General features: G+C 36.2%; 3 protein-coding genes across 5 annotated transcripts; 2 read left to right on the top strand and 1 right to left on the bottom strand.

The window, feature by feature from the left end:
* The first annotated feature begins 41380 nt into the window (after positions 1-41380).
* On the top strand, positions 41381-42830 carry PMCH (pro-melanin concentrating hormone). The gene is made up of 3 exons (XM_049822433.1): positions 41381-41824; positions 42352-42553; positions 42781-42830. The coding sequence occupies exons 1-3, from the start codon at positions 41576-41578 to the stop codon at positions 42828-42830; spliced, it is 501 nt and encodes a 166-aa protein (XP_049678390.1). The 5' UTR covers positions 41381-41575.
* A 260-nt stretch (positions 42831-43090) lies between these two features.
* PARPBP (PARP1 binding protein) lies at positions 43091-90356 on the bottom strand. Its single transcript, XM_049822435.1, has 11 exons — positions 90284-90356; positions 88773-88925; positions 87660-87890; positions 85739-85849; positions 84050-84220; positions 80372-80526; positions 64997-65180; positions 59531-59709; positions 55086-55167; positions 44172-44322; positions 43091-43534 (listed from the first exon to the last, which is right to left on the bottom strand). The coding sequence occupies exons 1-11, from the start codon at positions 90335-90337 to the stop codon at positions 43200-43202; spliced, it is 1806 nt and encodes a 601-aa protein (XP_049678392.1). The 5' UTR covers positions 90338-90356; the 3' UTR covers positions 43091-43199.
* Positions 90357-90458: 102 nt separating this feature from the next.
* On the top strand, positions 90459-116857 carry NUP37 (nucleoporin 37). Of its 3 annotated transcripts, none has more exons than XM_049822426.1 (10): positions 90459-90534; positions 91826-92045; positions 94298-94422; positions 95220-95292; positions 102107-102201; positions 112312-112402; positions 114166-114347; positions 114873-114923; positions 115306-115399; positions 116242-116857. In XM_049822426.1, the coding sequence occupies exons 2-10, from the start codon at positions 91890-91892 to the stop codon at positions 116353-116355; spliced, it is 981 nt and encodes a 326-aa protein (XP_049678383.1). In that variant the 5' UTR covers positions 90459-90534; positions 91826-91889; the 3' UTR covers positions 116356-116857. The 3 variants fall into 3 exon arrangements, with proteins under 3 accessions (XP_049678383.1, XP_049678384.1, XP_049678382.1); XM_049822427.1 differs by having other exon boundaries at positions 90464-90482; XM_049822425.1 differs by lacking the exon at positions 90459-90534 and adding an exon at positions 90574-90629.
* Positions 116858-117164: the final 307 nt, after the last annotated feature.

The raw sequence follows: 117164 nt of genomic DNA, 5'->3' as shown, positions 1-117164 counted from the left end.
ATTCTACTGGACTATAACTGTCCAAACACACAGTATCTAATATATATAAATCTTCTTTGATTTTTTACATGAAGGATGTTATGGGAATATCTGAAACTTGATTACATATAGTACAGTATAGAGATACCAGTCTAGCAGAGACCAAAACTAGAAGGACCTCCCTGATGCTTACATTAGGAAATCTTATACTAGTTGCATAAAGGGTGTGTGTATGTATATATAGATATATACATATATAGAGACATATGTATGTATATGTGTATATATATGAAATGTTATAACGTGTGCACATGTATGTTATGTTTTTCTTCTTTTTCCTCTCAAGTAAAATTTAAACTTCTTGCTTTTTACACATTCTTTCTCATGGATTATATTCAATAATCCAACTGGAATCTAACTTTAGAAGAACATTGTATAATATGGGTGTCACAAATCCACCTAAAGAAATGACCTGATTTTTAAATCATAAGACACTTCTTTTTTGTCATCAGGCAAATGTATTTATCTGTTTAAGCAGAGACATAAAATACTAACTCTGAGGGCCTTATTACGAAAACATCAATTTTAAAAATTTCTTTTATTTCATTCTTCTCCAGATAACTTCTGTTAAGTGAGATTTTTTTTTAAGTGTAAGCATCCCTTCAAAGCAAGAACAATGGGTAATATAAACAGAGAAGAATGACAATTTCTGTCATTTAAAATCATTTCAATTATTCATCAATTAGGTGGTTTTTGTAAGAATAATTCATGCCTCTCTATAGTACCCTTAACTATTTCAGAAGTGGATAAGACTTAGCATTGTAAACTCCTATATCCCAAATTATTTATAATAATTTTTGATTTCTCTATATTCTTCAGTAACTTTTTGTTTTGCCAGCTTGGCTCACAAAAGGCATAAAAAGCATCAACATGATACTTCTGCTGCTAAACATCCTTTCCCACAAATATTTAACATACATACACCCACCTACAACATTTACATATTCACACTTGATTGAAGTTCTTAAGAAACAGCACAAATATAGTTGAGATATTTTTTTTTCCACATTTGAAAGGTATGAACCATTTTTTAACTAAATCAAAGACATTCCTTCTTACTGTATTTTACATTCATTAGTATAATCTCATTCCTTTAGAGCAACTACAAAATATCTGCAGAACAAAAAGGACTCTATCTTGATAAATAGGATCATGCTTCGTGTACTCATGTTAAAAAAAAAAAAGGTTTAACCAGATAACTATATTTACAACTGATTCAATGCAATTCATCTTTTGTAGTGAAATATTTAACTTTGTACATTTTAAAATCAAATGAATATTCACTCTTCCTGGTTCATTGGCATTAACCCAATTTATGGTATGAAAAAGCCCACTTCAACAATGATCAAAGACAAAGAATCCAAGACCAATAGGCTAAAGTGCTACCAGTGAAAGAGGTACAGTGTCCTTATCTTGTGCACAGGGATGAATTCCATCTTTTTTTTTTCTTTTTTTTTTTTTTAGATTAGAATTTCAAATCAAATGGATATAAATACTGTATAAGAATTATAATACTCCTCATTATTTCCACTTAGAGACAAGTTTGAATATAATAAAGCACATGCAGATTACACTGCATGATACAGTATATAAATCTTACCTTTTCATTTATTACCATTTCTAAGGAATTAGTTCAACTGAATTCTATAAAAATCCTGTGCAAGATGAAAAAAACAATTATTAAAAGTGTATAATGATAATAGTTGCCTGATTAAACTAAGTCTCATCAAACATGAGTCATAAAATGCTCCACTGAAAGCATACTAGTACTTCATAATGTTCTAACAGCTTCACCTGTAGTCTGATATTTCACGTTGCTTTTATCAGAATGCGATGGGTCTGTTTTATAGTTTCTTAATCCTTGGAGTCTTTGGGTTGAATATTAAACATGTTTATCAAGCCTCAGGATTTTAGGAAACAAAGTTAAGGTAGAAGAAGCAGCACCACCTGCTGCTGATAATCAAATCATGTATGAGCTTTCTTTCCTCCCAAATTATCTCCAAATCCACCCAGAAGTGCTAAATGAAGAGATCAATAGCACTTGGTTTCCAGGACAGCCTTTCCAATAGGAATAATAACTGTCCTCCCTTTCTTCACTGTTGGACTTCAATTGGTATCCTGACTAAAACTGGGGTTTCCATGATGCAAGCATGACTGGGTATACATGAATTTCTGATTTCACTACTGAATAATGCTACTATTAACATTTCAAGTCATTAGAACCAAACAGTGACAAGTGTTAAATGTTCATTCACTAAAAACCATTTAAACTCTCTATTAAAGTTCTAACTGGATTTATTCTTTCTTTTTTATTTTCTTGTGCTTACTCATAATACAATGTCACTACTTGATGACAAATAATATTTCATACTGTGTATGTAACATCATTGTGTTGCAGAATCCCCCAAATACCTCAACAATGTCTTTGTTGCGCTATTCTCCCCATTTAGCACTTACAAGCTTTTCTAGTAACAACCAATAAATCAAAAAACAGAGCTCTTAATATGTACAAATATAAAAGAAATCAAGAATTTTTGCTAGTTTGCAGTTCATGTAATGCCATCTTGACCATTCTCTTCCCCTCTCTCTACAAGCTGTCTAGAACAGTAAACTTTGCTCCATAAATAATAGTGTATTCATGCTTTTAAAGGCTTTTATATGCATTTATGGTAGGTAAAGGTTGGAAGAGGTAGCTGACTGATTTTCACTTTTATCTATCTACTTTGATTTCAGTAAAGGGCTTTGTCACTCTGTATACATAAAGGCTAATGCACCCTTTGGTTTGTAGAATGTACTGAAATGTTTGCAACCCTCTTGGTATCAGGTCCAAAATGTGAAGCATTACTGTTAAGAGGGTATCTTTCTAATGTATTTGTATGTATAGTTTACACCTCTGTGAGGTCTAATAAAGGATTATGGTTAATAAAAAATGCGTTGAAAATTCCTCATCCACATAGATTTTGCAGTAATTTGCATTCTTCCTTTCTGTTCCCTGATAATATACATTTCAATTCTCAGAATACACCAAAATCAGGACATACCTGAACAGGATGAGCCGGCTTCAATCCTAAGATAGGGCTGATGTGGAAAGTTAACGAGTGGCTCAAGAGCCTTGATAAGATGAAGTGTCAGCAGCAGGAATTATGGAACCTATAGATAAAATTAATAGTAATGAATGACCAGGAACAAACATATTCACTCACAGATAAAGATATCTGAACTCTGGTATACAGCCACTCACTCAAAAGTTCCTTGCTATATGAGAACTAGGTAGTATCTAATATATACTGACTCTTCCAAAAATATCCAAGGGACATTTAAGGAACTACAAACTACTATGCCGTATATCTCTATCACTTAAATTGTTCTAAAGAGCAGAATCTGTGGGTATGTGAATAAATATTATGTAATAAATAAGGTATCTTGTAGGAAAAGGAAGATGGTTGTTGTGAAGTTAAGCCTCAGAAATCTACTGGGAGTTCTTTGGAAGAAAGGACAAGCATGGAGTCAAGGAAGATAAGGGTGATCTTGGATTTCCAAAATTCTTGTAAATTAAGTCCCTTATCCAAAGTTCTTAAAAACACTAAACTGTTGTGGAATGAGAGAGAAGTTCTTCATATGTGCACACCACTGGTTAAAAAGCAGAAAAGATAAACCAGAAAAAATGGTCAGTTGATAGTGGAGGGGCTATCTGCTGCAACCTGTTCTAGCACCCATGGTGTTCAACCTTTTCCTATATGAGCTGCAGAAGGGGTGAACAATAAGAATACAAAGTTTATGGGTGATATTAAGGCAATCGGGTTGACCAGGCATGATTATGCCATGGTAAATCTATACTGACTGTTCCCATTTGCCACCTTGTCCTTCATGTGCTTGGAAACAGCTTCCAGAAAGATTTTTTTCTATAACTTTCCAGATACAAAGGCCAACTTCTATCTCCACAGATCTTGGCCCTCTCAGATGGGTACAATGTTTGCCTTTTCTCAGTCACTAAACTCCAGCAGTTGCCATAACCTTTCTAATATGATAGAGAGCAGCCTTACAACACCACTGCATAGCTCCCTCATCACCCTCCTATGTATCTCATGTGGTCCCAAGAACTTGTGTATCTCCATTTGGCTTAAGTGCTCCATAAATCCATCTTCTTTTGTTGTGGGCAATGCTTTACTCTGCCAGTGAACTCATGGTTCTGGGAGGCCTGAGGACAGCCTTACCACTGCAAATGCAAATAGACACAAAAGTTTGGCTCAGGAAGTCCCTAAACTGTAAATCAATGGAGGGTAGGAAAGTTTCACTACATGTTGCCTTGTTCTAGCATTTTTCCCTAGATATTGATTTTGGCTACAGTGCAAAACAGTTTCCTGGACTGGTTTCCCCATCTTATCTTTACTCTGACTTCTTGTATTTTTATCCTGCTGGCATAGTAGCCATTCTAAACTCTAAGTGCACAATCTCTAAGTGCACAATCCCTAAAGTAATACCCTTCACATAAACTTCTCTGTATTTAAATATTCACAGCCAATAATTTTTAAACCCACACTGTCTTATCATAATACTTAAGCAATGTGTGGAGATTTCAGTTTAAAAATAATCACCCAACAATAATAAACATATTTTCATTCTTATTTTCTGATGATGAGATGCAGTTAACAGAGACCACAACAACTTGTGGATTTGGTAACATGGCCAAGGAGCATTTTAAAAATCCATTCATTTGTATTCTTAATCACAATTTTTTAAAGTTTTTAACCATATGTATTGCATACATTACCACAAGTTTTCAGTCTTGTGTGAACAACATGTACTTGTTAATAAATACGACTGTATGATAAGCTATGCTAACACAAGCAAAATAAGAACACTCCACAGGAATTAAGGAAATGTTTAGGAAATTACTAATAGTTCAGAAAAAACCCAAAACTTCAGTAGCCAGCTCCTTTCTTCAGTTGTGCACTTTCTCACATGCAGATAATTTAATCTATAGAACCTTTTGATCAAAGAGTTGCTGCAGATTAACCAAGCCTGGATATTGACTTACTGGGAAATTATCTTATTTATTGCCCTAACTTGGACTGGTTTTGGATCACAGCTAAAGAGAAAAATCAGTACAGAAACCCATTGCTACTTGAAGGCCAGCAGGACTTCTGGAAGCTTACTAAAATTTAAGACTATCAACAGCAGCTGTTAAAAATGTCATGGAAGAAACTCTTATTTTATTAATGCAAAGTTTACGTTGTGTGTGGAAAACTAAACTGATTTTGTTTTTTTACTTGGGCAACTTCATTCAGCTATGTGTGGTTTTGTCCTGTATTTTCATACTGTTTTACACATGGTTAAAAATACCTTTATTCACACATTATTGCCTTAATTTTGGTTTATGACATTGTATTGTTACTTATTATATGTCTTGTACATACTTTTTACATAAAGTTCATTAGTGGTGATTCTAAGCCAATCTCTCATCTCTATGAAAAGGAGTTACCTCTGAGAAGTATATTTTACCAACTGAGAGGGCGACAGAGCTATTAACATTCAGAACAGTTTGCACATGTTGCAGTATACATCAGTGGTACACAGATTTTCTGCTGGCTTTCTGAATAAAAGTAATTTGTCATCTCTGTATTTTGACAACCAAAATATTGAGAAGAAATTGAACAGAACAGGAAGAAAAGTGTTAGTCAAACTGAGATAAAACAAAGATTAAAGTAGGATTTCCAGATTACCACTGGGTTGGTTTTGTTTGGGGAGTGCTTGGATTTCACCTCTAATACAACAACCATTTCAATTAAAATGCACTCTCTTTGGACCAGACTCCAAATCCCTCCAGGACTTGCCTTCACAGCATGTGCTCTCTCCACTAAGTAATGTTTTCACTCTTTTTGTTTGCTTTTTCCTTCTGTTCCATATACCACCTATGCTTTCTTCATAGTGACCCAGTGCACTAGGAGAAGCAGTGAATGCCTTCCCAGTCCATCCAACAAAAAAAGCTGGTAAGTTTACTGATTTGGGCATGTTATCAAGAATTGAGGGATAAAGGTTTGAATGCCATCAGGCTGAAAATGGAATCAAATCAGATCTCCCGTTGATTCTAAACATACTACAGAAGGAGAGGAGAGGAGAGGAGAGGAGAGGAGAGGAGAGGAGAGGAGAGGAGAGGAGAGGAGAGGAGAGGAGAGGAGAGGAGAGAGAAGAGAAACAATGTCAGTGTTTTTTGGTTTATGGGTGCCCAATACTACACCACTAAGCATGCCCTCAGCCTTCTGATGAGATAAAGACCTCTGAAGACTTAAATGATATAGAGTATGGATTCCAGATCCCAGTGTGGCTTACAGAAGAGGGAGGTATTTTAATTCTGGAGGTGGAACATCTCTGGGCACACAGCATACTACACAACTCTAATCACTTTAAGATCTTTTAGGTTTAAAAGCAGACAAAGCAGGGGAAATCTGTTATTCCCACCATTAACAGACCACAGAGAAGCTGCTAATGTTTGTTCAGTTTTGGTCTAGGCATTGATATTTCAGATATAATTTTCTTGAATTCCTTCAAATAGTTTACGTTTCTGTCACATCCATCATCTGTACTCTAGTTTACATTATGGAAGTATCAGTCTGTTACCTGAGTTTGGATTCATATGGATTTTATTGAAACTACCTGGCAGGAGAATCCCTACCAAAATCTGTATTCATACTGTGCAAGGGAGATAGTTTTCTTCATTTCACACTCTTCAAATCCTTGCTTTTCTGAAAATAATCTATATCTTTGCCTATCCTGCCGATCTTCATCGGTATATTGTTATTGCTGGTACTTCCCACCTTCAAATATTTTTTTGTACACATAACTCATTCCTAGCTCTTAGAGCCAAATCAGTCAGTAAATTTCTTGGTAATTTAACATGCTGAACACAATCCTGTACTGCTTTAAGCACATCTCATTGTTGTTTTAGTAATCAATAAATAAGCCATCGACTTCAGACAAAACATTTGAATTAGCCTTTTCTGCAAATATAACTTACTATCAAACACATTTCCTGCTGTTCTTGTTCTATCTAAACAGGATTTAACTTTTTTACCCAGCTTTTTAACTTGGTTCATATACTGCATGTTCTCTGCTATGCAAGCCAGAACAACAGTGCCAGTTAATATTTCCTCCTATCCTTAAGTTCACTTTTTGCTCTTTCTATTTAAGTGTCCATACTGTCTGTAATCACAAAATCAAGATAACTTAGTAGCTGAACTTGCAGCATGCTAACCCTATCACTACCCAAGGAGTCCGGTGAATTGAGGAATTTCATCAGCATCTCACAAACGTAGATCTGATATTCTGCCTTTCTGGGTAACCACTGACATGTAGGATTTTCCCTTATATCAGTTTGAAGCTTGTATTTCTGTATCCTGTTGAATGCCAGTGACCAGGAAGTCTGGCTCTGAAATACTGCTGAAATCTTGAGGATAAGGTCAACCCACTTGCTAACCATTCTATTCAGAGATGGACTGGAACTTTCCAGGGAGTAAATAAAGAAAATCTCTAGTTGGCACGATTTGTCTTTCAGTCTTTTTGCATTTCTATTTCCTTTTAACAAAGAAACAGACTGGTTCTTTAAACTTATTGGCTCTAAGTGCCAGTGCAGTAACAGAATAACCAGTATAAAATCTGAGGTTTTGGCCAGGATTCTGTAAGGTACTTGAATCAATACCTAAATATGTACCATAAATAGGTCCATTTAAAATGTTTCTTATTAATAAAAGTGATATTATTAAAATCATTATAATTCTATGTCCATAACTTTTTTTTCCATGTAATGTAAGTCTATTAACATAGGTGTACTACTATATTTTTTTCTTTACCAACTCATGATATGCCTTTTGCTAGTTCAACAGAAAGCTATGAAATGAGTTTTATTCTTTTTTATTTTCTCTCTCTGGCTATGCTTCTTACTTCCTTCCCTGACATTTTTCAACAATATTTAGTAAGAGGTACATTCAAATCTTACTTTATTTAAGGATTTTAAATTACTATGTGCCTTTCAAACAAATAAAGTACAAACTTCAGGCTTCTTATATTTCATGTAGCTCTGATTCTTTCCCCTGTCAGAGTACAAATCCCTTGATTTGATTTTGTTCTCTTAGTTACCTTTTTTATATATGCTGTCTTACTTCTTTTCTCTGTTCCTTTAATTCTTTCTTCTTTCTATTCCTTTATCCAATGCAAACCCCATCAAATCCACATATCCTTTCTCTGATTTTTGAAAGAGGATTCTCACAGAACAAGGTTCCTCACTGTTTCCTAACAACAGACAGACTCTTAACTCCCTTACACTCTCGGGTTGTCTTTATGCAGCTGGATCTTTGCTTTTCAGGTAACGCTGTTAATTAAGGAGCTGCCACCATGATTTGTTAGTTTCCTAGAAAGTATCCATATAATCACATTTAGCTAACACAATATATCCAAGGTAAGAATACTCTGTAAATGTGTGTTTAAATTTTCATCTGAAAGTATTTTTCCAGTGTATTGACAAATTATTACTTCAGAACATGTCATTTGTTATGTATCTTATTCTAAAACTATCCTTTCTGGCATATCTTGAGCATTCATCAGTACTGTAAGCACCTTCTGTCTCTCTCTGTTTCCTTTTCAACTGTTATTTTCTGTGTGCACAATTTTCTTTGTACAAAAAATATCAGTGCTAAACATTCTTTCCCCATCCCTCATGTTCTAGTAATTATACATCCAGAGACTCTCTCAGGAAGCATTTTCCATGCTATCTGGCTTCTGTGTGAGAGTAAGTCTATGGTATGAGGAAAAAACTCTGTCCTCCCTTTTGCAGTGCTCACTATTCCTTCAAGCTTCCCAGCAGCAGATAAACACAGTAATTTACTTGCTTAAAGCTGAAAATTTCCAAAGAATATTACAAAACCTCCCTCATTATGGCTCTCACATCTTCAAATGTGGGAAATGAATGGCAATGTTTTCATTTTATTACGGGTTGTACAGAGTAACTTCCCCTATATCACTCAGCACACTAGCATCAGATACAGGTAAATTGTCCCTGACACCTTGATTAAAAAAAAAAATAAATCAGAGTATAACTGATGACACCACAGTGCTTCTCCAGCATCTTGTGATTTCTTCCTGACCTATTACATTATTTTCTTAAATTCTTTCAAGCACCAGAAAGGGTGAAAATCATTAGAATTATATGGATGTATGCAGCACAAGCTTGTGTACATGAGGGATTTTCCAGCTGGAAAAAAAGCTGATTTAATACGCAATATAAAATTTTGAAAGGTTTGAAAAATCTATCAAGGCAAACAATTGAACAAACAAAGGCAACTTTTATTTGGAATGTCTCTCCCATTCTAAAAAAATCTGTTCAATATTTGGCTAAAACCAATACTCAATAATTTATAATAATACAGTGGATTCTTTCCTATTCAGCTTGCCCCCTTACACAGAAACGTCTATTACTTGCCCAGTTTCAGAGTGTACATACAATTACAGATAGTACTCAAGAAGAGAGTAAATCTGCAAAATTTTAACGTCAAAAGTTTCAGGAAACTGAAAGGTCAAATGCAAAAATGTAAAAGCTGAAACATAACAGTAATTATATAATAGTCTATGATGAAGGCCCCTCTAAAACTCTCAGTTTAGAAATGTGTCATGTGGTGTCTCAGATTACTGAAGCCTGAACACATTATCAAGGTGGTATGCCATATAATTTGCACATAACATAAAAAATTGACAGTAACTAGTACAGATAATTACGTTATGAGATCATGAATGAATAATTCTTTCTACTTATGGAACATCTCACAGTGTTTTTCAGAAGAAAATGAAGCAGAATTATCTTCATTTTGCATCAGACAAAAGTGAAAGACCAAAGTCTAGCTAACTTGGTAAAAAATATACAGCTAGTCCATGACAGAACCAAGAGCAGCACTCGAGAATTCCAACTCTGGTTTTATATATGCTGTTAACAAGAAGTATCTTGCTACAGACATTCTATTATTCTAGATTTGGGAAACAAAGCATCAAGTGTAGCATAGATCTGATGAGGATGGTACTGAAATCAACAGGCAGTACTGTCAAGGCCTTTGAAATGTTTATGACATCCTTTTCCAGTTACAAAGAGTTTATCTGTCTTTATACGTCAGGGGACAATGCTACTTCATACATTTAAGTATGTTGCCTGTTTCTTTAAGTTTGCCTTTTAATTGTTCTTAGTCATTGTTTCAAATTCTTTGTCGACAAAGAATTTAACCTGTGTACTAAAATACATACATAAAGTCAACCCAGACTTTTCAGAGTAACTTCAAAGAAAAAATAAGCTATTACATTCATTTGAACATAGTGCTAGATAAACATATCAGGTATATATATCAGGGAATATATTTAACCCCCTATTATATATCACCCTAAAATTTAAGTATGGAAGTCTCAGACATCAGAATCTACCAGACTGTAAATTCAAAAGGTGAAAAGACAGTAAGCTGGTATCCTGACATCAGCCTAGAAGTCTTACTGAAAACACCATATAGTACAGTCCTCAGATATCACAGACTTCTAAAAAGTTCTACAAACAAGAAGCTATAGGTTTCTACAATCACTGTAAACACTTACATATAGCAGTTTTGATTGCAATCTAAACTACATATGTCCTCCTAATGGGTTTATTTTTATTATTTTTCTGCCAAAATGTAGCCTTATTTGTCTCCCAGAAAAACATACACAGAAATTCAGCTACCAAAAGCAACAGTAAAGGGGGTTTGTATCTCTCTCTCTCTAGTAATCTCTTGAGAAATCAATGCCTAGATGGGACCAAAACAAGAATTTGCATCATGTAAGCAGACAACTGATATTGAATTAGGAAAAATCAGCAAACTGCTACACATTTCTCAACACTTGCTCTGTCAGTAGGGCTGCACAACAGACATTACTCTCTGTCAAAAGAGCAAAAGCTTCAAAACAGACAAAAAAAAGAAAAATGAGCTAATTCAAGATAACAAACCAATACATTTTGAATCACTACTAACTGAGATCCCTCTTCTAACCACCATGTGGCTGGTAAAATTTAAGAGTCTTGTAATATATTTATGAGGGAAACAAGGGCATCAGACAAACAAGATGCAACAAGTACACACTAATTTACCAACTTTAATTGAAAAAGGAAACGCTTAAAAAAAATCTCACTGTGAAAACAATTCCCTCAGTCTCTGGAGAATAAAACTGTATTCATATAAGAGGAAAGACTAGCGTGCAATTTAACAATGTCTTAGCAAAAACAAAAGGAGGCAATGAAAAACTGAGTATTCATCAATACTCCTAATGGCATTCACAGAGGTTTTTTTATGCTTAATCAAATGAGATTTGGACAGGTTTTGAATATGGTAGAGACAATACACTAATTTAATGTGATAATTATTTGTCATGCACCTTGCTCAGAAGAGGACTAAAATTTCGCTTATTTTAAAGGTTTGGTAATGACATCTCTGTTTTGTGTCAAGAAGAAAGCAGTGAAAGCATGTAAGCATCTCATTATTGATTGAAGAAAAACATTCATCTCACCTTAAATTCAAGATCTGAAGAAGATCAGATTCATAACTAAGAAATTATAGTTCATGTTGTCCTACTTTACAAAAAGTCAGGTGACTGCCTCAGATTTATATTTGGAAAATATTGTATGGAATATTTCAAGAATTTAAACTTGTTGAAAAACCATTTTGATATAGAAGATTATGTGTGAAGTTTATATATTGACAAAGTATTTTCAGGTGAAAACATTTGTTTCAATATTCTTATTATGGTGTTCTAGGGCATGCAGAGGAGCTAATCCACAGTAGAAACTTGACGAGGAATGAATGCTAGCTCACCCAGGGACACCTCTAAACATCACGTTACAGCTTTGTGATTAAAGTACTGATTTTGGTCATCCATATTATCAAATGCACACCTACCTCACTGTAGAAATTTAGCCATCATGAGACACTGAACAAGTGATTTCTGATTTCTATATTACAATTCATTTCTGCTAACTTTAACTGCTAACTTTACATTAGCATCTGCTTGACTCACTACAGAGAAAGTAGAGAGGAATTTCCAAGAAGCTTCTGTGTTCCTCTACTGTGGATTTGCACTCATTCATTGCACTTACATGTAGCCTGTAGTTTTCAGGCCTTCCCTTTAAGCAGTGCAAGAAAATGTCCTTGAAAGTGTCATCATTTTGTCCTACTGTACATAGAATGAACTTAGTAGACACTTAATATTTTAAATATTAATACTTCACCTTTCTTTTAGCACAAAATCAAGGACTGAGAAATTGTGCCAAGCCTTCTCATACAGCAACTGAGAATGCCTCATCACTCATGTAAATCACAACTCCTGTGCTAAGGAATTTCTCACATCCTAATACAAAAAGACCACAGTGAGGGAAAAAAAAGCGTCTCTTCTAATACTTTACATATAGATTTAAAGATACAAGAAGGAATACTCTTCATCTTTAACAAACAAAATTTACTTAACTATTTATGCCATTCCTAAAGGAGCTAATTTGTGGTAAAATCCATCTTTCAAACTAGGGGAGAGAGTGTGGAAAATCAAAAGAAAACATAGCAATTTCAGAAATGTTAAGGCTTCCACTGGAATACTGTACTCAGTTTTTGCATCAATTTCCACAGACACTGTTGAATAGAAAGTGTTCAAAGGGGTGCAAAGCCAAGCAGAGGCCTAGGAAACATGACATACAAGGAAACATGAAAGGCTTGAATTTTTTTAGTCTTGGAAAGAGATGGCAGAGTAAATAAAAAACATTAATTAAAATATTGTTGCATTCCATTACCTGTGTTGTCTGACAGGCAAGTGATATTAATGAATCTATACAGTGCAAAACATAAACATTTAGCAGAATGTTACAGATAAGCATAGTTGAGTTCAGAATTTATATTCTGCACATTTCTTTTTAATTCTGCATAGGAGATGTTGAAATCTGGCTTTACTGTAAATTTTAAAATTCATTATGCACAAGACATTCTGATAAAACTACTTAATTTGCTGAAAATTATAAATAACCCACCTTCAAAAGCTTTAAAAAAATGTTCCTCTAAACTGGACATACATGTAACATAGTAAGCCTTATTTTACCTCTCACAAACAAGAACCCATTTCCTTCTTGCAAAAGCAGTAGCTGCAATTTGAAACAGGCACAGATTTCAGATTCATTCAGTATCCTTTCTATGGCTATATTATTTTAAGTTCTGTCTCTGGTGCAAATTCTCAGCAGACACTCAAGGCTATGCTCGGCAAGCAAAATGTTCTGCTCTCTAAAATAAGACCTTTTTTAAAAATGCATGATCTTGATGACTTACTATCTTTCAGTAACACAGAAATCAAGGCAAGCTCTCTACCTTCATCGCAATGGAAATCCAAAAAGTTTAAACACACTTATTACAGCGCCAGTGTGAAGATATTCACAGCTAGTAGGGTACATCACTGTTATATTTGTTGTTGATTAGTAAAAAAAAAAAAATCTGATTTCTCCCCTTGGAATCCCACAGATGTGAAGCAGCCAAAAGCCAAAATTTTTGCGTAATGCAGAATTAAGGACAACCAAACAGGAAAGGAAAGTCAAATATGCCAGTGGAGTGGGAACGTACATATTGGAAAGTATCAGGCTGCTATGAGCAAGAAAGACAAGCAGTGATACCGAGGAGAAAACAGCCCGAGAAACTGATGCATAGGGAAAGCATACCAGGGATGACTGCCCACAGTACCTCTGAGGAAGCTTAAGCAGCGCACATTTTGTTCCTCTCCTCACTGGTTTTAACAAATCCTTTTTTGCTTGCTTGCTTTCAATCCTGCCTTCTCATTTTGCGCCTTCTCCTCCACCCCCCCCCCCCACTTGCTCTGTAGCTTTGCTTCTCTAACTTGTTGCAGCAATTGTAGCCTCAATATATGCAGTTTGGTGAGGTTCAGTGAATTTGGCACTCACCTGACTGTCTAATATGACAGACAGAGAACCTTCAGAGGGTTTTGAGAGGAGCTGCAGCTCCCTGACTTCAGTATAGCTGAATGTGTGACAGCTCAAATACGATGCAAGTCTGACTAACAGAATAATACCACTCAGATATGCTATGTGCAGTAGGTGACAGCAGCTTTGAATATTTCAATTATACATTCCTTATATTAGAAAACTAAAAATAGTTCAGCTATAAGCCTGCTTAAGAGCCCTATCCAAAATCTAGTATGATCAATGCAAACCTCTCCTTTCATATCAATGGAACTAAAGAATGATTTTAGGTGGACTGGAGTTTGGTTTTGTTTGTTTTACAAGAAAGACATAAAGCATGACTGTTCTGCAAAGCAAATATTTTTACAGTCCATCAACCTTGCAACAGATAAGTAAAAACACAAGTTGGGAAAAAATCATCTGTATTCATTCTGAACATATTCATGTCATTCAACTGAGAGAGGAAATCCTGCCTTTCTGGTTTGGTGCCTTGTTTTGAGACTGGTTAGTTGAACATGTTACTGCTCTCTATGTTACCAGTTAGAGGTTCAGCCCCTACATATAACAACTGGTCAAGGCACTGTTAAAAGAAAAATTTTGAGTCTGTGCACAAGAATAAACTGGAAACTCATTCTTCCCAACATTATGAAAAACACACTCATGATATGGCACTGAGCTTTAGAGTGCTAACATTCCAAGGCTCATGCACCAGGCAACATTCCTGTCAGCCAATTTTACATGCCAGATGTCTTAGAGGAAATGAGATCCTGGAAAGGAAAACCAATAGAAAAGAATACTAGGTTTATTTCATGAAAACATGATTGAATTCTTTTAGTACAGGAAAAACTACAGGCCAAATGCTGCAGGTCTTAAATTGAGCAAAACTCCCACTAGAGTCAAGAACGTTACTGATTAGAAATCATAGATTTTGGCTGAATGTGATTGATACAAGATGGATCTGAAGTATCATGGAGTTACTGAAAAATTTTAAATGGATAATATTATGATAACATTCCTCACAATAACAAAGATCATAAACACATACACAAGGGGAAAAGGGAAGGGGAGGGGGGCAGAATTTAACCATTATCTTGATTGGGTTTCCAAATAAAGCTATATTTGGTAAATGAAAATGCTACCTAAGTGTTAATATGAAGAAGAGCACATGGCAGGAACCAATGAGTTAGAAAAAAGCCCTCTATCTCCATAGTTAAATGTGCTTAATTTAAAAACTGTTCATCATTCTTATAAAACTATGAATTACAAAAGTAAGGGTAGGAAAGTTCACCATGGGGGTCGAGAGACACTATCAACTTAAAAAGACTTTGCAAAAAAGAATTGGGTTTTGGCGTGCTTGAGGCATGTACTTCCAACACTTCAACAAAAGAAAACCTGTGATTGATGCAAAAAAATTAGAGAAACAAAGAGGATAAATTCTAATAAACAGGTAAATATTTTACACTTAAATCAAGAATATGAAAAAGAAAGTTCCTACTACATTATTTTATCCTTGCCATATTTCCCGACAACTTAAGGCAGGGGTATGGTTAACTGACCTCATTTCAGTTACTATCAAAATGTGCAGGAATATACCAACAGTAAAAAGAGTTGGAGTTCATATTCCTTAATTTTCAAATACATGAGGAAAAAAAAAGTGAGGATGCAGTGTCCCTAATCCTGGGATTTCCTTAGGAAATCACAATACCCTGATTTATTTCATAGTCATGTGTTTTATTGTTTATTTTTATATCTTGCAATTTGCATAAAAGAGTGATTCTTTTAAGGCGTACTTCAATGGAAAAAAAGCATTCTGCTATTGATTTTTTAAGTTTTCATTTGTGGGTGTAAAGATTTGCAAGAAAGAGATTAAAACCTCTTACATATTTCTGCAGAATGACATGCTTACGAGTCTAAGTAAACACCTGAATTAGAGTAAAAATCTTAACATTTAGCACTTGCTAACGTATGCAAGCCTCATGAAATACCTTTTGCCTGGTCTTTTTCATTTGAGGTCAAATTTCTTGTCCCTCATTGACCTTTATCTGTTGAAAGACAGTGCATAGAGGAGAGTAGATAAGAGTGCAGACTTGCAGCATTCAATATAATTGGGCAATATTTATCCTGAGAAGTTAGAAATAATTCATGGGAGAGAAATTTTGAAGAAGGAAATCTAGTTAGAAATATGATAGTGTTACTGAAAAAAAGAAATTAGGGAAAAACATAGATAGCTTTTGTCAGTGGTTTTGCTGGAATTTTAAAGCACTTAAATAAAAGAGCAATTTCATAAATATTAACCAACAGTGACAAATTTAAAGGGCCAAGAACCAGAGATGATGTACTAACAAAGTCTTTTAGTAAGAAGTGAGAAGCTAATTCCCTAGGGCCATTTGAATAACCCTAGCTCTTGGTATTTACTGGGCAATTTCAATTCCCTGAATTCAAGTGGCCTTAAAGCATTTGGCTTTAAGGGATTCAAGGCTACAGCAACCAGGCTGCCAGTTTGGAAGGGCTAGCTTGGAGATTGATTTATTTATTTATTTATTTTTTAATGTCAGGCAGAAATGCTGGAAAAGGCAAAGGGAGGAAATGTTTTTAGGCCATTTTGAGGGAGGGAAGAATAGATTACCAACCAAGAGGAAATGATTGTGTGAACAGGGTGAGCCACAAACACTAAGGAACCATTATAAAAGAGAAAACAAACAGAATACATTCCTATTCTAAAAAAAAAAAAATAAAAGGCGGAGCAATAGAAAAGACACTGAGCAAGACAAGATTTTCCTAGTGCAAGATTTTCCTAGTGCTGATTATGTGAAAGGACCACTTTCACCTCCTAGAGAAATCAAAAGCAGAGTAGACCTTTTAAATAAATGTACTCCACTATTCCACAATATTTGTTCCAATCGCTATACCTTAAATGTAGTGCAATTGCAGACACTTACTGTAATTTTATAATTTTTCAAACTCTAATGAGAAATATTTGATGATTAGACATATCCTTTCACTTTACGCACTAAAGAGACATGCAGAGGACACAGGAGATTTTAATAGGTGGGGAGGGGGAAGAATGTGATGTTGTTAGTGTCAGCAGTGGCATAACTATAATAAAATTCTGAGGAATAACAAAAATACATCAGTAAAAGAGTAGGAATAAACTTTAGAATTGTATTACAAAAATTTAAAAGGTGGTTTCCTCACCTATCCAAAATAATTTCCAATTTCTGACATAAGAGGAGAGCGTGAGAGACCTGGGACTGTTCAGCCATGAGAAGAAAGGTTCAGGGGAAATCTTATGAATGTGTATAAATGTCAGAGGCAAGGCAGTAGAGAAGACAGAGCCAGACCATCTTCAGTGGTAATCAGTGAAAGGAAAAGAGGCAATGGTATGTAAAATAATGGAAATTGCACTCAAACGTAACACAACCCCCTTTTTTACTGTAAGCGTAGTGAAACACCAGAACAGGTTGCCCAGAGAGGTTGTGAAGTCTCCACCCTTGGAGATAATCAAACCCAACTAGACACAGTCCTGAACAACGTGCTGTAGTTGACCCTGCTTTGAGCAGGGAGGTTGGTCCCTTCCCACCTCAACAATTCTATGATTTCATAACAGTATAAAATAAATGAGGTGCTTTGGGGAAAATTTTAATAGCTAATTAAAGTAATTCCTTGAATTTATATTTACCAAAGGAAGTGCAATGCAATTACAGGTACTTCAACAATATGTTGATAGGTGGAGAAATCCGAACAGCAAAGTTTGCTACGTTGCTTTCCAAAATCACCAGTCTCACCCACTCTAAAAGAACTTTGAAAGCAAGAATTAATTTGCATTTCTAGGTGTAACAAATAGCACACAGATGTCATCTCAAAGTATCATCACAGCAGTTTAGCTATATATTTGATTGTATCAGACATTAGCTATTGTTAACAACATCTGCAATGGGTTGGCCTGAAGTAAATGGAATATGACAGAGCACTGAGATGATCTAATATTCTTATGTTCCATAGTGCCACTACCGCCGTTTATTACCTATTTAAAACATTTAAGTGTTGATCATTTTGGGTCTTCTCTTCCTTAAGTTTATGTTGAATTATAATTAAAAGGAAGTTGCTGATTGGCTAAAACAGCACATGGCTCTTCATGATAGATTTCTTGATACCTTTACCATATAAATGGAATCCCACTTACATGTAAGAACAAATAAGCAAAGGACATGCCAATAGCATGATGCCTTCTAAATTGAAATGTCCACATCTTTTTGCTTTCATTGCCAAACTTCACGTAAGTAAAATGTAGGTTGATGGCTGTCAATTAAGTGCAATTTGTACATGTTTAATGTTGCAGAAGGGTTAGAGGTGGCTAAAATGTGCCCAGATTTCTGTTTGAAGAAGTTTTATTTGTGTTAGAGCTGTGTAAAATCCCAGGAGTGAAGTATATTCAATGAAGACATTTTACGTCAACAGGAAGATTTAAAGGGACCAATTTTATTACTGGTATCCCTGGCAAAATAAAAGGAAATTATAAAGAAGAAAATTAAAATTATCAAAATAATGGAGATTCATCAAAATATTAAGAAGAAAATCCCATTGTTTCCAAGAAGATTTTTCACATTTGATCAACGCACACATTCCCATCCATGGTGGATGAGCCTTCCCCAATACTTTTTAACATCTTACTTGACCTACATTTGAAACCAACGTTGAAATACTCGTATTCCTGTGTTTGCAAATTAATAAAATTCTCCTAGAAGTTTCTAGTCCAATGTCCTTGAAAGCACTTTGATGATGAAGAAAGCAGTAACCAGCTGCTGCTTCACAGATGCTGAAAAAGCATGGAACAAATGCTACTGATTGTAATGATATGTTGCAAAAGCAATAGCAGTGGAGCACTTCTGTTGAAGACAGCCTTCCTGTTAAACAGAAGACCAAGCACAGACTCTTCCTCTTGTTCTGTATAATATGACTGCTACAGATTGCAAATCTCTTGAAATGCCAACAAGGTTTTCTGACTAAAATTGAAAAGAAATTAGAAGAAACCCAGCTAAGGGCCAAACAATATGAGCTAAGACTCCAGTGTTAGTGGAAATTATATAAAGCTTTCAGTTAGCTAGTAGGAAATAGGAATTGCAATCAGACAACATCCAAGTACAGATTTTTTAAATTTAAGTTAATTTACTGAAGTTATTTTATTTTCCTTAACTTCTGCTTCTTGACACTAACTTCCTCTGAGGGCTACAGATCTTACTTTTAAAGCTAACTTCCTCAGTTCTAAAAGAACTATCAATTTTTCTTAAAACATGCAAGTATATCTGGTTGAAAACTGGAGATCTCCTGCTGCACGGAAAATGTCAACACCAAAAAAAAAAGGAAAAATAAATCCATGTAAAAGCAAAATAAATACTAGTCAAGAATTAGTCAAGATTTCATTTTTCCACTAGAGAAAAAAGTATTCTTACACAGTGTTTGTTGGCCTAGATTAGAAACATAATTTGACATGGTGCAGAATGAACTCATACTGATCTTGGAGGAAATACAGGATGCTGAGCCATCTTCGGAGAAATAAGTAATTGACTCTTATTGCCAAATTTTATGCATATGGAAATACTGACATTGATAGTAACACTTAAGTTTTTTTTAAAAAAGATTAGTTATACTGAACTAAACTGTGGAGTCTCTCAAAATTTATCACATTTGTACAATGAAGAGAAATGTGCAGACAGTTATTACCACTGCTGCTTTATGTGACAGTTCTCTGAAGAAATCTATAGCTTATAAACTGGGAATGATGAAATGTTTTCAAACATAGATCTTCTATTCTGTACAAAGAAAAACGAAGTTTCTGAAGTGAATCACTGGGTAGGTAAATAGTTTTATAGAAAAGAAGCTCACATTCCTTGGTGAGAGAGCATTACATAGTTTGGATCACCTCTGAATAGTCAAGGGCTGTTGGGTAAACCAGAGAGAAACGCATTTAATAACAAAAAGGGAGGGTAAACAGTGGGAATAAAGGAACATTTATTTAAGACAAACTCAGATCAACACAAACAAAATCATGTCACCAAAAGGCATGTAAAGAATTTATCTGCCTCTCACCTAGGTTCTTAGAACTGATATAAACTACAATTAGAATTTTTCATTTCTGAACTTAAGATTAACGCAACTGATATTACTCAAAACTGATGGGATGAGCTGCATGACTGAGCAATATCATCACTGAGTGTAACCTTTCTAAGGAAAAATCAAGTAGATAAAAAGGGAAGAGCAACAATTTCTGTCAAAAGAAGCAGTTTTGAGATTACTAACAAACCTGAAAACAGGTAGGCTTTAAAGCCTCTTAAAGTCCAAGATGCACTTCTTGTTAGTAGTTGAGTGCCAAATCAAGAAAAGAAGCCTTCAACTTCATTCTCACGAAACTATCTCACTGCTGGGACAGTTTCAATCCCTTAACACTTAATTCACTGACTCCAACAACAGGCAAAGGTGTCAGAGACCCTTTGGGCTGAAGTGAGAGGCAACAACCGTACTATCTAACTCCGAGACAAATATCACCTCTCTGTGCTATCTATACCTGGTTTTGGATAGGGATATTATATGACCTTCCCAAAATAAAATCACTTTTGGTGGCTATCTTTCCACTGTCACCAATGCCAAAGGTACTGCCAGGCTTTATACAAACCTTGACAGATGCAAGCAGAAACTGAACATTGATTTAAGGTCTTACAGCTTCCTTCCACCTCTTAGTTGTAAGGACTGTACTTGGCCATCATATTGCACTAGATACTCTTTGATAGGTTCACTTGACCTTATGTTCCTCTTTTCCTGACAATCTTTTTCCATCTGCTGATGGTATAAGAGATGCAGTAAAATGTCAGTGACCTTAAGTAATTTTGTTTCACTTGGGAAAATTCCATCTTAGTATCTATACATACCACCAGCTGAAGGATTTCAAAGCACAAGCTCCATCTTGCTGACTTCTCTCTTCACAGGTGGACCACTTCCTAAATTCTAAAAGTAAAATAGCTGATTGAAAAATGAACCCTGATTTTTAAACCCTTTGCCTGCTTTCTGTTATTTAATTAGCTTTTCCATGGGATTCTTTCTGAAATGTAGTGTGAGTGCAGGGCCTGCCCTCCACCTGGGGACCCAAGTCTCCAACGCTGCCAGCCAAAACCAGATCATGCAACAGAAGCGAGGTGACTCTCAGCAGCAACAAAGAAAACTACCTAGGAAGAAAAACTGTCAAAGATAGCTTTCCCTTATAATGGTCTATTTTCAAATGCTTTAAAATATTTCCTCCAACTGCAAGTTTCTTACTACATTTTCATGAAAATCAAGATTTCCATCAAACAACTTTTTCTTTTTTAATATACACAAATAATTCATTCTTACCATTCCATGTCTGGAATTGTTTACTGCTTTAGTTGATTCTTACACTTTTAGTCATTAGGAAAGTTGCTTAGTAAAGGTTATTGTGGGCAGACAAGAGAGATAGTCCTCTAATGTATGCATTCTAAGATTAAAGAAAGAAGGACATAATGAGTCAGAATGATGAAATAATACAGGAAACTAAATCTAGTATTTGGATCCACATTCCAACAAGAGTTATTTTAATTATTTTTGGCACAAAATATAACTAAATATGTTATTTATTAATGATCTGTCATAACTATGCATTCATCCAGACAAAAGACAGCAATGTTTCTGGCACAAAACAATTCAAAATCTAAGACGATCCTGGGATTAGACATTTATTTCATTAAAGCAAAGACAAGCAAAAATAAAAGACACTGATAAGTATAGCCATGACTGACATAGAGATTGCTGGTGATGGTGATTCTCATGACCTTCCCCTACAATCATTTTCAGTGTTTTTGCATCACACTGGAATCCACAATATTCCAAGAAAACAAATAGATTATTCTACTAATTACAAAATAGCCAGACACAGTGCAAATGCTCTTCTGACCAGCTCTTTGTTGTTAAATAGAAACAAATTGAGATTTCACTAAAAACTTGGAGAGAACAAAAAAAAAAGAAATCCCTCTTACTTTTAATTACCAAATTAAAAAAAATGAAATGCTCATTTTTGTTGCTATCCAAATGCTATCATCATAAAAAGAAAACTTAAATGATAAGAAGCAAAAAAGCACTCCATGAAGAAAATTAATTTCATCACCTAGACCAAGTAGACTCACAGTCATAAGTCTTACATGGAATTTTCAAAAAAGAGCTGGTGGGGATTTTCCTTTTAGGCAGCTGATATTACCCAGAAAAAGTCAGCTGCAGTTTAAGTACTCTATTTTCCTGCTTAGACTTCTCGTAGCTTTCTAGATTTCTGACAGTCATCCAGATTCGCTAGTAAATAGCAGCAAGCAGCTACAGAGAAGTTAATATCATTTCTTGTAAAAGCAATATATTTAAAATTCATAGTAACTTCAGTAGGAGTAAGTATTTATGCTTCCAAGCGCTATGAGTTTAAGCAAGTTTGAAAGACAGATTTTTGGACTACAATTAAGCACTTTTAAGAAAGATTTGGAGCCCAGTTTAGAACCAGTCTAAATTTATATTTAAACAGCTCTGACCTACCCAATGTACACTGATCGAGGCTGATTTAGTAAAGGTTACATTTTCGGAGAGGGGTGCAGGTGGGTTACAGTTGTGTTTGGTTTTGGTATTTTAACCAATTAAAAAATATTTTAAAAATAAACCAGCACATGAACATGTTGTAACAGACATTAGAATAGTATAAATTCTTTTAAGTGTTTATGCTTAGCCATGTGTTAGGACCTTGCACAAGTATACAAAACTATCTTCTTGTCTCCTTTAGGCAGCTAGATCAGCTGGTCCTATGAGTTCTCTCTCAGAAGAATTCTGCAAGAAAAACTGTGGGAATACCTATGGTGAAGAACAAGATTGTGCCAAGCTTTATGCTTTATTAGAATTTGCCTTGACAGAAAGAGAAGTTGCTCTCTGGTGTGTTACTTATGTATAAGAAAAGAATCCCACTTTGCAAAAAGCATCTTAACATCTTGAATTGCATTATTCTTCAATAGAATCTGATTAAGAACTCTTCTAACATTCTTTGGTGGAAGGATACACAAAAGAATCAATAACATAATAAGCATGAAATTTAGTTTATGATAATTTTTATAAAACACAAAGGAACAAGTCTACAAAAGACTAAGTTTTCTTCATTAAAATATTTTTATACTGGTTTCATAGAGAAATAAATCTTGTATGATCATGATACATGTAGCAGTGCATCTATTTTTTTCTTACAACTTTGAACTGGCTTCATGTTTCAAGAAATTTGGTAAGGTGTAGAGATGTCAAAGTAAGTTTCTACAAGTTTTATGTAAAAACAGTGGGTAGAATAATGAGATCCTCTTAATGGTCCCACAGAAAGAAGGGATATAGTATGAACTATAAACTTAAATGGGAAAGTTTTCATAGAGCAATTTGGTTTTCTTTTTTTCCTGTGTAGTCTACAGTATTGATGAATCATAATGATATTCTTGTCAAAATTTAAAGTAGGAACCAGTATCTCACTCTGTTCCAAACTGTTCAGTTAAAATTTTACAAGTTCTATCTTTTAAAGGCTGCATGCTTTCCCAGCATTGCAGCATTTTTCTTCAAAAGAATTTAAGATCGGTTTTAAACTGGAGCTACTGCTACTATTCTATATCTGAATGTTAAAAGTTTGTGTGTCCTCCAGCCACATGCATTTTCTGGCAAAAAAACTAAAGAAATAAAGCTATTTAATAAACATTCTTCCTCCATTAAATGCTTATGAAAGTGCCTATGTTTATGAAAAATTAGTTATGAAATATTAGTCAAGAATTGTTGTAAAATATGAAGTAACATCATTATAAGCAGTATGACTGTATGTCGTGATTATAGAATACAAAAGCATCAACAAGTATGTAGATTCAATGATGTTAACACCACTGAATCACCAAACTCAATGCTGGACTTTAACAATGCTAGTTTTAGTAGATGAGGCCTCTGAGCAGCAGAGGTTTATAGCAGCAGCCTTTCCTATTACTGTGCAGTCTGGCAAGCCTGTTCTGAAAAAGCTGATACTATTCCCTCTTTTTCATGCTCCATATGGCTGCAAACACAAGAAGTCTCCAGGAAAAAAGAACTAACCAGGATAGTGTTGTGAACACTGGGTAGAATAAAAGTTCATGCAGTTTGGAGTAGAAACAGCCAAAAGGTTAAAATTGGCATGGGAGATTTCCTCTCAGTTTTCCACAAGAAATGAATAAGAAATATATTTGTATGTAATAGCTATCAGGAAATGAAACTCTAGCTGTAGTTTTATCTAGATTAAAGGTCCCAACTATCTGCTGCTAAAACAGGTTCACATCTATTTATGCTGAAAATTCCCTATCTAGATAAAACTTCTATTGCTTGAAACTGTTGTGTCAATTTTAATGTAGGATAACTGAAGCCTATTACTCTGCCAAAAGAATTTGTTTTATCCGTATTTGGCCAAAATATTGTAATTTGGTCAATTAACAGAAACTATATTTCCATGGGATAAACCCTAAATTAATGATTTGTTCCTGATAATTCACAGTCTCTTCCACTTCTTCAGTTCCAAATTAGTGTTTACTTTCTTCCTTTCAAATATTCTTCCTTGGAAAACTATATACATAGTAAATTCTGAAGAAAGATCTGTGTATACCAGAAAGCATTGGAGGTTATACTTCTTACATTCCCAGTTAAGGCTGCCTAAGAAGCAAACAGTAAGTCTGAAATGGAGATATGCCCAGTCTCCTTAAAGTGTTATCTTGCCTCTTAGAGGAACTAAGGGTTAAGTGATGGCTAACTTTTTTTGATCACCTGCTAATATTGCCATCATCATCACACCAGTCCACTTCACATAGTTAGTAGCCCATTAGAGCAACAGACAACAGAAAAGTGAACTCAGGCACAGCAGCATTAAAGGCACCGCTGTGTTCTGTTGACAATGGGAACACAATTTCAACCTGCTACCCAGAAGCTTGCATCACTACTTTAAAGTCATATTCAAGGCATATAGTTGAATTGTGTGGGGAAGATCACAATTCTGCTGCCTCTGCTATATCTGTTCACAGACACAAATTGCTGCTGCCTTTGCTGTGCCTCTTCAAGGACACAGAGGAATCGTTTCAAAACTCAGAGTCAGTACCTTTTACCAGCACTAAATTCATATTTTGAAAAACAAGATATAAAAAGGCAATTCAAATCTCTGATCACAATATACTAAATCAGATGCAGTACTCTGGGCAAACTATGGTTTTTTCCTTCAGGCTGTAACTTTTTATGTCACTAAGCTTTTGGTGACTCACACCACCATATTGTACCAACAATGTTCTCAAAATGCAAATTGCTAATGACTTCTTTTAGCCCAATATAAATCTAGGAAACAAGTGCAATTCGATGCAGTATTTCCAGGAGTACTATAAACATCTTTCCACATAAGTTTAAAATAATGGCAATCAAAGTTTTATTTCATGCCTAAAGCTATTATCATACTGAGAAGATGTGATGTAATATTTTGAAAACAGTGGCATTCTTGCATATGGTACACTACTTCACAGAATTAACATGCCTTTTACAAATTTGAATGGGTATCAACAGAACACAAAAAATGCTTTCCTTTTTTAATATGTTTTCGATTATTTTTATGACTCTACTGTTTCATAATATTTACCTTATTGTGAGCAACAGCAAAAATAATGTTTTAATTTTCAGGTTCAAAGTTTCAGGTATATTAAGTCAAAATAACAAGATAACAATGAATTATACAATGTGTAAGAAATCTTGAAGTTCATAATCTCAATGTATATTTCAGTGCAAGGTTTTGAAGTTTAAACATCACTGCTTAGAGCAAAGGAAGTTCAATTGCTGTTTTGCAGGCTGTATTATGACAATAAACTAGGTAATTAATGCAGTTAAATCAGGATTTTACATTAGACACTGAACTGTAGAAACCAAACCCATATAGTCTAACAAAGGTCAATAGATGACTTAGTTTTTTCCAGTATAGGAAGATAAAGGTTTTAATACTAGGGGGTTTTTTTCTGACTAGCTAGCCAACAAAGAGATTGAAACTAATGATCAGAAACTCAGTAAATTCATACAAGAAGTAAGGAGCACACTGTCAGAATGGGGCTTTTCGTTTAATTTAAATCTTCAAACAAGGACATAAGTGATATTTAAGATCCTTACTCAAGATTATTTACAGATGTGTTTGGCATAAAAATCAGTAAGTGAAGTTCTGTCACCTAGGATATCTGTGAACTACTGTGGCTTTAAATATTTACAAACAATTTAGAAATGCTCACTGAAAGCATAATCATTTTATCTACTAAACTTTGCTCTCTCCAGTCTTCCAGTTATATACATATGAATTCAATAACTAGGACATGAATGATTCTTGAACGCCAATCAATGACTAATATATCTGTCTACTTATCAGTGTATATCATTAAATGACAAAATAAAATTAAGATTCTTTTAAAATAAGTGAGCTTATGACTTTCCTTCAGTAAAACTTTCAAAAGCACCTCAGCAATACAGAAAACGAAGACCCATTTCCAGAAGAGATTCAGGCTCTTAGACCTTGGCAGGGGAAGGAGAGAAATACCAGCAGCCGTGTCAGGAACTGAAGGACCCCGCTGATGAACAAAGGGCCTGGAGTGGTATGAACGAAAGTGAACACAAAATAGCTTAAGCAGGATCACCTCAAGTATTTGTATGTAAGCAAGGAAGTGCCTACAAGGCAACACTATGGAAAAAATCTTCAGACCCTTTCTGGGAAATCAGCCTGTACACTAATGCCTGCTCAGTGGGGAATAAACATGAGGAATTCAGGGATCCGTGTGCAGTTGCAGGGCTATGATCTTGTTATGATCATGGAGACGTGGTATGATGGATCGTATATCTGGAGTGTTGCAATGGAGGGAAACAGGCTCTTTAGGAAGGACAAGCCAGGAAGATGAAGCAGTGGAGTTGCCCTTCATGTGACAACAGCTGGATTACATGGAACCAACACAGAGTTTATGAATAAACATTAAGAGCAGACCAGTACGGGTGACATTATATTGGGTGTCTGCTATAAGCTACCTGACAAGGAAGAACAAGCAGATGAGGCTTTCTGCAGACAGATAGAAGTAGCCTCATGCCTGCAGGCCCTGGTTCTTATGGGGGACTTGAACTACCCCAATATCTGCTGGAGAAACAACACAGCAGGGCATATGTAATCCAGGAGTTTCCCGAAGAGCACTGATGATAACCTCCTGACCCAAGTGACAAAGAAGCCAAAGAGGAGAGATGCTCTGCTGGACCTCATACTCAGAAACTTGGAAGGGCTTGTTGGGGATGTGAAAGTCAAAGGCAGCCTTGGCTTCAGTGACTGTCAGATGGTGGTGGTCAGGATCTTGTGAGGAGGGCAAAAAGCAAGATCACAACCCCAGACTTCAGGACAGCAGACTTTGGCCTTTTCAGGGATTTGCTTGGAAGAATTCCCTGGGATAATGCCATGGAGAGAGAAGGGGGCCCAAGAAAGCTGGTTAATACTAGAGCATCACCTCCTTCAAGCTCAGGAGCAGTCCATCCCAATGAGCAGGAAGTCAGGCAAAAATGCCAGGATGCCTGCATGGATGAATAAGGAGTTCCTGGCAAAACTCAAAATTAAAAAGGAAATAATACAGAAGGTAGAAGCAGGGACAGGAAATCTGGAAGGAACAGGAAATCTGGAAGGAACAGGAAATCTGGAAGGAACAGGAAATCTGGAAGGAACAGGGACACTGTCTGAGCATGCAGAGATGAATTTAGGAAAGCCAAAGCCTGCTTGGAATTGAATTTGCCAAGGGGTGCCAAAGGCAACAAGGGCTTCTGTAAGTACAGAAATGGTAAAAGACTTGGGAAAACACGGGCCTGCTGCTGAACGGGGCAGGAGCCCTGGTGCCACAGGACATGGAAAAGGCAGAGATACTGAATGCCTTCTTTCCCCAAAGTCTTTACTAGCAACATTAGCCTTTCAGAATCCCAGGACCTGGAGACCAGGGGCAAAGTCTGGAGCAAGGAACATTTATCCTCGGTGGAAGAGGATCAGGTTAGGGAATACTATGCAGGCAGGACATATGTAAGTCCTTGGGCCCTCATGGGATGTACCCTAGCACTGAGGGAGCTGGCTGACAACATTTCAAGGCCACTCAATAATTTTTGAATGATCATGGCAATTGGGAGAAGTGGCTGAGGACTGCAGGAAATCAGATGTCATTCCTGTCTTCAAAAAGGGCAGGAAGTAGGACCCAGGGAGCTACAGGCTGGTCAAACTTACCTCTACCCCTGGGAAGGTGATGGAACAACTAATCTTGGAAACCTTTTCCAGCACATGAAGGACTAGTCATCAGGAATACTCAGCATGGATTCATGAAAGGGAAGGTGTGCCTGACCAACCTGATAACATTCTGTGATGAAACGACTGGCTTGGTAGATGAGGGGAGAACAGTGGATATTGTCTACATAGATTTTAGGAAGGCTTTCATCACTGTCACCTGTAAGATCCTAATAAAGAAGCTGATGAAATATGGGCTGGATGAGCAGACAGTAAGGTGGATTGAAAACTGGATGAATGGCTGGGCCCAGAGGGTGGTGATCAGTCATATAAAGTCCAGTTGAAGGCTAGTAACTAGCCATGCACCCCAGGGTGTAAACCACATTCAGTACTAGGTGAAATCCTGTTCAACACCTTCATTAATGATCTGGATGATAGGGCAGAGTATATCCTCAGCAAGTTTGCTCATGATACAAAATTGGGACGAGTGACTGATATACCAGCGGGTTGTACTGCCATTCAAAGGGACCTCGAAAGGCTGGAGAAAAGGGCTGACCAGAACCTAATTGAGTTAAACCAAGTTGAACACGAGCCAGCAATGTGCCCTTGCTGCAAAAGAAGGCTAACAGTCTCCTGGGCTGCAGGTTACTTAAATGGGGGGGGGGGGGGGGGGAAGAAAAAAAAAAAAGAGCGGGGGGGGGGTAAGGGGGGCGTCAGGATTTCCAGTATCATAGAATAAATCATTGGGACAGCTGGGATTAAATTTCCACCTCATGCTCATTTTTCTAAACGGTGTTGCATCAACTAGTACTCAGTTTCAACCTAAACAAACACTTCTATGAGTACTGGAACTAATGAAGCTTAGTGTGCTTCAAACTTATTTCATTATTGTAAGTTCCAGTTGAAGCTTTTCCTGTAGTTAGAACTCTCATCCACATCCATTGCCTAGAGTATAAGAAAGCATAAACTCAGACAGAAGCTTATCTTTCAGTTGGGAAACCTAATGGGTCTCTCTTCTTCTAGCCACTTACTTCAATTAAACTGATAGGAAGTTACTTATCTGCAAGATCCCTACTTCTCCTCCACCCTACAGACAAATTTGGTTGAAATTGGCAGAGAGGCAGAAGCTGACAACACACTCTTACAAAATCTACACACTCAGTATGACAGCCTAAGTCTCATTTCCTTAAGGAGTCAGGCTAAAAATCATCAGGCATATGTCATAAATTTTAACATTCCTTTTTGGGTTAGAGAACCTTGAATTTCTTGTGGAACATCAATCTTGTGTTCAATCAACCCCAAGTTTTGGGGGTTTCTTTTTTCATCTCACTATTATATACAATGATCTTAAGGGGACAATAGGAAAGGATGTTCACAAGAGCCATGATCAGCTGTACTATTTTCACTCAGTGAAAACTAAAAAATGTTCTGTCAAAAACAAATAGTATACAAATTACCTGACCATTGGGGCATGAGTAGAAAAATAGCATCATGATCATTTTGTGACTTTTGCCCCCTGTTTGCAGATCAGACAAGATTAGGTAATAAATTCAGCTTCTATTCAGATACACCGTTAAGCCACAAGTACATTTCTCAGTGAATAATCTACAGGTGAATAAATTGCCTAGGTCTAGTGAGGCACATGTAAAATATGCAGTGCAAATGCTGTTACTTCCCATCAGTTTCTGGAGCCAGCCAGATATAAAACTAAGAACTGAATGGGATGGTGTATGTCAGAGAACTACCTGTTCCCTAGTGTTCTGCTAAAGAATAGTTTCTTTCAAATCAGTGTAGGGTTGTATTACAGCTGAATTACACTAATATAGGGTTTTTTCATTTGAAGGTAAAATTAAATGCCAGTGACAAGAACTAATATTCACCATCATGGTAGTAAATTTCCTTGATTACACATGAAATAAGCAAACTGGAACTGGGAAAGAGCTGTTATAAGGTTACTGGGAATCCTATTGTAGTGTATTACCTGCCCCAGTTATGAAATAGCAGTTGACGAACAGATATACAATGACATCAAAAACCACTGTAGGAACTTTGATCCCAATAGAACAGTGTAACCATTGTAACACAGGGCAGTAACACAGGACCAGTGCTGCAAAATGCAAGAGATGCCCGAGTTAATCACTGGCTATACTGTTGACATGCGTAAGTTAGAAATGGAGTTAAGTGCTTTGTCGATATAAATTCACTTTTCTTTTTATTCTCTAAACAGGATGAAGCAAATGTGATTGTTTACTGTCTCATTTGCAGCAGTTCTTTGTCACCCCTTCCACGAATAGTATTCCTGCTACCAGTAGTCTCTCACTTTCAGAAGCACTTAGCACAAAGATACTTCCACAGAATAAATTCTTAGCGAAAAGTATTTTTATGGCTGTATATATATGTATTTTACATGAAAGGTCACACTATAACAAGTGCTCTAGTTAAAAGGTGATAATTGTATATCTGTGAATGCTTCAGACAGGCCTTATTTTGACTCTTTCATTAAGTGCTTAACTAACACATTTCACTTCTGGAAGTGACAAATGAACCCCATGAATAAATTACACAAAACCTAGTTATGTTATTTACCTCACCCAGATCCCGAATCACCATAAACATCAGGAAAGTGATGATTAAAAGGATGAAGTTATAGGATTTAGCTCAAAGCTTGTCTTATTAGCTAAATACAGCTCCAGCTCATCTTTTAAACTTTTCCATTTATAGCTTAAACTACAGTTGGAATACTATTCATTGCCTTATTATTTTAGAAAGCCAAATTCTCCATAGTGTTGCAAACTCAGAATATTTTCAGGGACTGCAAATGCATTATGTGGTAAACAAATGAATTAACAAAGAATAAAATGTATTCTATAATTTCCCCCCCCCCCCTTTTTTTTTTTTCCAAAATTATCCTCCAAAAATCACTTTAACATATTTTAATTTATCCTTTTAAAATTATCTTAATGTTTGTAACCTCCATTCCTTAAAACTTTAAAACAGATACAATGTACATAGGCAACTATAAAGAAACCCTGTGTTTCTTCATTCTCCTATAGCTAAAACAACCTAACTCATATTTTGAGATTTTTGAAAGTGAATTTGAAATATGCTAGCTAAATGGCAAGTTACTAAAGCAGATACAGAAATCATTTAGAGAATTCTACAAGCTTTATTACACACAAAAAAACCCAGCAGAAATTATGAGGAAACCTTAAAACTACAATGCTTATGAAAAATGCAAGGATGTTGTATTGGAGAGAGCACCCTAATTCTGGGTATAAATTATACAGAAACAGCAGAGCATGTTACACTAATGGAGAGGCACAATAATAGATATAAGGAAAGATAAAGCGGTAGAAGTTAATAAATGGTTCATGACATTTGAAGGAATGCTTTTGCATATTGTATGCCAGAAAAATATATGCAAAATCACTATGCCTACCTACTTAGGGCAGATGGACAACATTAAATGTAGAGTTCTGGTTGTTACTGTTACAATTTTAAAATACAGCTTCTAGTGTCTTCACTCCAAAGATTTTTGCTTATATAAAAGATCAAATACTGGGCTCCAGTCACACTCTCAGATATATGTCCATAAACCTAATCACCTATGCAGATAATTCTTCTTTTAACAGGATACATTATTCAATGGATGAATATATAGTCAGTCATGTTTAAACATGATTTTTAGGTGACTACTGTGTAGTTGCAGTTTCTTGTTCTTAGTATAACCTTTTGGATCATTCACATTGGACTGCAAAGTCTGAAGAGGTATGATCTCTCATTAGTTTTGTGACTCTCAAGCACCATATGAAAAACTGTATATAGCATACTTCATGCTGACTCAAGCTTTATAAAGCAAAACAAAGAAAAAATATATTTCGGTATGTACCTTTTTTTATTTTAGGCACTACAGTTGATTCATTATTTACCAAATAAATCTCCTTCCTAATTTGAAAACATAAAGGAACAGAAAGTTCATAATTTACCATAGGTGGCTATATGAACTGCTGATTAAACTGAGACTTACCTGTCAAAGAAAGAACTGATATCTCACCTATTCCCAAAAGCACAGAGCCATCTTCCATGAACTCCCAGAGTTATCTTCTATTTTCAACTCAATGTCAACTCAAAATGTACATTACTTTCATAGGTTCTGCAAACAGAGTATCATTAAACAAGATACATTGATACTGGAGCATTTCCAAGTCCCAGAATACTCAACAAGAGTAACTATACTATGTTTTTGTCTATGTATAAATTTACACAGATAGTTTTACTTTAATGAAAAGCTATTGCTGGTCAATAACAGAAATGTTTTGCATTTATATTCATTCTGCTCTACATATGAGCTCTTCTGGACTAATAGTAACTAAATATTCTGGCTGGTTTTGACCAAGGAATGCAAGAAAGTTGCATTCAGACTTTTTAATTCTTAAAACAATTGTTCTATAGCAGATGGTATATACAGAATGTATTTATTGATACTACTTACATATGTCATGGATTTGACACTTGTGAGAACATAAGACCTCAACCTCCCACACATGAAATTTCTGTGTCAGAGACCCACTATGTTTTCAAACTATTGTAAATCTAGGCACATACAGGTAACAAAACACTGCATTTTCATTTGCAGGCTTAGTTCAACATATATCATACTTTTCAAAATAAATGATGGAACACACCATTGTTTTGGGTTTGTGTGGCAGGGGTTTGGTAGCAGGGGAGGGGCCGCAGGGGTGGCTCCTGTGAGAAGCTGCTAGAAGCTTCCATGGCTCCAAGCTGGACCTGCCACTGGCCCAGGCCGAGCCCATCAGCAACGGTGGTAGCGCCTCTGGGAGAACGGGTTTCAGAAGGGGAACCTGCAGCGGAGTTTGGGAAGTGGAACATGAGAGGAACCCCTCTGCAGATCCCGAGGTCAGTGAGGAAGGAGGGGACGAGGTGTGCCAGAGGAGGTTTTGATGCCCCCGCAGCCCGTGGTGAGGTGGCAGGCTGTCCCCCAAAGCCCACGGAGGGGAGCAGGGGACCAGATGCCCACCTGCAGCCCGGGGAGAGAGGAGCCCATGCCGGAGCAGGGGGTGGAGGCCCCCCAAGATGGCCGCCGCTCCACGGGGAAGCCTGCGCTGGAGCAGCCTGGGGCTGGAGAACTGCGGCCTGTGGAAAGGACCCACGCTGGGACAGTTCGTGGAGAGCTGCAGCCCATGGGAAGGAGAGAAGTTTGTGGAGGACTGTCTCCTGTGGAAGGGACCCCACGGTGGAGCAGGGGACGAGTGAGGAGTCCTCCCCCTGAGTAAGGAGCGGCAGAGACAATGTGTGAGGAACTGACCCCAACCGCCATTCCCCGTCCCCCTGCACCGCTGAGGGGAGGAGGGAGAGAGAACCGGGAGTGGAGTTGCGCCGGGAAGGAGGGAGGGGTGAGGGGGAAGGTGTTTTAAGATTTGGTTTTATTTCTCACTATCCTTGTTTTGATTTGATTTGTAGTAAATTAAATTGATTTTGGTTTTTCCCCAGGTTGTGTCTGTTTTTTGCCCATGACTGTAAGTGGTGAGTGATCGATCCCTCCCTGTCCCCTGTCCTTGTCTTGACCCACAAGTGTTTCTTTATATTTTCTCCTCATCATCCCACCGGGGGGCAGAGTGAAGGAGCAGCTTCATGGTGCTTTGTTGCTGGCTGGGCTTAAACCATGACAAATATCAACATAAATTTCTTATCTTTATATTTAAAACTATAATTAACAATTACTTTCAATATAAACCTAACCTGCTTTCTATTTCACCACATTTTCACTATTCTAGTTCATTATCTGATGGCCAAATTCTGCTATTTCCTGAAACTGGTGTATGACTAAGTCTAATTATAAGTTTAACTACAGTGATCTCTCTCGGTTGATAAAATGCTTACGAATTGGACAAGCTTCATCTCTAACTGATTACAAGAGCAAGTTAGTGTTTAAAATGGGAAGGATATGTTATATAAGCTTCTCTTGATAATTAAAACCAATTTTTCATTAAGCTTTACAGCTCTCACAAAAATACGTAAAGTTAATGACAATACCTAGCAAAATGTAGAGCTTGCCTATTTCAAATGAAAAAACACTTAAAGGACTGCAATTAAGCACGTCATCGGAAACATGATTTTGCACAATCACCATGTGGCAAATACTGCAGGGACAATCTTATTCAATATAATCAGTCATATGTAACTGTTTAGCTTTTGTACCCATTTTAGTATGCTGATGATAAACAATTTCCTTACCATTCTAGAAATGTTTGCCTGTTTATGAAAGAAAATTCAACAACAGGAAAAAATCCAGATGATTGCAATTGATACATTTTTCTAACATAAAAACACTGGTGGTTTTTAAGATTATCTATGACTTCATCTACAAAAATATTCAAGAGATTATGTAATCAGAAGTGCAAGGAGAGTGCCAAATAAGGACTAATATGTAAGTGTTCTTAAGCACCACTTTACTATAAAAATATCATAATAATCGTAAGAAACATATTTTTTTTTTCTCTTTCAACTTACATATGTGAGGAGGATGCAGCAAATGAACCAGCTTGGCATCTGCCCTGGACATCTTCATATCTTACCACACCATTTGTCACATATTACTCCATGATTTCAATAACATATATTTTCAGTTTAGAGCCAACATTACATATTATGCATAAATCAGAAATTAAGTCAGATTCAAAAATCAAGTAGGTCATATTCTTTGCACAAAACTGTCAAGAAGTGTGGAACTATTCCGCATGAGTTGAATTCTCTGTATTTTCTCTGACTTCTGTTTCTATTCATGCTTAACAACCCCGTGGAAAGTAATAAATATGGACTTGTTGCCCATTCATTAAAATATGAAGAAAAAAAAGGCTCTCCACCAACGAATATATGGCTATATATATGGCTTACCATCATTTGATACCAATAAATATAACATATCCATATTCAAATGTCTTGTATTACATTTTCTGGAATGTTCTATGGCTTTATTAAACCTATTAATGTAAAATACGTTAATATAATTAGATCTTAAAATTAAAAGTCATGATAAATGTGTATGAAGTAGAAGTCACAAATACAAATGCTGCAAAAAGTTGTTAATGATTAAAATTATTCTTGCATAAAGCAGTGATATTGCAAGACAGATGTTTTTGACTTGCAAGACAAAGAACAAGTTCATTACTTCAGGTTAAAAATACTTATGCTAAATGCTGAACTCAGACATTTATTCATTACGAAAATATACAAGAATGATTTTCATGACAAAAGAGCAGAAAGAAAACCAGTTCACTCTGATCACTTACAGATCCTGTTGTTATTAAACTTGCTTCCACTCACTTTTACATCCTAAAGAAAGCATTTTTATTGAATATTCCAGATTCTTTAGTAGATGAACTAATAAATCAGGTAGACAATGCAGGTTAAATATACATTGGTTGAAGTAGGAGATATAAATTAAAAGAAAGTTAAGCTAGTGGTATACTAATGCTTAGGAAAATGGAAAAATTTAGCAAACATGAGATTCCACCTTGGAAGGGACCCACATTGGAGCAGTTTGTGAAGAACATTGAGGAATCTTCCTTCCTCTTTCCACTTTACTGATTAATTGGGAATTCCTTAATAGAGTTACATATGGACTGTTTTGCAAAAGGTCTTTTGGAATAAGACACTTAGGAGGTGGTATTGGTTTCAGGGGCTTTTTTTGCTTGTTTTTAAACAGTGAAAAGAACAGTTCAATTAATTTTAAGCATAGTGTATTTGCAAATTATTCCCACAAGACCAGATCATTTTATTCAGTAGGAAGAATCCTAAGAAAGGACGGACCCAATGACCAATGCACCTATTGTTATCTTTAGCTTGAAGGAACTATGCATGCATTACTCTGTTCCTCTGCTGTACAATTCCTTAAGAAATATGTACGTTGCTATGCAGTTCCTCCAAATGAAATTCTGAAATTCCTTTCAAAATAACAGCCAGCAGAAAATATTTTAAAGTTTTCCCAAATGTGAAATTTATTTGTAACACAAGCTGTCATTGTTCAACCCCAGCCAGCCACTAAGACCTACGCAGCCGCTCACTCCTTTCCCCTCCACCCAGTGGGGTGGGTAAGACAATAAGAAGGAAAAAGGTAAAACTTGTGGGTTGAGATAAGAACAGTTTAATAGAACAGGAGGGAAGAAATTAATAATGATAATAACAACAATAATCAAATGACAATACTAATAAAAGGACTGGAATACACAAAACAAGTGATGCACAATGCAATAGCTCACCACTCGCCAACTGACGCCCAGTTAGTTCCCGAGCAGTGATCTGCCCCACCAGCCAACTCTCCCCAGTTTATATACTGGGCATGATGTCCCATGGTATGGAATACCCCTTTGGCCACTTTGGGTCAGCTGCCCTGGCTGTGTCCCCTCCCAACTTCTTGTGCCCCTCCAGCGTTCTTGCTGGCTGGGCATGAGTAGTTGAAAACTCCTTGACTTAGTTGAAACACTACTTAGCAACAGCTGAAAACGTCAGTGTGTTATCAACATTTTTCTGGTACTGAACCCAAAACATAACACTATACCAGCTACTAGAAAGAAAATTAACTCTGTCCCAGCCGAAAGCAGGGCACAAATGCAACATTTCATTCTAGAAATACATAAACTATAATTCAACAGAGGACTGAAATGGCTATTCTGGATCTTGGGCAGAAATTCAGTAAAAGTCACCTAGTTTGCAGAGATTCATCCCCACCCTTTCCTTGTATATTCTCCTGCCACATAAACAGAAGATGACTAAGTTCTCCAAATATTTAGAGCTGTGCTCCTGCACAAGTCCAGATCTGTCCTGTTATAAGCAGCATAGTGCCTAATTCACACTAAATCAACTTGTTGATTCTAGGTGACTACCAATTCAGCAGGAACAACGAATCAGTGCTAGGCAAGAGTCTTAATTTCCTACAGTCAGTAATGAAGTGTGCTAATTACCTCTGTTATGCCCTATGAACTGATCAGAAGTTCTTGGAATCTCCACTTTAACATCTGCTTGTTGGATAAGGGGTGGGAGGGGTTTGGAACCAAAACACTTACATTAGGTATTTAAGGTAGTCTATATAACGAGGTGCTAAGGTCACTCAAAAGGAAGAGCGTCCACCTTCAAGAGAAAGTTCCAGCTCTGTGTCCAAAATGAGCAAATGTATGGGTAACTATAAGTGGTACAACTAATACCCAAGAAGGGGCTGGGATTTCAGATACAACTCATAACCTCATTACTTCCTACTGACCAGCTGTAGCCAGCTTCTTGTCAAATGCACTCGCTAGATTCCATTTACATTCTAGTTTGAAGCAAAACAACTAGGTAGCCCAAAAGCAGTACAGAAAATCTAGGATTCCTCTTCAAGGCTTAAGAAGGAACTGCAGTTCTTAAGCAAATAAATATTTTCTGAATTTTTTTAACCTCCGTTTGTATCGGTGCTAAACAAAATGCACAAATCAATTAATACCACCAGTCTATTCTTTTTACTCTGTCCAAGGTCAAAAGTAAAAGGATCAGGGGAAAAAAAATAAAATATCTATATGCCTGGAAAATTAAAACAGATTCACCTAAATCTCTGACACAATGTACAATGTATCCCGTTAACTCTATTGCCAAAATGTATCTCTTAATAAAATAAATGCCACAAATTTCTTTTTTCTAATTAAAAAAATATTCTAATATATTCAGTTATATATCAAGGTAAGAAAATGCTATGTTGTTACTCAAAACTAGCCAAATGTTTTAAGCGCCCTGGAAATACATGTGTCATGCACATAACTCCATGCTTCTACATTCTATAGGAATAAGAAAGTCTGCGTTTCCGTCTCTGCTACTAGAAGATCGCACAAATGAACAAGAACACTATGAAGAGTTTGGGTTTGGTTTTAAATCAGTCTTCCAAAGTCTCGGTATGTGTGGCTCTTAGTTCAAAGGACAAACATCTTCCACCTGCACTCAAAAAGGACTAAAATACAGCTGTTTGTATAAAATTTACAAGATCCAAACTAAAAAAAACACAAAACAAAACAAAAAAAACCCCACCATCTTTTAAAATTGGAAGTAGTATGCTACTGGGCAAATTAACATTGACCAGGTATTTTTGTGCTATTTTAAGATTCAGTAAAATCATTTGTTAAGGTTGCTTAAATACTTTCTCTTGCATTGAAAAGTTTTTCCAGTTCTGATAATAGTAAAAAAAAAAATTGGCTTTATATAATATACACCTGTTTTATTTATTGTTCAGTCAATAGTAGGCATCAGGCTCAAACACCTGTACATGGCAAATACAGTAGTTACATGATCAAATAAAGCTATTGCAATTGTTTCATAACCCATTCCTAGAGGAATTCAAAATCAGTATGACACAAATTCCAGGCATATTATCATGTAGATTTTATTTACTCACATATACCACATCAGATTTCAGATGTTAAGAGTTCATATTTCACTGTTACACAACACAATGCAGGAGTAAGAAGTGTGTCTCAAAATAATTGTTACTGTTCTGTAAGCAGCACTAAGTTATAATTTACTATAAAAAGACAGTTTGATAAACTATAAAACATAGAAGCTGGTATACTAAAACATTTTACATTTTTACTAAAATTTAAAGTTTCAAGATGAAAAGGAAAAACTGCAGACATCAGAGTGTTAGGATTCCCAGAGGCATTATGAAGAGATGTACATGGTGCACTGCAAATGTGCAGGTGTACAAATGCCATCTACTGCTCTGAACCAGTAGAAAAGTCACTGAATTTATTGATTTCTTAGCAGTCCAATTAGGAGGTTCTACTAATTATCACTAGAACTACCTCAGATCTTCAATAATCCTCAAAAATTAACAGAGAGTTAAAGAAGCACTAGAGGATACTGGGAGGAGTACCATAAGTTTGCCCTGATCTTATACTCTTCCATAGACATCAGCTTGTAAACACAGTAAAAAACTAAATAGACTCTGTAGATAGACTTTCCTATTGATCTAGGTCAGTTGTTCTTATTTTAACTGTGCTGTGTATTAAACGAAAGAGAAGCATCTGAAAGCAAGCCATATGCGATGTACGCTGCATACCTGCAGGTACCATAGCTTCAGATAAGAAGCACTTGCCACACACACAGTTACTGGGTGGATAGCTTGTTCCTCAACTCTTAGTTCATACACCAACATATAAAGGGAAAGGTTTGCTGCCAACGGCAGCTCCAAAGCACTCCTGTTCTGCCTAGGCTGAGCTAAATTAAAAGTACCATTACAGAGCATACATGGCTTTTGCTTCAATAATTGAACAAAACTGTACAAATACTGAATGTGAGGGAAGAATACAAATTAGCAAAGGGAGGTTGGATGAGAAGTATAAAACCATATACAACTGACTTCCAAATTTGTCTCCTCTGTAGCCAGGCAATTAAAGTCAAAGAAAAGAAACCACTTTGATTGCCCAGAGGCAAGTACAGGCTCTACAGCAAGGAAATTAAAAGAATGAGAAGCAATAATTCTATTTGTCAGAGATGCTCTGCCCAGAAAGGATTAAATGCACTTTTCTCATTTGGGGAAAAGTGGGTATACCCAAAATGTCTCTTAGTCAAAATCTTCTTAGTCCAGCGGGACATATTTTCCCATGAAACTTCTTACCAAGAAGTTACTTTGGCAAGGCAGTCTGCTTTTCCAGGAAGTTTAGCAGAGAACAGTGATTAAAAATACCACAATTCCAACAACACTAGTCAGTTCTTCTACATAACATCCTCAGTCTGTGGATTAGTGTTGTATCATTGCCTGTTTTCAGCAGGAATCACTCTTATTCTTTCCGTACTTCCCTAAGACTATGCAACACCTCTTAGCAGCACTCATATTTCCTCCTTGGACTTGTAAGAGTTACAAAGACAAAATGTATACTTGCTATCTATGAGTTCCATTGATGTGCTGTAGACTTGTCTAGACTATTAAATACCAATCTTACTTTCTCATTTGCACAATGTCACTGGTAGGTACTAGTGAAGACCATCAGAACATCAGTACCAAAAAAAATAAAAAAAAGGGGTGCGGTGGGAGAACCACTGTAAGAAATCACTTTTGCTAATAAAAATGTATATTGTGTTCCTAGTGTATGACAGTACAGAGAAAAAGCAGGAAAAGCAAAACAGGAAGCGAGGGAGGAAAACAAGGGGGAACCAGTACTCTTTCTGCTTGGTCCGTTTTCTAGTGGTTTGCCTTGACTAGCAGGACGTTTGGTTCCCTGCCCTAACCTAAAGGTTAAAACAAACTTGAATTCCAGAGTTGGGTACCAACTAAGAGGCACACAGCCACTGAACAGGTGGTTTGTATCACCAACATTAAAAGATAATTTTAGCTAAATTTGAGCTGGCCCCATTTGCTTTCCAGATAAGGTAAAATAAAAGTGTTATGCAGAAACTCCTACATTTCCTTCCACAGGGTAATAGGTAGACTTCAAAGACTTTTTAAATGAAAAACTGAAGTTTACTTTCCTTTCTACATTCTTAGCAAGCATATCTAACTATATGATATTTGTAGCTGGGAAAGGTCCATTTTCAGCAAGAAAATGCAGACAGATATAATTACTCGGGTATTAATAAAGATTTCTAGACATGAGCTCTAGATAATGTAACCTGACTTAATAGACATTGAAACACAAATTAATGATTTCAGCTCTAACACAGCAGCAGTCTAAGCTATTGTTAAATTTCAGGCTTTTGAACTCTTTAGTGAATCAGTTTTGATCAAAAACTATGATAGATCACACCTTTACAACAGTCCTGCTTACTTATGTAGATTAGCTCCTTTTCTTAAATTGCCTTAACTGGAGGATAAGGCTTTATAAACAACACAAATGGACATCACTTTTTGTCTGTGAACTTTGTTATACTGATCCATCAAAAGGAACTAATCTGTGCTGTTCTAAAAAACATACAAAGAAACAAATTATCCATGCTAAAGAAATGTTTAAGTAGTTCTGAACAACAGATGGGATTAGAAGGATTATAGAAAAGGTTACTCCTTAATATGAGTCATTTTAAGAGTGAACTCATCATCCACTGAAGTAGTTTCCATTCAATCTGTAAAATATATAAAGTGGGCACAGATGGAGAACATATTAATTTACAACTGGAAAAGCTTTCTTAAAATTTGAAAACTGCCTAACTTCTATGCAAGCATTAAGTAACTAAGAATGTGTATCTCAGCATACATGTTAATTCTCTCTCTCTCTCTTTTTTCTCAAGGTTTTCTACACTCAGTTTCAAAATCTCTGCAAAAGGTAGAAGATGAAGATATGCTGCTAACCACATTAAATCTAGGAAAAACTCTTCGAAATGGAGCTAGAACTGCAAACAGAGGAGCTATACCTTTGCTGAAGCATTATGAGACTGAAGACAGCGATGTTTTGGACAAAGATGATGACAGAAAAAGAAAGTTTTTGGTGAGTTTTCAGTTTTAGGTTTTGGCTTAATTGTAAAATGGAAATTCTCTTTATAGCCAATAAGAAAACAAGTACAATAATTTAAAGCAATAACTTGGTGAATATGCAAAACTATCAGTTTAGCATACTATAGTAAAGAATAAATCTTCATCTGTAAGTATCTAATTCCAAGATTTTAAATGTGTAACTTGGACAGTTGAATAAAAGAAATCTGATTTTTACAGAACTATATGTAGCCAAAACTTGTGGGCGAAACCCCCCTATATTTATGCTTGATTAAGCATGTCCCTATATGCAGCAACAGGTTATTAACTTCACCAAATATAAGACTCATTATTTTATCATGTTCTTTACCATAAAACCCTTTCAGCCCAAGATGTAATGCAGGTCATTGCTTTTAAAATATCATCTTGAAAGATAAAATATTTGCACTGCTAAGTATAAAGTGTAAAAGGTCAACTATAAAAAGTGAACACAACTGACTTTAAATAAAGATAAACTGCTAGTCTTGTTTTCCCTTAAAACAGGACACAGGTTCCAGACATGATTTCTTAAATCATGATATGCCAACCAACTTAGGTAGAAAGCAGCTACCTTATCTTGCACTGAAGGAAGCCATGGCTTTTCCAGATGACATTGAAATTCAGAACATTGACTCAATACAGGAAAGAGGGACTGCAGATGAAGAAAATTCAGCTAAATTCCCTATAGGAAGAAGAGATTTTGACAGTAAGTATATTTTCATTTTTACATAAAAATTATTTCATTCTGGTAAAGTATAATGCAATGTCTATATAGCAATTTGATAAAGGTTCATTTAGAAACTTGATGTCTATTGTAATTCAGTGCACAGGGGAAGAAGCGTTTGATAAATTTGTTGAATTAATATTTCCAGAGGCCATGAAGAAGTCTAGTTCTCTGATGATTTAAACTTTCAAGATTCTTTTTTTCTGTAGTGCTCAGGTGTATGCTGGGAAGAGTCTATCGACCTTGTTGGCAAGTCTGAAAACTACTGATCCACACCACCTTCTTTGAAGATTAAAGATTTTACTATGAATTTATTGTCATTTGAAGTTACTGTGTTTTAGTGTGGCTATACACATGCATACAAAAATACTTTCCCATCGCTTTGTAGAGGGAAACATAATTCATTAGCAAAAAAGAACATTGCTGTAATTACTAACAATGTATTGTTATAAAAAAAAATAAAAGACTTCTGCATAATCCAGACTTGTAAGTATTTGTCTAATATTACACACAAGCTACTTCAACTTACGTGAGTATGAAAGGAAGCGATTAATGAATTTCACCTTTTTCTCACAAAATTTTACAACTTCTGAACCAGTCAATGTACCATGTACGTCAAAACAAAACCTTACAGTCGAAAAAAGTGAGTTAATTTTGCCTGACCAGCAATCAACTTATTCTTGCTTGTAGTTTTGCTGTGTTTTCTTTTTCCACCAATTTTGCTGTCCAATTCCTTCTGAGAGTTGTTTGAAGTCTTAGGTCTTTTAGCATTTTTTTGCAAAGATGGTTCACTTTCCTTATCACAGATTACTTTGTCATTATTCAAATCCATCTGTTCATTCTTGGAGTTCTTGTTTCTTGGCTGACAACTCAGCTTTCCCATTTCTGTAAAACTTCTAGTCTGGTGAACATTTTCAGAAATAGTTCCAAGCACCGGTACATCAAGACATGAATCCATACCTTCTGTCATGTAAGAATATAAAAAACATATGTGAAGAAATAAAAAGTTACCTGGGATTATTCACCCTTTTTCTATCAGAGGACTGTCATGTGATTTTTTTAAATCAAAACTAGTGCTTTATCAGTAAAACAAAACTATGCTGGTCATTGCAGTTACATTTGCTACGTGTTCATAAGCGTACTGCCAGTTTAAAATTACATTGATCAAAAACACGTAATAGGAAAGTGGATTTATAGCTTTAAGATATTGGAAAAGATGCTTGAAGGGTCTAGTTATTATATATATGATATAGTTTATGGTGGAGTAAAACAAATTTTCCCTTTTTTAATGTCAAACCCACAAATTTCACTTAGCTTGCTTTTGTAAAATAAAAAGAAACATTACGTAATGTATGTAAAATGTCTCAATTTTTTTACCTCAAGATAGCATCAATAGATATTTTTCAGATTTATATTTTCAAAGCATTAGCATTACAATTTCAATGCAAAGACATTTAACTGATCATAGCATACACAGAGCAACGAGACACGTCTGTCTTTCTTGAAAACATATTTATAGTTGAGTTTGACTAAAACCTTGATTGGTAACATTTGAAATATTAGCTATCACATATATTTATTCAGTCCTACTACAGCTTACCTGTGAGATATCCAGCTTTTAAGTGTTGCTTTTGTGAAGGTTGTATGCAGGATGGGATTTGGCTACTGCTGAGGAAGTGTTGACCTTTTATTTCACTCAACTCATTTTTATACGTACAGGCAAACTGAGAATTGATTGAAGATTGCTTCATCTGCAAAGAGCAATCTGGTATTAGCTTTAATTATTTATTTAATTATTTACAAAAGTAAAAGACAACACCTGTAAGACAAGTTAAATAATAAGTTTCCCCATTCTTCTGTCTTGAAAGCTTTTAGATCACGTAAAATACCAGAAAAATGAGTATGCTCACATAAAAACTATTTATGAAGTATTCACTTACAAAGTGTAAAGAATACTAATAAATTTCAAGAATACTAATAAATTATTCTATTAAAGTCCTAAAATAATTTTAAAATTTTTTCATCTCTTTCAGAAAGTTACACATTAACCTTTAAAGCTTCAACCTAAGATATTCTGTCAAAGTTAGCCCCCTCTTTTTATCAAAAGACTGCAGACTCTACCATTTTGAGTAGATGTCATAGCTACTATAGTCAATTATCATACCTCTACAGGTCTCCATCTTTGAAATGTCAGTTCATAAATGCCAAGTATAGGATTAGAGTCTCACCACTTAACCAATTTATACATAGAGGAAAGCATAATAGCAACACTGAACAGGAATGATAGCTAATATAAATGAAACTTCAATATACTTATACCTAAAACTGGAATATAAAGTATTATTTCAGGTCTGTCTTTGGCAAATTTCAGATTTCCCTTTTAGTCACAAAATAAAGCCATTTCCTCATTGAATGCCAATGTCTAATTCCACATTTGTCATAACATACCCATATAGCATAAGCTGCCAGAAATCTACAGTATTGAAGACCACTATCTGGTTCTGCATGCTCATCTCCGCCTCCTAGTCTTGAAAGCTGGGAACCTAGTCTCATAGCACAGGTAAATCAAAATATCTGGCTCAACTACAAAAATATAAATAAATTTTTTTCAATATATTCAATATATCCATATTTAATGGAATCAACAGTTACACATCAAACTTCCTCAGTTTACACTTAAGTTACAGCTTCACATCAGCTTAGAATTTCAGGGTCAAGCTTTGTAGATTCTGGCCAATTTATCACAAACTCTACAGACTCTGCAAGACAAATCTGCCCTCACTCCCATTTGAAAGTCTACTGGATTATACAAGGATATGTTGAAAAGTATAGCACAGAGCAGATAATTACAATATATTAGGATTTCTAGCTAATAATTCTATTACAACAGCACAGGTGAATTCAAATAAATCTGAGCTGAACAGCTGCTACAGTACAAATATCAGGAAAAAGAAAAAGCAAAAAATTGCCACAAAAGAAATGTAGTCATAAATATAGATAACAGGAATGATCTGTCAAATAACAGGTTTAAAGCCACTTTTCTGATTAAAAAGTTTGCATTATGCAAGTCTACTTCTCTTCTTAACACACACATTTAAATGTTACATTTCAGGTTTGACCCCTGTAGATATATTTTTCTTTCAACTCAAAAATCTCAGATTTAGACAGACAGAAAGAAAATGTTCCCAGAAACTTCCTTTCACAGGGGCCTTCATCCACAAAATTGAGTCACCACTTATACGACTTTCATCAGATACTGTTTTCATGCATATAAGCTAACAGACTCTAGCTTTTTATCATTGAGATGCAACCTAAGTATCTCTTCGTGATACCACAGTTGTCCAGATGAACACATCTAGTCTTTTTGGGGAAAAGAAAAAAATAATAAAAAAAGAAATCACACTTATTTACAGAACTTATTTAGTTCTTCTTTCTGACTTAATATGTCTATATATATATAGTTTTACTTTAAACTCAGTATTCCCTTCAAGAATTAAAAAGACCCAATTTTCCCACTCGTCCATCACTCCCAAAGTGCAATTTCTCTGTGCCAGATAACAGCCTGAAAAAGAAAGGCAAATTTAACAGGAAGAACTAGACAGCCTGACTCTCAACAATTCTAATTTTTTTTAAGTGTTAGTCTACTCTGTACTTAAAACATTTACCATAAGGTAAGACTATATACACAGACATTTACAAGGTTTTGTGTGCTTCAAGTTTATGCCTTAGATCACCAAATCATTAAGTGTATGTCATTATACTCTTTTCAGAAAGTGTTTTGATGGATAGAGAAGCTATAACCAGAATAAGCTTAAGAATTTGAAAGAATTAAAAATGCAACTCTAATCTAGTTAAAACTTAATCAACATCCTACTGTACAATTACAATATTCAGAGTTGTACAAATACAATATTCAGTATTGTTAGCTGCATCACAAGAAGCATGACCAGCAGGTCAAGGGAGGTGGTTCTCCCCTTCTGCTCTGCTCTGGTGAGACCCCACCTGGAGTTCTGCCTTCAGCTCTGGAGTCCCCTGTACAAGACAGACATGGACCTGTTAGAGTGGGTCCGGAGGAGGGCCATGGAAATGGTCAGAGGCCTGGAGCACCTCTCTTGCGAAGACAGGCTGAGAGAGTTGGGGTTGTTCAGCCTGGAGAAAAGAAGGCTCCAGGGAGACCTTATAGCAGCCTGCCAGTACCTAATGGGGGCCTACAAGAAAGCCAGAGAGGGGCTTTTTACAAGGGCAGGTAGTGACAGGACAAGGGGTAATGGCTTTACACTAAAAGAGGATAGACTTAGATTAGATGTAATGAAGATGTTCTTTACTGTGAAGGTGGTGAGGCAGTGGAACAGGTTGCCCAGAGAGTCTGTGGCTGCCCCATCCCTGGCAGTGTTCAAGGCCAGGTTGGATGGGGCTTTGAGCAACCTGGTCTAGAGGAAGGTGTCCCTGCCCATGGCAGGGGGGTTGGAACTAGATGATCTTCAAGGTCCCTTCTAACCCAAATCATTCTACGATTCTATCAATATAAGGGGCTTACATTTTCTTTAAGCTTAAGGTTACTGCAATACTAATGAAAAATAGTTTCCTGTATTTGCTATGTTTCTTAAATACTCCATCTTAATCCTTTAAAATTCCCCTCAATTCTTAATTATTGTTCAGCAAACGACACACATCAAAAATTATGCAACAATAACTTGCACAGAATTCTATCACATATTCATATTGTGAGAGGCAAATAAGCTACAATTCATGCTGAGTTGATGAAGCTATAATAAACACAGCACAAAGAACACCAGACTTGAGCAAGAAACCCTGATAGTTACCATTCTATAAACAATGATAAATCCAGTTATTCTTTGGGACATCAGGATTTCTCTTCACCACTCCCACCACTTCACTGATTCAGTTTGCAGGGATTAGAATATGTGGAGTCAAAGGAGAGAAGTCAAGCCCAAACACTGAAAAACTTGCAGCACAAGCCCATCTGTCTGTTTCAACTTCACTGAAGCTTGAAATACGCCTCAAAACTCCACGCTGTATTGCATCACATACTATTTGGTCATTTGCAAACAGTATACAAAGCTCTACCAAATATGACTGTTTCAGCTGATGCTAGTACTAATCTAGAGGGTATATATAAATAAAGAGTGCAAGACTAAATTTGTTGAAGCAGTCAAACTTCCCAACTAGTCTAGGAATGTATATTTACTAGTAAAAACAACTGTATTACATTGAGTGAGGTAACAATAAATAAATTTTAATAGCCTGCAGGCAGAACAAAAGAGCACAAGAAGTCTAGCACTGAATTACAAAGTAGAGCTTCACTGATATTTTTAAGAAAAAATAAAAAAAGAGCGACTTAAAACTTGATTGAAGCACACATAATGAAGCCCATCAACAGTTTGAAATAGCTCTTAGAAATTAGAATTCTTTTACATTATATTCACTGAAATCCACTGCTTTGAGGGCACCAGCCCAGTGACCCACACCTCTGGGCGAGCAAAAGGATGTTGGGAGCTCAATTTGCTAATCAAATAGTTGCACACAAATGGTGTGCAATGAACTTAGACTTACTATCCCCTCTCCTCTTCACAAGCAAGTGGGATGTTATTATCCCTGTACAAAGAAAGAAATTCTGCTGTATTTCAGAAAAAAGGGGTTAGCTGTTATCGCTGTTCAGCTGGAAGAAAGTATGATAGAATTTAAGACAGTTTCAGAGCATTTAGGTAAATTAGTAGTCCTAATGAGTAGATAAAGCACGACATTTTTCCCACCTTGACTTCTATATCTAGAGAAGTTTTTCAGTTGTTCAAGATGCCAATATAAAACATTCACTTTTATATGAAATATTAATGGTGCATGCTCTATTTATTTCTAAAAGTTAGTTAATAATCTATTCCAGATCTCCTTCCAGCATCTGCATACAGACAGTACTGCCAATATTTAGTCACTAAGAATGTTGAGATTTGGGTTTTTTATACACTGGAATGGCATAATAGAATTTGAAAACCTACATCAGTAACAACAAACACATGTTTTTATTTTCTAGCCAAACATTTAGAGTACTATTTGGAAGAGGAAAAGAGATAAAAAGAGAAAATGTCTCTTTTTCACCTTTACCCTTGTCCGTTTAGAAGAAAAATATTAAAGGTAAGTTGAAAGAGAAAGTTGAAAAAGGGAAGGGATTGCAAAGGGAGAATAACAAAATAAATGGTAAGTATCATTGCCAAACCAAGGCATCATGTTATTCAAACATGAAAAATGTCCTGAATAGCTCAGGTAATAGCAAGTTTTTATTGTACTGAAACTATCAAATTTTTTTTAGCATGACGTTGTACCAGCTTTTTGCTATCCCAAATTAACCAACTATTGTTTTGAGAACATTTAGCCTCAAATCACCTCATTATTGGGTTTCTAAAGTACTCAAAACTCACAGCTATGGAGCCTAGCAAAGTAGTCTAGGGGTCTTGCAGAAACAAAAATGGTACTTTCTACACAAGCGTGGTTTATCAACTGACACTAATATTAATGTCTTTCTTCAGATTTTATGCTGAACATAACCTTTTCCTCCCCTCCCCCTCTCTCCTCCAGATACTCATTTTTTGCATACTCCATACACATTGAAACTACTAACCTGCTTAGTGTTCTCCATAATTGTATTCCACTTAGAAATAAATATTTCTTGCTACAATAGATGAGACCTGAGGAAGATTGTTTTCTCTATTACTATGAATTTTCTGCTCACAATTATAGTGGGCATACAGAAAACTCTTGATAACTTCCTGTTGATAGCTGTCCAAGTCACAGTTTATTTGTACTGGAATCACAAATAGGCAAAACAATTCTCTCAAGTAACAGCATTTAGACAACTAAGCAATGAAAAATAACAGCAGTGCATGAAGCTAGGTATTAAGTCATTTTACATAGGCATGAACAAGTCACATGAGAAAGGCAGACAGGGATTTTTTGCTTTGTGGAGCTTTTTCCTTGGAAGGATTTCTATACACAGTAAAATTACAATGAACTTCAAGCATGCCAAGATTTGTTAGAGTTCTTAAGCCACAAATTCTTTTTAAAACTACAGTTATGTTCCCAGTTGGAGGGAAATAGTGCCTCATATAGGAAAGGTTGTCTCCAGTTACATTAAGGAAAAAAACATGCCAAACTACTGAAAGTCCTTGCAGCTGTTTCAGGGTAAATGTGTTAACAATGCAGCAGGATTTCTAAAACAATGTATCAAAGGGCCAAAACAGTCCTAACTTTACAAAAAAGATCTGTTACTCTCTCATATATTGCATGCTTACAGCCTGATAGCTTTTGTTACTTCCTTCTTAACTACTAAAGTTCTCAGTTTCATCTAATCCCATTAGTTCATGAACAGTATTTCACCTACAACTTGAAAGTCTAACTAATCTTTTCTGGTGCAGAAGAAATATGAAAATCTTATTATGCAACATTTTTGTTGTCTTAAGTTGCTCTTTAACCTAAACAAAGCAGGTGATTATAACAGCCCTTCCATTCTCACCATTCTCCTTCCTCTCACCAATAAGCAGGATTTACAGAACCCCATTGTAATCAACAAAATAGTAGTCAAACAATAGAGTATCTACCCATTTCAGATAAATGGAAGTCTGATTCAAAGAAGCAGACATAAGGTTAGATGTAACCTTTTTAGATAAAATACCCCTCTCCTGTCCAATTAAACTTTCTACACATTTTTATAAAGCAGAAAGGAGTGATAAGGACAACTGACAAGAGACATAATTCAGTAGATGTTCTATAGACCTTTCTGAATGAGAGAGTCCTTCCACAAAATATCATTCACCAGAAGACACTTCACTTAAATAACAGATAACAAACTTGAAACTCTAAATTGTCTCTCAAAGGAAGACTGAATTTCTTATTATTACTCTTACCTGCTTTGCTGGAGGGAATGAAAAAATGCAACATGCTAGTTCCCCAGACTTCTTTCTCCTCAAGGGATAAGAGCAACAGCTTTGCCTCCTAACAAATGCCGTTACAGTTAGGTGATCTTTCTGCTTCTCTTCCAGTATTTCATGAGGATTGAAAGACAAAAATATTTCTTTGTCTTTCACTGTTACCAGGAATTTATTTTGGCACAATGGAAATACCCACAGATTTATTTTATTTTTAAACACCAATTCCAGTTCATAGCTACCTGTATATTTCATCCACTCTCCATATTTCTAGATACTAAACACATACGCATGATGTTATGCCCTAGGTCTAAATATTATCAATCTGCACTCCTCCACATAATTCTGCAGAAGTTGAAAGATCAGTTCCTTTTAAGGAAAGAAAGGACATAATGATTTCCCCCCCACCCCCCTTTTCTTTTCTTTTTTTAATTTAAAGAAGTGTTTCTCCTTTTACTTGCTGGATTTTTCCTAAGTTTCTTTATTCAACACATATGTCTTGATGGGACTCAGCATACAACCAAATTAATCATCACTACTATGTTTTAATTCCCCTCTCAAATATCATGGAAAAGGGCGACTTTTATGGGACCAGTTCTAATGAGACATCATGAATTTGTATTATAGACTAACCATCTAACCACCTATCAGAGGCAGCATGGTAAAAAGGTCCTCAGGACAATTCTATGGAACTAATGCTTCCATCATACATACTGCATAAGAAACTTCTCAGAATAATCATTGACATTGAGAAGAAACACCACGTTGCTATTGTCTTATTCAAAAAACAAATGTCTGGTATCTCTTCTGAGTCGACTGTTAAAATGAGTGCATCATGCCTCAAAAAATTTACAACTGTGAATTTTACAAGCAACCTGTACACATTTCAGTGTGGTTGTATGAAATAATAACGAAGACTGATATTCAGTGTAAGAAGGTGATAAATATTACTACAACACTTGAGATCTATGGTCACAGACAAGGAATTCATTGTGCCGTGTGCTGCACAGTAAAGACTGAACAAAATTTATTTCTACCAAGAGACATTACAATCCAAGACAAGAAATATATGGATTCACAGAGAAAGGAACTGAAATTAGTCATTGTAATGGGCATCCATCTCAACACAAAGCACTGTTAAGTTTTGGGGAGAGGTTGATTTAAAGGTACTGAAAAAGGTTTTAAAAAAGCATAATGAGTTCTGCAGATACCATACGTGTAGGAAATCTCTTCAGCCATAAGAAATGGCATAAAACAGACAGCTGAAAGAGCTAGTCTGAAAATTAACAATGAACAATGAAGATTGGTATTGCAGGCTGAATGTAAGCAAAGACATATCTCAAAGCAGCAAATCAGAAATAATCAATGGGTTGGGATAGGTTAAAACAAGTAGCTTATGCACTACAAGTTAAACGAACAGATTGAGATGCAAGCAGAATGGCATCTAGTGTCTAATCACTTTGATAAAAACTTTTTGTATGGCAATCTCAGTGAAGAAAGATAAGCCAAAGCGGCAACTATCAAGTCCAAGAAAAATACATGGAAGCACATCAAAAATCAAAATGAAAATTCACTAACTTATAGTTGAGTGGACATATGGATAGAGAAGAATATATTCCAGAGGTGTTATGGAGTGAAAAAGTAACAGGTAGGATACAGTCCTCAATGTTAAATATACCAGGAAAGATAGACATACCGCCTCAAGATCAACAGCTGGATATTCACAGGTTGGTATAGAAGTAAGAAAAGATGTCAGTTTTGACAGAAGGGACACATAGGTCAGACACAGATCTGTGAACTGTTCATAAAAATGATAGCTGAACTTCTGTTTGTAGATGTATTCATCTACAAAGAAGGTACAGAAAGAGAAGAGAAAGACAGGGCCCTATAAAGTCTTCATAGAAAAAGGAAGAAAAGGAAGGAGTAGAAACATGCAAAGGAAAATCTGTAGAAATTGTTAGAAAGGTAGAAAGAAAACCAGAAAAAGACAAAATGAAAGATGAATGTTTCAAGAAAGAAAGCAGGATTTTACGTGAGAGGAAGGAGATCAAAAGTGAATGGCAGAGAACTATCGGGGTTTTGGTTAGAAAAGTCATCAGTTGTTTGGCAACAGCAATTTTAGTTGACTGGAAGGAAAAGCAAGACTAAAGTCAACATAGGAATACCAGAAGAATAATTCCAGACTTCACAGGAATATAGTGTAGTTTAGATGGCAATGTTTGGCTGATACACAGAAGAGAATTGCAAACATAATGTGAAACACTCAAACATCTTATCTTGAGTAAGAGGACTCTCTGCTGATACATAATTGAGGAACATTCATACTCTGAACTGCATGATTTTTATTTTCATTTTTTTAAATGGAAAAACATCTTGAGATATTTGGCCTCAGTTCCATGCTGTACTTTGTCTCTCTGGTACAATAGGATACACTGGAAAAAAGCCATGAAGAAGACTGATTGTGATTACTAGAGGCAGTCTAGCAGCCTCAATGTTGCTCTAAGATATGAGTTGTGTAGCCCCAAGCGGCCATTCAATTTAACGTTTTAATCGCGTTACCATCCATATTGCTAAAGTAAAGTTCACCATCACAGCTTTAATCTACAGCAGATAACACTATAAGAAAGTTTTACAGTCTTCTAAGATGCCAAAGAAAGTTTAGAAGTGCGAACCACAGACTTTAGACCTGTTGCTTATTCTCTTTAAATTTTGGTTTTCATAAGACAAAAGGTCATTTATATTTCAATATAGTCATCCTCAATTGTATTAGGCACCAGGTGAGCAGCAAAATCAGTTTGAGAAGTTGACTGAAAGACCTCAAAAATCATTGCCTGAAAACATTATATGTTTCATTCTATTTTGCTACAGGTACATTCTATTTCATCAATCATGGTGAAGCAAGACTAGGACATAAGCTCTACAGAAAAAGTCAGATTCTTGTATTGTATTAACAAGGATCATAGGAGTCACAGAACCCTTATTAGAGTCAGGCCCTACAAAAGCAGCACAGGAGAGTGTCATGATGAACCTTTGCATGCAATTCCTGCTCCTGAAGTAGAACTCATTCAATTATTCAGAGGCCTCTGAAAGAACTACTATTTGCATAGAAATGATGGTAGCTAATCTAGTATTTTTGATTAGCAAAAAAGTATTTCCAAAAATGTTAAAATAGTTTCATAATATGAATCAGTCTCAAGATTCATATTTTTGATAGTTTCTGTCAAAAACCTTGTAAGTTTCCAGCAAAGGTCTCAAGTGTGACAGGTAATTACTTTTAGATAATAATTTTTGTACTCTGATACTGAACATGAATCCAATTACAAAACCTCTATTTAGATAAGAAAACCATCTATTTCAATGTATTATGCAAACAGCATACCACATTTTTGCTATTTGATGAGTAAAGCTGCAATTTAAATATACTGTTTATTGTAAAATTAATATAATGAAGATCCTTTATCCGTTTCAATCTTTCGTAATTTGCCTATGAGTTTTAAGCTAAATTTCTTCATAATTAGTACATGTATCCAAAATGACCATCATCTACCCCACCCCCATTCCAAAAAAAGCACTCAGAATGAAGTTGGAGTACATTTAAAACGCATGCTGGAAATACTGACAGTGCTTTTCATTACTTCCTTTTAACTATTTTCTACTTCTCAAACATGTAATATGTTAAAATTCCCCTCATATCCAGTGGCAGAAAGGTATTTTCCATTTTGCTGTTCTAGAACTAATTCTGCCTTAAAACACCGCTGTTTTCTTCCTTATATACTAGTTACATTTGTGTTTTCACCTGTTGTCAGAGCTAAATTTGTAAAAATATTAAGTCACTACTTTTATTTAGTTCTCTGTTGAAATGCTGTGAAAGATACAAAAGCTCTGCCTCTTTCCACAGTCCCAACATTCAAGTTGGTCTTTTTTCCCTCAAAGTTGTCAATGTAAAATGCAGTACACTGGAAGACTGCAGTTTTCAGAAACACTGAATTCATTCTTTTGAATAATGCCACTCCCAATACAAACATACTGTTGTAATGTTCCATTTCATCTACAAAATAGCAAACACTAGCATCTTCATTTTATTGTTCACAAAGCAACGTTATGGAAAAGCCCTCAGAATGTTACAAATAAAAAGAACGCTAAAAAATTGCAATGAAAGAGTCATTAGTACACTTTTAGAATGTTGATGTTATCAGAACTGAAATCAGGTGCCTGTGTTCAGTTTTATCTCTGTTTTCAGATAGCTTCTATAGTCCTGAAATACATTGATGGTTAAATGAAGAGATATAGATTAAGTCAGTATGGCTCCATTAAGAGATCTTGATTAGGAAGTACTTTTAAGTTTAAAGCCTTTCTCTTCTGGAGTTTCAAATATTTCCACTCATATTACAACATATTACACTCATATTTCCACTTATATATTTGAGTTAAGGCCAATTACCAAAAGTTAATCACAATTACATTTCTTTAGCTGTGGGATACATTTCAGCCAAGTATTTGAGAATTTTAACGCTGTTTTCATTTTAGCATTATTACTTCAGTGCATCTATAGTTGCACAGCAATTCCTACACAGTACCTTAAATTTTTTTTCATCCATAGATTTCTGAACACGTTGTCTAAGAGGTTTTGGAGAGGATCCACTGGATTGTGCTGGAGATCTATATTAAAAAGAGATAAGAAGTATTTAGAACATGTAAAAGCAATTAGTTAAGAAAAATAGTTACCTTACCAAGTTCCTCAGAAAGAGGAAAGCAAGTATCTGTACTCTCCAAGCCTTAGTTTTCTCCCTTCCTAAGTAACTACATGTATTATACTGTCTTAAGTTGTCACAATAAAACCAAACCTACAGTTCCAATTTCTGGTGTCATTTTGTAGCATGCTTACACTATTGTAGTTCTGCAGCCACAGTATTATTATTTGTAATGCTGGTGATTAGTTACCTAGTCACCATTCTACTTACAGCCCCTTGAGTAGCATCTCGTTGACATCCAGAATAATTTTCCTCATATTTACAGATGTTTCAATAGAAGTACTCAAAGAAAATGCTTCCACCCTCCTATATTTCAGTATGTGAATAGTTACGTACATTAATGAAAAGTTATTGATGCATATAAGACGGAATTTTTTGGTCTTGAAATAAGAAGAATTAATCTGTGCATCTGTAAATAATTACTTCTCTTTTTATGCTCATGACAGGCCAGTGTGCATATGAGGACAGTCTTTTAAAAAAATAACTCATTCTTTATTTTTATTTATTTAGCTCATTCTAGTCAATTATTCCATAGATAAAATTTATTTTATTTTATTTATTTCTATTTGTTGTGCAAAATTTCTGCAGGACCTTGCAATGTTTTTGCTATTTAAATTGCCAAAATATGTGGCTTCAGCATGCTCCTGTCTACACTTGTTCTGGTTCATGAGTCCTCTTTGTAACCCGTAATGACAAAATTCTCAGCATCCCACTTTTCCAACAACAAATGATTCCTCAGGATAAGTGACTGATTAAATCATCACTGCTTCTCCAGTGCATGCATAGATTAGTTTCCTTTTCAGTGCCAACAGAAATGGGTTTTCAAGAGATTGTTTTGTACCCAAGATCAACATGGGTATTCCTTAAATAGAAGGAAATTTTTAAAAGCCAGAAAAGAAATGAGCAAGAAATAATGACTGGCTTTAACATTAATAGGCTAGGAAGATGATGGGAATGATATAAAAAACAGCAGCAAACAAAAAGTTGGCCCAAACCCTGAATACCTGTTGAACCTGCAAACCCAGAAAAACAGAACCTTTATTGCAAAAAGTTATGAAAATACTTAATCCATGATCATGCAAAATTTAACTCTAACAATAAACATAATAAGTAATAATAAACATAAGTAATATCATTAATTATATCAGAATCACCTTATTTTGATTTCAATATCATCACTACATTTTTATGTTTGCTTAAAATTTTAAAAATAGTAGGGGAAAAATTAGCACACTTCTGCCTTGCATGTGGCTTCAATATACAAAAATAGCAACAGAATTTTATTTGAACTTCTATAATGGATATCTAAAAAAGAATATTTTCCAGAAGATTGAAATGGGGTCCTTACAGAAGGAAAATATTTGACAGATATACTAAAGAACAGATTAAGTAAGAAAAACTTCAGCTTGCTTAAGATGTTCTAAACCACTGAGGATGTATTGTCAGTGGTTATGTTTTCAGTTCCCAAATATGCATGTATTTCACAAATTACAGTGAAAATATTTTTAATTAAATCAAGCCAACAAATTTAAATACAACAGCTGCTTCTCAGCAGTAGCTTTTTTGCAGGATTTCAGTGCAGACAGATAAATCTACCCAATTGATCTAGAAGTTTATGAAAAGAAGAGTAAAACAAATCAAGCAAAATTCCTGAAATGCTGAAGTTTTGAAAAAGAAGTGCTCTCATTTAACCTCAGTCTTCACCTGAAAACTAACAGTGCTCTTTCAAACTGACCAGAACCCAGACAAAACTACTCACAAACTTTAAACGTATTTTGGGATTCTTCAGTAATGAAATCTCTAGAAACAACAAAAAACATTGTGGTAAACCTCAAAATGATAACTACCATGTGATCAAAACCCATAAAACAATAACTACCATATGAGCTGACCAACAATCTGATACACAGAATCAGATTAGCAAAAAGAATCTGAAAACTGCAGTGACATTTACTGCCAAAGGTACTGCCACTTATCCTGTAAGCTGTTCCAGAATGACTATTAGCAATAGACTGGCAAAAAGACAGCAAACACTCTAGATAAAATATTTGAGACACAAGCATTAAAACAAAGAAGAGCTGGACCATAGAGGTGCCCATATACCGCTACAAATCAGAGTGACACCTTAGCTACTATTCTGTGTAGTATTAAGGTGTTCAGCATTCATAAAGCAATTGGAGCCTTACAGTAAAGCTCCCAGAGAAATGCAGAACACAGATTTGATAAAAACTGAGAACAGGTGTTGTTTGCAAGTTTCACTTCAGTTTTTGCAGGTTTTTATTCCTAAAACAATTATTTAGGATCATAGATTCAATACTTTGAATAAATTACTTCTAACACAAATTTTTAAATAAACCACACAGATAATATTAAAAAAATTATAGACTGGAAAATAAAATCTAAAACAAACTGACCCCTACGTAGTACTAAGGAAAACATAAGAATTGCCTAGATTACGATATAAAATGCCAGATAGTAGTACCTGCTTACACCTACACCAAGAAGATTTTAAGTCAAACAAATGTCTTATCCTTTGGGGGAAAATTGAAGAAAATTAATTCAGCTGAAAAATCAAATGAGGTAAGTGAAACCAAAGCACTCGGTGGGCACTCTTATTCAGAAATAAGTGGTTTAAAGCCCATTTTTAATTAAAGAGTTACTTAAAAAAAAAAAAAAAAAAAGGAAGATTTCTAGCTCTGAATAATAGCAGTGTTTAATTCAGAAGAATTCAGGTGGGCCTTTATTCCATTCACATAGAGCATTAGCCTAAATCCGATTAAGCTCCTTTTCATTCTGATAAAAACACAACCACGCTGAGGTTTATTAATGAAACACTATAAACAGTAATGTGGATCAATTTTCCTGTATCTGAAGTGATGAAAAAAATAAGAGACTGAAATCACGGTTGGTTTAGGCTTGTTACATAATGAAATAGAAACGTATAGCTACAGCCATCCTCAGATATTAGAGAGGTGAAAGAAATACTCCACAATATTTTGTTACAAGCTGCCTTTTAAATTAAAAATTATTACAGGTTTATTTAGAATTCTTATTAGTGAAAATATTTTTTTTAACTTTTATTAGAATGTGCTTGTTCTTTTGGTTTCATAAAAGAGGTTGAATGATAAATCTAATAGAACTCGTAAATTCTTCAACTTTTAGGATCTTCCATCTTCCAGTTTAGGACCTATCACTGTTTTTCTCTTTCCTTGCTGTTATCCTCACAGCCTTGCACCTACACACTCCGATAGTGTTGTTATGGTGGGGCTCTCATGGTAAACGACTGCCACCAGCATAAGAAACACCCCCTTCTTCCCCACTTTTCCTACCCTTTTCATTCTAGCTCTTATGTTAGGGAACCCCCAAACATGCATGCACAGACCTTAATAAGCAACTGGCCACGCAGCCCCTGCCCTCATGAACAGATGCTCCCATCACCACTAAAGGCACCAAAAGCAGGGACAACCAATAAGGGGTTTGAGCAGGTCCTTATGAAGACAATATAGTTACACTGGGAAAATAAGTATGGGGGAACCAACCACCGTACTTCAGAGGATGCTTGTCTGGGAACCCTGGCGGTTTTACCTCCCAGCTAGCCACCAGGGAAAGTTTTTTCTTTCCTCTCCTCTCCCTCTTCTTTTGATTTTATTCTTCCCCAAAAGCAACCTTCACCATTAGAATCAATGTATGCCATCAGCTACAGACCCTACTAGTAAATCTTCATGCATGTAAAGTTTTTCCAACATCCTTTGTGCAATACTATCCCAACTGGCGGATCATGATACAAAAAACCTACTTAAAACTGTCTCCACAAAATGATAACATAAGGAAGAAAACAGGATATAATCCAAAAATGTCTTGTGTCACAGCTAGACAAAGAAGGCATCTTCAAATTGAATAGGAGTCTAATTAGCTACTGAACAGACAGTATTTGCACTTAGGAGTACAAACTCAACTTAAGAGGTATTTGGAAGGTTTGTTGCAAAGGATATTCCTTCATGGGTTTTGTGCAGCCCAGAAATGTACAAGCTCAAGAAGTCGATTATTGCAAAAGTATCTTGAAGATACAGAAAACCCAAATGAGGAGGTAGAATACTTTTGAGAACTTGAGACTGTTAAGCATGCTTTCCCTTTACAACTAACCTCACAACAGACTGCATTTTGGTCATTTGCTTTGTGTAATTAGTATCAATGCTTTGTTAGCCACTCAGTACAAGATGTTTCAAAACAAAGCAACCTAACACAAACACAAAAAACATTCTAGTACTCACCTGAAGAGTGTCAAAACAGAGGTGACTCCAAACAGATTTAAGCTTTCATCGTCATATAATAGTTCTGCTTTATTCTGGGTAGGAGGGCTGACAGCTTCTTCATCCAGAAGAACTAGTAAGACCTTTACAGTATCTCTGCCACAATACACAGTGCCATGATTTATGGAATGCAATTTTGGCTGAAAGTAGATAAAATTAAAAGGAACATACAACAGAAAAGGTCAACAAGGCAGACCAATAGCTCACCTCCAAAAGCAACCCATATCAACACAAGGTGTGAGAATCCCCTCCTTCCCTTTCTCAGTAAGCATTTATGAGGAACCTGCCCATGGGAAAGTTTATTCCTCAACCCAAGCAATTAGTAGAGTTTGGATCACTGCCATCTGGAGGTATACACTGATGAGCAAGCCACACGGATAAATATACAAATCTGTGATGAAACTGTGCAGCAGAAATTAGCATATTATTTTCTCACAACAAATGAGTGCTATGGGGTACACAAACACATTCTGGTGAAGTCCAACTCCTCTGACTAACAATCTGTTATAGCAGTTGGTTAAAACTGAGATTTCCATCAAGATTTGACAACAGAGGTACTTGGCACAATCTCCTGTTGTTTGGAACAGGATGAATTCCTCACAATTTTCCACAAGAATAAAGAATTCCTTAAAGAAAAGAATAATCCACATCTGGAAGTGCTCAATGCTACAGTCAACAGTACAGATGTAGAACTCCATAGCCACTATGGGACTGCAAGAATTGCAAGTTTGCTATATTTTTCTTTAAAAGTACTAGGAGTTCCACGGAGAAATTTAGTGCTTAATACACAGTAGTAGATTTTAAAAACTATAGGCTTTCCTATTTACCAATACACAGAAACACTGAATAGCCTGACTTTGTTCAGAACGACAGGACAAGCAATGAACTACATTTATCTAATCAGTTAACTCCTTTTAAACACAGTCTTGAAAAGATCAAATTCTATTTCTCTCTCTATTTGATTACATCAATTAGTGTATGTAGCTTTCAAGAAACCATAGCAACACATGTCAGTCAGTTACTATAAGTTATAATCAATAGCTAGAAATAGCAATTACAGAAATGGTTGTTACTTGGCTTTATAGAATTGGCCTATTTCAGTACCATTTAATTTCCTCAAAAATTATTCTAAACCTCTTCAGTCATTACATCACCACATCATAGATTTTTATAAAATGTCATGTGTGTCACGGTAAATTTGTCTTAATGAGAAAAGTACAAATTTGGCATCATCTTGACTGGTTATACACAAAGGAAAAAAAATAATCCTTAAAATATAACGTAACCTCCTAACTGCCAAAAGATAACCTTCAGAAATCTCATATACTACAACAACAGTGACTTGGTGTACTAATCATAGACTAAAATCCTGTTGTCCAAGGCACAATAAGAACTTTAGGCAAGACAACAATCCCTGCCATAAAAATCATATTAGTAAGCTTAAAATCATGATTTGAATTGGTTTTTCAAGAAAACTGTTGATCAGTCTTTCAAGGGTAGTGACCATTAGCTGCTCCAGACTCTTCTGGTTGGTTCCAGAAACACCAGCCAGATTCTATTTACAGTAGTAATTTTCTCAGGAAGAAATTAATCATAATTCCTATTAGTCACTCATGCAGGCTTCAACACAAAGTAGTGCTTCCTGCTGCATAAAGTAATAACTTTTCCTGGAGTTCTAGATTCTTATAAAACAGGTATTTGGAGGAAAACTGAGCAATGATGGAAGAAAACTCCCACTGCCAGGAGAAAAGCAAATATTTCTCTAACAAAGTAACTCCTTTCAGGTACATTTTATGAGGAAGTAGCCTTCCCAGGAGCTAGTGGAGGCATCATTTTCAGCTCTATAGTTAAGATCAGAATTTAAATTTGCACTCAAAGAAGTGATTCAATCTCTTACATATGAAAAAACCATAACATCCTATCAGAAGCAGAGCTTATTCTGAATATAGAACAATTTTTCTGAAAACTTATAGCATCAGGGTTTGGGAGTTTCTTTATAAAGTAAAAAAACAAAACACAATAAAAAAAAAAAAAAAACAACAAAAATCCCCAAGAAACAAACAAGCTGTATGTGAAACTCAGCACAGAACATTAATCTTTGCTGTCCTGAGATCTTACTGGAATAATACAGATGCTCTAATTTTTCATACAGCACAAGTTCATTTGGAAAACTTATGAGGTTTTTTTGTACTGTTTGTTTTGGTTTTTAATTAGTAATGGTAACCTACCACTCTATATGCTTAGCAAAATGTTCTTCCACACCAAGCTCCACTAAAATAAGCAATTTTATATCAGTCCCTTTCCCACTGCTGAACTCTGTGAATCACATATTTAAGAATTATCATTAAAATATACATTCATGACACAATCTTCACAAACTTAATTTACATCAACAAGAGAATTCCCCACACCAAAATCAAAACAGCATCTTCATAACACCAACAAAGACAGACAATTTACACACACTCCACCCCTCGTCCCTTCACCACAATTACAACCCCCAAAATTCCCCACACTTATTCCACTCTCTAGCGATGTTCAGTCCATATTTTGCTCCTTACCTCTCCCAATTACTGTCCTTAGCTCTAACTCATCAGGCCCCACATCAGGTACCACAAAGGACTGTGGTGAGTTGACCTTGGCTAGCCACCAGGTGCCCACCAAGCTGCTCTATCACTTCCCCTCCTCAACAGGGCAGGGAGAGAAAATATGATGAAAAGCTCATGAGGTCAAGATGAGGACAGGGAGTTTTACTTACCAATTACCATCATCAGACTTGACTTAAGGAAATTAACGTAATTCATTCCCAACTAATCAGAATAGGACCCCTCCCTTCTTCCCAAACTCAGCTTCACTCCTAACTCTTCTACCTCTTTCCACCAAGTGGCACAAGGGGATGGGGAATGAGGGTTGCAGTCAGTTCCTAACACTTCAGCTCTGCTGATCCTTCTACCTCAACTACTTCTTCTGCTATGTGGGGTGCTTCGCATGGGATACAGTCATTCATGAGCTTCTCCATTGCAGCTCCTTCCCACAGGCTGTAGTTCTTCAACAACTGCTCTAGCATGGGTCCTTTCCACAGCATGCAGTCCTTCAGCAACAGACTGCTCCAGCATGGGTCCCCCGTGAGGTCACAGGTCATGCCAGAAAATCTTCTGTGTGGGGTCCTCTCCATGGGCTACAGTTTCTGCCAGGGACCTGCTCCAGTGTGGGCTCTCCACAGCGTCACAGCTTCCTTCAGGGCTCATCCACCTGCTCCAGCATGGGATCCTCCACAGGCATGGTGGATATCTGCTCCACTGTGGATCTCTGTGGGCTGCAGAGGGACAACCTGCCTCACCATGGTCTTCCCCACAGGCTGTAGGGGAATCTCTGCTCCGGTGCCTGGAGCATCTCCTCCCCATCCTTCTTCACAGAGCTTGCAGTCTGCAGGGTTGTTTCTCTCACGTATTCTCACTCCTCTCTCCCAACTGCTGTTGCACAGCATTTTTTACCGTTTCTTAAATGTTATCACAGAGGCACTATGATCATCCCTGATTGTCTCAGCTTTGGCCAGAGGTGGATCCATCTTGAAGTGAGCTGGAACTGGCCCTGTCCAACATGGGACCAGCTTCTGGACTTCTCGCAGAAGCCACTCCTGCAGCCCTCCCCTCTACCAAAACCTCGCCATGTAAACCCAATACAGCACTAGATTTGTCAAGCCAAGTGGCACATCAGTCACATCCAGAACACAGTCATCTCTGATGGCTCTCAGTTACATCCATACTGTGGTGACTATGGATGTACCACAGTGAAAAGGATTAGCTTAAAGGCCAACATCCTCTCCTACATACTCAAGTTTCCTCACCGAAAAGAACTATAGTAGAATCTGCCCATCCACAAGTAGATGAGATGTTCCAGCAATCAATTAACTTAAACTCAAGAATTGGTAAAAATTTCAACATAGAACCACAGACTCACAGTAATATAAGTTCATAAGCTGGCCTCAGGTTCCCATTTTGAGAAAAATACTAATCTCATTGAAAGCACTGTGAAGTTAAGTATTTAAACACATTTCCTAGCAACATCAGGATACAACCACCTTTGTTATCTACTGCCTCAACAAGGATACCGGTAAACATTTCTACAGAGTCATTAGACTATGAACTTGACCTATGGAGAATAATAAGAAACACAAACCATTTTGGAAAAGCAATTTTTTGGTTAATTCTCTGAAAAATGAAGTTTTACTAAAATAGTTTTACCTAGCTTATAATGATTTAAATATTTAAAAAAAAATTATTAGTAATACGAGTAGCTAAATAAAGACAGAACTGATTACAGTGATCATTTATTCAGATAGGGAAGAGAAAGAAATAGAAGGATATAAAAGGGAAGCAGAGAAATACAGTGATGAAAGGTTCAGAGAAAATAGGAAAATGAGGATGAAATACATACTCCAACTGCTCAGTGGAAACACATTTAAACCAGTTTAAACAGCCACTAGGGTCTGGCTGGTTTAACCTCTCAGAAAAGAAAAAACATATTTGAAGCCTGATTAAAGTTTGTTTAAAATCTTATATTACCATACATATACACATTCAAAGTGTCTATAAGTTTTAAAGAGTTTCCTAGACAAAAACACATGACATTAGATATTTTATATCTCAACAAATAAAATAATTAAAGCTGGTTAATGTTTTCATCACTACAAAGATCATAAGACCCGAGTAGATTCAAAGTACAGAAACCACAAATAGAAAGCCTGTACTCTGCTCTCCACACCTGACTTAAAGAACTTTAAATATCCTGATTCCTTCCATGAAAATAAAATAATTAGTTTCCTTAGTGTGTTGAAATACTGAAAGAACAAAACTTACAAGTTGATTGTTTGGGGTTTTATGTTTATTCTCCTTCCACTCCCCATTTCACCATGTTTTGGACTTCCTTCATATTTAACCTTATTTTGAATGCCTTACCCTTTGAAACACTTGATGCTGAGCTAATTAAAACCTGTGTATTTTAATCAAAATTACTGATACATGTTCTCAAATCTTAATTCCACTTTCAGGATGGTTTTTTTGTTTGTAAATTTGTTATAGCTTTACTGCCTTGAAATTAGTGGTAAGCCTGACAGTTATAAGTATCTACATCAATAACTGCATGAACAAATTAAGTTTGGAAAGTATTTTATTCACAATTTTGAGGTGAGAAGTTTAGTTTAAGTAAATCAGCTTTTTGAAATCCACACTGTAATCCTGAAGCATAAGTCTTTCAACAACTTTTAAACCACAGTGTAGAGGAAACGACACTGCTCTGTACTGTTATGAAAAGATAATACTCTATATAAAGCCCTTTAAAAAATAAAAAAGAAACAAAACAGGCAAAAGCCATTTGCTTTCTTGTAAAGCTAAATAGTAAAAAGAAGAAGAAAAGAAGTCCCATTACCCGTGCTGGACTGCCTCCAGTAGTGCTGGCAGTCAAGACTTCATGTTGTGAATCGATAATATTTTTAATCTTCAAATCCAAATCTTGTACAACTTCCTCTACTGCCTGACAGAAAGGATCCCCATTGCTTCGGCCTTTTATCAAATGCATCTTCACTGTTGACAGAATTCGCCCCCCTGCGATTCTGAAAATAGGCACAGGGTCATCTCCACATTAATCTTGGCAGCACTTGTATACCTATTAGCGTTGAACATAGCCAATCTTCACAGTTAATCAAAACTCTTCAGAGAACAGCTTTGATCTTTTAAATCAAACAGCAGTGTAGAAGTATTGTCCAACATAATAGTTTACTAAAAAAAAAAAGATTATAAGGAAAGGTAATGAATTCAGCATTTAGTAATACTCTGAGCTGCAACACAAAACTAACTTCTCCATAAAAGTTCAAAGAGAAGTACTGTCTTTAAACCAATAGTTACTGTTTTGCTCATAAGCTGCTAAGTGTAAACAAAATGTTTCACTAGAACATGCATTCCAATTTAACAGGCTATTAGATTTTTTTTTTTTTTAGTCTTTTGTGCTTCATAAAAGGGCTTCAAAATATCAATCTGCTTTCAATTTTATTTAAATAGATACTAAGTAGACTAGATGAACATCTCTGCTGTAAAGGCATACACTATTAATCTCTTTTATCATCAACTAGAAAAAAATGCCTACAGAAAAGATCTTAGTAGCTTAATTATGAAATGTCCATGCAGTTTGACATTAAAGATATAAATAATTGAATCTGAATTAGAGAAGGATAAGGCAGCATTTGTGAGTGCACCTAAACTATGTTTAGATTGTTAATTTTATTTTGTGGTCCTGTACCTTGAACCATCCACATTGCATGTATGACAGACTACTGTTGGGATCACTTTTGCATTAGAACTACCAGGTTTCTCCCCAGTGAAACTGTTGACTGATTAGCAGGTACAGTTGTACAGATGATGCTCCAAGAGGCAGTATTTGAGGGAACTGCACCATGTCTTGCTCCCTCAGACTTGCAAGATCCACGTATTCTATGAAAATGGAAACAGAACAGGCTGCCAAGTAGACTGCATTATCTGAGTATGTAAAAAAAAAAAAAAAAAAAGAAAAAATAATCAATTTTTGAAGAATCACAAGAAAACCCAAAGATCTTGTGTCCAAAAAATGGCTACAGGGACTGAGGCTCTTGTGACAGCGCACCTTCATTTACCCAGACCTGGTGAATGAGGAGAAGCAGTTATAATGCTAAGAACTCCACTGGCCATTTATAAGTGCATATTTCCACTCAAGGGTTGAAAGTGCTGCCCTGAACAACACTGTTCAAAATTAATAAAATAAAATAACTTAAAGTTTATAATGATAGTGAGCATAGTCTTATCACAAGAATGCAAAATCCAAGTGTTAGGAGTGAATTGCTCATTTTGCAAGTGTAATGGTGTGGTGGCTGTGGCAAAAGCCATATGGAAGTATGAAGGTAGGAATTGCTAGTCATGAGGTGCTACTATGACCTATGACTATGAACCAGGTTAAGTGAATTAGCTAGGGGATCACAGATCTTATCTCAGAGATGATCAAAAGCTATATTGAGACAACAAATGTGTCTTGACTACTTTAATGAAGATTTAGTGAAAGACAGAATAAACCCTCTGGGTTAAAAGCTTAATAATTTTGTCCAGTACCTATATAAAACATTGAGTGAAAGACTGTATGTTTTACCATTGCCTGAGTTTAGGCAAATAAAAAAAAGCATTATAAGAACCACTCAGTTCCTACATCATATTGCATCTTTTCCCAAAAGCTTTTTGGAGTTGCAGGCTGCTTGGAAGCTTTATCATTAATTCTCCAGTCTTCTCAGAACATGGACCCATCATCCAGACCAACAAAGCAGATTATAATCAAGATTCTCCTCACCTCACCAAGCAATCATTTATCTTCTGTTTAACATCACATATACATAAGGACTTCATTATTTCCCCATGACATTTTGTCTTCAATTTCATTCTCTTTCTGCGCATTTTCCTCAATCTTTTTCAGAGTGTGGTAGTCTATATTTTATTTTTAGCTCTAATTTTTAGGGTTTTTTCCCCTCCCCCTCCCCTTTTACTTTTTCATATAGTTATTTTCACCTTTGAATACCAGCTGATAACACATGTAAGAATAAAGGAAGAAATAAAATCATAACAAGAGGCACAAAGGACCCATTCTTCAAAAAAAACTGATTCTCAGGAAAAGTAGGTAGAACTCTGTTTTCAGAAAATACCCTGAACTGAAATTAAAAATTGGAGATAGCACTCAGGAGAAGAATCATAAACATTTTCTCTGTTCTTACAAGGCATGTATTTATTGCCAGTATTGGAGACAAGATCCTGTGCTTGGGGACACTTCTTTTGGAGTTGTACAATCATATTTCATATCCTTAAAGTAACGTAGATTCTCTGCGGTAACAGTAGTGACTCAAAAAATTAAATGAAAACAAGCAAAAACCACCTCAGCCTTCCAGTCACCATGTTCTTGACAAAAAATTTCCAATGAAGCCAGATATGCTTGCGATGCTAAGTTCAATTATGAGACTGATTTCGTCAGACTTTTTTTTTTTAACGTTTTATAAAGCCAAAGTATAATGTCAGACAAAAGCAGCAAAAGCAACAGCAATTGCGTTCATTCTGAATTCCCACTCCAAGAATTTTTCCTTCGCAGTCAATCTGCTTCATGATCTATTGCAATCATCTATCTTCCCTTTCCAATTAACCTACAGTTTCTTTTTCCAGACTTCAAGAAACACTAGCCACTTTCCTGCAACATCTAGCAATTGGATAGGATGGCCAACCCTAAAAAAGGGTAGCCTGTTAAATCCTGACTTTAACAGGAGTATTACTGAAGTTTAACTTTTCTTTTTTTCCTAAGAGTTTGCTTTGATTTGGATTATAAACCTAAAATGCAGCATGTTGAGTGTAATCTAACATCAGCCTATCTAGCTCAGACACCAATAGTTTTGATTTAACTATACCATGGACTGTACAAAACAACTCCATATTTATTCACATACCCTGAACTCTTGAGCTGCTATTGGCACATATAGTAGAATTTTTAGATAAATCTATGATGCTGCAAATCACAGCTCTGCCAAAAACCCAAAGCAATGACAAAGGCTTTTTATTACTCCAGGTGACATAGCCAAGAGTGAGATGACTAATTTTTCAACTTCCTCCATGCTCCTGCCTACCTACCCGAAAAGGATACTTTGCAAATTAAAAGAAAGGTATATTTTGTACATGTTAAATTCTGAAGATACATTTTAGAGTTCTAGTTAGGAGAACCTCCATCAAATGAAACTCCATGTGTCTACATTCGTATAAAATATAAAATGAGTGGGCAGAGCTAAGTAAGAATAGGAATTGAGCCAGAGGAAAACTAGTTTATTTACATTGTTTCCTGTTAAAATACATGGAGCGAACTGGGCCAGACACCTTACTGTTTTGACTTATTCTGGCTGAACAAGAATCCTGTAAATAACTTTGAAAACCTGAAGTTAACTTGAAACTTTTTTTTGGCTTTTTTCTAGGTCAAACCCAAATATTTCCACACAATTCTCAGCTTTAACTTTTACAGATTAAAGATTATTCAATTCACATTAGATTTGCAGGCTTGGTTTAACAGAAAAAAACTTGTGCTTTGCAGAAATTTAGGCACAATGTATGCACTTAGCCAAAAGAAAAGTCACCATGTGAAGTGTCTCTGCACACAGGTTAAGAACTATCCAGATCTTAGAAAGGATAGTTTAAAAAAGGGATGAAAAGATGCTAGCGTACCTCTGCTCCAAAAACCACAATTCAGTCTAACCACAAGAGAATGAAAAGTTCAAGAGGGAAAAAAAAAAAGAAAAAAAGAAAAAAATCATCCAGTACAAGTTGTCAAGAGGTAAGAAGAGAGCACTGCTGAAGAAAAGTTGTCTCAAAGATGCATATAGGAACTGTAGCCAAGTCTCCTGATGCTTCTTGCCAAACTGCTTTATTTCCCTCAGCCCTAAACCGACAGTTTCCAAAATAATACCCTCAAATGTGAAAAGCATTGTACTAAATGAGTAGTATCGGTTCCATAAATACTGTGTTGAACCTAGAACTCCAAGACAAACCAGCAGGTGAAAGGATTGACTGAAGTTGCCTTTGAAAGCCAGGTTCAGTCCTTTCTGTCTACAGGTATCTCAAGCTTATCTACATCATTATAATTTTCACACATTTTACACACATATACATATATGTATGCTGGAAGAAAAAGTATTATTATACATATAGCACTGGGCATCAGTTAATTAAAATAATCATGCCCTTAATTTAAATGTTATGCTCTGTATGTGACTCAATTACCTTGTAGCTTTTCACTGAGGAAAAAAAACCCCTGTGATAAAAGCATTTTCTATGTTTATTTTTTTGCCTCTGTTACTCAATGCCAACTAAGGATATTTGCTATTAGAAGTAAAGTTCATTTAATCTCTTTTTCTCCCCATATTCCTTCTTCTTTTCCAAGAAAGAGTTCCAGTCCCCCATCAGATATACACAGTACTAACTGGAACAAAGAAAAGGAAAAGTTTATTCATACTTCAACCAGAATTTATATAAACAGGCCAAGACATAAAATGCTGATCTAATGTGTGTGGATTAGTACTGAAACAGTGTGCCATAGCTTATGCCATTTTACACCAGAATATAACAAAATAAGTTATATTGTGAGGTTTGTTTTATTAGTCTTGAATATACTTATAAAATGTTGAATCTACCTTACTTGTGCTATTTCATGAATATTTCAAAGCTTACTACAGAAAGCCCTAACTGACAATGTCTAGCAGTTTCAAAAAGTACAGTCAAGTCAGTCTCAATAGGAGAGGCATCCTTTTAATCTCTCTAGATGCCATCTAGAGCACAAATGGAGATGGCTAGGGCTCTGTCTATGTTTGTAGAGTTCTTTCTGTGGTAAAAAAAGTAGCATCCTTTTACCTGATAAGACAATTCACTGGATCAAAAAAACAACTTAAGAAACAACCATCTTGAAAATGAAACTATACATTAATTCAACAATAAATGTAATAGTTCCATTTAAAGCAATCAAGTTACCTGAGCAATTTCAGATGCACTATTAGGACTTCATTGTTAGTGAGGTTTAAAGAGATTAACTAAAAGCATGAAGATAAAAGGAAAATGTGGTAAAAATGCAACTTGGGTTTTTGGAGGGTTGGTTGTTTGCGTTTTCTTGGATTTGGTGGGGTTTGGGGGGGGTGGGGTTTGGGGGGGGGTTGTTTTTCTTTGGTTTTTTGTTGTTTGGTTGGTTTTTTTGTTTTTTGTTTGGTTGTTGTTGGTTTGTTGGAGGTTTTTTTTGTTTTGTTGTTTTGGGGGGTTTTTTGTTTTGGGGGGGGGTGTTTTTGGGGGGGGGGGGGGGTTGTTTGTTTTTTACAAAAAAGACACCCTCTGCCAGATTGCTCTGATATTACTCTTTTATGGGTTTATATTACATAAATCAGTTGAACTTAAATGAACTTAAAATATCTGGCATTGTACTAAAAAAAAAAGATATGTCTATGAATGGAATAAGGTCAAAAACTGTTATCCACTTTGCAGTTCCCAACAGCTAGAAGGGCAGCAAAGTTTGTTTTGAATATGCAATTACATGGGCAAAGTTATCAGTCTTGAGATAATTATTACAGCAGCAAAAGATAAGAATTTTAGTTGTTCTTAATTCTGAAAGAGGTGCAAGAAACCTAACTGAATTCAAGAATGAACTTGATACACTAAACAAAGCAATGCCATTTGTCTAAGGCAGTAGAGAACTGGAGAGAGCTTGTCCCTTTCCAGTCAGCATGCCTGCTAACAAGCTTTCTCTGATGTTTCATTCAGATCATAGGCTGCTGGCATGAAATAGTTTATGATAAAGTGCTTCAGTCTCACATCCATGGTCTTTTAAATCAAACTGAAGGAGAACTCTTATTAAATCCAGTTAGCAGTAAACATCTGTCAGTTACCACTGTGACAGATGTAAAATAGCAAATTTTTTTTAAAAGCTAATAAATAATATCATCTTCTGTTCAGAGTCATGTGTAACAATATTTCTTTGTTCAAAAAGTATGAACTGAAAGAAATCTCAACTAGAAAACCCACTGCTAACTTTATGATAGAAATAACCAAAGAAAATCCATCAGAGTAACTATAAATGCTGAAAACCCCAAGCCTTTAGAAACAACCACCTTCCACTGTCTGGCAGTGAATGGTCAGACACAAAAGCCTGGATCCAACAGTACAGTGGTGATCTTCTACTAAGTGGAGTCAGCAAAGTCCAAATGTGACCATCAGCATATCTGTCCAGTATTCCATAGTAAGTCCATAGCAGAAGAGACCTAGAACCAAGCACCCCTTCCCTTCTTTGATGGCCTGCACTATTCTACATTTGCTTCAGAAGCTGGAGAGGGTCCAACAAGCACTACTATCTTCCATTACACAGTCGCAATTTACACTCTAATTTCCTATCCACAAAAGCCAGGACTGCCGGTCAGGTGGTGAGAAGAAAGCATGTGGTCACATGATTAAAGACTATGTTAGAGCATGCATCTTAGCCGGCTGAACTAAGACTTCACTGGCAGCCTCTAAGTGTTTAGTTTTGCCAACAATGTTCAGTTAACTTTTTTTTATATTAACAAGTTCCCAAACATTTTAGATCAACTGACAGAAGGAATGGCTTACCATCTTCAGCATGATCCAGCACTAAAAGAGGACTAGACAGTTCAGGTGGGATTCATCTCACCTGTCTTATAGCTAGAGAAAAACATATATCTACATGAAAGATAAAGTGAATCATATGCTAAAAATGCCTTATTTGCATCAGTGCTTCTAAAGGGAGTTTAAAAAAAAATAGTACAATGTAAAACACTACTTGTTAACAAGGCATTGTATAAATCCTATCTTCTGTCACTGGTTGCTTCTACTAAAAATATTCTCAGATCTTGCGCCTGCTTGAACCCTTTTGGCCTTACATCATCTGTGCCCCAGTCCTATCTATTTCTATCTCATTTTCCTTATCAAACCATCTTTTCTTATGTTGAGGTAATTCATTTATAAGAAACTAATTGCGTGCCTTGTCTATTTTGTTCCTACTGAGATTATCACATAAACAAGCTCCTCTACTTACCTAAAATCTAAATAACATCCACAAGAGCTCTTCTTACAGAACTGGGGCCTTATTGTGCAAAGTTAATATGATGCAGAAGCACTTATTTATTTTCTGGAAACACATCTTTGTGGAAAAGACTAAAGTAGCATACAGAAGGAAAAAAAAAAGTTGAGGACATGGACAATATTCAAAACCTGATAAAAAGCAGAACAGACTCCTGAAGCCTATTCCAAGAACAGAAAATAATATATCAAAATTCTATTATACTAAGGTCAACATTTTTATCCATTCATTTCAACTTCTCCAACAGAGGTAAAAAACACATCACAAATATATAACCATCTAACTTATGTAGTGGGAACAAATGTCTTAAAACAGATTACAAACACATAGAGATCATGGGGTGGGAGGGAATCACAGCCTTTTTCTTTGTTATGAATTTAGAGAGCTGATTTGGAGCTTGATAAGAACTGAACAGTTATGCAATTTTTAAATTTAAAACTATATGAAGAGAGTAGCAATCTAAGTCTATTCTCAAATGCAAAGAAGCAGGATGTCAACTAGAGCTTGATCTACCTGGGTAGAAGAGCAGGACAAAATTTATCTAAGAAACAATAAAAAATACAAATGCTTTTAACAGAGCAGTAACTGTGCCTTTAAAGTAAACCACATATTTTTTCTAATTGTTATATGCATTATTCTTTAAAAAAAATCAGTAGTTCATGTTAATTTAGATATCAAAATTTCAACAATAAAATTGTATCAGTGAACTTATCTAGATTTTAAATGTATCTGTAAAACAAAAAGTAATTGTATCAAAACACTCATAGTACTAAAAAATTCCACCTCAAACAACAGATGAATGCATTATTACTCTAATTTTTTAAATGATACAGAACTAAATATTAGGTGAAGACCCTACCTGGCACCTTTCGGAGTTTGCATTTTATTAGACCCACAGTAAAAGCACAGCAAAAAAGAATCGTGTTGCTAAGTATTTTTCCATGTCGCTGCTGCCGCTTTTGCTGTATTGCCAAAAATTTCTATCTTTTAGCTTGGTGGAAGAAACCACACTGACTCTTCCTCATAAGTGCCACCATCTAAAAGATCTGGTACCTTCCCAAGAACTTACTGAAAAAAAAAAAAAAGAAGCTGGTGTTCTGTGAGCGTCTGCTCTCACCAAGATTAATTTTGGATAGTCATACCAAGCAATGCTCCTCAAGTCCAGTGACAAAGCTAATATAAAAGTAAACAACTACTCTTGTCAGAGTAAGATTCTTGATGAGCAGCCATGCGTGTTCCATGCTACGGTTCCATTGTTCCACCATAACATATCCAACTTAATAGTTCCCTCTAGACAAAATCACTTTCCTGCAATTTACTGAAAGTTACCAGGATTGGAATTATGGGCAGGGAGCTGCCAGACTGCTTCTCAAATCTGGATTAGAGAGAGGCCATGGAAACAGATGAACTAGTAGTTTGAGATCTGTATGATGGCATAGTAAGATTTTTCAATCCAGCACTGATATAAAAGTGCCACAGAAACACAGCCTCCATGTCTTCTTTTTAATTAAGGGACTATACTTGAATTTCAATATCTAGGACATAATGCTCCGTGTATTCTCCAGCACCAGCCTAAATTAGGGAGTTAAGGAATGGGAAAGTAAATTACCAAATCACAATTTAATTAAATGCAGTATCGTACAATTGGGACACTTAAGATACCACATTTGAACTGTGATGTCTCAAGTCAGAGTTACCCTCAAAAGATCAGCTTTTTCAACTAAAGTTTTCTATTTTCTTGCAAATCCAATTTAAACCACAATTAAGTTTATTTTAAAAATTTTTTACTTGTAAATATATTTTAAAACATTCTCAACATTAAATTTAAATGAAGACAATCAGATTAAAGTATATCAGTATTTCCATTATAAAGCTAAATGTATATGTAAAGCAGATAATTTACTTCAAAATTCTGTTAAAGTACCTTAGTCTTTGAAGTGGCAAGCATTTTCAGAGAAAATTTTTTAAGAGTCTGATTTAAACATAATTTTTTTTCTTTTTAAATAATTATTTTCTTACATAAGCCTTTCTGATATTTTTCTATTTCTTCAAAATGCAAGAGCATTCTTAATTAAGTCACAGGCACAATGTTTGTTAACATGGTAGAATGGTAATATAGGCTTAATTTGGGTCATTCTATATAATCAGTAACTTTCACTGTAAATATTTAAACACCAAAATATTCTTCATTTCAATGATGCTATTAGTTTTGAAACTAAGGTTAGAGTGTCTAAGTTCTCACTATTTTACTGAGAAACTGCACATTGGAAATACTCTAAAACAGTGTAAATAGATTTATCCAAGAAAACACAATAAAACCAGTTAGAAGGAATAAGCTCCTCATGGTTACAGAGCTACAACTTCATTGGAATAACCAAGACATGGTGGGACAGCCTGACAGCTGGAGTGCTGCAAAGGATGAATACAAGCAGCTCTTCAGGAAAGACAAGGTTGGGGATTGCCCTCTGTATGCAGGAGCAGCTCAGAGGTATGGAGGAGCTCTTCTACTGGACAGACAAGAGGCTCATTGAGAGCTTGTGAATTAGGTTCAGAGTTTGCTATAGTCAACCCAATACATGCGAGGAAACAGGCAAAGTATTCTTAAAGCAAGTCTCAGCAGGCTCTGTATCAGACCCTGGTTCTTACAGGGCACTGCCCCAACATCTGCTGGAAGAGCATCACAATAGGATGCAAGCAGTCAAGATATCTAGAGGGTGTCAGGGATACTGGATGCATGACACACAGGGTTACACACAGCTGGGGCTGCTACTCACTAACAAAGAAGATGTGGTCAGGGATATGGAGGGGAAAAAAAAAAAAAAAAAAGAGTGGCAGCCTTGGCTGTAGCAATCATGCAGTACTGGAGTTCAAGATCCTAGGGGAGAGAGGAAAGCAAGTAGTAGAGTATAGACCATGACTTTAGGAGAGCAGATTTCAGCTTATTCAGTGAACTGGTACATGGAATCCCATGTGAGATAATTCTAAAAGGCAAAGGAGCTCAGGAAAGCTGACACGTTATTAATGACAGCATATTACAAGCACAAGAACAGTCCATCACAATATTCAGAAAAACATGTAGAAATATCAGTAGACCAGCTTGGCTAAACAGTGAACTGATGACAGAGCTTCAATGCAAAAAGGCTTTACACAGGATGATGAAGGGACAGGTTACGAACAAATAACCTAGAAACAGGGGAGGTCCCTGACAAATGGAGAAACACAAGTGTTTGCAAAAAAAGACCAGAAGGGCAGTTTGGGGAACACAGGCTCAGCTGCCTCACTTCGTTACCTGAGAAAATAATGTAAAGTGTCCTCTGAGAAAACATTTATGGGCATGCGAAGGATTAGGTGCAGGCTGATAATGGTAAGCATAGATTTATCAAGAGTAAATTATGCCTGACCAATCTGTTTGCTTCCTATAGCAGACTGGCTCTGCAGACCAGGGGGAGAATGGTGGATGCCACTTACCTTGATTTTAGCAAAGCTTTCAACACTGTCAGAAAATACTCTCAACATGCAAGTTTGGATGTTACAGTCTGGATGGACAGACAACTAGATGTGTTAAAAACTGGTTGGATGATCAAGCTTAGAAGGTAGTAAGCATGTACTGTATCTGGAGGCCAGTAACAAATGGAGTACCATAGGGGACTCTTAAATGTCTGGTGGTGACTCACTGATAAAAATACATGCCCATCAAGTCTGCAGATGACAGCAAATTGGATGGAATGGTCAATATGCTTGAGGGCAGAGCTGCCATGCAGAGATACCTAAATAGATGGGAGTAATGGGCTGACAGGAACCATATGAAACTCAACAGGACATGCAAAGTCTTGGAAAAGGATAACCCCTTGCAATGATACAGGCTACAGAGCAGCTCTATGTAAAAGGACCTGGGAGTCTTGATGCGTGTTCAGCAAGCGAACCATGAGCCAGGAGCGTGCCTTGGCAGCAAAGGCAGCCAACAGTATCCTTGGCTGCATCAACGGTAGCATAGCTAGTAGTCTGAGGAATGTGATTATCCCTCTCTAATCAGCACTAGTTGGACCAAGTTTAGAATACTGTGTCCAGTTTTGGGCCCCCCAGTCCACAAAAAACATTGATAAACTGGAGCAAGTTCAGCAGAGGGCTGCCAAGCTGTTCAGGGAGACATGCCCTGTGAGAAGCAGCTAAGGGAACAGCAAGCTTCAGGGGGATCTAACAGCTTTCCAATACCTACAAGAAGGTAACCAAGAAGATGGAGCCAGGCTCCTCATGTTGGCAGTCAGTGGAAGAAAAAGAGACAACAGGCATAAATTGAAACAAGAGAGGTCCCAACTCGACGTAAGGAAAAAAAACTTTTCACCACCATGAGGACACTCAAGCAGTGGAACTGGTTGCCAAGAGAGACTGAAAACCTCCAGGAATCGAGACTGCACAAAGCTTGACTGGATAAAGCCCTGATTAACCTAGGCTGACCCCACAATTGACCCTGCTTTGAGCAGGATATTGGACCAAAAACTTCCTGATGCTCCTTCCAGCCTGAATCGTTCTATAATCCTATGTTTAAGGAATCCTATAGACAATGTTTTGCACAGGCTTGCACAACCCTCCAGCAACTTTAGAACACAAAACTCCAGGGCTGTGTGAATGCTATCCAATTAACTCAAACATTCAGCACAAGACTGGATAAAGTCTCATGTGCTTTCTCTCCCAAAATACTACTGCATGTCCAGATGCAATCACAGCTTCACAAAGACAACACATAAGAAATAGCATTTTCCCTGTCAAGGGAAAGCTCAATGCACTAATCCACGTGCATGATCAAGTCAAGCTTCTACAACTGACTGCAGAAGACTGCTCGTGGACCTGAAATGAAGACCCACTCCAAAGTATCACACTCACTCAAATGTGTTGAATGAAACAATACAGCTAACTTTAAACAGCTACTAAAGTGAGCTGTGCAATAGTGGCACCTAGTGGTCAGTGCTTACAGCGAAGTCGGGGCCCAATTCAAGGTGAAAATTTACTGCCCATCTACCAACTTTGCTACTCTACAAAATCAGTTGAGGCTTTTGAAGTGTATATATATATATGTATATACACACACGCATTTCTATATGAGCCAACAAGTGCAGAAACCAATAAGACAAATGCCCTTCCATCATTCAGTTTTAAGTCACGCACATTAGTTGCTGGCTGGGGTTAAACCACGACACATTTTATGAACTTGAAAAAAGTCATTCCAGAAATAGAATAAGTTCTTTCCAGATGCAAGAAGCATTATTGTTTGGCCTAAAAGAGAAACATGTCCAGAATGATGGATTAGTACTGCACCTTTTCATTTATACCAACAGAAAAGAGTTTCCAGATCCTCAGGTATATAATAATCATCCACTTCACTAACAAATACAACATTGATATGTTTCTTGTCAAGAAACAGGCACAAAGAGTAGAACATGCAAGCTCTCTATTTACTGCATAAACACTGTCCAAGAATTGGTAAATAGTTTTAGTGTTACAAGTTTTACAGCATCCCCAAACTTTAAGAAATGTTCGTGCTACTGATTCTTGAAAGATTAGTGATTTCTTCTAATCTTAGGCATCTGGAGAACAAGGAGAGGCAAAATTGAACCATTTCAAAATTCCAGAGATTTCTAAGAATGTTGGTTCTGCTCAGTGAATACACCTTGAAACTACCCGAGTTCATTATATCGTTCCATTTCTCCTGCTATCAGGTCTGCTTGCACTTTGTGCTATATTTGAATCAAATCATCATAGTTTCATTAAATTTCCACTCTGACAGTTTTCCCTTCCCTTATTTATCTACAATTCACTTTCTTAGACTAATGACTTGGGGATGAGAAACACATTTTTGTTATTCTCCATAGGTTGGCAGGTGCTTGGTTGTACCATATGTCCTATTATGTTCAAAATATTCTTAAGCACACCTCATCACTGTCCAACATCTTCAATTTGGTTTCTAGGTTTCCAAAGCAAAGGAACTCAGGCAGATGAAGAAAGCTTCTTTTCAATGTGTTCCACAATGTACCAAGCATTTATTTGGCTACTTTGTATTTTATGCAAGTTCAAGTTTCATAAGAGGTCCACTGTAACGAGATGAAACTGAAATAACAGACTTCTAATCATTAAGTAAACAACCAAAAATACTGCATTTTTCTTGTGGCATAGCAAATACCGAGACCTGGTTTTTGCAACTTGGCTGATCTCTGCATCAGAGAAACAGCAATACTACAGATAGGTTGTCGTTTGCTCAGATTTCCCAGCAGGCTTCTAGAGACTAAACAATGGGATCTTTTGCTGCATTGTTGCTTTTCTCCCTCTGCTCTTTAGTATGCAGTAGTAAAAGAACTAGAGAAATTTCTTGTGTAAAACTGCATATCCTGGATTTCATAACTGTTACATCACAGGCAGGGCATACAGACAGTCCTTGCTCATATGGCTTAGCAAACACTTCAGAGAAATACTTTTTTGTTCACCAGTGTTGTGACTTTTACAGTTTCTAAGCTATATACCAGTACTATAACATTTGAGAACTTCAGCATACTAATGAAGATTCTTTCAAAGGCAGCCAACTGATTGGTATATTTCTATAAGCACTGAGCTACTATATAGATACATACATAGAAATAGCAGTATTTTTACATCATGAGGTTATAAAGCCTATATAGAATACAAGAGATACTAGAAACACCACAGTACAACTATCTTCCATTCTTGGTCAGTGATACAACCAACACCACCTACATGTATACATGCAAACTAATGAACACACCAGAATCTGATGTTAATGAGATATATATCCCAGAATAAATGTGGCAGCAGGTACAGCAGAGGAAGCAACAGAATAGCTGAACGCTGAAAAGAATTTCCAAGCTCTAGAGAATTCTCCAGATTAGAAACTGATAATTCCCAGCAACTATCCCACTCTGATTTTTCTCACATGCCTTCAACAGAAGGGTAATTAACAAGACATAGCATTTTATGTTACACTTTGCTGAACTGTATATACCTGAAAAAGTGGTCTTTCCCCTCTGAAAAGTAAGTTCATGCACATAAGTGTCTTTCCATTTCTCATTTTTATCAACGTACAGTGCCAGATGATTTAAATAAATCAAAAAGCATACATTAGATGTTGAATCAAAAGTTTTCTTTAATCACCAGCACAGACAGCATGTCTCTGGCATCCAGGATGTTGAAATGAAAAAACAAAGAAACACAATTTAAAAGTAAAATAAAAACTGCAAAACAACTTCAGAAATACCTCCCACTTCCAGCCTAAATGCAATCTGAACAGCAATTTAAATAATGCTTATGGTTTGCTTATAACATTTTGTTTTCAGCTGTGCAGATTAGACTCAATTCAGTCTACAAAAAAGATTCTTTAGTATGGACAGAACTATTACAGCTGATTTGCTCAATTTTTTTATAGAAAAATTACTGATTATAAATAAAAAAATACTAACTTCTATAATGCTTAAGAAAATTGCTCTTCTCTCTGTACTAATGCCAGCACTTACCAATTCAAATTCCTGTGTTACACTTAGACTTCTCTAATTAATGTCACATTTATAAGCCTGCCCAAAAGACTAACTTCAGTCTTGAAAAACATTCAAAATCAATGACTTTGCCAGAGCCTTCCTAAGAAATAATTCTTATGCTTCACTTATGAGGTTAAAAAGAAAAGAAAGGCTAAATAACTGATGTCACCATTTGTCAGCAGCAATAAAGACTCCTTTATATAAAGGTATATAAAATAAAATGACAAAAAGAAAGTAATTAACAAGGAAGAAGTAAAGCACATATTAGTTTAGGTACTTACCAGACCCACAAGAATGAAATCTTTGGAAGTTCATTTACAACTAGGGAACTAACCAAACAGCCATACATCCATTGATTTCATAAAAATGTAATACACAGAGTAACCTTAAAAATCTATAAGCTTGCCTCAATTGTTTTTCAAAGTTTTATATTTCCTAATAAGGTTTAAGTTGTAAACATTTACTCTGAATTATTAAATAAGTAAATGATTAGATTTTCTTTCATTGCCTGTCCTCGAGACACATGCACAAGAAAGGAAAAAAAAAAAAAAAAGAGGTGCTCAACAAGACAAAAATATAACAGAAATTCTATTACCTTGGATTTAAGATTTCACCAATAATTTCTTGCAGCTTGTCAATAAAATTAACAAAGTTTGAAAGCCCCTTTACATGGGCTTTTAAAGGATCAAATAATGAAGATGCACAGCCTCTTCCTCCAAGTTCTATGGTTCGGATAAAAGACGTTGCCATCTATTAGAAGAAATATTCAGAAATATGAAACTTTATACATCAACATACATATATTTTGTGTAAGTGAGCCTCTCCTACAGATTTGCAAACTGTATAACAGCTGGTTGATAGCAGAAAGAATTTAACTGATATCAATAGAATACCTCTTAAGCTTTGTACATCTCACCATAAATATTTACAAGATCAATACTTAAGTAGTGCAGCAGTATTAAAAAAACATAAGGCAAAGCAAAAGTGACCCAGCTAATTTATATTTTCATTGGCCTTTTGACAGCTTAGAAAAAACTTAATTAACACAGGGTATAGAATTTTTTGTTGTTGCTGCTGTTTAAATGCTTGTGCTGACCTCACAGAAACTACTGTTATATTCAGACAGCTGTCTATGACCCAAGAACAATTTTAACATAAGCATGTAAAAGTTGACTTCAGTAGTATATTTATTTTCAGAGGCGCAAATAAAAATAACGTATACTCAAATCTTCTGAATAATTGTGACAGTTAAGGCTTCTGTCATACAGAACATACCATACAGTTACCAAATTCCAAAAGTTTCCATATATTTTTACACGCTATAAAGACACTGAAAACAAGAGATGTCCCAAAAGCAGTACGCCTTAGAGGACAACTCCTCAAACTTTAAGGCAACAGTCAGAATAAAAAGCTTAGCAGTTCTCTAGAAAGGTGAAAGTAAATATGACAATCCAACACGCTTGACACAGATGCAGTAATATTAATTCTACATATAAATTTTAATTTCAGACTATACAGCTAAATCATAAAGCTCTTAGGACTGGAAAGAGTACAACTGGAATTACTCTAGCAAAGAAAGTAAACCTGCCAGTATTCCTGCCTTTGTGCTAAAGATTTCCTGTGGATCAAGTACAGTTCATAGGACCTTACTTTCCCAATGGAAAATATTCTGGCTTTGCAAGATTTCTACAAGACACAGATGCCAGAAAAGAAGATTTCTTTACACGGTAGAGAAGTTTTCCCTCTGGCAACTGTGAGGAAGAGGTAATAAATCCAGTCCAAGCACATACTTTTTTTATACAATGTTAACAGAGCATTAGGAGCTAAAATAATTAATCCTGGTCCTGAGATTTCACAAGTTTTCCATATTTATTCAACCATAAAAATCTGAGAATGCAGCTGCTTCAGTGACTGTTACATACCCATACTGTTTTTCCTTGGTCTGCTGTTGTCTGCACTGAGGCCACCATGCATGCAAAATTTGATTATTTTGAATATAAAGGACTACAGTGGTTCTTTGGAGAAAGGATTCTTACTCATCTTATTCCAACTATTTTTGAGATGGCTTTGTGCTGACTATAACTACTGTAAGTCTAAATACACCTCACATACCAAACTAGATTCTTTAGCAGCAAGCCTGTGAGCATTGCATATTGATGCTGTAACTTTTTATATTCCTACACAAGTGCATTGAGAGAGTATACCACTGTCTCGAGGTTTTTCTTTCAGCTCTGTGCCTTTGAGAATAAAATGAGCAGGAATGTCCCATACCAATCACATCTTAAAGAGTATTTCAAGACCAATCAAGCTGCAAATAACTGGAAAGCATTACCCTCCCCAAATTCCGAGTCAAAGCTGAAAATACTACAATACCACCCTTTCGATTTTTGGCCTGTTCTAGTGTACATGTCAAAGGCAGGATTTTATCACCAGGTTGCTCTAAAAAAAGTAATTTATACACAGAAATACTTTAGGTTCCAAATGTCTCAAGTTTAACAAATGCATAGAAAAATGCTGATTTACTATTTAACCAAAATACATACATACAGCGCTTTAAAACTGGAGCTCATTGTAATATATTGTTAGTGGCTTAGTTTTGTTAATATTAATACTGCTTTGTGATTTTTTTTTTAACCCAAACTCATTGCTGCATTGGGCTTGTGTGGCAAGGTTTTGGTAGCTTGGGGCTACAGGAGTGGCTTCTGTGAGAAGCTGCTGGAAGCTTCCTCCATGTCCAACAGAGCCAATACCAGACAGCTCTAAGACGGACCTGCCGCTGGCCAAGGTCGAGCCCATCAGCGATAGAGGTTAGCACCTCTGTGATAACATATTTAAGAAGGAAAAAAAGTTGCAGGGCACACAGAAACAGTAGCTGGAGAGAGGACTGAGAACAAGTAAAAGAAAAAACCCTGCAGACACCCAGGTCAGTGAAGAAGGAGGGGGAGGAGGTGCTCCAGGTGCCGGAGCAGAGATTCCCCAACAGCCCGTGGGGAAGACCATGGTGAGGCAGGCTGTCCCCCTGCAGCCCAGGGACATCCATGGTGGAGCAGATCTCCACCTGCAGCCTGGGGAGGACCCCATGCTGGAGCAGGGGAATGCCTGAAGGAGGCTGTGACCCTGTGGGAAGCCTGCGCTGGAGCAGGCTCCTGGCAGGACCTGTAGCCCCATGGAGAGAGGAGCCCACACTGGAGCAGGTTTTCTGGCAGGACTTGTGACCCCGCGGGGGACCCATGCTGGAGCAGTCTGTTCCTGAAGGACTGCACCCCATGGAAGGGACCCACGCTGGAGTAGTTTGTGAACTGTAGCCAGTGGGAAGGACTCACCTTGGAGAAGTTCATGGAGGACTGTCTCGCATGGGAGAGACCCCACACTGGAGCAGGGGAAGAGTGTGAGGAGTCCTGCCCCTGAGGAGGATGAAGCTACGGAGACAACATGTGATGAACCGACCCCAACTCCCATTCCTGTCCCCCTGTGCTGCTGCCAAGGAGCAGGTAGAGAAAATCAGCAACAAAGTTGAGCCCAGGAAGAAGGGAGGGATGGGAGAAAGATGTTTTAAGATATGGTTTTATTTCTTATTACCCTACTCTGACTTGATTGGTAATAAGTTAAATTAATTTTTCTCAAGTCAAGTCTGTTTTGTCCATGACAGTAATTGGCGAGTGATCTCTCTCTGTCCTTATGTCAATCCATAAGCTTTTTGTTATATTTTCTCTCCTCTGTCCAGTTGAGTAGGGGGACTGATATAGAGCAGCTTTGGTGGGCACCTGGGTTAACCAACCACAATTTCTTTTAGAGGTATTTGGTAAGGAGCAACATCTAGTCTAATGCCATCTTTTCTTCCTCTTTTTTCTTTGATATGCATACTCATGACCACACTTCACACTATTTACCAAGACTTCAAAATTTTAAAAGCAATAATAAAAAGCATATCTTATATTCATGTTTAAGATAGTAAATGTTTTCACGATTTCTGTCACTGTTTGGGATGAACGATCTCAATGCCTGTTTTTATGGTATCACATTTTAGAGCTCTAGAGGTACACATGCACACAATTATTTTCTCCGAGCATCTTTAGATCTCATGACCAAGCAAGCACCGATTTCTTTACATAGAATCTCTGTTGTGCCTTTTTAACCTAGAAACTGTGTTTATGGTGGTATTTGACTTGGCTTGCAAATGTCAGTCTTGCATATGAGATTAAAGCAAGAGTTTATGTTTATAGAGCTATTTCATTGCCTCTGATCTACAGCAAGTTTCATTTGACACACATACCAGGAAAATGGACATTTTTCTCTTCTGTGAGGCATGTTTCAGGTTAGTGAAGGCTTCTCTACCAAGTCCTCTGTCAGGAACATTTAGAATATGAGCCAATGACAGATCATCTTTAGAATTCACCAACAGGCTTAAATATGAACAAACACACTTCTTTGCCAGCATTGTCACCTGTAAAAGAAAGCATCACACAAATTGGTCATCCCGCTGCTAAATTATGTTCCTTTTTTTTGCAAGCTAATTAGATATGTACTGATATTATTTTTGGAAGAGTAAGAATTTCACCTTGCATAATTTCAAAATGCTACTTTATGTATGGGGATTCTGGAAGTATTGACAAAAGCAAGCATGATTAATATGTTAAAATTACATATACTGTAGCTGAATATTCACAAAATATTTGAGGGTTGGATCTCCAGCTATTAAAATTGGCTATCAATTTCTACTTGGAAACCTCTTCACAGATATTCCCTTTCTATCCCAAGGCAAAATACTAGCACTATTAAACCACATAAGGATTTGTCATTAACTTCAAATAGGCTAAGATTTTAAACAACTTGCCAGCTCTGCACCAGATTCAGTAATTTTCCCCTTGGCTCCCAGGGGATTTCAATCACAGAAACTCCACTGACTGAGTCTGTATATAAATTGTGACCCAGCTTCACCCACATAACCAAAACATAACATTGTAATTGTTTATATTGCAGCACTGTTCTGGACCTTGTAAGAACAACAGTCCAAGAACTGAAGAATTTACAGTTTTGTTGCAAGCAAAGACCACAAAAAAGGCCATTAACAAAAGGAAAAACTATGAGAAAACTTATATTTGCTTTGGAATTTCTTCTTACTCGATGGGATGTATAAAACAAAAATGCAGGCAGTATAAAAAAAACCAAAACAAAACATGTATACGTGACAGTCTGAAAAGATAGATCTAAGAGAAGGAATATTTTTACTACAGAAGTCAGAGGAGCAAGAAAGCCATTAGGTTAGTGGTGGAAGTGCTGTCTTGGGGAGAACCTTAGCTCAGAAAATATTTTCTCGTTCAGAAAAATATTTTGAGTTGTACCCAAATATTGAATTGAAATTGCCACTTATGATGAGAAAAGCAAGCTTGGAAATTACTAAAGCTCTAGTATTTCAGACATTGTTATATAGTACTGAGATTCTTGTTTTGGGGGTTGAAAGGGTAAAAGAAAAGAATCCAGTATTCCCAGGAAGTTCTCAAGTCCTCTACTGGAACAGACAAACCTTGTTTGCTTTTCTACAGCTACCACTACAGTGGCTATTCAGATTTCTTCCACATGTAAGGGTGTAAGAGCTAATAAAATGAAATCAAAGTTTACTTCACCTACCATTGTCACTTTGCAGCATTGGGCAAATCATTTAACTCTTAGTCAAGGCAATGTTTGAGTGATGGTGGACTTGAAAAATTTATCTCTGGTTTTTCAAGGCAAATTTAAGTCTACATCAAGTGCTTGCCATAAAAGGACTGTCTGCCAGAATATAAATTTCTGCACTTAGCCCTATACACACACCTACAATATACTCAACTGATACAGAGTTTGAATACACATGTTCTGGTTTTTTAAACCAGCAATATTTTAATATCAGTAATTGGAAAAGGAAACTGTTATATTTTATCTTTTCAATATATACAGAACATTACAAAAGAGAAATAATTTTTACCTTTACATTCTTCTGGCTCTGTCTGTTGACTGGTGTAGAAGGAGTAGAAAGAACATAACCATTATTTTCTTGTACATTCATTATGCCAGAAATAAATTCCAACAGTTGAACCTTTAATAACAAAATCAGAATACACTTAGACATGAAGATGACTAGAAAGCAAAAGTAGTATTAAAACCTGGTGAAACTATGTCTCCACCAGTTTGCTAGTGTTTTGAGGTTAACACAGCCCTTACAACCTACTTTTGGTTCTAGTCTTTAGAAATACAACTGTTTTAGTAGAGAAATGAGGTATAAGATTCAAATTAACTTAGAAAAGATATTTCAAAGAGTTATGTAATACACTTGCACTAAAAGCAGCTGCTTATGTTTTGGAGAACATTTAGTATCCTATATCATGTTTAGAACGAGGTCATTAAGGTACCCAAGTTCTCCATCTTCCCCATGAAAACAGGAATAAAAGAAAGAAGTCTGCAATGCTGAGAGTGGGCAGTAAAAGCAGACAATTAACTCATCTCTAATTTTCCTTACAAGCTAGGAGTATGTGCATCTAAATCCAACATTCATTATTTTTTTCAGTATCAATATCCTTTTGACCTTTCCATGCTCTAGAGAGCACAGAATCAAATAAAATCATGTGGAATGCTTGTGTTTCAAACTTAACTTAATTGCTACTTACATACATTTTTATTCAATAACATAGAGATTAATCAAATTAATTTTTCACAGACTTTCATTGTCTAAGAGTAGAATACACACTAGAACTTCTCTAGCCTAGAGGATGGCCTCACATGCAGTGTCATAAGAACATCTGAGCCACAATAAACTGCAACAGAGCTGCTAACTGAGTGGCTGAAGTGGAACCTCTTCTGGTTTCTGGAAAAATCTAACATGGAACTACATGTAGTATAGGGAAGTTTTTGCTTTTAAAAGTATGCTATTTTTAAAATGATAACCATTAAAAATATTTTGACTGCATATCAACATTGTCCTGCTTTCAACTGGGATAGAGTTAATTTTCTTTTTAGTAGCTGGTACAGCGTGTTTTGGATTTAGTGCGAGAACAATGTTGATAACACACTGATGTTTTATTTGTTGCTAAGTAGCACTTAGGATAAGTTAAGGATTTTTCAGTTTCCCATGCTCTGCCAGCAAGCAGGTGTACAAGCTGGGAGAAAGCACAGACAGGACAGCTGACCCAAGTTAGCCAAAGGGATATTCCATACCACAGAATGTCATGCTCAGTATATAAACTGGAGGGGTTGGCTGGGAGGGACAGATTGCTGCTCAGGCATCGGTCAGTGGGTGGTGAGCAACTGCATTGTGTATCACTTGTATTTTCTTGGGTTTTATTTACCTCATTTTTGTTGTTGTTTTATTCCTTTTCATTACAATTATTATTTATTATTATTATAATTTAGTTTACTTTAGTTATTAAACCATTCTTATCTCAACCCATGATTTTTACTTTTTTTTTTTTTTTTTTGATTCTCCTCCCCATCCCACTGTGAGCAGGAACAAGTGAGTGAATGGCTACGTGGTGTTTAGTTGCTGGCTGGGGTTAAAGCATGACAAACATACAACCAAAACTCCATGACAAGTGTTAATCACCAAGCTTTGTTCAAGTCTTACCAAATCTCTACAATTCATTTTTCAGTTCCATTTCTGGCAAAGAGTTATATACTCATAGAAGAGCTGTGGGACCCACCCACCCAGCAGGACAACAGAAAGAAAGAATTTTGAAGTGAATTTAAGATCTCTTTAAAAGATTTAGTAATTTAAACTCATCTGCTTCCCCAATAGAAGACCGAAGTAACTTGTGAATAATTCAAAGCTCCTGTGTATATTTAGAAGTGTCATAAATCCATAACTGCAATCAAAAATATGTCAAAACAATATCAGATATCAAACAAATACTTACAGGGGCTATGCTTTCCTCTTCAGATACAAGTCCAAGACCACAGAACTTCTGATATATGTCTATTAGATCCAACATATTGGTTCTTGCTAAGAAGGCATGATAGGCTTTTTTTACGTCAGCGTAATTTTCAGGTTCTTTCATGTTCTCGTATGATAATCCCAGTTTGTCATGTAACAAGTATTTCCAAGTTTCCAACACATCACTAAGCGATACTGTGAAATCTCCAAGGTGCTAACAGAACAGAAAAAAGCAATAATATTATATTTTTATTCAGCATAGCTTTAAAAATAACTTTAAAACAAGCTGCATATATATATATTTTAAAAAACCTATTACAATCTAAATATTTATGTTTAGAATAAACAAGGTCTTACTTATAGCTGAAGGTCTTCCAGTGCTTTGCCTTTACAGTTGAGTTTTGTTATATGCAGTATTCTGCGCCTGTTTTCACCTTGCTGCCAAATCTTGGTGTCTTATCCAATGTTCATCATAATCTCTGTTTTCTCACAGCTATCTTTATTGCAGACCTTTCAATACTATCATACTCTACATCCTCCCGATGCCACTTCCCTGCCACCGCTTCCTCTTTCCCCTGAAACCTGTGACTTCCTTACTGCTTACTCTTAGCCCTCCTCTTTCACAACTAGACTCCTCATTTTCATCCACAGCCTGCTCTTTGATTTACATACCAGTCCCCGCTTCGTGTCTTTAAACTTTTTCAGCTGAGGTCCTTCTATTTGAGTTAGACCTCAGAATACATGCAACAAGTAATTTTGCAACTGTAGCAAGTTTTCCAGTTTTCACCAAAGAAACACAGTTCATAGTAGTATCTAAAGCATTCCCCAGTATATGGCAGCAAAAAAGCTGTACTCAGATATGCACTTAAAACATTTCCATCCTCCCATCCGTCTTGCGGTTCTTTTTCTAAGCCCTGATTCAACAGTATGCTTAATCATACTAATTTTAGTGCTTTGCTGCATCTGACCCTCAAGTTAAAACAACAATGAAGTGACCAAAACGGCCATTTCAGGTAGGTATCTAAGCAAAAAACGCAGTAAGTGAACCAAGTTTGAGATGTACTGAGTACCAAGAACATACTGAAAGAATGCTAACCTGTTCGTTGACTTCAGCCATTGACAGCTGTAATGCCATCAGCATGCAGTCTGCTCCACATACAGTAGTCCTTTCAGAGTTTGAAAATAAAGGCCATTGTCTTCTAAAACACTTGATTGAGTTTAAAATCTTTTGCTGGAAAGCACTCATTATCTAGAGTAGAAGACAGAAATAATTAAGAGAAATAAAAATTAATATTACTATGCAAGAGGCCTATGCACGACTTCACCTTCCACCACAGCGTAAACTGTGCAAATCTTGTTGTATCTTCTTGCAGATCAAGTTCCTAGAATAAAATCTTCTCACTAAACCAGAAGTCTAGTAAGACTTGTCTCAGCTATGACAGAGCAACCATTAAGATAAAGGGTTAAAAGTGCTTACATATGACATGTCTCCACGAAAACCCCTTACTTGCCTTGTACATGATGCCAACATAAAATAAACATTATCGCAAATATGGCAGTCTTTTGTCTCTGAAAGCAGCCAGTCTGAATGCCCCAGAGAGTGTCTTCTATACTATCCGTATTCTCTATACATTCAGACCAGTGCCTATCAGAATGTTTCAAACCTGGAAACAAGAGATTTAATATTTCTAAGACTTACTAACAAAGACATGTTTAAACGCTTTTGTTATCTATATAGTCTTTTTTCTTTTTTTTCATTTGATAAGTCATTATCTCCCCTATTTCCTTTGGCAATGAGTTTCAGTATCAGTTTTGAATTTGACTGCTTCACGCTCCAGTCTTTCACCTTCTTGCATTTGTCAAGACACAGGTACATGAGACTCTTTAAAAAATTTGCCCTCTTTAAACTTGTTCTTTACTGAAACATAGTTCCCTAACACCGCAGTGACAGTACAGGAGCAATACCCATACCACTTACTTTCAGAACACAAACCCAAACTTTCCCCTTATTTCACCTAGCTAAGGCACAGTCCACAGCAGTTTTTTGGTGATTGGTACGACCAGGAGAAATGATGAAATGTAGGAGAGGGACAGGGGGGACAGGGGAAACAGGGGACATCAGATAACAAGCAAGACTGTAACAGCAACTGCAATTACTTACGCTCCAGAATGTTTGAAGGCGACTGCCTACTTTATTATCTTGCGCTGACATGAACGAGGCATGCGGGCCACAGAGGGTGAAACAGGTAGGCAGGTGCAAGTCAGCGCGGGGCTGACAGAAATCCCTCCGGAGACATTTCCCTCTCTCACCCCACTCTGAGAGGTTTCCAAGGGACAAGACCCATCACTCGGAGCAGAAACAGCCCGAGCAATCCAAAAAGCCTACGAAACAAGCCCCAAGCCCTACAAGCCGACACTACCGTTACCGCCCCCGCTCCTCCAGCTGAAAACCCCCGGCTGCGGCCGCCTCAGGGCCCCGTCCCGTCCCGTCCCCCCTTCCCTCCCAAGGGTCCGGCCTGGCGCAGCTCCTCGCCTCAGGCGAGACGCGAACCCGGCACCCCCGCCTCCCCCTGAGGCGGGCCGCTCCCGCTTTTCTTGCGGCGCTACCTGAGTAGGCGGGAAGGCGAGAGCCGCTCGCGCAGCGGGACGGCTAGAACGCATAAGTGCCCTCAGCGGCGGTTTAAATTTAAATCCTCCGCAGCTGCCCAATGAGAGAGCGGGAGCCGTTGACCCGGAAGGCCGGGGTTGCTGTTCCTGGGGTGGGAGGGGCGGCTGGCTGTTGGCGGGAGAGGCGCTGGCGGTGCCGGTGGGTGATTTGGGGCGCGGAGGTGTGTGTGAGGCGGGCGTCCCGCCCTGAGGTGAGGGGAACTCGGAGCCTCGTCCCGTCAGACCCAGGAGCCCGCCCGGCCGCTGTGCGGACGAGCCCCGGGCCCTCGCCCTTGCCAGAGGAGCGGTAGGGCTGTGGGACCGGCGGAGTCGCTGGCAGCCAGGCTCGGGAGTGGCAGCTGGGCCCTGAAGGGAAAAGGAGGGAGTAGGAAGTTAAAGGGAGTGGGGGGCAGGTAACGGGCGCCCACACGGCTCGGTTGCCTGAATTGTGTTTCCTAAAGGGTTGAAACTAATAGCATTCTTGGTATTTTCACACAAGTCTGGCGGCTTACGTTCGTGGGAAGCCTTAGAGGAAGAAAACCATGGATAGGGTTAAGATTCACACTTGGCCTTAGGAGCATAGCTGTACAACCTATATGGTTAAAGTATTTACGCTGATGTGGTGGGTTTGTCTTCATAAACATTGCAACTACGGAGAGCCTCTCTGCGTCTCAGTGATGCCTGTGTCAGACCTGGGTGGCTCCCAAGCAAAGTATTCAGTCTTGGATGCGCAGACCTGCAGGTTGTTAACACAGCAAAATCTGTCAAAGGTCTGAGATTTAAAGCTGGTTTTCCATGTGGTGTGTAATTAAAGGTCTGATTTCCCCAAAAGGCTTAAACTAGTATCAAATCTGTGCTGGGACTAAAAGGAGCGATTCAGAAATCAGTTGTGTATCTTGGCCTCTTGTGTTCTAGCGCAGAAACCTGATATTCTTGAAAATTGGTTGAATGCAGTAAAGCACAAGTTCTTTGGTACACAGAGGTATAGGTGCTCTGTCTGCAGCTGGAGTGGCTTAAGTCATGAAACCATGTTTCAATATTATGCATGATACTATTTTCATTTACAGCTTTGCAGCCATGATTAACTGCCTTTAGTTAGACACACACAGTCTTTAAAGAAATACACAAGCAAAGAGAATTTGAAGGTAGTAATGTATCATTTCTTGTCATTTGGTTGAAAATTTTAAAATTACGTATGTGACTTTTCTGGTGTGTACAGTCACATAATTTCTTGTCTTGGTATTGGGTTGCCAGCAGTAGCACAAAACCTGTGGTTATTGCTGAAGTCTATAGAAGTGGTTTTGAATGTATGTTAGTTAGATTAGTTAATCCTTTGATTGATGAAACTACATCCTACACCTAAAAATAAGGAGCCTAAAGGCAGCTTTTGTGTTCTTAAATACGACATTACAGGAAATTTTGATTTGTTGTGCCACAAATACCTTTTACATTTTTTTCTTAACACAATTGAGTAATGCATGCTTTTTAAAACTTTCTATGTAGGAATGTAGATTTTCATCCTGAAGAAGACATCACTTCCGTGATACCTTGACTTAGTCCACTGAAAATGAAGCAAGATTCTACTAGAAACACTGCTTACACTGTGGATTGTGAAGATTATGTGCACGTGGTAAAATTCAATCCATTTGATAGTGGAGATGCATGTTCCCTCATTGCATATGGTGGCAATAATTACGTAGTTGTTGGGACGTGCAGATTTCAGGTTAGTTTGTGTTATTGTTGATTTTATTAGTTGCTTCCTGAAATTTACTTTGCCCACACCTTTACTGCACAAAGACCCTCGTTGCTTTCCTATTTCCTTCCCTCCCCGTTTAAACAGGGGAGGGTTTTACTTGTTCATTACATTAACAAGTCTGGGATATTTGTTCTTCAAGAAAAAAAATATATATAAGTATATACATAAAATCCACGATGGTATAACTTACCATTCTGCTGGTATAAAGTTACTTTTGAATAGAATTGTAGAATGGTTTGGGTTGGAAGGGACCTTAAAGATCATCAAGTTCCAGTTCCCCTGCCATGGGCAGGGACACCTTCCACTAGACCAGGTTGCTCAAAGCCCCATCCAGCCTGGCCTTGAACGCTTCCAGGGACGGAGCGTCTACAATTTCTCTGGGCAACCTGTTCCAGTGTCTCACCACCCTCACAGTAAAGAATTTTTTCCTAATATTTAATCTAAACCTACCCTATTTCAGTTTAAAACCATTAGCTCTCATCCTATCACTGCAGTCCCTGAATAGAGTGCAAAGAAAACAGGAATGCTCTACTGGAAGAGTAATCCCATTTTAGTATCTCTTGCTAATGTTGGTGACTGCTTTCTGAGAACTTAAGCATGCAACTTTGGAAATATATGACTTAATATTTGCTGTACATTCTTTATCATCACAGGGTAATTGGCTCCCTTTTTTGCACAGTTATATTTTGTTCTATGTACATTTGCTATTTGGATTAAATTACCTTCTAAAGCTTTCAGCTAGCCTGCAAAACAGCAAAGATTACAACTACTTTCAATTATACAGCTAAAGTGTCTGTGTTAATTTTTTAGGTATTTCTTTTAAGGAAAGACTGTAGAAAGAATTACCTAAATTTTATTTTTTTTTTTCTTGCTTTCCCAGTTGTTTTTATTGGATGTCTCTCACAGGCTGTGACAAACTGTAAAATATGTTTACTTACCTTGAAATTATTTATAGTCATCATATTATGAAAGCTTAAAAAAATGTAAAATACTGTGTACTGTATATTTTTATACCATATAAGTTTTTTTAATTAGGAGTTTCTTTGCCTAGATGCTTGAAAATCAATAGGAGACAACTGTTATCTTTGGAATCTATATTTAAGCTTTTTTCCTTCAACTCACTTCTCTATTATACAGTATTATTTTTGTACTTTATCTAATACAGACAACAGCATAACTGGTTTTATTATTATTATTATTATTATTCCCCAAAGTCTTACTGTTGGAAATTTTCTGAAAAGCACCTAGTGCTAACCACAAAAACCTATTGTCATCTGTATTGCCCTCTATCTTGTTTCTGGTATAGGACTTGAAAAGAAAAAATTAAAATTTTGACAACCACTGGTACAAGGTAGTTTTTCTATAATTTTCATATCTTCCCTTCTCTTCCACATGTGGAGTCGTTGAGTATTTCAGAGTAGGGGAAGAAAATGCTGTTCTTGCTCCTTGCTTCAAGAACCATTGAAAAACTCTGGATAATTTCATGCTTCCTCAGCTAGGTTCTTCCTAGCCTCGACATTATGCAGAGGGCATGCAGAGAGGTTCTTTACCTTAAAGCAGAATCATGACAGAAAATTTTGTAGAAATATCCTTTCAGGTGCTCCATTAGATGTTTTGAAAACTTTTAAAAGTTTTTTAGAGGTCAGCTGATAACTGACTCCACAACCCCAACTCTTGTTTCACCTTTCCTGCCATCCAGTGTGCTCACCAGTGGGAAGAACAGGCAAGTTATAATCTTGGTCATGTTAGGTGACAGCGCGTACCTTTCTAGCTCCTGATGTTTGAAGAATGTTGTTCTAAAAGTGCTAGCATTTCTCCATAGTGTAAAAACAACTTGGAGAGAAGATAGCTTAAGTGATGTGCTTGCTTTTGTTCCCATTGTTTCTTGTTACCATGCTGCTATAAGTGGCTTTAGTTGTATCTGTGAAGATATTACTTGTACAAAGAATGGGCTCAGCATCTTTGTAGCTCAGTTCTGATTTTTGTGCTCTGCATTGGCCTCTGGCTTGAGACTAGAATCATGTCATGTACTTTTAAGTACATGACATATTTCAAGTTAATACTTTCTCTATGTTCCAGGTTTTTACTTTGAGGGTGTTACAATCTAAAAAGATCCCAGATACATGTAATTTTGAAAGCCTTTCAATTTCATATCAATCTGACTTGCTAGAAGTCATCAAGACATTGTTCTGGATTAGCTAACTACATTGTTTCTATAGGAGGAGGATGCGGAAGTGGAAGGCATGCAGTATAAGACACTAAGAACGTTTCATCATGGAATCCGAGTTGATGCCATAGCATGGAGTCCAGAAACTAGACTTGATACTTTACCTCCCCAGATAAGGTATTTATAATAAATGCCCCTTCCCCCAGTGAACTAGCAGTAAATATTTTTCTTTTCCTTATTCATTATTTTAATGGACCTAAAATGTAGTTAGTTCTTTCTTTTGTACATCTGTGAAGAAGGAATTCTTATAAGAACTTTACGAAGTATGAGGCTATTGTAATGGCCTGCTTTATAAAGCTATTTGTAATGGTCTGCATAGTATGAGCTGTGTTTAGGAGTAGGTGAGATGTTGTTTGTGAGACCCGTTAAGGTGTAAGTCTAGAAAGATAGATAACTATTAAATATGCACTTAAGGATTAAAATGTTCTCAATAGCTTGTAAGCCTCTTAAATAATGATGGTGCTTACTGCTGCATTTTTGTACACTCTCGTGTTTAAAATATGTTAGAAATTGGTTTATGAATTTATGTTTCAGTGTTTTAAAACACTGATAATGAGGGTTCTGTTTTGTGCTCTGCCACTTAACTTCTTCCAAGGGAAGTCTGAATGGCTGTTATGAGAGGTATTTCAGGTAATTGATAGTTGATTCAGATTTAGCTTTTTAAAATATTTTGCATTTCTTTCCATGAAAAAGTATTCTTGGCACCTGATACGCACTATTTTATCAATAGGCTCCAATTGTAACTCTGCTTGTTGCCAAAGCAGAAAAGTTAAGATAGAAGCTTGGGGTTTTTTCAAAATCTGAATTTTCCTTTGCATGTCACTTTGCAGGTTTAAACTGAAGAGAAACTGATAAAAAGTCAGCTATTGCAGTGTTAATTGACTGAAGGGCTTTTCTTTGTCTGTTGAGTTTAGGTTTTGTACTGCAGCTTCTGATAGGAAGTTAAGGCTATTCACTTCAGACCTGCAGGACAAGAATGAATTTAAGGTAAGGGCAGCTAAGCTGATTTTTAGAAAATTATTTAGTCTTTAGTGAAGTCTAATCTTTAACTGCCTTTCTGGCCCATTTTGCTTAATGTCCTGTGTGAGATAGAGCACTGAACTGTGACAGATCCTATAGCCATCATCTCTAGGGAAAATCATTGTATTGTTGTCGTGGTTTAACCTGGCTGACAACTAAGCACCACACAGCTGCTTGCTCACTCCCCATCCCACAGTGGGATGGGGGAGAGAATCAGGGCGGGGGGGAGTAAAACTTGTGTGTTGAGATAAAGGCAGTTTAATAGGACAGAAAAGGAGGGAAAAATACTACCACTAATAATAATAGAATATACAAAACAAGTGATGCACAATACAATTGCTTACTACCTGCTGACTGATGTCCAGCCAATCCCTGAGCTGCGGTGCCCCCCAGCCAAATCCCCCCATTTTATATATATTCAGGTTATCCATGAATGTGAAACATGCGCTGCAGTCAAGCAAGCCAAGCAGTTAAAAACTCTGTGGTATGGAGGACAATGGCCAAAATATAAATATGGGGAGGCCTGGCAGATTGACTATATCATGCTCCCACAAACCCACCAAGGCAAGTGCCGTGTGCTTAGAACGGTGGAAGCAACCACTGGATGGCTGGAAACGTATCCCGTACCACTGCACGGAACACTATCCTGGGCCTTGAAAAGCAAGTCTTATGGTGACATGGCACCCCAGAAAGAATTGAGTCAGATAATGGTACTAATTTCTGAAACAACTTCATAGACACGTGGTCCAAAGAGCATGGCATTGAGTAGGTATATCACATCCCCTGTCATGCACCAGCCTCCAGGAAAATGTAGCGATACAATGGATTGGTAAGAACTACACTGAGAGCAATGGGTGGTGGGACCTTCAAACATTGGGATACACATTTAGAAGAAAATTAACTTTATTCCAGCTGAAACCAGGACAAGTGTATATACCTTTCAGTCTTTAAAGTGGGAATAACTGTAATTATCAGCTATATGATCTTTTGATTTAAAAGTATTTACGTAACAATTTAACCAAATTGAAGAAAAGCAAGTAGAGGGTTATGGATCATCTAAAATGTATGCACAAACAGAATGTTCTACAGGTGAATTTCAAGTACCATGTTGGATGAGGTTCCTTTATATACAGACCTGTAAAATTTTATGTGGTATAGGTTACTGGACTCCTCTATAAGAAAAGCAAATTTAGTAATTTCTCTTTCATGGGGAACTGGAAGTTGCAATTATATTGCAACTCTTTCAAACAGTAGAAAATTTAATAGAAGGAATACTGAATTTAGTACATAACTGCAGACAGATACACTAAACATGCTCATAGGCTGTCACTTGTTTATTTCTAAGATGGAGACAAAGGAAATGTCTACTTCGACTACAATTTCACTTGCTTTTCTTTCAGTGTAGGTGGTAGTGTTCCTAGACCAGTGATATAAAAGAAGCCAGGTCTAAATGCTGTCTTCGCTTTATAAGCTGAAGATTGGTTTTCTGGCGATTTCTTTTCTTTGCAAGACATGTCAGCTCCTATGTCACTCGGATGTGTACATATTCTTCAAAATTCTGCCTTTGAAACAGTGTCCCAGTCCAAGTACTAATATTAATTAGATGTTTGTGCTAACCAGTTTGAATTTGTTTTGTTGAGGTTTCAGCCAAGAATAAGCAAGGCTAAGCAATACTATAAAACTCAGGGGAGAGGGTTGCTTCTTTTTTAGTGCTTTGGAATATGGTAATGCCTCTTTTGGTGAGAGTTATGTATTGAGTATAAAGGAGAAAATAATAGAATTTCATTTGTGGTTTGGTAATTTGTATTCGTAAGACAATTATATTTATTGTATAGAAACTAAGTGAATTAAAGATTTCACTTATGTGGCCATACTGATAATGGAATGAATAAAGGCATGGCATAAGAAGAAAAGATGGATGTTACTAAAAACCAGAACATCTTTTCTTTTAAAAAGTACTTTTTATGATACTTCATACATGCACCTACCCTTAATTTCCTGCTTTCATATTTGGTCGTCTTACATGGCTTTGTCACCCAAGCAGTAGGATAACTGACATAGTTACAATCAACTTGGATGGCACTTCTGACAAAATATTTCTAAAAGTTCTTAATGCCGTTTGCTTGTGAGTTGATGTCTGTCATTCCTTATTAAAGTTATCTATTTATATAATATCTGCCAGTTTTATGATACTGCAGACAACAGGCTTTAATGTTAAGTTGTGAATTAAATCTTTTATCTTTTTAGCAGAATGTAAAGTGACTTAATTATGTATGTCTATTGCAATTTGAGAAATTTATAGAACTTCTTAAGCACACAGAAGAAAGAGAATGGATTAAATCATCAATAACAGTGTAGATGATGGATGGTTAATAAGTGGAAATAATCAAACATATGGATGAATGTGGTGCTACAGGCTCTATTCAGCTAAATTCAGCATCTAAATTTTTATTTATTTATTTATTTTGGATTAACAAGGGACCCGATGGACTGTCTGCTAAAATCAATGAGAAGTCTCTTGACTTCAGTGGACACTGGTTCAAGCCATGGATGAGTGTTTATTTCCACGTGTTTAATAAATATGAAACATGTTAATTATTTTTATTGGAGGTCAATCAATGATCAACAATTTTATGTGTTTTTGCCAAAAAATTGAATGTGACAGCTGTCATAGTTCATAACTTTCATACCTCTTCCTGTCCCTACATCATCTGGTCCTTAGCAAGATGTATTCTTTTATACCTTTCAGAGTAGACTTCATGTCTACACCATCTTTCAGGCTCTCCACTTTGATGTGGAATACAGCCCAGACTTAACACTAGGAGTTACCAATGGGATTTGCCATTTTGCTCATTAGGAACTAATTGCTTCCAGACAAATAATCAGTGTTATAATTTCACACAAACGCACCTTTGATAATTCATGAGCTTAAACTTTTAACATACAAGTTCAAATAAGCAAGTTTATTCTAACGGAGAATTCTAGTAAGCTGTTTATTACTGAATTAGAATGAAATTACAAACAACACACTTTTAAAACAACAATAATTTTTAATATACTCAATGAGATGATTTTTCCTAGTTTATTATCAATGCATGATCTATATTACAACCAGAGAAGCAAATGGGGTAACTCAGTAGCACAGTCTGCTGAGTGCTGTTTTTTCAGAATAGAATTTCTGTGATGGGTTATTGTTTTCCCAGTTCTGACAAGACTTTTTTCTGGTATCTGACCAACACACATGACACTTCAAAACATGCACTTCTAATTTAGGGGAATTTATTACACAGTAGCTTTGACTGGATGCCTAGAAATAAATTTGAAATGCCACATTTACATTTCCATTAAGATAGCAGTTATTTTTCATACAAAAAGGTTCGGTGGAGAACTGATTCTTCTACCATTAGGACTTCTTTTCTAGTAAGTATAGAGACTACAGAGTATTAATACAACAGGCATTGGACATTAGAACATGATATTAGGCTGAACAGCCACAGCTGTAAGTACTAGAAGTATGGAAGTTATTTTGCCCCAGAAGGAAACAAGCAATTACAATATCTTAACTACTCAACTCCGGTTGGTATAAATAAGCTCCTATAGTGCCTAATGTAGACAGAAGGATCATAGGATTTTATTTTTGTCAGCTGAAGATATCATGGATGCTTCTTAATTTTTTGACATAAGGAGACTAGAGATCATTGGCTTGAATTTAACATTAAAGCTATTAGCTTTGTTTATGCCAGCTCCACCACTGGAATTAACAGTCTAAGAACTTCATTAAGGATGTACTGAGACTGAGGAAAAAGTAAAAATCCATATTGTTACTGGGTCAGCTTGGTCTACTGTTAAAAATAGTCAGAAAAAAAGCTAAAAATACCTATTTTTACCTAATAGTGAGGAACTCATTAGTGAAGAGGAAGAATGTGGACTAGTATGTTTATATTGATAAAAATGTTGTCTTTGAGACTATCTTCTGGGGGAGTTTTGACAAAAAGTATGGAAAATATTTTCCCCAGGTAATCATCTTAATTTCTTCTACCTGGGTGATCATTGTACTATATACTTCTTGTCAAGAAAAAAGTAACATCTAACTCTGATTTAAAGTATTTGCAAAATCTCAGATGTTCACAAAAACTCAGTGAGCTATGCTGAGCTGGCTTTCAGTAAAGTTTGATATGGTGGTTCCTTACTAAGAGTCAATTGATACCTCAGAAAAGCTACTTCATAAACCTGAGGTTGAACTCACAATGAACACATGGAAGACTTTGATCCATTGTACGGTGCACACTTTACACATGGGATTTTCAGGAGAGGTACAAAATGTGCAAATAAAACTGAAGGAAGTATGTGATTACAGTTAAAATGTAATCTCTGAACATTTTGTCTTTTATAGTAAACAATTAGTATGTGTTGCTTCTGGAGGGATAGACGGAGTAATCTTACTCTGTTTTCCCAGTGGAAAAAGTGTCTTGGTGTAATTATCAACAAGGAACTTGAAGCATACTGAGTTTTCCATTACTTTGTCAACACGACTAATCCAAAATTTATGGGTTGGATCAAGCCCAGAACAACAAACAAAAGGTAAAATATGACTGATGGATCTTCATGAAATCTTTTTCTTCTTTTGAGGTTTTCATTTGGAAGTGGATTGTGGCTTCTTTCTCCTGCTTCAAATTTTGTTTAATAAAAAACATATTTCATCAGAACTGTGGAAGTAAAATGAGGCAGGATATTTGAATTCAGAATGCTGAAAATTTTCAAAAAACTTGGCATTTCTGTCTAAATAGTTTAGCATCATCTTAGGATGTATTAGTTCTAGTATAAGCCACTAGGTTTTAATAAAATTATGAGCTATTGCAAAAAATTAAGTTGGCTGCTGAAAATGTTTCTGTATTAAATTGATGAGGCATTCATAAAATTTTTAGAGAGGGGGATTTAGTTATTGTGCATGCTTGAGACATTTTTATTATTTTTTTTTTTACTCAGTTCTGCATTTGTTCTTCAGAATAGCTACCCTTAGAGAACAGATAGTGTGTTTTCCTTTCAGAAAACTGTGGAACTGGTTGTTTTCATTCGACCTTGCTTTCCTCTGCAATCTCTCCATGTCATGCTATTATCCAGAAGATATTTTTGTCTCCTTTTTATGATACCTTTCTGGGCAAAACAAGAGCAGCTATGCCTTGAGACTTTGTCAGTGGGACTGAAGAGGATGGAACAGTAACAGATACAACATCTACACATGAACATTTGCCTGACTTAAAATTTTAAGTGAGATTTCTGTCAAAAAGACTGTAGGTGTACTTAATGAGAGAAAATACGTGTAAATCCTCAGATGGAGCAAACTGGTATCTTAACTAGCTACAGATTTTCTAATGAAACCAGAGGTGATTTATTCATACCTAGTTCCTATGTGAATGAATTTGAATGTACTTTACACTTTGACTGGACCCTAAATGAGATGAGTTTTGCATGCTTGCTTAATGCTAAATATGCATAAGTTCTTTAACCCAGGGTTTTGAGGATACTGTAAACCTCAAAAGATTACTGATATCTGTCAATAAGTACCAAACACTTCATAGAATTGAGAAAAAAACGGTGTCTTGATATTATGGCCAAGATAGCTGAAAAGCCTTCAAAATATGTAAAAATTGCCTAACTTTTAATTTTTACTAAAACTGGGATTTTGCTTTTATTCAGAAAAGCTATGCTGCTAAGTTGGTTTTTGTTACAGATAAATTATTCTCAGTCCTTTGAAATAAAAATGTCATGATTAAGAAGCTTCAGGCGAGAACAATTATACAGTAACAAGGTTCCCTTTGAAATGACTTCATGCTTTCTGATACAACTGTAAATGTTTGCTTTTGAGTGACAGTTCACATGTACATTCATACCATGAGTGCTCATATCCTATTATTTGAGAATGGATGATCTATTATTTCACAGTAAAAGAAGAGTGTGCACTATACCCCATTTTCTTTCCTCTTCAGCACAACAGCATATGAAGTAGCACAAAGCACTGTGTCTGTTCTTCTCAAATGCGTAATAGAAATTGTGCTTAATTGCTAAGGTGTTGTACAGTTTGCTTGGTTTTGCTTGTACTGTTGTTCCTCATTTTTGGTTTTCTTAAAGTCTTCAGTGTGCACTGTCTTGTTTCATCTTTCACTGAGAGTTTTTTCACTGTTTTTTCGAAAGGTAGTCTTTTGGTCTGCCATCTTTAGTGGACATATCCTCAGGCAATTTGTGTGCTGACTGCTAGGAAAAGGGCATATACTGGACAAGTGGTGTTTTATTGCTCCTTCAGGAGAAAACTCTTGCTGCTTGCAGAAACCTCTAGTAAAAACTACTCTTCAGAGACAAGAGTTACTTACCAGTAACAGAGTTCTTTAAGATATGTAGATCATGCATACATTCACTTCCGGCTCATTCTTCTCTTTCTTTCTGAGATTTATTATCTTTTACCTTCAAAATTCAGTGGTTGAAAGGAGGTTAAAAAGTTCTGGTGTGATTCACTGATCTCTGTCAAGCAAGAGCATCAAGCTGACCTCTGTAGCAACTACAAGGCATAGCGGGGAGTCTTTTCACCTACAGCATGAATCTACACATGAATTAAATATTTTAAAGAACTCCAGTTACTGATTAATACTTTTTTTACCTTCCATGTAAAATGATAGCTTTATCTTAACACTCATACATCTTTCCTTTAGTGGGTCTATTAAATACATTGTGAACTGATGGAACAGTTGGCGATAAGGTAAAAGTATTTCTTTTTTCTGGTTGACAGACATTTGATGGCCACTCAGATTACATTAATGATCTGGTGTTTGCTCCCAAAGAAGGTCAAGAAGTTGCAAGTGTAAGTGATGATCACACCTGCAGGTATGCATTTTCTTCAAAACATTATTGAGATAGTGTTTGGCTTTTTCTGTGCGTGTATGCTTTATATGCTTGCTTAAATAAATAAGCTTTTTTTTTTTTTTTTTTTTTTTTTTGGTGAGCCTTCATAGCCCACTAACAAGAGAACAACTGGACTAGTCTTGTTAACCAAGTTGTGGACTGGCTTTTTGTTGTGACTTGCGGGTTGTTTTTTTTCAAAGCAATGTTTTGAACTAACTAGATACAATGTGAAAAAACCTGTTCTGTCTTGGAGTTATGTACACTATCCTTTCCCCTGCTGGGACAGGAATAAAAGGAATGAGAATGGGAGAGTGGACATGCATAGCTCAGCACTGAACTATACAGTCCCTCTCTTACCTATTCTGTCATCATATGAGTCAAGTTTAAAACCAGTATATGTATGTGAACTTGTCTGTCTACCCAAATTTATTAGCCTTACTAGGAGGTGGGATTACATAGCCTAAGGATAGTACCATGCTAATACAGTGCTACTGGCAGCTCATAATACCATGATTATAGCTGCTTCAAACCCATGTGTTTAGTTATTTGTAACTGGAAGTAAAAAGGAAGCATGGTGGTTAAATACTTTGAAAAACACTGGTTAAGGTTTTGTAGTACAGGAGTTTTTCCTTGTCAATAGGTCCCCCATCCTCCTCTCCTAGTAGTGCACATGAATCTGTAAAGCTACTATTCTTATCTCTTCAATGCAGCTCACAGTTGGAGAGATCAAGAGGGCAGCCATGCAGGCTTTGCAAGGCTACTGCAATATTAGCAGCAAAGAGACTTGAGAAAGCATTATCTTTGACTTTTCTTTGTAATAGCTGTGATAATTCAAAACTTCTCTCGATTAAGGAACTGTTTTAGCTTTTTTTCTGTGATTATATGAATCATGTATTTGCTCTTTGAAGTTGCCACCATACCAATTCCTATATAAATAACTAAGTAGTACTCAGGGGGGGGAAAAAAGGTCATTTTTCACTTAGCAGGTAGAAGATGGCTTAAGAGAGAAGGGAATAACTCTTAGAATGATTACTCTGTGTATCAGATTTTTTTAAAGGGTAGATCATCAACTGTTATTAATCACAGTTTAGTAGCTTTAGTAGAGCTACTCTGCCCTGCATAAATAGAAAATCTAAAAGGCCTGTGATTTTAACACCCCTAGGGAACTCAGAAATACTACTTAGTCTAGTAGGCAGATTTTCCATAGACGCCCCGTCCATATTCCCAACAAAATCGTTAGGAATGAAGAGTAGAAGTATATGACTTATTCGTAGCTTGTTCTGATTTATTTCCTATTCTTAATTTCTTCAATAAATCTAAACCAATATTGGGCTTATTCAGTAAAGAACTGTTTGAATGTGTGGCCTTTTTTTGTTTATTTTATGAAATGCTCAGTGTTCCTGGGATGAAAGGGAACTGTTTTAAAACCAGTAGTCTAATTGATAATAAATTAAAAGGAAATAAAAATGATATAATTAATGTATACTATCAAGTTTTCAACTTATTAACTCTGAAAGATATTTTATGCAGTAAACCATAACGTCTTTGGCTAAAAGCCATGGGAAATAAGTAGGATTTTTTTTGGCTACTTGAGTTCTTATTTTTTCCATTCATGCATGTGGAGCATGAAGACTCTTTTTATTGAATTTAAAGGTTACACTTTCAAAACTAATGGAAAATGCATTCCTTGGGACTTACCAAAATCATTCCTTACTTACTGTGTAATTTGCTTCAGCAGTAATGTAAGAAGAGGAATAATTCTTCTGTCTGTACTGAGTTTCTATCCTGAAATTGTTCTCAGGATACATCATCTGTTAATACCTTTGGAATAAAGTTCTAGAACAATTAGTACAAGAACATGAAGTTTTGAATGTTTGGGTATTGTTCTGTTAGAGTTCCACTTTTAAGTCTTAATAAATGCCTCCGTATGTACAGAATATACTCAAACATGTTTAGATCTTACCTGGTTTTCACTCAGCAGTAAGTTTAGCAGAGGTATCCAAGGAACTCAGATTTTCAGTTTTCATGCACTGAAAAATCTTGCTACAAGCTGCTGCAACAGTGACATCTCAGAGCTGGGTTCAGTCATTTTGGTTGGAAGACAGACAGTGTAACTCAGTGGTGATATTCAATGTTCTTACCATTAAATTGCTGCTATGTCATTCAGGAATCCTTGTTGTTTCTTGCACATAGTCTCTGTTAGCCTTGTTGGTCTCACAACACAAGACTTTTTCCCAGCTGTGAAGTAGAACTGAATTAAAAATACTCTTGCATAAAAATAACTGCAGTAGCCATCTATGTTATATAGTTGTGAAGAAAAGTGTTATGTGCATTCATAGACAAGTGAAGAGGTGTTGGTATGTAAATATGCTGTACGTGTTCATTATCCCACATTTCTCTGCACTGAGAATCTCAAAACTAATATAACCTTAAAAAGAATTGCTTTTCTGAAAGAAGACACCTTTTCAAGACACTTAAAACTCACCACATTGCAGTTACAACTGCATTTATATTAAAGATCAAAATTCCTGTAGGTAAAAATTACATCTGCAAAGTTGATTGAAAAATTCAAATTCTGGGTCCTAAATATTGTATGTTACTTCCTTCATTTTGTCCCAAGGATGGCTATGTTCCAAGATGGATGAAGCAGTTGATAAGCATATAGCTAATTTATACCTTTGGCAGGATATTGTAATTTTCAAATTTTGCTGTATTTCACTTTTTCAGGCATTTCATAATTGCTTTACTCTTTCTTAAAAAAATAGAGAAAGAAAATAAAATCATTTCTAAAGCTTGATTGCAAAATTCTAAAGAAGATGGTAAAAGACTGGCAGAGGAAATAGCTAAAATAACTACTGTTATACTAAACAAAAACTTGACTCAGTTTTATTTATAACATATTGAGTATAATTGAAGTGGAAAAAAATACAAGTAAATATCTTTTCTATACATTAAAATATCAAATTTAGTATATTTATACATTTCTGCTGAAAACCAAACTTGGTCATGACAGAAAAGTAAATTACTTCCTGGATTTAATCTAATTGTTTTCCTTCATATCTAATTGTTTTTTCTTCATGATCTACCTTTCATATCTCAGTTTCAAAATTCTATGTAATATTTATGTGTAATTAAAGTAATTTGCTTGTCCATTTCTTGGTATCATAAAAGTATGCTTAATGAATAAGAAAAAAAGTTACATGATAGCTTTAAGGAATATTTCATTTAATTCCTTAAAATTATAAAGCATTATACACTTCTTTGATCATTTGCATTAAGTATAGGAACATGTATGTCCTGCTTTGCTAATGAGAACTGGATGTGCAACTCCCTGTGCACCCCTCTTAAAAAAAAAAGAAAAAAATTGCTGGCTTTTTCATTATGATTTGGAAACACAATACAGGAGGCTGTAGGGATTCAGATGTACAAATCATTTTGTTCTGATACTTAATGAAGTCTTTGCAAGAAGAACATAGGAAATGTTTGGAAAACAGCACGAGCTTAACAGACATCCCTCTGCTGTTGGTAGTTTTTGACATTATCTGATGCTTCTTGGATTATTTCTTGCAAAATACCATCCTGGTAAAACCCACTAGTCTCATATGCATGCTAAAAATTAAATTCTGACTGTTAAAAGGTTAATTCAATCTGATTGATAACCACCCCATACTCCATACTGATATCGAACTGAAAGATTACTGACAGTGTCAGGCCCTTAATAATGGTAGCATGGCACTTTCTTATGGTCATGAAGTGCTGGATTGGCTTGTATTCTAAAAAGCTGAAAAGGACTCATCCATCCCTCTCTCTCCCTCCCTTTCTCTCTTTTTTTAATTATTCCTTAAACTACATCATCTTCCTCTCTTTATGTGTGCATAATAGAAAAGAACGTATTTTCTATTGAAAGTTGACTTATCTTCCACTTTATCTGTGAAAGTACTTGCTCTTTGATTCCTTTCTGAGTTCTGTTCAGTTACTTAGGCTGTGGCTCGTATTTCTTCATAGAGAAGGATTTTGTGAATTTATTTATCAGTCACTGTCAAGTTCAGCCTTCTCTGTTCGCACATACCACAAAAGCCAGTCCATCAGAAGATTAGTTTTGCTCCCTGGACACAGATTGTGGGGAAAGGTTTGATATCACTGGAAACTAAATTAACTAGAGTCTCAAAATTTATCATAGTGTTTCATCTGTTTTCCGGGGGTTTTAATCTATAGTGTATTTGTTGACATGGTACTCTTATGTCTTAGTTATTTTGTGTAGGTCTTTCTCTAGGCAATATGAAGGAAAGCCAATGGTAACTTGTTTGGGTTTTTTTGTCTTGTGTTCTTTAATGTGTTGCCAGTGCTTGTTGCACTTGAGTCTTACCTTGTTAATTCAATAAATATTTCAATCTTTAGCTATATTGAAAGTTGTCTTCCTCACTTATTCCTGCCTCCAAAATTACATTTTATTTGTATCTTCCCATTCTTAGAGCACTCAGTTATGGATTTTTGCCAAAATTTTAAAAAAAAGATAGCTTACTTCATGTTGTTCTATCTTCATCTGTTTGTGTGATAGAATTCCCCAGTGTCCCTTAATATAAGAAATATCACACCAAAATCTTTATCCTTTCTGAGGTATGCTAATTACAATTATCAAGCTAATTATGCATTATCATTGATGAAAATAAAGGAGACTCTTGGATTATTTTTAGGAGTCTAGTCTTTTGACTTTACACGCTTTTTGTATGCATCCCTGTATGTCCCCCAAATGTAGTCGTACACAATTTCTGTTATACTTTACAGTCACGATGCAAGTATTAACCAACAACTTCTGTTGTACTTCACAATCAATATGCAAGTATTAACTGGTCTCCTGTTACAGTATCCAGTCAGCTTAAAAAAAAAAAAAAAAAAAAAAAACCAAACAAAAAACCAAACACACTTTTCAAATCAAATGTTTGGAAAGTTATTTCAGTCTGGTCTTAACTGTGGATGAATAAGCCTTTAGTTTGAAAGTCTTCAAAATATGTTGATGAAATGGTAGCTACAGTCCTAGAATGTAGTCTAGCCTATAAATTGTTTTAAATAGAAATCATTGCATTGGATTTGTTTAGCAGTTACCTTGTAGTTTAGAAAGTCATTGGCAGATTTGTAGTTGAGTTTCTCAGTAACAGTCATACCACAGAAACATTTAGTTTTACATCAACATTGAAACAATGAGCTGATAACTCTAACAGCTAATTTTTCTTTGGTTGAAAGGATACAACAGAAGCTTCACATTTTTGCAAAAATACTGCTTAGTCTCTGGCTTTACTCTAGATAACTTTAAGGGTATTTCAGCAGTAGTAGTGTTTATTTCTTGGACTTATTTCTGAGTGTGCATGTTCTGAAATTCACATAGCAAAGAAGTCAGTTGAGACCCTTGAGATAGTACATGTGCAGGTCCCCTGCCTCTCCCACTTCTACCAACATTGCAGGGGATAATCAGAATCACAGTTACCAGTGAAAATAGATCAATGCTTGCATATCCAAGTAGATATTACAAGAAGCTAGAGGTAACATGGATTTTAATGCCCAAATCTGAAAGATTCTAATTACTAATTCTTTAATAACGTTGACATTTGCTTTGACCACCAAAAGAAAATGGTGAACATGTATCAACTTTCTGAAAGAGTATTTATACATTTACTCTGTGAAAAGGCTTTTATTTCATGGATCAAAAATAAGTGAAGGAAAGGTTTCACAGGCACAAATTTAGGAACCTTCATGCTGAGTCAGGAGATAGTTTAAGATGGCTGTGCCTGGTGGACTAGTGCTGGGCAGCAGAGATGAATTTTCCCTTTCTCCCCATGCAACTACTCTTGTGGCTTGTTTCACACAGTGTGCTGAATAGGGAGTTCTGCTACAGATTCTGCAGCAGTGAACGGTTGGTTGGGCAGTGCATTACCTTATTTCTAAAAACTTAAATTCTTTATTTTGTCAGTAAAATTAAATAAGCGACTAAAAATTATCTTGAATATTAAACCTTTTTCTTCTTCTGAACAGCTAGAAGGGATTTCTACAGTTCCACTTCAGCCTTCTGTTCTTTCATGTCCTGCCTAGTATCCTATTCAGGTCTTTGATAAACCACCTCCATATAGAGTTGGCAGAAGACCTGAGACAAGGCCAGTGTGATGGTATTCTCCACGGTGTTAACTAATCTCTGCACTTCCATTTTCCTTTTCTGAGATTTTCCTCTCCTCACTCGTTGTGCTCAATGAGGAACAATTTCGCTCTTTAACTTCATTGTGTGATCTCTGTAACAGGAATCTCTCCTTCTCTGCAGTCCTCTAGGCTTTTCAGGGGTGATAGGATTTTCCTCGCACATGGAATATGTCCAATGGAGATATAAAGAAACATTAGCGAGGGGTATTTAAGTTAGATATTATTTAAAAAAAAACCAAACCATGTTGGGCATTTTTAAGAGTAGGTCAGACAGCAATCTGTGAGTAATGTTTCAAGTATAGTTGATCATGCTTTGTGGTTGGGAATGGTATCAGATGTCAAGGTTTGTTCTAGCCCCCACTCCACTCACTAAAATTGTTGGAAACCTTATGTTGAAAGAATTCCCTTTTTTACTTCCATCTTCTGGGGATTTGAGAAATGCCTGAAGGTTGCGATATGGTTTTGGTCTTTTGCTATTGCAAATGATGATTTTTATTCAGTTAGATTTGGGTTTGCTCTCTAGTTAGAATTATTCAGAATTCAGAAAGTTAGAATATAAAATAAGGATAATCTCCATTGCCACAAGACAGGTTTTCAGATGTTCCAATGAATACTTTGCCAACTTTAATAAAAGTCCATTGTATGATAAAATTACTGCATATACGCAGCATGTCATTATCCATATTCATGCATACCACATACAATATAGTTGTTCCAATGTAGTTTGAATATCTTTGTGCTTTGAGATAACTGCAGTTGTCATTTGTTTGTTTAATCATAGGATGTGGGTGATGAGAAGGGTACTAGTGTCCTGGTTTTGGCTGGGATAGAGTTAATTGTCTCCCTAGTAGCTGGTATGGTGCTATGTTTTGAGTTCAGTATGCAAAGAATGTTGATAACACACTGATGTTTTCAGTTGTTGCTAAGTAGTGTTTAGTCTAAAGTCAAGGATTTTTCAGCTTCACATGCCCAGCCAGCGAGCAAGCTGGAGGGGCACAAGAAGTTGGCACAGGACACAGACAGGGCAGCTGACCCAAACCTGCCAACGGGGTATTCCATACAATATGAGGTCACATCCAGTATAGGAACTGGGAGGAGTGGGGGCGGGGGATTGCCGCTCAGGGACTAATGAGGTGTCAGTCGGCGGGTGGTGAACAATTGCACTGTGCATCATTTGTACATTCCAATTGTTTTATTATTACTGTTGTTATTTTATTAGTGTTATCATTATCATTATTAGTTTCTTCTTTTCTGTTCTATTAAACCGTTCTTATCTCAACCCACAAGTTTTGCTTCTTTTCCTGATTTTCTCCCCCATCCCGCTGGGTGGGAGGGGAGTGAGTGAGCGGCTGCGTGGTGCTTAGTTGCTGGCTGGGGTTAAACCACGACAACTAGTATCTCAATCTTCTTTAACGGCATTTGCAAACTATCTGTATTTTGTGTTAGTTTAAATTTTGTGATCAGTGCCGTATGTAATTTTTCAGTCCTTAGTTACTTAAAAAATAATGAATTTACGGAGCAGATTACGTATTATTTTTGAGGCTTTCCATTATTCAGACTTTGGCCCTTGTTTCAACTGTGGTTATTCAGACTTTTCTCCTTTAAATTTATAGTGGAAGCTTTTTTAAATATCAAGAAAAATACCACAAGCCCAATAACAAGTCTATACAACAATGGTTGGTGGGAGGAGGAGGAGAGGTGAGAGGGTGACACATTGCAGGGTTACAAAAAATAAGGATGTTTGAAGAAAAGTAGACACTAGTTTGCTTTGGTATAAAATCATGGTAATATTAGTCAAATTTCAAGAGTTTTGAATGGGATTGATTTACATGATGGGAATGTGGACAAAACTAGAGGGTTTTTTTAGCATCTGTAGCTGATTTGGTTATGATTACTGAGCAATTGAGTAACTGAAAATCAGGTTGGCTAAATTTTGGTCTTTGCACATTTTTTACTTGGGTTAGTCACAAAGAAATATTGAAAAGAGTTAATTGAACACATATGTAATTGTAAGCTTCCATACCAGCATGGACTTGATGCATTCAGACAAGGATCTATTTTGATATGTATTGCCTGGTTTGGTTTTTTGTTTGGTTTTTGTTTGATACCATCTTTGTTATCAATCAAGAAAGAAGGAAATACAAGAGGGGCATTTATCCTTTTTTTCCCCTTCCTATACTGTTTGTTATTAACAATCTTACCATTCTTACAAAGTAAGAGATACAAGTTTGGCATTTTATAAAAAACAAACATAGGGAGGTAGAAAGAATAAATTTCTGTCTCAACACCTAATAACCTCACTCATTTCAGGGAAGGAAACATGATGGCATGCTCCTTTGGCCAAGATGATTCACCATCTTCTGTTATATCATAATTTTCTCCCTGCACAGTAAATACACATGGAAAGTGTTGATTTGACTTGGACAAATCTACAAGGCAAAATTTTTGGCAGTAGAAGAAAGTATTGTATGTTTCTAAATTACCTAATCAAGTAGATATTTCATTTTTTTAAACAGTTGTCAGGTTTTTGTTTTGACTTTTTTTAATAAGGACACTGATTCTTCAAGATTAGAGACCCTGTGTTTTCTACAGGGAGAACAAATATTTGATCTGTTGTGGTTTGGCATAAGAAAACAACATTGTTCATTAAATATATTTACTTTATTCCCATATATTTTGTCTAGACTTATGATGTATTATTTAAGAGTTTTTTGAAATCTCTTAAATATAAGGCTCTAAGCACCCTGGTGAGATATAAACTAAAAAAGTCTGGAGGAAGTCAGCAAAAATCCTCTAGAATAAACAATAATAGTATGTAGCCACTCATCTAAGTCAAAAGACTGAGCAGAACACTACTTAAAAAATTGGCTGTTTCTAAGGTTTTGCATGCCAAGGAAGAAGGATATATGTGTATGTTTCAGTGTGTAAATGCATATGAATAGCATGCAGCCTTGTGGTTCAGACTGATGTTCACAACTATGATGTCTTTGTCCTGCAACTGAGCTACTGATTTTGTGGAAAAAGAGGCAGCTGAGCAGTGGCTGTGAGGTAAAATAGTCTCAGTTTTGGTTTAGTTGCATTTTATAAATGAAGTAGCTTCATGGTTCATTAACACTCATATCAAATGCATCCAAAGAAAACTCACTCATCACCTAACCTAGTTTTGGTGTTTCAGCGTACGCTTCTCTGTCAATCCGTATTGACCAAATATTGTTGATTTTTCAGGGTTTTTTTAAACTGCTAATATGTACTGTAGGTGCTTCTAAAGGAAAAGATTAAACTGGCATATGTGATTTATTTGTTGAAAGCTTGCCAAGACCCTTTGTGGGCTAGTGTTACCTAGTGTAGATCCTTTTGTTTGTCTTAGCTTCATTTTTAGTTGCTTATATTTCCATTACCCAATCTTGTCTTATCAGGAAAAAATGGAAATTCATAGATTAGACAAGCAAAATACTTCAGTGCATGGTCTTATCCTTTACATGGTAATGTGGATGATTTAAGTTGCTTGGTAGTTCATTATAGGTTGCTTGTATCAGCTAGACCACCACTGACCTTCCTGCTTTGTATTGTCTCACTGTTATTTATGGTATAATACAAAGGCTGTAGTGTTGACTTAGGACTGAAGTGGGAATGTATCATCTAGATTTCATGTCTAGACAACTAAACTTGTCAAATTATTTTGATATTGTCCTGTTAAACAGAGGCTCTGCCTACTTCATGAACGTTAAATATATTACCTTCAGCAGTGACCGCTTTTACTGACTTTTGAAGTGATAAAGCACAAACATTTTTTCATTTAGTCACTTCCTTTGTGAATGTATTGAGGCACTGAAAGTTAATGTATTTGCTGTCAAATGGCAATAGATAGTTTAATACTTTGTACTTTTTTGGTTTTTTTTGCTTTAGGGTCTGGGATTTGGAAGGAAATGAGAAGGCCCATTTTGTTTTACGTTCTCCTGGAATGAGTGTTTGCTGGCATCCTGAGGAGGCTTTTAAGGTTGTGTTTTCCAGCTCTTCACCCTCACCACCTTTAAAATAACAGGAGGGTGGATTTATCTAAACTATGAATCTTTGATGCTGTAGTAAGATTGAAGTTTGGGGAGATAGTGTACTTTGTAACTGGATATTGGTTGGATCTGCTAATGTGAAGTCACTGTAAATGAATTCTCCTTCTCATTCTAATCATTTTACCCTCAGTCCCTCACTCCTCCCATCAGAAATATTCCTTCTTGATTACATACATCAATTGTTGTTGGTAACTGTTCTGCTGATTGCATATTAACTTACAGTTACCAGTGAAAAGTTCAAGTTTTTCTCAGTCACGGTAACACGGTTCACCAATAACATAGACTCTTATAAAGCATGCCAAGTTTTGAAAAGTATCTGTTTGAAGTTAGTAAGGGATTTTTTTTGTTGTTGTTCTTGCTTGGAATATATGAAATATGTGCTGAAAAGTCAAATCAATAAACTGTGTTTTTATACTTAGCTGTTTATTGTACTAGGAAGGATTAATCAGCTGATATATACCAAAACATTCAGCTTCATTAATGGTCTAGTCCTTGCAATCTTGTATTTATTATTCCTGTTGTGCCAATCAATAACTGCCTTAAGCAGCTACAAATAGTTGTTCAGCTTACCACAAAAACACACACTTTAAAACAGAAGAGCAGTCAAATGAGGTATCAAAATATTTACACAGCAATAGGGAAGAAGGATTTCTATTCTCATCGCACTTTCCACCAATATCAATAGCCAGTCCTTACTAAGAAAACTAGGGAAACTGTTGATTCAGGTGGTATCACAATTGAATGTTTGCTACTGTTTGCTACTGGGCTACTTTGTTAGCACAACAAAATTACTAGATTTGCCCCAAAATATTGCATTCTTACATATTAGCTTGTCTTTTCTTTGACCCTTATCAAAGAGTAAGCGCAGGAGGTTTTTGTTTGTTTGTTTGTTTTTTAACGAACTCCCCCCTCAAAAAGCTAGTAAAACTTGACTGACTTGATGGTTGCTGAAAAGATTATTGCAAATCAAAAGGCTTACTGCACCATGTCCTGTAGTTTGCAGAAGAGCATGTTTTGGTGACATCTTGTTTTTTCCAAATAAACTTGGACGTTACTGGAGTATTGTTTTTAATGCTTCTTTGCATTCCTTGACTTCCATGACTATCTGAAAACCATCGTCTCCTCATGGAGAAAATACCTTTCATCATTTAATCAGGAAGCTCTTACTACAATACTTAACTGCTTGAATATATTGCTTTCATGGAAAAAGTTGAGATAAAATCTTTTGCAGACTGTTACAGGATGAAGTAAGAGATATTATATAAAATCAGTAAGCGTGAATTCAGATTCTACAGTTACACTGATTAATACTGTTGTTTCCTTGTACAGCACCATGTCTGTCAGTCAGTTCTTTGTACTCAGAACAGGAACTTTTTAATTTTAAAAGGATAACTTTTTGCTATACAATTCTAAATGCACAGAGCATTGGTGGTTAAGAACTGGTGCTTCTAAGCACCAAAATTATATGCATAGGTACCTAAAGATATATTATGTATAACAATGTGACAGTAGCGTAAAAGTGCTTTTTATTTATTGGTGTTCAGGAGAATGTTTTCTGGTACAAAGTGAAAAATTGTACCTATTTTAATATTAATATTTGCTTGAAAGTATGCTAGGTTTGCTATCGAGTAGAAAAGATACTAAGATTCATTACATGTGAAGTTTACAACTTTCTATTGATTTCTCTTAACAGCTGATGGTAGCGGAGAAGAATGGAACAATACGATTCTATGATCTAATTACACAGCAGGCCATTCTCTCCCTAGAGTGTGAACAAACACCGCTGATGTCAGCAGACTGGTGTTTAAAGAATACTCTTAAAATTGGAGCAGTTGCTGGAAGTGATTGGCTAATCTGGGATATCACTCGCTCCAGGTATTTTTATACACAGGAGATAGGTTTCTTTATTCTCTTCTTAAACAGTGCATGAAGAGATGTGGCTACGTTGCTAATACAGCACTTAAATCCATTATATATTATATCACCTAATCAGTAAATAAATGAACATTCATCAGGAATTATGAAATCAATACAGATCATTCCCTGGTATTCTTTGTTTCATCTTTATTTATCTGTTAAAAATAACATTGTCTGTCTTTTTGTCCATTTGAGACAGCATCTCACTACTGTTTACTTTTCACTATAAGTTTTATGTTTGTTAAAATTTCTTCTAAGTCATAAACAGATAATTATTGAACCATAATAAACTGGATAACTACTTCAGTTTTCCTACTCCAAACTGAGATGTAAGCTGCAGGAATGCTCTGGTTTTCCCTCAGCTTCTTCACAGAGAGTAGACAATGTGTCCCCTTCACTGTTTAAATGATACATGCTTTTGGTACTTACAGTATGAGCTGTAGTTGTTTGCAGAACAGTGTTTACCCTGAATGTCTGTTTTAGTTATCCACAGGATAAGAGACCCGTCCATGTCGATCGAGCCAGATTATTCAGGTATAAGTGTTGTCTCTGTTCTGTGGGTTTTGTCTATATAAATCTATGTATACGCAGGCAGTTATCAGCTTAGGGACTGGGCTGTGTCTCACTTAAATAATTTTTAGGGGGACCTGGTCTATAAACTTTGTGAAATTTGTGAATGACCTACATTTAGTATCTATGTAACATTCCCATGATTTTTTTGGTTTTTACAACGACATGCATAAGGGGCTGTGGGTGGTGAACCATTTACAAGCCATTTCTCTGAATTTATTTCTCTGATGTTAGTGGAATATTGGACAGCTTCACACAGTTAACCACAAGGAAGAGAACTCCACTTTTTGTGCACTTCTGATAGTCTGATAGGGATATTTGAAAAGTACATTCATTTTATTCATAGGTGGTCCCGAGTGAATGAAAATCTGTTTGCAACCACTGGATATCCAGGAAAGACAACTACTCAACTGCTTGTTCATCATTTAGGACATCCCCAGGTAAATTTCTGAGTTCAGCTTTTGACTGGAATTGCATCTGTTCTCTTCAAATCAGGGTCATAAATAGTTAAAAGCTACAATTAAAACCTAGCCCAAACCATCCAGAAATGCTGCTTAGTCTACCTATTTTGTTTTGTTTTGTGTCATCCGTGCTAAGGGAAAAAAAACCACACCACACTTAACCTGCTTTTTTTTTAAAGGCTGCTTGATCTATATGTTTTATTTTGCTTTGCCTTATCGGTGCTAAGGGGAAGAAAAACAAATTTAACCTGTTATTTAATAAATTTTCAGTATTTCTAATTCTAAAGATGCTAAAACTAGCTTGTTGTGTATTTTACAGGTTTGAACTAATTATATTTTAAATCATTAATGAAAATGTATCCAGAAACAACGAATGCAAAGCATAGGAAATATTTTGGTTTTGCTGGAGTTTGTATACATTTGTAATACTTACAGTAAAAATATTACCTCCAAACATATTAGTTGTGAGTATGCTTAAACAGGAAGTAATGTCATTTAAAAAGGTTTCTAAGTTTGAAAGTATGCCTTTAAAATAATAATAATTTTAATAATAATGAAAATATTTGAAACATTTTGTTATCATGGAATATTTTGCTCTATCTTACTTAAAGGTTATAAGTAGCTACTGGAACTAAGTAGCAGATAATAAGATTTTTCAGTTGGATTTCTGTTGTATTTTAACTGTATTTGTAAGGAGTGCTAAATCTATGGTGTTTATTTGTCTATGCAACTTGGTATATGTGGTATAGAAATCATTTATATGGTAATTTGTATTGATATTTCTCTCTCTCTTTTTTTTTTTTTTTTTTTTTTTTTTAAAGCCCATTCTTACTGGCACTGCAGCTGTAGGATCCGGTTTAACATGGCATAGAACTCTTCCATTATGTGCAGTTGGAGGAGATCATAAAATTTTCTTCTGGGTAACTGAAATGTAAAATAAGCATTTGTCTTCAGTTTGAACTTTACAGCATAATGTCTCTTTTCTAGTAAAACAAAGGAATTTACTCTTTGTACTGGTATTTATTCACTTGGAGAACGTAAGAAAGGAACAAGTGAAATATGAAACATTTGTGTTTGATTTTTAGCTTGCAAATACAAGAGCTTTTGTAAAATCGGTTATCATACATCTGATACTTGGTTACTTCCCTTAAAATAAAATGTATACTTTTTTAACATGGTATTTGGTGTGAAATGAATTTTTAAAAGCATTTTTTTAAGAGATTTTGTATCCAGCAATCTCAGTCTGGCAATCTTGCTCAATTAACATGGCTCAAATACTTTGAAACTGTCCAGAGTACCTACAGAAAGAACACCTGTCTCTGTATTAACTTTCCTGACCATCATTATCTTATAAGAAAGAAATGCAATAATGTGCTGTCATAAAATGGTGTCTGAATGTATTTGATGAATAAACTAGTTACCACTAACAGTGAAGAAGCTAATGGTGTAATCAGTATGATAATTTTAAGAAGTATTATTTCTCTTAAGATGACAGAGGGATTTACTTCCAAGTATGTGAAACAGCATATGGGTTTTTTTCTGTTTACAGCCTTTTACTTCTGGCCTTTTACAGGAAAATCAAAGACATTCTGCTTTCTAGAAGCATATTTTTTTCTTGTCCCTCCCATACAAGAACCAGACATGAAGTAAAAGAGGAAAGAGTAAAAGGCAGAGACAACTCCTGCCTTCGGTATCCTTTTTGCATGCTTTTGCAAGTGAAGTGATATCAAGATGTTCAGCTAGT

This window comes from Accipiter gentilis, chromosome 18, assembly GCF_929443795.1.
Source record: "Accipiter gentilis chromosome 18, bAccGen1.1, whole genome shotgun sequence".
Taxonomy (NCBI): Eukaryota; Metazoa; Chordata; class Aves; order Accipitriformes; family Accipitridae; genus Astur; species Astur gentilis.
The sequence above is the reverse complement of the archived record's forward strand: the minus strand, read 5'-3'. Positions and strand labels throughout refer to the sequence as shown.

Excerpts from the sequence above, each read along its gene's own strand:
- PMCH (XM_049822433.1), top strand. The coding sequence starts at position 41,576 with ATGTGTATCTCAGCATACATGTTAATTCTCTCTCTCTCTCTTTTTTCT. Across the intron at positions 41,825-42,351 it reads ACAGAAAAAGAAAGTTTTTG|GACACAGGTTCCAGACATGA; the intron begins GTGAGTTTTCAG and ends CCCTTAAAACAG. Across the intron at positions 42,554-42,780 it reads AGGAAGAAGAGATTTTGACA|TGCTCAGGTGTATGCTGGGA; the intron begins GTAAGTATATTT and ends TTTTTTCTGTAG.
- PARPBP (XM_049822435.1), bottom strand. The coding sequence starts at position 90,337 with ATGCGTTCTAGCCGTCCCGCTGCGCGAGCGGCTCTCGCCTTCCCGCCT. Across the intron at positions 80,527-84,049 it reads GAAAAATGTCCATTTTCCTG|ATGGCAACGTCTTTTATCCG; the intron begins GTATGTGTGTCA and ends TTCTTCTAATAG. Across the intron at positions 43,535-44,171 it reads AAAAGCTGGATATCTCACAG|AAGGTATGGATTCATGTCTT; the intron begins GTAAGCTGTAGT and ends CTTACATGACAG.
- NUP37 (XM_049822426.1), top strand. The coding sequence starts at position 91,890 with ATGAAGCAAGATTCTACTAGAAACACTGCTTACACTGTGGATTGTGAA. Across the intron at positions 112,403-114,165 it reads ATCCTGAGGAGGCTTTTAAG|CTGATGGTAGCGGAGAAGAA; the intron begins GTTGTGTTTTCC and ends TTCTCTTAACAG. Across the intron at positions 114,348-114,872 it reads TGGGATATCACTCGCTCCAG|TTATCCACAGGATAAGAGAC; the intron begins GTATTTTTATAC and ends TGTCTGTTTTAG.